A 133849-nucleotide genomic window follows, 5' to 3' on the forward strand; every position below is an offset into this window, starting at 1 on the left:
GAGCTTAGTTCAAACAGTACTTTCTGTTTCTGTGACTTCTTGCTGCTCAGAGGCGGACTGTGTGCGGCTCAGACAGCAGCAGGTTGTATCACAGTTACCTGTGGCCCTTCTGCATTGCTTGGAAGAATTCAGCAGTGCTTTTTTACAAAGTTGTCCCTTGATAAGCTTTCTTACCCCTAGGAGTCTGGTTTAGAGAACTCATTTTTTTTTCTGCACCAGACATGCTATGACACTTCAGATGCTAACATTTCAAATTGTCACCTTCTCCCTTGCTTCAGCTTTCATGTATCAGCTTTGGTGGTCCTGTTCTGTAGTCTGAGAGACTCCTGTGCAATAAGGGATGCATCTGATTTCTGGACAGCTGTATGAGATGGAGATAATGCTTGTAAGAAGCCTGTGTTACAGGCAGTGGATGCACTAATATGCAGTTGTTCAGACAAAGCAGCACTTCAATGTATTTTTTTTCCGTATTTGAACAACCCTGGGCTAGGCTTGAACCAGAGTTTCTCAGACAACATGTCAGCTTACCATGAGTGGTAACAGCCAGTGATCTTGGACGCCTCACTGTATGGATACCTGCTGTTTAAGTGCTCCCGATTCTGAGGGGATCTGTATTTTTTCAAGCCTTATTTCCTCCCTCAAGTCAGAAATGACAAACTGAAGCTCTTCTTGACCATGTGGTCTATGTAAGCCAACTCCTTATCTTTGCTGTGCTCTCCAAAGCACATGCTGTTGTTGAGACCTCTGTGGGCAGAGTAATGAAATTAAAATGTTCCAGTTGTACTTAGATCTTGGGGATTTTTATCAGGTTAGTGCAAATTCATTGCTCTGGATGTGGTAGTTTATGAGTGCTTTGGTTATAATGGATTGTAGCATGATGGAGTCCATAGGAAGTGTAAATAAATGAATAGAATTTATTTTGGTTTATTTCTGGCAGTGTATAAAGATGGAAAACGGAGTATTTAAATTACTTTAATCAGCACAGAAAAGTGAATAAGCTACCTTTGTACTACTCTCCTTTACAATTTGATTGCTCATTTTACTAAAATCTGATAATATTGTAACCACATCTGTTCATGAAGTTAACTATCTGAACACTGAAGCCTGTGTTTACAGCTCTTAGATGAAACAGGCATAAAAAAACCCGTATACTTGATATATTCAGACCTCAGCTTTGACTCTTGTGGGGCTAAACAAAGCAAATCCACAGATGTGGATTTTTCTGATAGTACTGTACCATGTTGACACTGTCCTGACTGTGGCTGTGCAAGGAACTCGATACCAGCCAGTTCAGAGGGCTGTTGGAGGAGCATCAGCCAGATGAGCCTTTGGGATGTCTCCAGCTCTGTGGTTAGTTACTGTGCTCTCATGGAGGGGAGGTCTGTATGCTTAGAGGAAGAAGGAAAAGCATCTTGTGTTACCTTGGCCTTATCAGTATGAACTGGGCCTCCCTAGTATTCCTCAGGGATCATGTGCTTGGTGTTTCCTGAAGCTGAGTGAGACAAAATGGTTCGGTATTTGAGATCCTGCCTTCTTCAAATGAATTAAGAAGTAGGACTCTGCTGCCTTTGGATATATAGTGATTTATTCCCATGAGGTGGTTAATTTAAACCCTGCTGAACATTGCTAGGTGGCAGAATGAAATGAGTGACAGGGACATTATAATACAGAATATCTTCAGGGAAAGGGCAGCCTAACCACACCCAAAGCCTACTGCACTGGTCCCACTGACACATCTGCCAGGGTTGTGTGCCCTCTTTTAAGGTGTGCAATAAAAGCCCCTCCTCAAAAGCATAGACTCTCTTTAAGCCAACTGGTCTTTGTGGGGAGGAGCCTATTTCTGGGGGTTTTGCTAAGGAAAATGCTAGTGTAAAGGGCTGTATTTGTTGAAGTACAGCAGTATGTATTGCTGGGTATAAAACTTTATCAAGTGTCTCTCATCCCCATGGAACATGATATAGTCTTATAATTAACTCACTCATAAAGTTTCCTTGCTATTCTAAAAATACTAGCTGAGACAGTGTTGGAGTTCTGGGGTTAAAGTCCTGAACACTTACCTGACAGCATCCATTACTTCTTCAAACATCTTTGCTCTCCTGCTCTAAAAATGTTTTTCAGTCAGTCAAAATCATGTCCCTTCTCCTCCTTCCCAGCTAAATGACATTATAGATCCATATAGCAAGAATTTGCTGTGCTCTTTAAAGAGATCTCCATCCTCAGGCATGTATCTGCCTAATGTGTACCTATCTGTAAGTTGAAGCAAATGCTTCAGTGCATAGCCCAGTGTACAAGAGCCAAAGCTTTTTATCTTTTTTTCCCCCAGGGTAACCACAGGAAGGGAAAAAAAAAAGTAGGAGTGAGAAGAAAAAAGACAAACAAATTTTGCAAATCCTTCCAATCTGGAGCACCAGGCATGAAGCAACAAGGAAAATGCTGATTGATCAGGGATGCTGTACATATGGTAAGAGGCCAAGGCCATGTTAAGTAACTCCTATGAAATGTTAACTCTCCCTCCCACCAAAACCAGGAACATCTAGCACTGCATAGACTGGTGCTAAAGGGTAAGAAACTAGGCTGGAGAGAAATGTTGTGTATTTCCTTTTCAAAGGGTAAATATATTTATACCAAAGGGAAGATTAATTAACTTTTATTCTCTTGAAGTTAGGGAAGAAGCTTTCTGTGCAAAACTTTCTGTTTCTTCTCATATAGAATACTGAAGTCGAAAGGGACCTGCAACGATCATCCAGTCCAACTGCCTGACCAATTCGGGGCTGACCAAAAGTTAAAGCATGGTATTGAGGGCATTGTCCAAATGCCTTTTAAATGCTGACAGGCTTGGGGCATCGACCACCTCTCTAGGAAGCCAGTTCCAGTGCTTGGCCACACTCTTGGTAAAGAAATGCTTCCTAACGTCCAGCCTGAACCTCCCCGATGCAGCTTTGAGCCATTCCCCCGTGTCCTGTCACTGGATATGACATCTGTTGTAGTAAAAGAAATGTTAGAGCGTATTATTAGTAGAATATTTCCTGCTCAGGACAAGCTTGGTTGAATAAAGATGGGAGATAATACTTTACCTAAATACTCAAGGTACTAGCCCATAAGCTAATCGTTGGGACTCATCATGTGTTCCACCATTTCAGTGGAGCTGCTTTTTTCCTCAAAATGAGCCTAGCTTTAGGCTTGACCCAGTAACATGCTGGGAACAATAAGCCTGTTTTATTTGGTTTTTTTTGTAGTCCAGGGAACAGGTAGCTGTCCTACCAGTGGCAGTTATGGTGAATCATATTTGAGAGTGCCTAAATGTGAGGACCTGTTGTTCTAGGAAATACATATGTCTATAACATGCTCTTCTGATCTGGTGCTTACCTCTTCTGATGGATACTTTCTCTCTCTGCTCAATTCCTTACCACCCTTCTGAGTCTCCCTAGTCATAGATCTGAGATCACAGACTGCAGGGTGGTGTGTGATGGGTCTGGCCAAGATCCTCTGTAGATGTCCACCAAGAAGGATAGACCAAATGGTCTGTCCCAGGTCAAAATGCCTTTGAAAACAATTTGGTCATAGAAGTTTTGATTTTAGTGAAGTTATATTTAACTGGGGAAAAAGGACTATCAAGTCAAAGAAAAATTACAAAACTGTCCAGTGAACACAGTATGTGCCTGTGCGAATGGACATACAGTTTTATATGCATAAATTAGCAGCTCAGGGACGGTTTATGTTGTAGCCTTCATTCTAGATAAAAGCCTATTTATTTATAGTCTAATCGAGGGCAAGTCGATTTTGTTTTCCTTTGCCACAACAAACACACTGAAGTATGATAACCTATCAAATATTCACCAGTGTTAGGACTGCCACAGAAGGAAGCAAGCGTAACATGGTTCTTGAGCAAATGTAGCTAATCTTGCCTTGTAAGGTCATGTTATTTTAAAACTGTGTAAAGAATATGTAGCACGGGGGAGATAGTGTTTGTGTAGCCCTTTTGATTTGTTTTTGTTTCTTAAAGCCAGCTTGGCCTTTTTAGTGATCCATGGGAACAAGCCAGTGGAATGTATGAGCCTCTGGAATCACAGGGGAAAAGGGATGACTCCTAATCGTGGCCCCCATTTGTAAAAATGTCTTTTTAGAAAATGTCAGGGAATGAGAAATCTTGCTGCCTCCAAACATCTTCCGGTAAATAGACTTCAGCTCTGGACTGAAGTCAGATACTGCAGACTCCTGTCGGGTAGCTCTAAGGCTCCTGGGGCCAGTCACTCTTCGTTGCATCAACATGAAAATAAGAGTTGTCTCTGAGGTGTGGTGCTCAGTCGTGGCACTGGGAGCAAACTGCACTTTGTATAGTCGTTATTACCCCTTGGACAATGCTCTTCTGATGGCACTCAGTTTTAGCTAACTAAGGGTTTTCTGCAAATTGGCCTTTTGGAATAATGTCAGCCTCTTTCAGATACTGCAAGGGTTTTCTCGGTTTCTTCCGAGTCAGCTGATCGAAGAGGAGCTGCTAATCCCAGTGGCAATGGAATTTGACCCATTTTCAAGATGTTGATTCTTTTTCTCTTGCTGAAGATAAGAGCCTTATCTTTGTCCAGTTTGGGTGAAGCATGGGCTCCGTGTCCCAGACAGCAGATGAGTATATCCTGGGCTGCTCAAGCCGTAAAGAAAAGTTCAATCTCCTTGAAATGGATTTTCTCTAACCTGGGAATAGATATGTAAAAGTCTTGTTGTCAAGCATTATATAAACTTTACTAGGTTGTCTTGGTTACTGCTTATCCACAAAATTTGGAAAAGAAGGAAGGTACCAAGGTAGACAATGCAGAATTAACAAGAAATTTGCCTTTTTTTTTAAAAGCTGTCTTTCACATGGCCTTGGTTTGAAATTTTCAATTATTTTGTTACAATATTTTTTCCTTCTACAAAATGAAAAGTCTTTATTAGCTTCTAAAACTGTCATATAAGGTATTAACTGAAACTGTCACAGGGCCTGTTGATTGATCATTAACACTTTTGTATCCTGAATCCCTTTGGTATTTGCTACTGCCTCTGGATACTTTGGTTGTTTTGAGGCACGTTTCCTTCATTTTATAAAACTGTGCATTGGGCATGAGAGTCTTTTTCCATGGCTAAGTATTTACTTTGCAGAACTAAATGACTATCAGCTGTCGGCCAGACTGAACTAGTATTTTTAAAGAAAAGTGAAACTGCATCTCAGTTTGATTCTGATGCTTTTTGACATTTCAATTAAAATACCAAAATGAAAGTCTTCATTTATTTTTTTTTAGCTGAAATTTGTTTTTAGCTTTGTGTTTTGAAAACAAAAAAACAGAAGGAAAGTTTTAATTTAAAAGAGGAAAAATATGTTTCTCTGAAAAAAAACAAGTTCTGCAGTAGTTCAAATAACTACTTGCAGTATTTCATAAAATCAGATTTTGAGCAACTCTGTTTAAAACATTTTTTAATATTTTTTTGGTTTGTTTGAACTCCCAAACAAAAAGTAACATTCAATCAGAATTAGGAAGATGTTTCAAGTTATAGTTACTGTTTTACATCCAAAGTATGAATGCATCCGTGTTTTCTTCAGACCAGGCTTTTGTCAGCCAAACACCCATGAGAAGAACAGGCTGAATTTTGCACTGTATCTCAAGCCCTCACCAGCCTGCGGTTTGAGCATCTTGTTCAAAGAACACCTGCACATTGTGTTTTCCATTAATTTACATTGGCTCAGGGCTCAAATCTGTGAGTTCTCCTTCACCCAGACATGCATGCTGTCTATGAGAGAGGACTGCAGGGTTGGGACTTAGGAATAAGATTTCTTTGTGCTGTTAGAAACAAATTTTGTACTGTTTTTCATATTGATTATTCCCTTCTGCAGGAAATAATTAAGGTTTGGTAGGATTCTTGCCATTTCTAGTGCAAGGTGCTAGTTAGCAGAGATGGCAGTCAGAATCTGTCTTTGCAGGAAAAAGAGTTGAGTAGAAAAGTATATGAAAACAAAGGGAAAAGGCATAAAGACAGGAATTAATTCTGCTTTACAGGCTGACTTCTACAATCTAATTACAGCTATCAATAAAATCTTTACAGCTTTGACTTTGGAAACAGATAAAACTGCCCTTGTATTGCCTGCATGTTTAGCTGAGTCTTTGGCTAATAGATACAGAGGATGAAAAAATAAATAAGTATGAAGATATAAAAAGGCCAAAAAAAATTAAACAACTGATCGTGTAACTGATCTGTTATGAACTTGCCATCATTATGATGGCCATGAGTTAAATTTTTCCAGCTGTTGTCCCTAACAATTTTTACTCAACCATGTTATTCAATAGCTATTTTTCTTCACCAGGAAGGCCTTTCTCAGTGACACTCAGAACTGAAAAGAGCAGATTTTCTCAATCTCTCTGCAAAGTAAAATGGTCAGCATAAGGAAGCAATGGAGTGGAGTTGTGGATGAGTGCAGAGTATACTGCCCTGATACATTTTAATCTGGTGGGTAAAACTATGCATTTAAAATCTTATAGTGGAATGCTTCCATGCTTAAAAAATCGTGCATGACTTTAGAGACTAGCTTGTGGTGAAGGCAGCAGGCCCATTTGTAAAGTAAGGCATCAGCTGCCCTGTCAGGCTGATGTGTTACTGGTTGACAAATCAGAGGGATCACAGAGATTTTGAGGGAATTACAAGAGAAGTGCCTGCCACTACCACACAGGCAAATTAAAAATAAAATAATGACGCTACAAATTGATTTGTTCATTCTTACTTTTTGTTGTGTTCCTGTAAGTGAGTAGTAATGGGGGAAACTGAACTTCTGTAGACAGGGAGGGTGACTTCTTCCCTCTGAAGCGTGCTCAAGGGAAAGCAGCTTTCAGGACCCATGGAGTGTGGTGGGCGGGAGAGTCACATCAAGGAGCTGGGAGAATGTTACTCATGCAGACAAACTGTGGAAGGAAGCAGAGAGCAAAAAGCTAGGTCTCAAAGGTAGAAAGGACTACGGATTGGAGAGGACTGGGCAGTTTCCGTCTCAGGAAAGGCACTGAGTTGGATGGAAAACAAGCTACAAGCAAGAGCACACCTATAAGGACACAGTGGGCAGCTAGGAGCAGTCCATTTTTATTTCTTGTTCTTCTTGCCTTCTCACTTGGAATTGTTTCCATCTAAAAAAATAAATTGTCCAAGTCTTTTACCAGTTTAAAAGAAATTTGGTATTCTTTGGGAGGCTCAGGGTAGAAAAAAGTTTAAGGTGAAATCTAGTTTACTTGGGCTATTGTCACATACATTCTGTGCTTTGCTGAAACTGGAATAGGAGAATGAAAGCACACAGTTTTACTCAAATCTATTCAGGTCTATGATAGAATAATAAGTAAAAGAAAAGTAAACAATCAATCAGCAGTGCTTGGCTTTTTGGATAACAACCAGTCTCTCCGTCTCTGAGGAATCAAGCAGGTGGGCTTTTGATAAGGTTTATTTGGCTTGTCAGTAAGTTAGGCAACCAAAGAAAGTGGTTATCAATGTTTATGCCACATGAAGGCACTCTGAAACAATAAGAGAGCATACAGGCTCAAATGTACCACTAGCTAATGTGCGGTCCCCAGATCACACATTGGAGAGCACTCAGAAGCACACTATAAACAGACTCTCTTCATTTGCCTAGACCATGTGCTGTTAGGAGAACAAGGGGTCCTGTTTCTTGTCTCTTAGTGAAATGTAAAGTGTTTGTTTCAGAGCGTGAGGACTATCTTCATTGCTGTGGGTGTGATTTCTCTAGCAGGTTTTGCTGTCTTCCAGCAGGCAGAGCTAGTGTCTGGCCTGTGATGCAACCCCTATAACTGCTCAGAGACCAACCTGAAGAAAAGCGCTGCAAGGGTGTCTAAGCAAGCACCCCTCTGAGGAGGGGCGGGAGGAGGTGGGGCTGCACCAGAGACTTTTAATGGCAGAATAAATGGGAAGGTGTAGGGCAGCACTGTACAGTCAGTCCAGCACACCCACTGTGTCTCTGTTCCCTTGTGATCTGCAAGAGGGTATTGTCTGCACCAAATCTTGAAGAAGTACATACAAGCGGATTTTTGGTTTATCTTGTTTTATCTTGTTTTCTTTACACTTACCCATCAGCAACTTTCAAGATGACAAGAATTTTGACAGCTTGCAAAGTGATGAAGACTTTGAAAGGCAGATTGGAGTTTTGCAATGTGTCTGCTGATCACTGGAGTTTCTCAAGGACTGCTACCAGGTTGTTGAGCATCAAGGTAACAGTAACTGAGCTACTGTGGTTTAATAGATGTGTTTGGCATGCTGAGAGATAGCTTGCTGCAGATAACAGGGCTTACCTAGACACATAAAATTGAACCAAAGGAGATTTGTCTGAACCCTAAGCAAAGAGGTTGCTTGGCTAAATTGTTTTATTGGCTAAGCAGACACAGTTTTGTATAGTCTGGAATGGAAATTATAGGGTAAATTGCACCAAAAGGTGGAAGTTCAGGGTTTCAGTTAATTATTATATGGTATTTTCTGTAGAAACACCCCACCCTTCTATAGGACTGATAGCTAACAGAGCAGATCTTTCAGTCCGTATGAACATGAATCAGCTAGATATGTAAAAACATGCATCACTTGAAGCATGTGAGTAATCCTATTGGATCCACAAAGGATCCATTTTCAATGTAGTGGAAACCATGATGGTTCTGAGATTAATCACAGAGATATTCAACTCTTTGTGAATGCATCGATGTATCAACTCTTGACTTAGTGGGGCTGCAACCGCTTAGTTCACTTCCCCAACTTTCTTCTGCTCTTTGTTACAAGAGCTGCGTTTGACCAGCTTTGCTAGTGTAACTCAGGCAGGTGTGGCAGAGTACAGTGGTGAAATGGGACTTTCTGTGTGAGTTCTGTAGCACTGGCAGTGTTTTGTCGTCATGTACTTTGCATTGAAAAGGCACTCTTGCACGTGTATCCTGTTGAATCAACAGTGTAAAAGAATTACCAGTTGGAGGAGTGGTTCCAGCGAGTGGTGGGGAAGAGCTCTTAGAGACTTGGGCTGCGGATGCCCAGTGGATGCTGCCTTAGCTGGCAGGGTGGAGTAGAGGGCTGATCAGTATCGTTTCTGTCCACCGAGGACTAGGGTTTCTCTTACCTGTCGCACAGCCGCTGATTTTTCAGGAGTTCTCTATGCTCCTGGCAACAGACCCATTACTTTTAAAACAAAAAATTGGCTGCAGAGAAAAACTGAATGAGGAAAGAAGCATCCCTATTTTCATCCCTTCCTTCAGCATGTGAGTTCTCAGTTTAGCTTTGTCTCACGTGCACTTAAAAACAGAGCCTGGTGAGTAACATTCTTGCTAATGGACCTGTTTTCCCATTGCGAAAAGAGCACAGCAGGCATGAACTGTTACCTTGTTCACTGTCTTAAAACACAGCACAGTAATCTCCCTCCCAGCAGATTGATCCTGACTCTGCAATCAGATCTGGCTTAGGAGGAAGTTATTCCTCCTTGTGATGACAACAGGAGTCCTACTTGTGAATTAGAAAGCCATCACGGTTACCAGTTTCCGCAGCTCTACCGTTTGAAGAGGAAGTAGGGCTCTGATATGAGGAGCAAGTTCCTTGGTTGTTCCTTAAGCCAGTGAAGCTATGTTGACCACACATTAAAACTATGTCAGAGCTTTCAGGTGTGGCAGTGCCATCTCTCACATCTTCCAGGGCAGGTGCCAGCTTCTGTTGTTGCATTTTCAAATCTCAGCACTGGGCTAGAAAGTGTCTCTTGGTGTGACAAAGCAAATTGTAACATAGTTTGAACAATCTCTTCTTTTTGGGCTTTGTGCTTCAGATCGAAATGGGATAGGAGAAAATGGAGACAATGCTACTGCTAGTATTGCTGGATGAGTGGAACCTGTGAATGCACTAAGAGGTGCTCTTGACAAATGTCACAGCGTCTAGGGGATAGGAGCCCAGGATTCATACTTGGCTGCTTGGTTTGTGGCTGGTGATGGCCTGTAGCAACAGGATGATGATGCTATGTATTGTAGAACAGGAGGCCATACAGGGACACTCAAGTTCACTAGAGTTTTAGAAACTGTCAAGCCAACTAAGCAGGACTGAAGAGTTCTGCTGGAATGCCGTCCTTGCTCGCCTCTGTTGCCGCTGATACCTCTCTAGGTTTTTGGAGCTGGTTCGGTTATTTCTGACATGCTCTGTAGAGTACAGCAACTGAAGGCTTGTGATGCACAGAGAAGTGAGTTCAAAGACACTTTTGTTTGTAGTTGTTAAGTCTACTGGAGTAAAAGGCATCTTCCACTGGTAAAGCTTTGTAGCCCATGGTTAGGATTGCTGGTTCAACTTTTGATGAGACACCATCTTTCTTTATGCATCCCAGGATAATTCTCATAGGCACCTGCAGTAGGATGGGTCTAATGCATTCTTATACTGATGGATTAGCATCTGAAGTTTGGATTTGGCATCTTAAATGACAGATGGATGGTGTTAGGTACATGTTTTGTCACTCATTCAAGGACTGCACAGTGACAGACCTACAGGATCATGTCTCATAATGCTGAGGCATCCAATTAAGAAGTTTCATGCTCGTGGAAAACTACTGCCCTGCTCTGATGGAGTTACAGTACCAGCTGTTCTAGCATCTACCTGGTTCTGTGCTGCTAAAGAGTGATTGCATAAAGCCAACGACACCAGTGCTGAAGGCAAGGAGAATGAATACCTGTTAAGAAAGCAATGCCAAGTGAAACCCTTGGGAGCTATTTTAACCTCAATCCCAGCAATTGCAAATACACCCGAGGTGAATCAGAATGAATTGGGCCCTCTTTTTGTTTCCAGGTGTACAACTGGATCTATTGCAAGGCTGCTAAGACCTACTGTGCATCTGAAGTGCTGAGTCCAGTGGAGCATTTGTACCTGCACTGGGACTAGCTGGCTCACCACGAAGTGTGGTGCTAGCCAGCCAGCCCCAGAACTCTCTTTCTGACATACATTATGTGACATCTTCTGCCTTGGCATTGACACTGGGGAAAGTTGTTTCCTTATTAGGGTTGATTATTTGAGTTCAATACCTACAGGAGTTTGTGCTGTCAGAGTGGGTGCTTGAACTTATGGAGAGTAAGAAGGCTGATACCTAGTGTAGTTTAGGAGCCTGTGGCTCTTGAGATCTCAGCTCAGATTTTTAACGCCACCTTTGCCGGGGCCCACGTGGTTCTGTTTGAATTCAGAATCTGGAATACGACAACTCGAACCTTTCCTGGCCTGGCCTTTTGCTTTAAGACAGTGGTAGGCTTATACACTTTTTTCCATGGGACATGCAGAAGTGGAAGAGACTCTCTAAGATACATATGCAAGCAGTAAAGCAGTAGGCCTGAGGGAAAATTTAAGGATAAGTGGTCCTAAAAAGCCAAGCTATTGCAGAGCTTTGCATCAGTGTTGAAGTTAACTGTAGCTGTGAGACAAGTGACCAAGTAGTGACTTATGGCTGGGTTTGGTGTTCCAGCCATCATTAGAGGTAACTGATATTTGTAAGAAGTTTGGAGAGAGAGTGAAACGCAAAGTAATTAAGGTGTGTGGGCTAATGGCAGTATAGGTAATGATCCCATTCTCCCATTATTGCAGGCTTAAATGAGCATTTTGTTGCCTTTTATTGCTTTTTCTCAGGGGGCTATTTTAGGGAGCATAACAAAATACAATGAAAACATGTTTCTAACCTATGTATAAGCTAAGTGAAGTATTAGGGAGCATGAGGGAGAGGTGGTAGTTTTAGTAGAGTGCCTAATAGTTCTTCTTCCAAGTCTGTTTTCTGTCCAGTTAAACTCAGCCTATGTGGGGAAACACCGTTGTAGGTGAGCAGTCTGAGATGTGGGGACTCACAGGTCCATATTTCCCTATTGCATCCCATTCTTCAGTTCTAAAGGAGAGATGGAGCATCCACAGGTGAAAGAAGGGCACAGAGAGCAGATTGGAGACCTCTGTGGGCTCTCTGTAGGGGTGCGTAGCGTCACTGGTTTTGGGGTAATCAAGCTTCTTTATAATTCAGGAATGGGCAGAGAGACCGCAGCTCGAAGCTCGTATCATTTAATGCTCCTCTGAGGCCAATGTAGTTAAATGGGGATGTAAAAAGTAGTACAAGCAATAAATAGGTGGCTTGTAACAGTATAGCTGGCTCAGTGAGGAGAGGATTGGGAGACCTATAAAAACCACCAGGAGCAAACTAAAAATATAGTTAGAAATGAGAGGGAGTGGAGGAAAATTCTTGAACACTGGCTTTAGAAACTATTTCAGATTACTGTAAAAGGGCTTTTCAAATACATTTTAAGGCAGGTGGAAAGTAACTGAGAAAATGACTGCATGGGAAGCAGAGAAATGGGTGAGAAGGTGAAAAATCAGTCACAAACTACTCCACTCCTCTCCCTCTGGAGGTAAAAGTGAAGGGGACATACAACTGGGCCTGTTCCCCTAAAGATGGGGGGAACTTAGTGACCTGCTACTGCAGGGGAGAAGAGGGGTGCTCATTTCCTGGGGTGGTAACTCATTTCTGCTAGCTCCCTCACCTGTCTTGGTTCCCCCTCCTTCTTTGACTTTTCTCCTGAACAAACATTTGTGGCATTGTTTCGAACAGCCTTAAGAAGAGTTCAAGTTGTAGGAGCTGTGACTTTTCCACCATGGTACCTGTGTGGTGTTTCTGGCTTTGCTTTCTCTTTGGCTTGGATGGTAAAGGGAACTAATCCAAACCTTCTCCCTATAGTTAGCCTAAGTGTGAAACTTCTTTGGTATATCCGAAGACACTGACCTGGCTTTTGATTTTTTTTTTTGATTCCTGCCCTTTCTTCTCCTCTGAATTTTGGCCAGAAGCAAATGTGCTAAAATAAAATTATATACATAAATAAAGGGTTGACAAAGGAAGTCTTGACTGTCAGCGATGTCCAGATAGATTTCCAAACTCTGATGGCATAGTACTCACAAGAAGAGATAATTTTCTATCAAAGGGAAAACTCTTCTGTACTGGTTATTTGGTCTTGAGAGAGTGAATGTAGCACAGTCCTAGCACCAGCTTTCTACTGTAGAATAATCTGGTGGCTTTTGGCTTCTTCTGTGCTTCTGATATGTTGGCTGTTACGTAGCCAGCCAGATTTGTGTGCTGAGAAATGTGGCAGAGGCTGTTGTGCTGTGTGGAATCATGGCCTGCCTTAGAAAGGAGATATTTTATCATCTTCTTACTGGAGGAAAATAAACTGACCTGCACTGAAATTGAGTCTCAGCTGTGTCTCTGCCGTACATCAGTGCCCATCCTGGCTTCAGTACTCGACATACTCATAGTCCTTCAGCAGCCCGGCGTTCAGGGTTCAACTTGGCCTTTCCAAGACAAACTGAAGGATTTCTTTGGATGGGAAAAACTTGACTCCCTTGGCTGTTTACTCTGTGAAGCAAGTAGAAAAGAGGAAAAATTACCTTTTCACTTTCCAATACAGGGGTTTATAGCAGACACACTTTAAAAAACAAATTATACTGCAGATCTTTTGAGATTTTGCAGATCATCGTCCATCCTGTAGACGGGAAGGGCTGCTAGAGGAGGGAACTAACTGGAACTAAATTAATCAGTTTTTTTTACTTTCTTATTGTCTGTCTTTTTTTTTTTTTTATCTGCTACAGTACTTTCTTTACTTCATGTGTGAAGTGCTTAGTGAAGTGGGACCTGAACTAGTTAACTCTTCAAGTTACCTTGACAAAATGCACAAAATCTAGCAATACCGCAGCAACAACATGACCCTTTCTGTTAGCCATCTCCACCCTCAAAGCTCTTCAAGAGCCCTCCAGCGTCTCTGGAGCACAGGGAGCTCTGTTAAAAGTAAAGGTACTGCTGTGTAGGAAGGAGAAATCAGATTGCAAATGGTGTGTCTCACATTGAGCGTGTGTGTGAAAGAAACATTTTAGTTGAGACTACCACAGAGATTTATCTGAGACCACATGGGGATGCTTCTGAGAAGGGTGGAGACAAAAGGACCTCATGGAAGCTCTGGGGTTTTTATTTCTTGCTTGTTGCTTTTTTTGAAAGTGACAGTCTCTCCCAGCTAATCCCTGATTGAGCCAGCTGGCCTTCTTTATAGCCTGTAAATCACTTTTCACATTAAAAACAAAACTGAAAAGACAAGGTAGGCTGGCAGCTTAGGGATATGGTAACACCTCCGCTGGAAACGTAAGCAAGAATAATTGCTTCTAGAATGCTCAACAAACAAACCAACTACTTAATTAAGAATAATAAATCAAGTAAGGGAGGGAAACACTTGAACGTCTATCCCTTGCTATAGCTGAACTTGCAGGCAGGTTATTGTTGTGCGGGGACATTCTTCTGCATTACTGGAACACTGTGTAGGGGCTTCAATAGGACAACAGGGGCTTCTGTTCAACAGAAATTATTTCTGTGGTGGTCTGGTGTGTAGAAGGGCAGGTGATCTGTAGTGGGAGGAAAGACATGCAGATTCCTGTCAAGTACTATAGTGAGGGTGAAGCTGTAAAGGTCACAGTGATTGCTCTGGATTTTGGCCCTCAGGAATTAGATGGATCTTAACTTTGCTGGTCATTCCACTGTTGTGGACTTTGCTTCCTGGAGGATTCTCCCAGGCTGTGTTTGCAGTTGGGACTGCAATTCAAGCGGTTACCCCAACTTGTTCCAGCAAGTGATAGGACTTGCTTGAACTGGAGTTGTTATTTGGGTGGACTCAAATACGTGATCTGCTGAGGCAAGGGATCCTTCTGTTGAAACTAAGGCTGAGAGAAATCAGTTCTTGCAGTCAGTCTCCCAGCAGTGTGGGCTGGGTTTTCAGCAGGCTTCAGAAAGGTCAGAGGTCCTGTCCAAAGCCCAGTCTGAGGCACCCAGGCAACCTCTGTGCTTTGTAATGCTTTGAGTGTGTGGTAGCTTTCTGTAATGAGAGGCTTAGTGAGATAAGGGAGCTGACCAAACTGTAATTTTTATTTGAGCTAAATCTAGGGGATTTAGCCACAAAAACTATATTTATAGCCGGGGAGGGGGGCAGATTTTGGTGTTGCTGACTGCCCCATCCAGTGGTGCGGGAAGGTTCAGAAAATGATGGCTAAACCTTTTGAGAATGACTGGATGTTTGACATTAATGGGGAAAAAATGCAAGGCTAAAAGCATCCCAGATGCACAGAATTCAATTACTTGGCAGTGCAGTTTGATTTTTAGTGTATTTTGCAGTACATTAGTAATTGATCTGTTCAGTATTTGTAACTGCAGAGGAGCTCTAGATGAATGAATGCCGTGATTGTTACAAAATGTTCAGTGCTGGGAATGAAATTTCTCCTTGCTGTGATTGTTCATCTGATTTACGGCTAATGGAAAGTAGCTCTCCTGGTCCTTTCTACAGCAAATTGATCTTGATTCTTCTTTTAAAAAAATCCCAGTAAGAGGACTTGTTCTGTAAAAACCCAATATGAAGTGAAATCATAGTGAGAGCTGCTGCCTGGTGGACAAGCTTGGCACATCTCCTGTGGTGCAAACCAGTGGGGTTTTTGCTCTGTGACTGCAGCTCTGTTCCCAGGATGCAGCTGCACTTGCATTCCAGAAGTGGAAGTTTCTCAGGGCCCAAAAGGTTCATTGTCCAAATTCTTTTAAGCCCAGAAATTCGATGGCAAATCTAGTTCCAGCTTTGCTTACTCTCTCTCTTTCCCTGCATGTCATCGGTGATCCTACTGCCTGAAGGAATCTCCCAACTCATTCTGTCATTTCTGTTGTGCATATACTCGTTATTTTTTCTGGTAGAAGCTGGAGTTCCCATCCAATTCCTGGACAGGCTAAGAAAGGTTTAGTTTCCAAATGAGGCGAAAGAGGGTGTGTTTAGTCTGGTATGTGCAAAGATCCAAAGACCCAGCTATGCCACTGAATCTCTTAATGACTTTTGTAAAAGTCACTCTCTGTGTCCCATTTTCCTCGGCTGTAAAAGAATGGTTAAGCCTGTAAGGGATCCCACAGTTAGTGTGGGACTGCTAAGCGCTGTCTGAAAGAGACGCGGTTTTATGGGAAGTTCTCCTCTAGGCTCCTTGTTCCATATCTACCTCTTGCAGGACAGTTTATGCCTGTCCCTGAGGTAACAGACCACGAGTGTCTGTCTGATCCACGAGTTCTTCTCTTCTTGTGTCCTACAGCAGAATGGACTGGTATCTTGAATTTTGCTGTCTGATGACAGTCTAACTAAGCATACATTTATTTTTAGCAACTTAGCTGTACAGTTGCAACAGAAGTTAAGCACTTATCAAAGGTCACAGCTGTATGAGAGCCAGCATACTCAGCAGCAAGCCTTGAGCAAACATTGAGGAGAGAGGCAATCCTTTCCCTACAGGGCTATGATATTGGTTAATTGCAAGATATAATGGGTGGAAGAAATGAACAAAGCAATGTGGAGGGGTGATCCCACAGTAATAGCAGCACATACTCTGCTTTTGGCGAGGTTTGCCAGCTGCCTTGGCCTCATTAGGAGCACAGTGTTTCCGAAGTGTTAGAAAGAAACAGAGTATCAGGAGACTAGCAGAAGAGACAGTATCTTGGCAGCTGGGAATGGGAGAGGGGCAGGAATACTTACAACCTGAGGCGTGAAAGGCAGGTGCCCTAGGTGCCTTAGGTGCCCTAGGTGCCCTTTTCCTCCTGTATTTGAGTCTCTTCATGTGCCTTTCTCTAGGTGCAGACAGCGAACTTGGTGCTGGAAGATGGGACGAAGATGAAGGGCTATTCTTTTGGCTATCCATCCTCCACAGCAGGGGAAGTCGTATTCAACACTGGTCTTTCTGGGTAAGGCAAAAACAAATGAGATATAAGCACCAAAACTTCTCTGGGAGCTTATTGAAGTGTGAAAGCTACTTTTTCCAAGTTTGTAGGGTCCTGATCCAAGCATGTAGTGTTCTGTATAAGAAAACACTGTAGTCCAGGGATACAGAGAGAGAAAGAGTCAATGAAGAAACTGCAGGCAGTCCTCTTGTGTCATAGCATTTGTAGTGATGAGCAACTTTAAAGACTGATGTAACTAACCATGGTAGTGAGGTATGTAGGGATCTGATCACTTCCCATTGAAATGCAGCCACTGCTGACTCAGAGCAGAGGAGCTATCTTTGTTCTTCCTCCAGTGCCCTGATCAAATATAAAGGTTTGAAGCATCTGCAGCCTCTGGGTAATGGAACTTGGGTTCCGAGTGCAAAATTTTTAAATCCTGAGGTTCCCAAGTTGGTTACCTATATGACCTATCCCTTATGACATTTGTTGGCTTATACGGCAGTTAAGGATGCATTTAAACTCTCTGCCCTTTCCAGCTAAAGGGTAGGGTCAGATTCATGCCTAACCTAGCATGAGTCTGTCCTCTTCAGTGGTAGAAGCCAGTGGCTGACTTAGGGCGGCAGCCAAATGCTGCTGGTGCTTTTGTTGAACTGCTTGAGCAGAAGAAATCTGCCCAGAGGAATGAGGCTTTTGGTTAGGAGAGGGACATGTCCCTGGGGAGGTGAGACAGCTCTGAGATTGTTGGTGCTTGAGCTTTTTTTGCAGTCATTCATAGCTGTCTTTGCCCAGCTGCCTTGTGTTCCCCAAACTCTGCTCTCCTTTGGAGAAACCAGTACTCACAGGATGAGTTTTTAAATGATCTCATTGATGAGAATGTTAAATTGCTGCGGAGGGGAATCTGTTTGCAAAGTTTTGCATTAGGAGACAATTATTTAAGTATTTTGACAGCACTAATTACTGGCTGTGTTAATATAGCTGCCAACAAGCAACTGTTTAATATAGATCAGAATGATGGAGGGCACCAGAGTTCTTTTCTCGGTGATAGATTATGGGCAATAAATCTTGTCACATCACAAAAGTCAAGGAGGACCTGATGGATTAATTTCCTCTCCACATGTTACTGTGGCAGCAGAAGCTGTGTTTGCTCATTTTCTAGTGATTTGGAGAGTATGCCTGTGAAAGAGAGATCTCTTCTGTGCTGGGGAGCATATGGGCACGGAGGGAACATTCAAAATGTAAGGTTGTATCTTCAGAGCACTCTCCAGGAACATGACCTTGATTGATTGATTCGGAAAAGAGGAAGATAAGAGTTTGCAGCATTGTTGCAGATTGTAAAAGTGGCAGATTTGCTACTGGATTGCTGTCCAGTGAAAGAAACACTGTAGCTCTGCCTAGTGCTCCTGAGCACAAAGGTCAAGACCTTATGTATTCAGGGGAACACAGCTACCTCTTTTCATTGACACAGTAAGAGACTAAGTGCCTGTGTGAAGAAGGTGCCCAGGGTTGGGGCCTTTTACAGACTGTCTGGGCACATAGGAATTTGTCAGTATAGGGAGCAAGAGGCTAGCACGGGGCTGATCTTGCCATGACTGCTGTTAAGCCTCAAACCACTGCTTTATGTGAAGTGGGTGTTTCTAGATGCCGAGTGTGGGGTCAGCAGGGGCTCTGTACTGTAATGATTAATATGCTGCTCTGTTCCTTGTCTCCTCATCTGGAGCCCCACCTTCTGATTCATGTCATAGAACCGGGAGGCAAGGCATTTTATGTGCATACAGCTTTCAAGCTTGAAGTAGCTAGAAGTGGCTGAACTGTTGTCAGATTACGCTGGAGTAGAGGGCAGAGAGCACTGTATTGGAGATGGAATGTTGAATTTTCATTAGAAAAGCATGTGGATGAACTTTTCAGAAATATTTGCTCAAAAAAAAAAAAATCCTAGCATTGCAGCCAACTGTTTGGTATAGGAACAAAAACGAAGAGAGGAGATTTCCAGTTAAGAAAGAAGAATTACAACCTGTAAAATGTTTCCATGTTTGAAACAGCTCAGTAAATACATTTGCCTCCAATAAGTCTGCGTGTGTTTCCTATTATATTCTAGTGAGAACTGATTGACGAGAATTTACTGAAATAGGGCAAGCCTTTGGGCAGGCACAGCAAGGACCGGACCGTGCAGCATCTTTGGAGCTCGTGCTCCCATCTGCTCCTCTGTGCTCCACAAGGCATCGTGCCTGCTTAAAGGGCGTTGCATCTCAGTGCAGAGCTGTGCCTTCCTACGCCAGCCAAGACCAATCGCTCTCTGTCCTTGTTTGCTGATTACAAATAACATGCAAAGGTTAATTACATTAGCTTTGTCATTAACAAAGAGTCTTTTGGAAGCATAACCAATTGACTTGGAAGAAGAGAGCAATGCCAAATGTGCACGTGCCATGTGCTTACTGCAGTTCTGTGATCGCACTGCACTTTGTGTGCTTGTTTACCTGCAGCAGGAAGTATAGATTTGAACAGCAGGAGAGGCTTACCTGAACATATTTCATGGCCATTGTTCATTCGACATGTCATTTCTCAGAGCTGGCTGGTGTGCTGCGTTGTCTGTATCTCCCTGCAACCATTCTGGGGTTTGTGAAGAGTTCCCCAATGTTTGACAATTAATCTTCTGGCAGTAAGTCTGATGTTCCATAAAAATGTCTCTTGTGACTTGCTGATATGTGATAGATGGCTGGAGTTGCCAATTATGTATTGTTTAAACAATAATGACAATAATAAATTATATTTTGTATAGGGCAAATTCATCCTGAAGTGTCTTTATGCATTTGGCTAAATATTTGTGTGGATAAATTCATCTGTTGCTAAATTACAGCTGCTTTGGAGTTGAAAGACAGGAATTGTTTAATGGATTGCTGCAACAGTATGCTACAGTATAAGGGAGAAAGTGAAGGACTGAAGCTGAAGAATAGGAGCATGGGCATGTAGACCATGTTTACTCTGTCTCCTTCTTTGGGGTTGAAAGTGAGACTGGATCTACTGGATCCAGAGCTGATACTTTGTAAAATCCTAGGTTTGATCTGCCACTGCAGAAGGATGTTCCACCATGCTTTTAGATCTGTCCTCGCTGAGAAAGGGTATTCAGGCAGGTGCTTGAACAAAGTTGCCGTTCCTGGGGTTTCTGCCTGGGCCAAAGATATAAGGACATGCTCTGGGGCCTTGTGACCGGAGTGGACTGCTGAATCCCAAAGCATTGCCTTCAACTTGCCTTCTTCAGAGATACACAAACCAACTTCCAAGCACTTAAGAGTCTTGTCAGGTGAAATGTGTGGTGTCCTGTGGGTGAGAACCTGGAGATTGCCTAGAAGAGAGGCCAGGCCTCTGCTGGGAGAAGCTGTAGAAGTGGTACAGTGACAGGCTTTGTTGACAGAGCAGGTAGAGAAGAACCCAGAGTAGTAGTGAGGAGTCACAAGGATGATTCACAGCTGCTTCCCTGATCCCCAGACAAAAAGATAGGCATAGATTTGTCTACTTGCTCCCCCAGAGAAAGAGCAGTTATAGCCCTGAGCATCTCCAGGCTGGGGAAGGGACCAGGTCTGGGCAAACAGCTCTGTTGTCTATCAGCTTTTCAGTTTGAGCTTTCTATTGCCACTGAGGGGCAAGTTCTTACACTGCATGGAGGGAAGGACACAGAAATGACAAAGCACTGCCCACATGGTGAGCCCAGGGAATGACCAAGCCTAAGCTATTATCTGTGGGTCAAGTGATAAGCTATGCACTTAATGCAGTTCTGTGATCACTCTGCACTCTGTGTGGTTGCTTACCTTATGTTAAATCACAAGGAGTCTGAGTTTGTTAATGGCTCCTGTGCTTTTCTTAAATGAAACGTGAGAAGCCAAAGCCTTTCCTTGTTCTCGCTGTCAAATGTTTAATCACAGACGGCAAAGTCAGGGCAGATTCACAGATGTGTTTGCTTTTATACTGACAATGCTTTCACGTGAATCACATTTCTGTATTTTTGTCATATGGGAATTCAGACCTGTCTTGTTTTCACTGGCTCTTTTGTTTTCCTTTCAACTCCAGACCAATGTACTTTTCTTCTGTTGCTTCTTCATCTAGATACACTGAAGCCTTGACAGATCCCAGCTACAAAGGACAGATTCTTACACTGGCTAACCCCATCGTTGGGAATGGTGGAGTGCCTGACACAGCTGCTTTGGATGAAATGGGCCTCAGGAGATTTCTGGAGTCTGATGGGATCAAGGTAACAGTGGGAGACGCAGAGCTGAGTGTGTGTGTGTGTGTGTGTGCGAGGGTTTATTGGTACCCTCATAGAAGTTAGAAGGAATCAATGATACTCAGCCTTTCTTTTTCCTCTTCTGCATATTGTCCTTTGGAGGAAAGGTGGCAAAAGATAATCTGTCTTGCTTTCTCTACCAGGCCATGTGCTGTCTGAAAGAAGTGTGTTTCCCATCACTGACAGACATGCTGCAGTTTTTGTGAACTGCTGTCCTGGATGGCTTTTTTCCCCACATTCCCTTCTGCCTCGTATTTATCTGTGTTTGCCCAGGACTGGTTGCCACAGAGAGATCAAATGCCAGTGAGAATGAGAAGTTTTTGTGTGCTCAGACTTTTCTCTATATGCCTGTACTACCACAAACAGGGGAGGTGACAGCTGGGTGGAGATGGCCGTACATACTAGTGCAGGAACCAGCATTTACACTGTGGTGACAAGGGATATTGGCTCGGAGCAGGGCTGTGTCCATGCAGTGGTGGCAGTACTGAAAAACGAAACAAACCCACGTAATTGTGGAACCAGTGAAATGCTTTATCTGTCCTGAGGTGAAATGGCTTCTTTATAAGATATCTAACTCCACTGGAAAATGGAGTTGACTTTTGAAATGAAATGTCACTTAAAAGTGAAAAGCTTTCTTAAACAAAAAATGAATTAAAATAAAACATTTTGTCTTGTTTTAAATTTCCATTTTCTTTCTAATGAGAAATGTTTTCTCAGTTCAGTGCAATTTGCAGCTTTGTTTACCTGGAAGCCACATTATTCTATGTATTTCTTAAGTAAAAGGGCCCAGGTACAATCATGACAGAGTGTGAAGTCTTTACCCCTTTTCAAGGTACCTGTTCTGTGCACTCCCCCTGTGAAGACTCAGATTTGCTAACTTTTTGTTATATAAGAGCAGCCATACCATGTTTGCCCAGCTTTGTATCCTGCCTGTGATACAGTTTGCAGTGGATGAACAGTGAAAACTCAGAAGGTACAGGGCAAGTACAGAGTGATCCTTCAGTGCAAAATGACATTTCTTCTCTCTGCAGGTTTCAGGTTTGCTAGTGCTGGATTACAGCAATGAGTACAGCCACTGGCAGGCTGCTAGGAGCCTGGGAGAGTGGTTGCAGGAAGAACAGGTGAGCAACCTAGGGGTAACTACATTATGAGAACAGACCCGCATGGATGGGAACAGGGGAAAGAACTGCTGGCTTTGAGCTGGTAGCCACTCCTCTCCGATGTCTTCAACAGTCTGTACTGGGCTCATTCTGTGTTCATTAGTTCTCTGATTCTTCATCCATTTCTCTGTTTCAGGGTGCAGTGGTATTTCCAAGAGTGGTCCAGAAGGAATGCTAATTAAATGGGAATGTTTGGTTCTCCATAAAAATGATATACGTTAGATTATATTCTATTCTCTCCTCAAATGTTTCTGAAGTCCTGCTGCTAGTGGTTGCCATGGTTGTAACCTCAAGAGATGTTAGCTACCAGAACCCCACTGACTTGTAGCCAAGGGAGTCATGGACCTGTCAATAGACTGCCACTGACTTGTGATGTCTGGGAGCGTTAGGTGCTCGTAAGTAAGGCAAAATGGGGCTCAGAAATGAGAGAGATATTTGCCACGTGCGCTTTATATTTTGTGCTTTTTAGTGCAGAAACTAAATTTGAAGAACTAAGATATTTGTGAGTGGGAATAGGGAGGAGAAGTGAAGAACTGGAAGTGAGGCAGCCTTGGTAATAGTGCTGCTAAGAGCCAGAGCTCCTTAAATAAGGACATGTTCTTCTCAGCAAAGTGATCTGGCTGCTGTCTTCCTCTGTCTTAGCTGCTTGTTGTCTAACGTATCCTTCTCTTGTGTTTTCTTCAGGTGCCTGCATTGTATGGGATTGATACCAGAAGGCTGTCCAAATTAATTCGTGACAAGGTATGATCTGCTTCCCTTGATCCAGTTGCATTAACCTTGCTATTGCTGGGCCCTTTTTCTAACAGTGCAGCAAACCCAGGGTAGCAATGCTACTGCTGGGCTGCTTTGACCTCAGATGCTGCTCAGGTCTCCATGCTCTTCCAAAGGCTCTGTGTCTTCTGTACGGCTGAGGCAATGCTGTGATCCCAGGGTGCCCTTTCTCCTTGGCTGTGCTTTGGCTTTCCTGTTCTACATCAGTGAACCAGCACAAGCTGATGTAAATGAAAGGCCTCAGGTAGCTGTGTCAGACACAACAGGTAGTAGTGTCAACTACATGTTGCCTCAGATAGTAACAGTCAGAGCAACAACTCTGTGAGATATTGTGGATATTAGTTCACAGACTGCACCACCTTTGGTCAGTGGAAATTCTCCTGCTCCTCAGAGACAAAGGAAAGCCTGTGATAACCTAAGCTGGATTCCTGACTCAGGCTGGTTTTCTTTGGCTGAAGCCTGTTACTATTTTTAATAGTAATTTCTTTTCTCTGGTTTCCAAGAGCTGACAATTGAAGGACGTGAGCAGGATTATGTACCGAATGGAGGCGAACGTTAAGGTACATTTCACACTGGCTAAAACAGTGATGAAAGCCAGTCTGAATGTAAATGTGCCTTGGAGGCTTTTAATTTGTAATGGATTATTTGAAGCTACTCTTTTCTTTAGGTAATCAATTTGCAGTCTGCAGTCCAAGCCCACACCCCCTTTCATTCCACAGAGCAGAATATGAATGACCTAGCTTGAATAGAGGAATATTTGTAGAAATGAATTCTCGTGGGAAGACAGGGCCTTGTCCTGCTCTTATAGACATCAGACAAGTGCATTTTAATACAATAGAAAATGGAATACATTTTCTACTTTCTTGAGACATACTGTTTAATGGATCAGTGTTCCTTTCATCCAAAGTAAATACGCTTTCAATGTTTATCCTGTAACTTAGCAGTCTATGGTAGTAATGCCTGTTGTACTGGGGCTCTGACTGGTGTTGGTTTATGGCTTTTAAAATAGTGCATGATGTAGCCTTTTTTCCCAGTCTTCTCAGGTTGAAAAAAACAGCTTACATGAGCCAGCAGTGTGCCCAGGTGGCCAAGAAGGCCAATGGCATCCTGGCCTCTATTAGGAATAGTGTAGCCAGCTGGTCTAGGGAAGTGATCGTCCCTCTGTACTCGGCACTGGTGAGGCCGCATCTTGAGTACTGTGTTCAGTTCTGGGCCCTGCACTTCAAGAAAGATGTTGAGGTGTTGGAGCGAGTCCAGAGGAGGGCGACCAAGCTGGTGAAGGGTCTGGAGGGTCTGACCTACGAGGAACGACTGAGGGAGCTGGGGTTGTTTAGCCTGGAGAAGAGGAGCCTCCGAGGTGACCTTATTGCAGCCTACACCTACCTGAAGGGAGGTTGGAGTGAAGTGGGAGTTGGCCTCTTCTCCCGGGCAACTAGCGATAGGACAAGAGGGCATAGCCTCAAGCTTCGCCAGGGGAGGTTCAGGTTGGACATCAGGAAGAATTTCTTTTCAGAAAGGGTTATTAGACATTGGAATGGGCTGCCCAGGGAGGTGGTGGAGTCACCATCTCTGGATGTGTTTAAGAAAAGACTGGACATGGCACTTAGTGCCATGGTCTAGTTGACAGGGTGGTGTAAGGGCAACGGTTGGACTCGATGATCCCTGAGGTCTCTTCCAACCTGGTTGATTCTGTGATTCTGTGATTCACTCCATGTCACTTTATAAATTGGGGGCGAGAACAGGGCTTCATTATGATAAATGCAGAAATGAACAGTGACTTGTTAAATTGGACTCTAAAGGTAAATGCAGGGCACCATTTGGCTGAATAATCCAGGAGCAAGCTAAGACACAGAGTTCCTGTTTGAGAGCAATGGCTTTAGGGCTTTGTCACTAGCATTTATGGGACTGATTGCATGGTGGCATTTAGCAGTTTCTGTGGTTCCCAAGAACCTGACTTGCTTAAGATGATGCTGACCTTTTCAGCTCTGCTCCATTCAAAGCAGCCTGGAGTAGCTTTTGGTGTAAGGTGCTACTCAAGATGAGATAGGAGGTCAGACACTGTTAAGAGCAAAACTCTGTCTTTAAAACTTACCCTTAGCAGTGTGCATGGCAGTGCAAGATACTGGCTCTTTCTTGCCCTCAGGAAATGGCAAGGATACTTCAGGTATGGCCAACCATGGAAGTACCGCTAAACCCAGTGGGCAATCCTGGTGTGCATGATGGCCTGATATTCACAGGGCGAGCTGAATTTAACATGTTTTATCATGATAAGTGTTATGTGTTAAAGGTTGCAAAAAAACCTTTACTTCCTCTGTTTTACTTTCCCCTTCCACCCTTTAAGTTCTTCATTGCACACCTTGTCCCCATGCTGAGAAGAAGTTAACCCTAGGTTAATCCCACTTATTCCAGGAGTGGGTTAAAGCCAAAACAGGGATTTTTCCACTGAGAACTTTAATGAGCAGAAGGTGGAGAACGATATGGTGCTGGCAGAGCAAGTGTCCTAGCTTCTGTGAGGTGGTAACAGCAATGAAGAGTAGAGCTTGCTGGAGGTGATTTTTTTTTTCCCTAACAGTTTATTCAGAAAACAGCTGCGCCGACCTGCCTCTTACATAGCTTTAATTTACCCCAGCTCTGCTGCCTTGTAGCTGTCCACAGGAAGTGGCTGAAAACCTCACAGTGGGTTTCCAAAACCAAAAAGCTTCGAACTGCTTTGTGGATTACACCCAGACCTACAAAACAGTTATTTGGGGATCTGAATTCTGATCCTCTTGGAATGCAATGCATTTTACTGTCACTAGACAGCTTGCCAAACTGCCTATTGACAAATTTTACTGCTGACAATACCTTTCCCCTGAATGAAGGATTTTAAACAGATTTTTGATACTGAGGTAGGCTCATAAACTTCTGAAGATGCTAGAAATGGTTATAAGCTGCCAAGAAACCATCTCTAAGCAGCTGTTCCAGTTGCTGTGCCTGTCAGCACCTTGTCCCGGTGTTCACAGCTTCTCCTTTGCTCATGCTTTGCTGTTTACTGCTGTATTTCCACAGGGCACGATACTTGGGAAGATTGAATTTGAAGGTCAACCCATGGAGTTTGCAGACCCAAATAAGCAAAACTTAATTGCAGAAGTTTCAACAAAGGTGAGAATTTCTTCTGTAGGACCAGGGCTGTACACTCCAGGTAGTAACTGCTCGCCATTTGCTCTGGGGATCATCCAGTCTTTCTAAACAAACAATTTTGGGACCTTTTCTAAACTATACACCTTCCCAGACCTTTGCAGGACTGTCATCTTGACATCATCCTCACAGAATCCCCATAGCTCCTTAGGTGCAGTGTTGAAGATGTAAAATGAGCTGTGTTGAGCTGGATGTAGTCTGAACAGTACTCTGATCAGAGGATTGTGTGTTACAAAGGCAGGATTGAGAAGTATTGGGGATACAGTTAGACCTAGTAGATGGTGGACATTTTCAAATGTAAGGCAAACTAATAAAAAGAATGGTTACTTTTCTTAAATAAATTTCAGGAAAGCTCACAATAACATGTGATAATCTGTGCTCAGGCATAATTTTGTTGAGGTGATTCCAGAAGATATTTCTAGATTTCAAGAAGTGTCCACATTAGGAATCCCCTGGATCTAATATTACTGGCATTAGCTGCTTTGTATCTAGATATGTACAGAACAGCAGTTAAGTTTACGCTCTGTGACCTGGGCATGCAAACTGTGTTTGGCCACAAGCTGAGAAGAACGTTAACAATTCATGAGGATGTAGCAAACCAGGCCCATACTAAAAATAGTAACTATTCTTGTTCCAGTGCAAGGGCTAATGTCTTAAATTGTGGACCCTCTGGGGATTTAATTGTGGGGTAAAGAGTGCCTTGGGTGCTTAATCCCATTGACTGAAGTGAGAACTGAGTGTGTGAGTCCCTTTTACAAATTCCATGGTGTTTGTAGCTCCTTCAAGATCAGTGAGGCTCTGGAAGAGCTCTGCAAATAGTTGCTTGTGTACTGTTCTGCACACAAGCTGGTGTGTTAGTGGTATGAGTGCAAAGCAGTCCTGAACAGACTGGTTAGTGAGCAAGTGGGAATTTGAAGCACAGTCCCCATCCAGGCTTGGATTTATGGTAGTAACTGGTTACCTGGGATGCCATTGGAATACATAGGCTGCCTTGAAAATCTCACCTTTGGGGATCTCACTGACTCATGCCAATGCCTCCACTGTATTTTGAGTCAGGGCCTTGTTGCTACACAGAAGGATGGCAATTGCTTATTGAGGTTGTGATTGATGGTTGCAAGATGCCGGTGGAGCCATTTTGAGCAGTAACTCAGAAATAGGTAAGGTTGCTGATGCTAAACTCTGCAATTACTAAGACAGAATTACTGTAAAGATGCTGCAAATAGCTTCTAAAAGGGAGATATAATAAGATTAACGGAGCTGTGGTGGTCTCATTATGTTTATAACTTCATTTTATAGGCTTAAAAAGCAACATCACAGATAAAGCTGAAAATGAAGTAAGCTGTTCAGTGTTGGTAATTACTGGACATGATAATCTATCTGTTGCCAAACAGCTATTTTCATCTAAATCAGGATACAGTAAGATCAGGAATCTGCTTATCAATTACACTTTAGGAGTGATTGATTTTTTTATTATTATTATTATTTTTTCCCCGCCTTCTTTCGATGCTAGTGGTATAGACTGTATTTGCTAGTGTTGCCTATACAGGGCAGGGCATGTAGAAAACTGCCAGTGTTTTGCAGTAACTTTTGTCAGAGGTGTATTTTGGTGCATGTGATGGCCAGAGTCCCAAAGCAGATGAGAGGTATTTAGCTGCTTGAAGCTAAAAGGTCACTTCTATCCACACATACAGCCCCACATACTTTTTTTGTTCTGAGAACTATTGCCAGCAGGAGTTTCTACTCTCCCTGACTGCTGGCTCGTAGCCTTCCCACATCATCCTTTCAGACTGGGACAGTTTTTTGTAAGGCTGTGCAGTGAACAGATGAGGGAAATCCTCTGGCTTTAGAAAGAATATATTTTAACAGTTCGCTGATCCAGTTCCAAGTCTGGTTTCTGTCTACACATACTCTCGGCCAGATGCAGGGGTCAGTGCTCTGCAGTACAGAGGAATAGTAAGTGTGAGAATGGGGGGAAGAGTTGTGAAGACAGCAACACCCAAAATCAGTCTTGCTGCTGAAGAAAACGTTGTAACAAATCATAGCCTAATTATTTGGACAGCGAAGAGTTTTGAGAGTGGGGTAATTAAAGTACCTCAAAGCAGTTTTGTCCCACAACTCCCTCTGGCCGTTAGAACAGCCAAGGAGAACCTTTGAGGGAGATCATTGCTTCATAATGTTTTGCAGGTTTTTAAGTACCGATGATGTGAGGAATTGAGGGATCTCCAAAGGCCCTTTTAAAAAGGAGGGTGAGTTTTTCTTAAGGGACTCTGGCACATGACGCTAAGTTAGTTTCTCTGAGAACTGGGCGCCTTAATCTTCTTGAGATTTTTGAAACCCACTTCCCAGAAGCCTGAAGTACAGTAGGTAGAAGACCCATACAATTCCTGTGCAGTGATAGAGTTCCACCATGGACAGTGGAAGTAGAATCCACTTGTGTATTGGTGACTGTGAAGATATTGTCATATATGATGTCAAGCACAGCTTCATATCAGAAGTCTTGAGTGATCTAACCAGACCCAGTTTCAATATGATTTCCATTCTACTCATTCTCAAGAAGGGATTGTGGGGTACTTAGCCACCTGATTATGTAGTGTGAACTACAAGATGTGTTCCAATACAAAAATCTCCTTTCAGCATTACACAGCAGGAGCTGCAACAGCAGTGGTAACACTACTGGTTCTGTGCTGAGTCATGTCCTCAAAGGAGGATTAGGGACTATTGGCAGTTCTTGTGTTACAGCTTGAAACCTTGTAGTGAAGGGAGGTGGCTCCTCGCACCCTGTCTCTTCCACCCTTGCTCCTAACATGACAGTAAGTCACTCCTGATGATGATCAGAGCTGTTCTCAGACAGGATATGCTCTTGCATCCTAAAAATCTCTTCATCTTAATCTCTGAGAAGATAAAAGTTAAAACAAGAACTAAGTTAGGATAACACAGAGGGAGGAGTTGTAATCTGCTAATAAGCTTCATCTTGGGTTCCCTGTAGAGAGGATATTTTTCTTCTGGCTGGTTGTAATCCTCCTAATGAAAAGATGCAGTTCATCACTGTTGTGGTTTAACCCCAGCTGGCAACTAAGCACCACACAGCCGCTTGCTCACTCCCCCCTGGTGGGATGGGGGAGAGAATTGGCAGAGTAAAAGTGAGAAAACTCATGGCTTGAGATAAAGACAGTTTAATAGGTAAAGCAAAAGCCTCGCGCAGGCAAAGCAAAACAAAGAATTCATTCACTGCTTGCCATGGGCAGGCAGGTGTTCGGCTATCTCCAGGAAAGCAGGGCTCCATCACACCTGACCGTTACTTGGGAAGACAAACGCCATCACTCTGAATGTCCCCTCGTTCCTTCTTCTTCCTCCAGCTTTATATGCTGAGCATGATGTCATATGGTGTGGAATGTCCCTTTGGTCAGTTGGGGTCAGCTGTCCCAGCTGTGTCCCCTCCCAACTTCTTGGGCACCTCAGCCTACTTGTGAGAAGCAGAAAAGGCCTTGACTCTGTGTAAGTGCTGCTCAGGCATTACAAAAACATCTCTGCGTTAGCAACACTGTTTTCATTACAAATCCAAAGCACAGCCCCATACCAGCTACTATGAAGAAAATTAACTCTATCCCAGCCAAAACCAGCACAGTCACACAGCACCAGGTTTATCGGGCATGGATTTTAGCATCTTTTCATAAAGAGGCCCAGCTGTGAAATATGAGTGCCAGGGAAGCTGATACTTACTTTAAATAAAAAAAAAAAGCTTTTTTTTTTCAGTAGTGTGTTACACAAGAGAAAAGCCGCTTTGAATAAAGTACACTTACCAATATTATCTTTCAGAAACTGACCATAACTGAATGTAAGCACAGAGTTTGTTTTTAGAAGGAAGAAGGCTGCCTTATGTGCTTATTGATGAATAACATCCCAGCCTGGTGCTAACTGCAGTCATGTAACAAGTAAAATAATACAGTAAGCTTCAGAAAGAAGCTGTCCATAGAGAACCTTACATCATTGCTACAGCTGTCTGTCAATATGTCTGCATGTTGCAGTATCAAGGCCCATGTAACATATGGTGGTTTGACCTCACTGTCTTCTGTGCTCATTGAGACCAATAGATAAGTGGGTGTACAAAGCGTAATGGTCCAGATTTGGGACTGGTGACAATTTACTTTGTGGAGTGGTTTAAGGAACAGCAGTTGGAAGAGGAGGCAAAGTGTTGTCTAATATGTAAAACTGTCAGGTCCATATGAACATAGGTCATGCTCAGTAGTGTGCTTGGTCTGGTCTGTACCACTGTGGCACTAGCGGTCAGCTGTAGGGTATCTCCAGCCGTGCTACGCTTTGGTCTTACTGTGACTGGAGGGTCAGGGTGATGTTTAATGTGATGGACCTGTAGCTGATGTGAAGTAGCCTTGCCCCACTGGCATCAGCAGGATGACTTCACTTCAGCTGAAAATCTCTCGCCGTGTAGCTGTCGTTTCTCTTGGGCTGCAATAATCTGTGAGAACTGGCTTGCTGCTTCACTGCTAATGAAGTGAAACAGGAAAAAAGCTTGTCATTAGCTATGGAAACAAGTGATTTCTTAGGGACTGCTGTTACTGCTGTAATCAACCATATATAAAAGAGCATTATAACTTCTATTTTCACAGAAAAATTAAGGAAGCGCTAATGTCTGCAGTACTTCTGGGGATTTCCACGTAAATTGATTAAGTACCAGTTGCTGCATGTTGGTGAAAAGTTATTCTACTCCTCTTCCCTGTGTTTTGGGGGTGGGGGGTGATCTGTCATTTACAGCATGGTCTGTCTTTTTATAGGAAGTCAAGGTTTATGGTAGAGGGAATCCAATTAAAGTTGTAGCTGTTGACTGTGGGTTGAAGCACAACGTTATCCGTCTGCTGGTAAAGGTAGGTCAGTGCTTTATGTCCTTCATCTCTTGTTTTGCTTTGATAAAAGTCTCTCCTGTATTCACTAGCCTTCCTTCCACCTGGACGCATCCATCTTAGTAGCAGTTTCCCTCCTAAAATGAGGTACACTTTTTGGGATGATTTTTATGGACTGAGAGGTGTTTCCTGAACACGGTACACTGTATTGAGGGGGTAAGGAAGAGGACCTGTGCAGCAACATTTCAGTCACGAGAAGAATTCCTAGAAGGTGAGCTTTAAAAAGACAAGACACAGTCTCTCTAAAGATCAACCAAGGAAGGTCAACCCTATATTGTCAAAAATAAATAAATGGAGGAAAAACTTTCACAGTGAGGGTGGTGAATGGCTGACATGGGCCCAGAGAAGTTGTAGAATGCCCATCCTTGAATATACTGAAAACTCAACTGACCAATGCCTTCAGCAACCTGCCCTAAAGTTGGAGTTACCCCTGCTTTGAGCAGGGATTGGACCAGATGACCTTTTGAGGTCCCCCAGCCTGAGTTATTCTTTAAGTCTATGATTCTATGAAAATCTTTTCCTGTTGTTAGCACGGTGGTGTAGCAGTCCTTGCTTCTCTAGGCACACAGGAGGATTGAATGTGGTGTCCTCTCATTCTCTAGATGTATAGGGTTTCACTGTTTCTGTTTTTTAGTTAATGTGGATGTTCTTTCCATTTTTCATGTGGAGAACTATTTCTGGCATGTCATAGAAAGAGGCTGTTAGGATGAATGCACCCTGTAAAAGTGAACATATTTTGCTTGTGTGCATACACACTTATTTTGCATTCCATTAGTAACTTTTGATCTCATTAGTGGATTTCAGACAAACTTGATAAACACTGAGGTGGCTCAAAGAGATTAAGTCTACCAGTTTTGTGAAAATAATCTGGGCAGATAGTGGAGAGAAGCCTCATTATTGTCACTGGCAAAGGAATGACTGAAATCTAAACTCAGCCTCTGGGACATGAGAGCATGGGAACAACCTCCTGACACAAATTCATTTGTTCCCCTCCTCCCCTCATTTCTTGTTCCTTGTTTTTTTTTTTCCCAGCGAGGTGCAGAAGTGCATTTGGTTCCATGGGACCATGATTTCACCAGCATGGAGTATGATGGGCTCATAATTTCCGGAGGTCCAGGGGATCCCGTGAAGGCCCAGAAGGTGATTCAGAATGTCAGAAAGGTACAATGTAATAGCCATAGTGCAATTATTCTTGTTTATTTGCCTTTTTTTCAAGTGCCTGAAATCTAAACAGTTGGTTGTACTAACATGTTACGGACCAAATGTCATTCAGTCGTTTCAGCTGCCTGGGGTGTTCCTCATCTTGGTCCACTGGGAGTTGTCTCCGGACCAGAATTTACAATAAGGCTATACAGACCTTGGTGAACAATACATGGTAAACATGATTACCATGATTACCTTATTGGTGCCTTAAAGTACCCTGTGCTCTTTCAGGACCTCTGTGACCTTGTGAAAGAACAGCCCGGATTTCACAGTGCTCCCATTTGAAATGATGTTGTGCCCTAAATGGCTGTAATGCAGAGTTGTCTTTGCTTATTTCCCTCGAGTAGGGCGAGACATTAAGCTGCGCTCTGAGGCTTCCCTCTGAACCAGAGGAGAGGAGGAAACTTTCCTTTATAGGCTGTTGCCACCCTTGCATTCAGCTTTTTCCCAAGTCTGTGTGGCTGCTGTGAGGGAACTAGCATGGTTTATGCTGGAATTGCTGAACAGAGACACTCCAGTATCTCTTGAAGATCTTTTCATTTTAGGTCCTGGAGAGCAATCGCCCAGAGCCCTTGTTTGGAATTAGCATGGGGAATCTAATCACTGGAATAGCAGCCGGAGCCACTTCCTACAAGATGCAGATGGCCAACAGGTGCGGCAGCTCTTCTGCTTCCCAGGGCCCAGACTGACCAGCTCAGCATTGCAAAAGGCCACAGAGCAGCAGTGCTTCACTTCTGAACTGCCTTAATGGCAGCTAGCGTGGCAGTAACATTACTTCTTCACTCCAGCCGTTCTGCTTGCCTTTAATTTAAACTGCCATGTCATGCATTTGGGTTTTTTTGAGGGTGTTTTGAAAGTATATGATGTAATTAATCTCCATCAAACTGAAGAAAAGCAAAGTTTCTCCTAGGATTTATCATTTTGAGATTGGCTGCCAGTATTAAACAGCTACTATTGAACTGCTATGTATGGCCCCACAGTTATCAACTCTTCCTAATTGTGGCATTTGGACACATATAGCACTTCCGTCCCCTGTTCTCTAATCCTTTCTCTTTCAGAGGACAGAACCAGCCTGTCCTGAATGCAGTGAATGGACAAGCTGTCATCACTGCTCAGAACCATGGTTATGCCATCGACAGCTCCACCCTCCCACCTGGCTGGAGACCTCTCTTTGTGAATGCCAATGATCAAACAAATGAGGTGAGCTCATGCTTTCCAGATACCTGCATGCGGCAGCCTCTAGTGAGCGAAGGCTCCATCTCACTTTATTTCACCTCCTGGAAGCCTGCTGTCAGATGACAATTAGTTATCAGAACTAACTTGATGATCTGACCATCTACTTTACTTGGGGCCCTGCCTTACAGCCCAAAAGGGGGTGAACTGTTACCACTGTTCTCCATACCAGCCCAAAGCACAGGATTGCAACAGTGACCTTATGATTTCCCTTGAACAGCCGCCTTACTGACTTCTGTGATTTCCCTGCCATTAGTGGTGCTCACTCCATTGCCGTTGTCTTAGGGCTTGTGCCACAGGTGCACTAGCCTGGGTCACTGTTTTGTTGTGTTGGCTCTGTGTTGCCCAGCACAGAACAGGAATATTATTGCAGTCTAATTAGGTCTGTTATTGTAAATAGAATTCCAAGGACTAAAGTCATTAGAGAGAGAGAGAGGCAGTTACCTCTAGAGAACAACTTACAGGATCTAAGGTAGAGGTCTCATGTCAAGTGACATCCATGTAGGGAAGAAAAATTAAAAAATGCCTGGCCTCTGGAGGTTCGCAGTTGAACAGGGAAAAGCATAGGAAGGAAAACAATATCCCATAGCTCAGTTTTGACAAGGTCAGACAGACATTGAGACAGAACTCAGGCTTTGTAATTGCCCATTTTAAATCTTGTCTGTTAGGCCCAGTGTGGTACAAGTCAGTGAGGTCTTGTTATTTATGAGAAAATCATTGAAAAGAAGGTATTTTCAAAAGCAATTTCCCCCACGGGAATATGCCTCTCTGTTGTTTTGTGTAAATGCCCCACATCAAGTCTGGCAGATTGAACAGTGCTGTTCTGGCATATCCTGGCTATACTTTGCAGGATCAAGGAGCAGTAATTTCCAGCTGATGGTTTTAGAGTAAGTTTGTTGTTTGCCAGTTGCTGTTTTCTTTATCCTTACAGATGTATCTAAACATAGACAAATGTTACCAAACAAGATATTGATACAAAAGATTTGCAGCTGTTTCGTTCAATTTTTGAAATCAGTTTGTTTTAGCTGTGTTGACAAACTGAACCCTTTCATCCTCAGGCCTTTCATGTTTGCTTTAGCTAAAGATTGGAGCTAAAGTGGAGCTAAAGTGATGGTGCTTTTGCATAAAGTAGGTGATAAGGCTGGACATGAGTCTTCTGGATCTAGAAGCATGACATTCTTTTATGTGAGCTAAAGGACCATTTCTGTGAGCTCCAAAGCAGCATCAGTCTCCTAAACCTTCATAGATGGAGAGGGACAAGGAGCAATGGTTTTTTTTAGCATGGGATGAACAAACAGGAACAGGGTTGGATGGGCTCTCATGTGCAGTCTGTTGCATTCTTCTGTTTGAAAGAGAAAGAAAACATTTCTTGTGACTGACCTGACCCATCACAGCTGGACAGGGCCAGCACAGGTTTCCAAACACTGACAAGCCACGGAGTGAATATTTTTAAAAGATGTTTGTATGTAACTAGAAGTAACACAAGCATTCAGGGAAAATGTGACAGATTGATGACATTCTTTACTCTGAGGGCAGTAGCTTGTACCATAATGGATCAGCTGTGGTCAGTAGCTCATCTCTCATCCCTGTTCTATCCCAGCATCCCATCCGGCAGCTCTGGATGGCACTGTTGCTCTATAGGAGCTGTTGGGACTCCTTTGTCCATTCCTAAGGGAAGCGGGTTGTATCAGAACTATTTTTTCCTGGGTTCCCTCTTGAGGGACTTCTCTACTTCCATCTGGAATCAGGGGCCATAAACAATGACAGCTACAGGGTAGTCTCCCAGTGGACCATGCTGCTTGGTGCTATCAGGCCATGAAAATGAGAAGTCTGTTTTTCCTGGCTCCAACTGCAACTACAAGCACTGTCTCCAAACTCAGTTTAGGTCCTTCATAGCTATTGTTTGTCCAGAGCAGTGGTCCCACTTCATCACAGGCCTGACAATGACCCAGGGCGGAGACCACGTGCAAGGCCCTGTGTCAGTATTTAAAGTGAGTTATGGAAGTAAAGAGCGTGACCCAAACCCATCTCTCCTGGAACAGAACCAACCAGATCAGGATGGTAAAACCATTAATTCCATAACAGCCTTGCCGAAGGTGATCTTTTCTTGCCATATATGTTTTTCTTCTCTGCCTAGTCCAGGATTACCTCTGGAAGGAGACTAGCCTATCTGCTCTGTTAAGTACTTAGAACTCAGCAGCATTTGTTGTTGTAGTGAAAGGGATGTCTCCATTTTGCTTCTTGTCCATGCATGACTCAGTGAGTTATACAGGCATTGGAGTGTTAGCAGAAGAGCAAGAGGCTCAGTGACTCCTCAGATAAGAAACTGAAGACTGGGAATGAAATGGGTGTCAGTTTGGCAGCCCCTAGAAACACCCCAGTCCTTTGGCCTTGCGTGCTTACAGGTGTAAGGTGTGACTTTCTGTTCTCTTGCCTGCTTGCAAGGAGGTGTCTAAGATGATTGTTTTTATTCCTGCAGGGAATTATGCATGAGACCAGACCGATTTTCACAGCACAGTTCTACCCAGATGCAAATCCTGGGCCAAGAGACACAGAGGTATTGTATGAGAGTTGATCTAGGCTTGCTTTCAGATGGCCTAGGGAGTGCAGATATGTATCAGCTACAGTGACAAGTCTTTATGTTGGTGATGGTCCTAAATCTTGGTTTTGGAAATGTCGGGATCCAGTCATGCATAGGGTTGTGTCTGCTTAGCTTGATCCGCAGCTAATTACAATCAGCAGCAAGGCATCTATTGGCTTCTGTGTGCTTTGGATCAATGATTCCATTCATACGATGTGTATGCTTTCAGTCCTGGTGGGATTATTTGTGTGTTGGAAGTTACTGAAGTGCTTAAGCCTTTACAGGATCAGGTTCAAATCTCTTGTATCTGGGGTGATTGCAAAAGGAAGAGGATTTTATCTTAACAGAAAAAAATACTAGCCAGATGCTTTGTAATAAAATCATTAACTTTCTAATACATTTTAGTTCCACTTTCAAATTTTATAATTACTGTAGAATTATGTAAATGGATTCACACTTCTTCACTCTGGTTCTCCTAAGTGAAATGAAATTTTAATCCTCCATCTGTGACTTCTCACAAATTCTATAACAACTGATTGCGTACTCACAAAGTATGACTAAGCAGCAACAGGGGATGCGGAAGGCAGAGGAGGCATGTCTGAACATAAATAAACTATTTAGCATTTCTTGAGAGAGGAAGATGGAAGAATACATAGAAGTGCTTATTTTAATCTTAATTTGATGATATTGATTAAACCTGCAAGTAAATCTCTTGATATCAAGAGGTTTCCTAGCAATCTGATTGACTAGTGAATCTCGGAGAACTGAAAACAACCCTCAGCTGTGTCTTTTCCAAGTCTGTGCACTCCCACTGCTGGGATCGGTTAGGTAACATAGTGCCTATCCTGCCAGGCTTGCAGGACCCAGCCATACTCCTTCCCTAGGTGGTTCCCAGCAGCCAGCTTCAGGGGCAATGTGGACAGAAGCCCTGCAAGTGACGGGTCATGTGGAGAGCCTGTCCCACTGTCTGCAGCTCCCCGCCTGCCAGCAGTGGTCACACTGCCTCCCCTGCCTGTCCTGGCTGGAGAACACTTTTCTGAGGGCTGATCTAGGATCTACTCTGGAAGGACAATGCTAATTTAGCACAACTGATGTTTAGCTATACCTGCTCAGATCCCAGCTCTGTAGCGGGCTCCATTCTAGATGGGTTCCCTTGAGCTAGTTAAGTGTATGGTCTTCTGTATTTTAGCTTTTAATGTGCGCTCTTTCATTACACTGCCAGCCATGTACAAGCAGAGCACACAGACATGATTGATATGTGTTTTCTTCCTGATATGACCTCACTTTCTTGAATGCAGATTTGTCAGATGTGTCAAAGTTGTTAAATAAATTTCAAATAATGATCCCCTCTTCTCTGGTGGTGTAAATCTGGCTTCTGAAGGCAGCAGAGCAGAGCTGATAGCTTGTGCTCACAAATGGCCTGTTTTTTCCTTCTTTGCTTGGTATTTATTTAATTCCACTTTGGGGATTAAATGCATGTGTTTATTTTTCCTAGTTCCTGTTTGATTCATTTATTTCACTGGTTAAGAGAGGGAAAGGCACTACCATTTCCTCGGTCCTGCCCAAGGCTGGAGTGACAGCTTCCAGAGTGAAGGTCAGTGTACACCTGTACACATTATTTGTGCCTGTCAGTGAGTCTAGGAGCTAGTTAGTTCCTAATGAACCCCCCCGTACAAAATGGCACAAAAAGCTGACCATGGAAGTCAAAGGAGGCTTCCCTTACAAAAGGCCTGTCAGCTGCCTGTCTCACAGTCATCAGGCGTCTCTTGTCTTGTTAACACACTTTTCTTTGAGAAAGTTTTAAGATCTGGTATTTCATGTATTTTTTCTTTGTAGTTCTCCCAAGAAAGGTAGTCTCATACCAGTATATGAGGTGCCCTGGGGTAATCTGACCATGAGATTTTGTGCTAGCAGCATAATGTTGATGCTCTGTTGCTTAGCAAATAAGTCTGAAATTCCTAGTGTGAACTGAATGTCGTATGGTTTTGCTATCTTAGAAGGCAGCTGGACTTTGTGGGCAGCCAAAGTGAGGCGTGGTTATCTATAAGCACAAGATACATTAACATGTTTATTGTATGCCCTATGCATAAATCATGTGTTTCTCTAACCAGAGATACATGGGAGAAGTGCAGTAGAAATGTTCTTAGAAGTAAAACTGTAGTGGTTTTGGAGGTGATTTTTCTTTTCTTTTTTAGAACTTATGTTTCATAATTTGGGGCTGTTCAGTGCTGCACAGTCTGTTATTTCAACATCCACTACCATGGGACTGATTTTTTTCACACTGTTTGACACTTCTAGGTCTCCAAAGTTCTCATTCTAGGATCTGGTGGTCTGTCGATCGGTCAGGCAGGGGAATTTGATTACTCTGGATCCCAGGCTGTGAAAGCCATGAAGGTGAGAGGATACTCTGCAAATACTAACCTAATGTAATTTACTTTGCTTTCTCACAGCTAACTATGATCATCCAACTATGGTACCACTGGGGCAGAGAAGCTGGTGAGAATAAATGACTGTAGGGAAATTTAGGCATTTCTTGTTTTTGAATTTGTTTGTTGAGTGATGCAAGTTAACCACTCAGGATTATCTTCCGAAGAGACATTCTCAAGGTTTCCATTGCAGTATTCAAGCAGCTTATTTGTGATGTGTGACTGGTCACTCCAGGCTTCTCATATTGAATGGAAATGAAGAGGAGGAATATGGTCAGCTACACCTGAGCCGAAATTACTGAAACTTTTGTGATATGCCAACACACTGCAAGGCAGACAAATAATAACAACAGCTGAATGGCTGGCTGCTGTCAAGACTGTTATGCAAAAGATTTTGAACCCCTTATCAAGGCAGTTTTTCTGAATGGTATTTATTTTAAATGGGATGAACTTTTTAAAGTTCATATATGCCAAGTTTTTTTTCCAGAATAGATTCATAATCTGGAAAGGAATGAATGAAAAGTCATTCCTTTGCATGAATTTTGTCCAATAAACTTATTACCTGTTTTCTGATGTTCCCTTTCTGAAGATTGGAGAGCTGTACTATTCCAAAGCAAACAAAAATGCATGTGTACTTTGGTACATGCCTGAGAAATGCATGCATTTAAAACGGTGCTTGTGCTGAAGCATCCTGCATAGTGCACTCGCATGATGGGTTTTGGGGTCTAATTCACTCTAGAAGCATAGCAGAATTCCTGTGATGGGGTTACTACTGGTAATGTAACAGTTACCTGGGCCCCCTAGTTCATGTCTAACCTTATGTGAAGAAGGAAGAGAGCAGATGTGGCAGCTGCCTTCAGATGAGCTGATGATTGTGAGCAGCTCTGAGGTGTTCTGACATCAGAGCCATTGTATTCCTGTGCTAGTCTTGGATTCAAGGAATGAAAAAAATCAATTACAGTAATTTTAAATATAATCTGGGGTTGCTCTGGGTTGGTCCCGGTGTTACAACACATCTTGTATTGTATATGCTTTGTCTGTGTGCTGTATTGCTATTGCTGGCTATTAGTTCAAACTGGCCATGTCATCAAGAAAACAAGAACAAGTTAGGAGTGGAGGATCCCAGAGTTGGTGAGTGCAGGTGATGACCTGATTTGGGAAGGAGGCATCTCTCTCCCTTTTTTTCTCTTTCATCCTTCAAACTCAGCTTCCGTTTGTGGAAGAAAGTGTTTTTTAATGACAAATCTCCCTACCTTGACCTCCCACAGTGCCCTTTCCCTTCCCGTGCCCAACAGCCAGCTGCTCTGATCTGCAGGCTTATCAGACATTCCAGCAGCAGTGCTTGCATTTCCTGACCTTGCCTCTGGCAGAGTGGTTTACAGTTACGTGCGAGAGACAAGGCAGTTGGTCAGTGGCTGCCAGGGGAAAGCTGTGGTGCATGGGTGGGAGTGAACAGGGACACTTAACAGGAGACAAGAGACTTCTTCATTTTTTTTGTTATAAGTAATCAATGTTGATTCTCACTGCTGGATGTTCTGATTCATTCTGCTATGAGCTGTTGTTCTTTCTAGTCTGTTGGATGCTGATTCATTATAGAAAGGTGCTGTTGTTAATATTCACTCCTATACAGTTAAATGGGTGCCTTTTTTAAAGAGTAAAATTCTGTGGGGCTGGGACTTCTGTAGTCACTGAATTTGTATTTGCAAGAATGTTCATCAAAGGCAGGAACATCCTCTGAAGAACAAGACCTGGAAGCATCTGTGAACAGCAGAGGCTGGCTTGTGGTCACCTGAAAAAACTTCTGGATTACTTGCTGTGGGGATTCTCCCAACTGGTCTGAATACAGGTGGTTATTACACAAAAAGAGGAATGGAGCCCTCCTGGAACATTATTAATTCACTGTTTTAATTAAGTTTTAACAAAGATCTCCAATCAGGATGGGTGGCCATTGCACAGAATGCTATGTGCTTATAAAAAATAAAAAAAAATAAAGTTGAAGGAAAATCCAACATCCTGAGCAATTGGGCCAGAGGATGTGATATCAGTAAAACGTGTCTCTCTTAGCACAGCGAGCATTAATTCTCTCATTAATGATCTTCCTCGTCACTGCTAACTGGTCATAAGACACCTTACCCCAGATAAGTAAGAAAGAAAGGGCTGAGATGTACAGATACTCCAGCTTGTTGAAAAGGGATATACCTCTCCCTCCCCCATTCATTACAACAGAATTATAGCTATGAATTTCTGAATACATTTATTAGAGAAGAATGTTTTGATCAGAGATCTACCCTTTTCCCTCAGCACCACCATGAAAACTACCCAGTTTGGGGTCATTTGTCTAAATTAGAAATATTTTCCATAAGGATTATCTCTCTTCTCTCCCTTCCCTGTTCCACACATTTCCAAAAAAAATTCCAACTTTTCATGGGGGGAAAAAAGGTCAGCAGAAATTTACAGCCAATCTTTAAGTCAGTATTTCAAGTTATCAAAGGAAGGAGAAGAAATGTTATCCAATACCTGAACTGAGCAGTCAGAGCTCTGAGTGAGAATCCCACTGCTCCACGTGAGCTATATATTTGTTCCCTCAAACCAATGGGTCAAGCAATCACAAATTTTAAACAATCACAGAAGAACCCTATGGCATTTTCATGGTTATTGTGATCTGGGGAAAAATAGCAATTTCTGTACTGGTCCCAGCAACACTTCAACAGCATTTGCTCGAGGAATGGCTGACTTAGTCTACCAGCCTTCTTGATTTTTTTTACTCTTTTTTTTTTAATATCATCACAGTTCTGTCTTTAATGAGTTGTTGTTTCTTAACCTCCACAACTTCCATATAGCGAATCTTTTTCTTAAAATGTATTCATCTATAATTAGCATTGTTTGCAAATGTTTTGTTTATTTGTGGAAGTTTATTGCCTTACAAGAAGTTGATGGAGATTAGAATGAGTTCCTGTAAAAATGAGGCCACAGCCTTTGTGCTTCCCAGTCCACCTTTTCAGCAAAGCAGTAATACATTGTTCTTTATCTGCTTGTGTTCGGTGTGTTTTTTTTAAGCTTGCCCACATTCTAGTCTCATCATTATTAGCAAAACTTGGTTGGCTTCCTTGTTACATACTAGTATTTCAAGAGTGAGGAGAGTTGATCTGCCCAGGTCTGACTCAGACTTTTCTCTTAATGAGCAAACTGTAGTGAATTTCTGTCTGTAGCCAAAAGAGTGGCAAAACTCTCATAGGTATAGCAGGAAACAGATAAACTTTATTATCACTCTATCTCAGTTTCTCATCTGTGACAGAGAAAAAACGGTGTGAAGTTTTGGCTAACCTTTGTCTTGTATATAGAGGCAGAGTTTGTCTTTTAGTATGTGCAATATCAAATAAAAAGATTATGGGACAAGATTTTTAAAGTGATAACACCAGGAAAATTAAAGTATCTCTATGGAAAGTCAAAGCAAAAAATGTATTCTTGTACTGTTACTAGTCGGTACAAAATCTGAGAACTACCTGGATACTCATGATCAAAGACCTACTGCTTGGCAAGAAAAGATTGGGTTTTGATTAAATTTGGTTTTGCTTTGTCACTTTTAGTCTGACTTCCAACAGAAGACAGAGATGATTACGCTGGAGTTTGTTCCTGCCTCCCCTATGTAACTCCAAAATGTGTTAAACAATTTCAACCAAATCCGGTGGGAATCTCCATTCCCTCAATATTTGCAGACAGGCAGAGGCACAAAAGTAAAGAACTGGCATTAGCTCAGCCTGGTACAAGATACCAGAAATCCCTTATGGGAGAGTACATAAGGAGCCAGGTTTTTTAAATTCTGCTGTTGGTAAATTGCTTGTTGAACCCTATCTCTCCTTGCTGCTGCTGCTGTTAGCTCTTTTTCCACATATGCCTAGTTTTAATGCAGATTTTCATTTTTTCAGGAAGAAAATGTGAAAATTGTCCTCATGAATCCCAATATTGCTTCAGTGCAGACCAATGAGACTGGCTTAAAGCAGGCTGATGCTGTCTACTTCCTCCCCATCACTCCACAGTTTGTCACAGAGGTCATCAGGGCAGAGTGTCCCGATGGATTAATTCTGGGCATGGGTGGCCAGACTGCTCTCAACTGTGGTGAGTACGATACAGGTGCCTTGGCACTCCTTGCAGGCAAATTCATGTTTTTTGCCATGTGTTCAGCAGACTTTATTTGTGCAGACATGCAAGACCCATGTGCCTGATACATTGCCCAGGTTACTAAGGGATCCAGGCAGCAATACTGACTGTGGGGGAGAGAGTGATTGCTAAGCTTTGAACATAACATCTAATTGTTGGGTTTGATACTTAAAAGTAATTCATATATCCTGCTTTTCAGCTTAAGTCTTAGTTATCATAGTTGGATTGGGGATATTCAGACCACCTTGATGCAGAGATCAAAAGGAAAAGTTAGTTTCATTTGGCTTCTTGCAACAGTATCCAACTGCACTGCTTTGTTTGTGTTGCAGCTGATGGCCAAGCAGTAACTTTAATAGTATTCCAGGTTTCATAGATTTGAGGACAGAAACTTTCATGTTATGGTTCTGAGTTCCAATATGACAAAGAATAGTAAAATTAGTTGTTGATGGGGCCAGACAATTTGTCAGCTACTCAGATGTCTTTTGAATACTTTCTTCTTCTGACTACCGTCAGTCCTCAAAACTGTGGCTTTGTTTGCTCTGCAGGAGTGGAACTCTTCAAGCAAGGAGTCCTGCAGGAGTATGGTGTGAAGGTCCTAGGTACATCCGTTGAATCCATCATGGCTACAGAGGATAGAAAGCTTTTTTCCGATAAACTGATTGAGCTAAATGAAAAGATTGCTCCTAGCTTTGCAGTGGAATCGGTAAATCAGATGATTTTGAAGATGTGATTACTATTACTGTTGCCCATTTGAGTTATTAAAAAAATAATTCTGGTTGTGTTGAGTGAAAGCTGAATACAACTGTGGATACTGTAGTTTGTATGCTTTCATCAGCACTCCACAGTGATTGATGCTGGTTCACCATGATTTAAAATGAGTGAAAATGCAATTAAGCACTTGGAAAGCCTAAGCTAATTTACTCATTGTCAAGAAAAGTAAATTAGGTTGGGATGACTTCTGTGCTGCAGCACAAAAATATATAATATGTCAGTGGCTACTTTTTTTAAAAAAAATCTTGCACAAACCATTTAGACTTAGGATTTCAGGTCCTCAAAATCAACAGTACTGAAATCCTTCTTGAGGACAGGAGTGCAAAAGCAAAAAATTGGTTCAGTGGGAAGGCCTGTTTGGGTTTGGACGAAACCAACTGTCTGTTGAAGAGGTTATTTCATGCTAAAGCCTGTGAAGACAGACCAGGTAAGGACATTGTCTATAAAAAGTCAGCAAGCAAGTCCACACATAAGTAAGGATGGAAGTCACCTCCTTGAGTCCGTGTTCCAGTTTTCTGCTGTTTGGCAGAACAAAGCACTGTTACAAAGCCAACTTTTATTCTTTTCATTTTATCTTCAGACAGCTTAGTGTCTTACTGATGGGATTTCCAGTTAACCATGTAACCAGAGTTGAAGATTTTATTCATCTTAGTTGTCATCATATCTCTGAAATGTGTTCCCCTCTCTTTTAAGATTGAAGATGCTCTGAAGGCAGCTGAAAAGATTAGCTACCCAGTCATGATACGTTCTGCTTATGCCCTTGGTGGTCTGGGGTCAGGTATATGTCCTGATAAGGAGAGTTTGCTGGACCTTGGTATGAAGGTACGTCTGCAATTGCAAGCTCTGGGAATAGAGCCGAACATCTGATTTTCTTAGATATTATTCTAATAGTCACAGACACTGGAATTGTACATACCCTACCTTTCATCTTACCTGTAAAATGTTATCCTGATTCCTTCTAATGCCATCTTTTCATAATTCTTACTGACTTGAGTAATAAAGATGGTTAAAAGACAGATCTGTTAAATTAATGAGAAACAAGTCATAGCTTGAGCAAGTGTTTCAGCAATTTTGGTCTGAAAATAAACATAGTGGACTGTATTCACCTACTTTCAGGAGTAAATGGCACATAAAAGATGTCAAGGAAGTTGAAACATTCAAAATGCTGAATGATAATGTAGTATCAGGGACAGAAGAGCTGGGGGGCTTGGGCCGCTGCTGTGTTTCTGTCTAAAGATGGTATTTTGCTAGTTCAAAAGCTCATGTAGAGATTTAATGGGATGGCACTTCATAATTTGACATCCACCAGCTGTCTCTGGCTATGAAGAGACAGCTATTTTTCTGTAGGAAATCTGGGATTGTTTTTTATAAATTTGCTGTGAAAAGTAAACAGATAATTGAGGAAAACAAAACAAAAGCTTTTTTCCTTGGCAAAAATGCAGAATTTTAGGAAATAAATCTCTCTCAGCTGGTCTCTAAAATTCTTGGTTTTGTCTTTTCCTGATTTGCTGAACCTCTTAATCCTTCATGTATCTCTAGAAAGAAATACTGCTGACACCAGTAAGAGCTGTACATGAAAATTACATTTTTGTTTTTCTCCACACTGCTGTCAGACAAACAGCTGCTCGGACAGTGTCAGTTGCAGGGAGGCTCAGAGGACTGAGAGATGCAGGAGGAGGCAGTGGGTGCAGTAACCCCATCTTACAGATTGATGGCTGAGGTTGGAAACACTTCGCTTGCCCAAGCTCACGCATGATCTGTGTTTAGAGAAAGCTGAAATTCACCCAGAAACCCTGGGAGTGCAGTTGTCTGAAAGGTTTATATCAAAATATTTTCAGTAGGAAAACCTGGTTTTGATCAGTATTTCTTGGTGTTTTTTAAAAAAGTGGTTTTGAACATCTCTGGTTTTCCCTGAAATCTGTAAAACAGCTGCTCTTTATAAACATCTTATTATCTGTAAAATTTTAGGAGTGGGACAGTTCATGTTTTTAGTAAATTTTTCATGTTTCTGAAACTTCCCTTTTTCTTACCAAAAGTCTGATTCTGTTTTACTTTCTAAGTAAATGTTTTCATTTTCTCAAAAAGTATACTAAAAGAGCTTCAGCATTTTGAATGAATAGAGTAAAATAGAATAGACTATTTCATTTGGAAGGGACCTACAACAATCATCCAGTCCAACTGCCTGACCAATTCAGGGCTCACCAAAAGTTAAAGCATGTTATTAAGGGCATTGTCTAAACGCCTCTTAAACACTGACAGGCTTGGGGCATCAACCACCTCTCTAGGAAGCCTGTTCCAGTGTTCGACCACCCTCTTGGTAAAGAAATGCTTCCTAATGTCCATCCTGAACCTTGCTTGGCACAGCTTTGAACCATTCCCACACATCCTAGCACTGGATACCAGGGAGAAGAGCTCAGTGCCTCCCTCTCCACTTCCTTTCCTTAGGAAGCTGTAGAGAGCAATGAGGTTGCCCCTTGGCCTCCTTTTCTCCAAATGAGACAAGCCCAAAGTGCTCAGCTGCTCCTCATAGGACGTTCCTTCCAGCCCTTTCACCAGCTTTGTTGTCCTCCTCTGGATGCATTCAAGGACCGTCACATCCTTCTTAAATTGTGGGGCCCAGAACTGTACACAGTACTCAAGGTGAGGCCGCACCAACACTGAATGCAGTGGGATAATCACCTCTTTTGACTGGCTGGTTATGCTGTGTTTGATGCACCCCAGGATGCAGTTTGACCTCGTGACTGCCAGGCCACACTGCTGGCTCCTATTGAGCCTGCTGTCAACCAGCACCACCAGATCCCTTCCTGCAGGGCTGCTCTCCAGCCACTGCTCTCCCAGTTTATACTTATGCCTGACATTACTCCATCCCAGGTGCAGGATCTGGCATTTTGACTTGTTAAATTTCATCCCATTAGTCATAGCCCAGTGCTTCAATCGATGTAGATCTCTCTGCAAGGCCTCCTGTCCCTCAAGAGAATCAACAGCACCTCCCAGTTTGGTATCAATATTTTAAAATTTACCGTGAAGAACAATTTGTGTCTTGTTGAATTAGCTCAACTTTGGACGCTCATTTCCACAGCCCAGCAGAAACTATGTTCGTTTCAGTTATGAAGATGATCTGTAGTAATTCTGTGAACTGGATTTTCAGACACTTGTCTCTGAATTGTATATAATTCAGATAACTGAACAGCTATGGATATTTCATAGCACAGCTAGATCAAGTAAACTGGCCTTGAGTTCATGTCTCCTGAGTCTGCTCATTTTGAGTGAGAAAGGGCAATAGACAGTAACACAGGAGCAAAGTAGATTGTTTGACAAGTGTGGTTAGGTGTTCCTGCTACATCACCACAAATGCAGTGCCTGCTTAGGCTGGGTGTGAAGTGCCACTCCTCAAAATATTTTTTTCTTTTTTCTTTTTTTTTTTTGTGTGCGAGCTTGAACTAACTACAGAGGTGACCAGACTGAAGACTGGCTTATGGGCAGCATTAAAACAAGAAGCTTTGCTAAAGGATGGATTGATAATGTGTCCATTACTTTCTAGGATTTTAAGCAAGAATTGATTAATGTTTTTTATCTGCTAATATTAAGGCCGTTTATTCACTTAGATTATGCTCATTTACCAACAAACTATATTTTTCATTTTTGTCTCTTGTGCTGAGGAGTGCTTTCAAGATTAGTTTAAGAATAAATCACAAATCTTGCTTCTTGTTAGTATGCCAATGATAAGCAGCATTTTTAGTGCTATTAATTACATAGCGTTTGCCAGCACCCACACTCCCCATCACTTAGTCATTTAACTTTCTTCAGAGTTCTCCTGTTGAAGTCCATGGGGCTGCCCACATACACAAACAAAAGCATGTTGTCTATTGCATGATTGAAGCCCTAGATTTTTTTATATTCCTATTTATTCTTTATATGCCATTGCAAGCTCACATGCCCTGCCTTTTTTTCGCATCAGATCACATAAATATTTTCTGTGACTTTCAAATTAAGCTAATGCAAAATTTTTTTCAACAAAGAGAAATATAAAGTGCTTGTCATCAGTGCTATGAACTTTGCTTATCTTAATCTTTCAATTTTCGTGTTGGTCTGGGATGTCTGGAGATAAGTCCCAGAAGTCTTAAATGTGGAACGTGTTCTAATAAGGCTTTCTTTTTTGCTGTTCATTTTCCCTAACATATTCCCAGGCATTTGCAATGACTAACCAAATTCTGGTGGAAAAGTCAGTTGCTGGCTGGAAGGAGATAGAGTATGAAGTTGTGAGAGATGCTGTTGATAACTGTATTGCTGTCTGCAATATGGAAAACATTGATGCTATGGGAGTCCACACAGGTAGGCTTGGGCACAGGGTGCCTCACTGGAAATGGCTTGTTAACTTTTCTATGCAGTGCCCTTCTGCCTGCTGTTATTAACATAGTTTTGTGATTGATAAAGTGGGCTCTAGAAATACTCTTCAGGTCTTGGATACAGCCAGCTAGGGTGTGAAACAGATACTGTCAGGCTAAACCTACCCCTATGATCCTGTTTTCCATAAGATTGGCTGGCCTCTCCGCCTCTGGGCTTCTAACTATCTGTGCTTTTCCTTCAACTGTGCATCCACAGGTTTGAATGTCTGAGGTAACTTCATTACTAGCAATGAATTAGCAAAGAAAGTGACCTGTGTGGCTAGAATTTACTGCTGCTGAGCTGCTTCTCATTTTCCTTTTCTGCTACCTTCTGACAAACAGGAGATTCTGTTGTAGTGGCTCCAAGCCAGACACTCACTAATGAGGAATTCCAGATGCTGAGGGATCGTGCTATCAAAGTTGTCCGACATTTGGGCATCGTGGGAGAGTGTAATATCCAGTTTGCTCTGCATCCAACTTCCCTGGAGTACTACATCATTGAAGTTAATGCCAGACTCTCGAGAAGTTCAGCTTTGGCCTCTAAGGCGACAGGGTAAGATTATTTAAAAAACCCAAAATACTACAGAACAAACAAATGAATAAACAAAAACTGAGGGGAGAAGAACAGAAGAGAATTATGATAAGGGACTTGGATCAGTGTATTATTTAAATATGTAAGTGACAGCTGCAAGTAAGAAGTGTTCCTGCATCTGCTCTCCATGCAGTTAAGACAAGGAGGCGCAGGCTTAATGTGCAGCAAGGAAGGCTGAAGTTGGCTGTTAGAGAGAACTCTGGAGCGATCAGGTCAGTAAGGTGCAGATTTCTGCATGGTAAGCTTCTAAGAACAGTTCTTGTCAGCACCTGCTGACAGGATTGAGCCTTGGAGAGTCGGTCCTGCTGGGAGATGGAAGAAGGGGTTAGTGAGCCTTCCAGGTCCATTCCAGCCTGCTGATGCTGTTACTACAAATGGAAAAACTCCCAGGAGGTGTGTGGGGGGGAGCCTAATAGCTGTCCTTACAAAGCATATCCACTGTATCCATATGCTGGCTGCAAATCATCTCTGGGACCCAGAGGACACAGTTATTAATGAGCTGTCTGTCAGATTGATGCAAATGATATTGCTAGCTGCCTTTGTTTTGTTGGCTAATCATAAACTAATCAAGATAAGGATGGTCAGAGCAGGCTGTTTAAAAATTGGCTTCTTAATTGCACATTGCAGATGCTGTTGAGAGGCACAAATTAATCTCTAATTTGCAGTTCTCAACAACTCTTGTGGTTGTTGAAGTGCCATAGCAGACTGGGGATAAGCCACAATGTTGGGCAGTGGGCGTTTGATTATTTTCTTTTGGGATGACAGACTTGCTGCAAAACATGTCTGTTTATGTGGCCTCACTGTGAGTATGACAGGTGCTTAAAATGGTGGCTTTGCAGATAATAAAGCAAGTCCCAGATCTAGGTAGGTATCTCTACTATGTGTTAAGGTAGGAAGCTGGACGTGCCCTGCTGTGCTTGAGCACAGTAACCTTCCGTTGTGTTGAGAAGGTAAAATCACCTCACATCTGTTTAATCTGATCCACTCCTGGGATTTGCAAAAGCAAAGTACTTCCCACTCTACTATTCTCTACTTCTTTTCTATGGCAGGTATCCATTAGCATTCATTGCTGCCAAAATTGCCTTGGGGATCCCCTTGCCGGAAATTAAGAATGTGATGACAGGAAAAACCTCTGCCTGCTTTGAGCCCAGCCTGGATTACGTTGTTACCAAGATACCCCGCTGGGATTTGGACCGTTTTCAGCATATATCCGACCGTATTGGAAGCTCCATGAAGAGTGTGGGAGAGGTGAGTGCAAGACTGTCCCCTTCCATTCCACCACTTGTGAAAGTCATGTCTCTTTCTTGGAAACCCTCAGAATATCTATCTTCAGGGACCTAATGGCTTTTGAAGGTACTTATTCAGCTCAAATGATTTTTGTCCAGTACTATAATTAATTGAAATGTGTTAGGACCATGTAATCTTGGATATCACAGTGTGGATTCCTAAATGGTTTGACTCCTAAGGGAGGAGACCAGTTTCGATCACCTGAGGTTGCCTTCATTCTTAACACTCACTACAGGACTCCCAGAGTTATTTTTTGTTTGGACTTCTGTAGTGGTGGTTAATTAGAGTATAAATTCAAGAGTTGAAGTCTATTAAGATTTTCAGTGATGCCGATGAGCCATGGCTCTCAGTTGTTGCCATAGTTATTTGTCCTCTCTGTTAAAACCATATGCCAAATCTCAGACTACTTCTGCTCTTGAAATCCAAACACAACCTGTAATCTTGCTTTTAGTGATTAAGTCTCTTATATCTGGAACATGACAGTGTGACACTTAAATCCTGATTTTAAGGTGTCTGGGACAATAACAGCATTTTCAGACAATGTTTTAAGAGGAGAGAAGTGAAGCAAAAGGGGTAAATTACCCACTTAATTAGTTAATTACATATCAGCTACCAAAGCAAAATAATTAATTGCATATTTTTTAGCTGTCTTTTTTTCCTAATGCTTTTCAAGTAGCTATTTTATTAAATTATTTTGTCACATGAGACCTTCCTAATATCAGTTCTACCTTGCCCAGACAGTAAGCCTTTGTCACAGCTGGAAGGATTAATTAGAACTTGATTTTTTCCAGTGGCAGTTTTAGCTTTTAATGGCAATGAGGTGGTTGTTTTTTTTTTCCAGTGGGTTGATGCTTACTGATATTGACCCTGTCTGCTTAGGGGTTTTTGGACTGTTCTGTGGGGCTGGGGTTCCTAAATAGAGTTACCTTGTGCACCATCAGTTGTAAAACACTTCCTGGCCATGCACATTTGCAGGAGGTAGTATTGAGTCCTTCCAGTGATCGTATATCACAAAGCAGAACTGCATGAACCTGCTGTCCTTCTCAAGGCAGGATGCTGGATAAAGGGAGAGGGGGGAGTCTGTGCTCCAACCATACAGGTCTATGACTGCTGGGTGGTGAACTGAAACAGCGATGGAGAAGCTTAAGAGATGCAGTTTGCAGCCGGTGGAGGTACTCAGCAAGAAGGTTAGTCTCCAGGTCCTGTGGGTAGGAGAGGGTGTCTTTGAAGCAAAGAGCATCTTGCTGCTGTGTCTCTATTAGTATGGCACAGTCGTCTCCCTAGGCCTGAACTTGAAGCCAGATCACAGCACCTACTGCATTTTTATTAACTGAATAGTCTCGCCTGGCCTGGTTTTTCCTGAGCTCTGATGTGCTGGGCAGTGGGCATGGAGCTGTGAGAAAAGAGAAAACAATGTTATTTTTTTCTTTTGACATTTTTCAACATTGTGTTTCAGAAGATTTTTATACTGTTAGGGTTTCACTGCACTGGGAAATAAAAATGTAGAAATCTGAGAAAGGGCTCTGTTACCTTGCAGATTTCCACAGAGAAAGGCTTGTTTTCTTATTAGATGTGGTGTGAAGATTGAAGGAGGGAAACCCCAGTGCTGCTACACCAATGAGGAGTAATCCTTTAAGAGAGCCCTCACAGGGGAGAGTCACTGTTAAATGTAATTTAAAGGAAGAGGAGCAGATTTCTTCTGAACCTTAAAATCCCCACTGTGAGTTTCTATCTCTAACAGATCGTTAAACAGAAATATCCTTTTATATTACTACATCCATGCTGCTGCATAATGCTTCCCTCTACTGAAGTACTACAAACCAGTTTACAGAGAAGAGCAGCAGCTTCCTGTATTTTTACAGACAGGGAGACAAAAGCAGAAAGGAGTCACTTGTCTGAAACTCCATGGTGATGTCATTGGCAGAGTCAGGCTTGGAAGTGAGACTCCCAAGGCTCAGTCAGCTGTGCCTGTCTTAAAGCCAGCAGGACTATCATAGGGAGGAGGTTCAAAGGCTGTAATCTTTCTGTATGTCTGTCTTGATGGTTTAAATTTGCACTCCTCTGTTATTCAGGTGATAGCTGGGCAACAGCTCCCCACAGCTGATGTAGAAGTGCTCTGTTACAGGTCATGGCTATTGGACGCACTTTTGAAGAGAGTTTCCAAAAGGCCCTGAGAATGTGCCACCCCTCTGTAGATGGCTTCACTTCGCATCTGCCCATGAATAAAGGCTGGCCAGCCATCGTAGATCTCCAGAAGGAACTCTCTGAACCATCCAGCACTCGGATATATGCAATAGCTAAGGTAACAAAAGATAGAAAGCCCTTGACCTATGTCCTTTGAATTATTACCAGACTGGGTCAACTGACGTTATGGAAGTTGAGTAGTCCTCACCTCCTTGATTCCTTCTGTCAAGCACACTGGGACCACCTTGTGTAGGATCCTTGCTCTTGAAATACAGATATTCTCTATTGCATGTAATTTCCTCTGCAGAACTTAATAGCTGGGTGGGTATATGACTTTAATTTTTCCTGCTGACATCTCTATTTTTCTGCATCTTCTGTATTCAGGTAATGTGTTTGCCTTTTTGGTACAATCTTAGCCCATGCACGTTGCATTGAGCAGCAGGTGCATTCCTGGCGCTTCAGTTTGTAGCTGAGTGTTACTGGAGACCTGGATCACTTTCCTTTGCTTGTTCCTATAATTGTTTGCTAAATATTGGCTAATGTTCAGCCCTTATTTATGCTAGCATAAGTGTCAGTCAAAGTTGGCCAGTTTTCCAGATTACCATTAATTTATAGGAAGGGAGGAAGGAAATGAAGATACTTTTGAAAGCTGAAACAAAGGATGACAAAGAATGGCAAGCTGCAGTCTGAGAGAGCACTGTCTTTTTGCAATTGTTGCATTGGTATGGGCTTGAAATAAGCAACATTAAAACTCCCTGTTAAATTTACCATACAGGAAATCCCCTGTTCTTTGAAATAGGCTCAACTTCCCTTAGCATTCTTTTAACTCCTCTCCTGTCACACCGGGCAAATCACATCATCTTTCAAGATGTCTAGGTAATGGGCAGTGTTATTGTAAGGGGACCTAGGATGTGAAATTATTTCTTACTTCAGCTCCACGGTGTTTGCCTGTGTACACCACATGGTAAATGTGGGGTTAGTTACTTTACAAGGCAGGTGCAATTTCACACTTTGGTTTTGCTGCAGCTAACTTGTACATCTGTCCATACCCTCTATGAAGAGGAGAGGACAGCTGTCTCTTATAGCTCACCCTTACCTGGGTGGTTTTTTTAAGATTGCAAACCTTCCTGGCAGGGAATGTCCAGTAACTATTTTTTGTGCCCCTGACTTTGCATGGTGGAGTGTTTAAGCCCTTTGTGCTTGTGTGTAGATACATCTCATTACATCCTCCACATGAATGTGGGGAGCTGAGGTTGTGCTGAGTTTGTAAAAAGGTTTTCACATAGAAAATATAGTTCCTCTTATAGATGGCCTGAACGAAAAGCACAAGATGTTCTATAAATGTGTGGCTTGTCCAGCTGTTGACTCTCGCTTTTCAAGCTGGGGAAATGCTTGTCTTCATAAGTGTAGAGCATCCTTTGGGAGCTGTATTTGGTCTTTATTACAGCCCTTTCTTGTGGCTGAGAGAAAAATTTTGCTTCTTGTTTCTCTGAGTGGCTCAGAGAGCTTTTATGAAAGGTTAATCTTAGCCCCATGTTAACACAGGATATCTGGGGAGATGAAGGTGAGTTTGGGTCCCAATGAACACTCTGGGTGTTCCCAGCTGGTGGCATTTTCCCTGGGAGCTGTCGAACAAAGCAAGATCAAAGTCTTAATCCCTCCCTATAAAGAGCTGCCTCTGTCTGACACAGGGCACTAATTCGTCCCCATTAATAAATGAGGCAAGCAATATCAGTAAGAAGTACTTGTGGCAGCTGGGGCTGCCTGTGTGGAAATCCCTTTCCAGCTTGCTGACATTTAAAAGCCAACAGTTAGTCCCTGTTAGCCATCAGCTTTGTTTGGAACAGGATGGAGCTTCCTTGTATGTCTTCTCCCCTCCAAGCCCCACTAGTCAGCTCTCCAGGGCTTTTTACTTTTTTTCTCTCCTTTGTCCATTGGATGATGAAAACGGTAACTGTTCAGGTGAAATGGAAAGGAGTTCAGCTGCCATTCATGGCTATTGCTATTGTAATGGGACTCCCTGTTGTAAAAGAAGGCACTAAGAGAGAGGGTGAAATAAATGAGACTTGTTCCTTGGCCAGAGTGGCCAAGTACTGCAAGGATGTAACTGCCTGATGAGCAGGGCTGCTCAGGTTGCATCAGATCTTTTCTGGCCCCTCTTAAGTTTATATACAAGTGGCCTCAGAATACACATGCTGTGGATTTGATCCACACTCTTTCACACCAGAGTGTTTCACAGGTCTCCAAGTTGTCCGTACTACAGATGTGTTAGTTTGCTCTTGTGCTCCTGTCCACAGGCACCTAAATACCTTAATTGGTGGGGAGCAGGGATGGGGCTGAAGGAATGAGGGTGTCAGCCCCAGAGAAACACAGGCAGCTGAGCAGCCCCTCATTGCTTAGCCTGCAGACCAGGCTTGTTTCCTGACTCGTGGTGTGAAGGCAGTCCTATAAATTCCTTGGCTTTCCAACGTGGGGCCAGTGTTCACTGGATGGGATGCTCTTGAAAGTGAACAGGGCTCTAAAATCACACTATCCCGCTGTGTCTCCCTCCCCTTTCTTCTGCAGCGTGTTTAGGCTGTACTCCTTCAGGTAGGTTTGATAGGGTAAAGCCATGGGAGTGCTGTCCAGAGCCCCTGATCAAATCCTACAGGGATTTTCTGCCTGGAAACCTGATTCGCCCCTGTAGTGTAGTGATTTGGAAGCAAGAACTGTCTGCGAGCTCCTTCTTCTCTCCCAGTCTCCAGATTTATGCCACAGGAGTGAAGGTGGTTTATTTTCTCTGCCTCTCCTCTGATTAAGCAGGGGAAGATGTTTGTTTTTTTCATTTTCCCTTGAAGATCCTGAGGACTCTTAAATAAAGTGTCCTAAGCAGATTAAGTGTATGTGTTCCTGCTGCCTGTGTGTGTATGTGTGGCTCAGGGACCATTGACTGAAGGTTGGAGATCCTCAAGACATGCAAGTCTGCACGTGTTTTGTGAGAATAGATGGGCAGAAGAAAGACCTGCTCACGTCCCACTAATGATGTGACCTCACCCTCCAAGCACTAAGGAATCAGGATGGGACAGACCCTTTACCAGTTGCCTTGTACCAGTATTGTACCCAGAAACGCGTGAGAAGCCCAGCCTTGTTATTGCCAGTGCTCGGGGACCGCTGTGGTGGCCCCAAGCTTCTCTTTGCAGGCATTTGGAAGCGCAGTGGCTGTTGTGGGCCAAGCGCTAGCTGAAGGTTTGATGTGTAAGTGGCTGGTTACTCTAAAGGAGCAAAATGTGCATTAAGGATTTTCACTGCTGCTTGTCAGCAAGCAGGATATTCAAGTGAGCAGCTTATTACCTCTCAGAAGAAGAGAATTGTGAGAGGGACACCCAGGCAAGCTGCCTGGAAATCCTTCAGAAAAGGTCAAAGGTGGTGTCAGTATTTTGCAGTGCCCAATGAGAGAGCTGTCACCAGTCCATGTGGGTGGTGCCTTCTTGGAGCACAGCACTGAAGTGACCTGTGCATTTCTCTCAGCTGGCACTAAGTCTCCATATCACAGTGCTGAACTGTGTCGTGTCCATACAACGTTGTGTCCGCAGCTTGATAACTCAAGGAATAATGCGGGGTGCAGTGGGCCAAACTCTTTCCTGGATTATTGCTGGAGTTTTCTTCAGCGACATTGCTCTGGCTTTGTTCCAGGGATGCTGCCCTGCAAGAAAACAATTAAACGTGGTAACAAATTAGTGAGCCTGATTACTTCAACTCAGCAAAGATACCATGCTGGTATTATCATTGTGGTTTATTATAGCTGTTTTATCAGGAGAGTTGTAACTGTACACCACTGGTGAGACCCAAGAAATATCAGTGATAGAAGATAAAACTGCAATGTATCAAGATACAACTGCCCCGGATACAATTGTATTGGGGGGCTCTCTCGCATATTCCTCTGAGATTTTTTTTTTTAATACTGCAGTGTCCTGTAAAACATTGTCATTTGAATAGTAACTCTGTGGGGTTCCTTTTTACGCCATGATTGCAAATAGATTGTTAAAAATAAAAAAAAATAGCTCCAGCAAGATAATGCAGGGGAATTTGAATAGCATTAACCTGAGATACAGAGAGAGAAGCCTGAGTTACGCTGTAGCTGCAGTGTCACCCAGGACTGGACTTTTCCTTGCTTCAGGGGTATTTCAAGGCCATATGTTTTGATTCAGCCTTGTATTTCAAGGGTAAATCAAAATTTATTCTCCAAAGCAATGAGTTCCTCCACAGCTGAGAAGCTGGACCTTGCTGTTTAGCGTTTGCAGCCAGGAGGTTTGCAACGGGTCTGAGATTTAGGCAACTTGAGTGGTAAGGGGTGCAGGTGGAGGAGTTGGCACTGCAGGCCCCATATGCCTTGCTGCAGGTAGCTAACGCACAAACTCAGTGGCCACCAAACCTTGTTGCCATCAGTTTAAATTTGGCTGCTGGCTCTGTGAAAAACAAATTCTCTCTCTCTTGCTCAAACAGAAGCCAGCTTTTGGTACCAAAGCACGTGCAGAAGTGGCTGGTGCCTCCCTACACTGCTTGAGGGGAACATTTTCTGTTGCTGTGGGAGACAGGATCCTGGGGTAGATGAACCTTTGATGTGTCCAGCTTAGTCTACAGTATTTTTTATGTCTTTATGCTATATAGTTGCTGCTACCTGTTTGCAGACTGAATCTGTATTTGCAAAGCATATATTAAAGGGGCTGTTTGGTGCTGTCCTATTTTTGGCAGGCCTTGGTTAACGAAGTCCCCGTGGATGTCATTCATAAACTCACAGCCATTGACAAATGGTTCCTGTATAAGATGCGCGGCATTGTGAACATGGAGAAAGTCCTGAAGGAAGTGAACAGGTAAGAAAAACCAACAGCCTTGTCCCAGGACACAATGGTCCTTCTGGGGATCCTTCTACTGGGAAACCTGTGGTAAGCTCTGAGCACAGATGCAGTCAATGCTGAGAAGTTTATTTCAGTGCTTGGAGTAAGCAGTGTTGTCTTAAAACCCCGTTCACTGCCTAACCTGGATAGAGGAAATTTCTGAGAACACTCTTTTTGGTAAAGAACAACTTTGAGTGCTTAGGCATCTTGGCTGTTCTCAGGGATTATGGAAGTTCCAGTTTATTTTGGAAAATCCTCACTGTGTCTCGGGCTAAGGCTGGGAATGTGGATGTCCCACAACGAGTAACTGCAGGCTGCACTAATGTACCTAGGACAGAGTTAGCCTTCAAACACAGGACTTGTCCTGACTTACTACACCTGAGGGTCAAATACACTGCGTTCTTTCTGGCCTGGCCAATTGATTTTTAAGTTTTTCTGCCTTGCTGTGATCATGCAGCGTGTGCTGCTTTTGTACTGCACTTTCAAACATCTGTAATTCCAGACATATTTAAATATAAATCTTCTTCTTTCTTCAAGAAAAATGACCATATAAAATGAAGCAGGAAAGATAGCAGTAAATTAAAGTGCTGGGCTGTATTTCAGTTCCAGCCTCTTGCTGACTTGAGCTTTCCCTTCATGATTTATGAGGTTGGGAGAACCTCCTTGCTGAGTTACTGGCTGCATGTTGGCCGGCTTTTCAGCTTGGGTTCCCCGTTGTGCTAAGCACCTTTTACCACACGATGGCACTGGGAGCGCACCATAGCCAGTATATTACTAAGGCGCCAGTTAGTTCATCTGCTGTGATTTCTGCTGCTTTGACCAGCTGCACGATTTTAATTGAGCAGCTCTTACTCTCCCTTGCCCGCCGGAACAAGCTGGATCTGGAGCTAAACAAAAATAAATATGGAGGGAGTTGTCAAAAAGAAGGAGTAGCTTGATTATTTACAGAAACCTATTGTTTGGCTGCACAAGTTTTTGCCCTCTAACATCCGTGTCATGTTGCGTTTGTCTCAAGTGCCTTAAATATATACGTGCAGCTCCTGAGGAAGAAAAACAATATATCCAGAACCAGTTTGATTTCCTCGCTGTTGGAGTGGCATGCTCTGGAATGATGCACTTGGGACCCCAGAGGTTGGCCCCATCCTCAGCTGATATAAATCCAGCATCACTACACAGAGGCTAATCATGACAAACTGTCCTATATCACTGAGGTTGCTTTCCCTTTCTCTGCAGTGGATGGCAGGCAATAATACTACTAGTAATGTGATCAGTAGCTGGTACCATCCTACCTAGTTTTTCATCCTTCTGGTGACTAGGTAGCAGACTGTATAGGCAGCTTGCTACCGAAAGCCCTTTTGCAGTATCCAACCTTGCATTTGCATCATACACAACCAGTGTTGTGTCCCTTGTAAGTGGATTCATGCAATTCAACTCAGATTGCAGGTAGTATAAATTAACTTAGTCTCATTCATGTACCAGTGCTGATTTTCACTCCACTATCCTTACTCAGACCTTTCCAAGGAAACTGTCTTACCTAACAACCTGCATTGGAGGGAGGGGATGGACTGTCGGCTGCGTTATGTTGAAGGCACGTTGGCACAAAGGCAAAGAGCCAGGGAAAAACACTTCTGACCTAAGAGACTAGTCCAGTGAGCAACATCAGGAAACACATCTCTGCAATAGCTGAGGGAAAGCTAATTGAGTGATGCAAATGAGACTTGGCACACACGTGCTCTTCCTGCAGCCAGCTGTTTCCAGTCCCCGGCTTGCCTGGCACGAGTTTTACCTGTGCTACAGGATTATTTCCAATTGAACAGAATGAGCTGTGACACCATTATTGCTTTAAATCTTTCTGTTGTTGAAATACAGTTACCAGAACCAGTAGTTGCCCTGTTCCCAGGCACTGTTGCTGGTTACAAGCTCACTCTCTGTTCAGTCGAATGTATCCCTTTTTGTCTCGGGATTGGATTGGGGGTACTTTGAAGCGAGGTTTTGGATGCAGTTAAGTAACATCTCTGCCAAGAGTCTTGATTTGGACCCTGCAGAGCTGCTGTAGAGACGGGCAACAAGGCGATGGTCTCTGCCAAGAGGAAATTTAGAGCTAGAACAAGTGGATACAACAGACAGATGGGGAAGGGGGATCAGAGGCAGGTGGAGGCCTTTGTGAGCAGTTCAGCAAGGAGCATTCACACACCGCATGCGGCCTTGCATCCTCACCACATGGAGCGATTCAGAGGTGAGCAGGCGGCCTCACCGATTTATACAGGGAATCTGTTTTCATGTATGAAAGGCTGTATAGGATAATGTTATGGGGGGAAAACCCTTTCTGACCTATAAATGTTTGTCTGTTCTCAGTGGTGCACAGGCAAGGCCAGCCATTTGCAGAGATAATAGAGACTGGGAAGGGCACGCTCTGCCCCATTTACATTTGTCCCAGCAAACTTCTTTCCAAAAGAAGATTGGACCTGGTGCTGGTGAGACTGTATGTTTGTCATGCTGCAGCAATGTTTCCATTTGACTTTGCCTCTGAGCCCTCTAAGATGGAGGAAGAGTTGTTTCAGGTTATGTGATTTGGCTGCAGGAAAGCAAATGGCCTGAGTTGAATTGGGAAAAGAAAGACATTTTGAGAGTACTTGCAAGAATATCCAGTAATATCACATACGCATCAAACACGTGCCTCTGCTGTTTCTCCTGTGACCTACATATTTTTCATTTTAAGTGGAAACTTACATTGTGGTTTTTTTTTGTTTTTTTGACTGATTACCTTCATACTTTCAGTAGTATAATCTTAACTATAACCTTCACCGCCACACACGCATGCACAGAAACAAAACCACATATATGTACACACACAGAAAGAGCAAATACCATTCCGTGCTGTCAGTCCATGAACAGGCGATCGTGTATGGAGCAGTGGCAGTGCAATAGGGTATGCTGTTATCAGGAAAATCTTTCCTTAGATTTGGCCTCATCTGTCCCATGAGAAAAAATGGAGGGAAAGGGCCCTGGAGTGACCCCACTGGCTGTTCGTCACATCCACAGTTTGTGAAGGAGATGGAAATTTGAATAGACCATGTCTAGCTGTCTGACACAATGAGGAGTGAGATGTGACTTTAAGGCCAGGGTTATGGACCCCATCCAGAGTGAGTCAGATTTGCAATAGGGTCCAGTAACACCATCATCCCCAAGAGCACAGCTGAAGCCCAGACTTGGAAGTAACATCTGGGGCATGTTCGAGTCAAGACACTGGTGGCCTGGGTGCAAGGGAAAGCTTCTTTTAGAATTTGCATCTGTTCTTTGACCATCTGCAGTGAGGATTTGTTTGCATGTGGCCATGGTTATTTTTCTGTTCCTGATCTTGTGATCCCTGAGTACTGTGTCTGTATGCAAGGAGAATGTATGACAAATACCCCTAAGTATAGGTAAAGAGGTAGACAGCTATGGTGAAATCATCACCTATGCCCAAATGACGTGGGGACAGAAGCCTTGTTGAAAATCAGTAGGACTTGTGCTCCTAAGTCATTTGGGCACCTCTGTAGCAATTGAACCTGCAATTGATTGTATTTGTCATTACTTGAGAGCTCACAGGGATGGGGGAAAAGGAGAGTTAATGGGGTCAAGTTTACTGCTGGGGAAAATCTGAGTAAGACCCAGGGAAGATTGGGCCATTTTGCAACAGGCAGAGTATATTGCCCAAAGAGGAACATTTCAGTATTGATAAAAGGCTGTAAAGTAGAATTCAAGTGAGAATGATAAACCCCTATTTTGCAGTTGAGGAGCAAAGCATAGAAATGGTAAACTTGCCTAAAGTCTCAAAGACGATCTGGCAGAGCAGTGAACTGCACTCTGCCTTCTTAAATCTCAGCTCTTCAAATTAACCTTAATGAAAACAGCAAATCTTCCTTTTGGTGGATACCAAACTAGCCAGCCTACTAGCAGTGGGAAACGATGGCACCAATGATCTCTTGGTAACTTTATACTTCAGAGCTTTGTTTTGGAGGAGAATGTGTCCTTGCTCTGTGGGCATTGAGTAAAAACACCTCCTGGCCTGTGGTTTGCTTGAAAAGGGGTAAGCGCCATCCTGAGTATTGCTCTTGTCATTCCTAAATAGCCACAGGTTAATAGGGGGGAAAGCAGAAAAAAGTGTGAGGGTGCAGACCCACTTCAGCCCAGAATTTGTAGCCAGGTACTCTGCTCAGTGGCCCATGGAAGAAGTTGTTTATTGCGAATTCCTTTTTGAAGCTCATGTCCTTGTGTCTGTGAAAGGTGTGCTTTGAAAGCTGCTTGCTGGAAGCATGACTTGATTTCAAAACGTGACTGTGGTGGAGTAGCCACAGAAATACAGGTACTGGAATTAAAACCCGGCTCCAACAGGTGGCCTGGAAAACAACGCAGGGAGGAAAGCTCGGACAGGCTGTCAATAACCTGTGCTCTTCCACAGTGCTTGTTGCACAGCTGCTCTTCTCAAAAGCAGTGTTTCTGCTGACTTGCGTGCTTTTGGGACAGGACAGAGAGCCTAAGTCAGATCTTGTGTGGGTACAAAGCAGAGTGGGTCCAGTGATGCTAAATGAGGCTGCACTTATTTATACTGTTTGAGGAGCTGTCACTGACATATTTGTAGTACTTGCTTTTAAATATCTGGGAAGATTGCTTTTGTCTTCTTTATGAACTGAGGGGCAAGGAAGACTCAGGAACAAATTAGGAATTCAGTACGTGAGAATATAATATAAGCAACTATTCAGCACTGTTATTTGTGCTTTGTGTGAATCTGACATAAGATACTTTCTATTTGTCTTACAGAGCCACTGGTAATAATTTCACAGCTGTATTTTCTCTCGAAACATCTGTACATTTGTAAAACCACAATATGTTTTTTTTTCCTTGATACAGAGGATATACAGGTGTCACCCTTTAAAAGCCACTGGGGAATCTCTGTAACCAGTATGTACAATACCAGAAGCAGGGGAGTCCATACCATGGCATCCCAGCAAAGACCTCAAAGCTCTCTTTTACCAGAGGTAGAAAATAGGCTTTGAGGAAGCATCTATGACCCATTTCTTGGCTGTGTTTTGATGTGAGCTGCTGCTTCAGCACATCACTTAATCCTAGGTGTGTGTCATTTAGGTCTTAGGTCACAGTGTGAGGTTCATGTTACTTAAATCAAGACGTCCACAATGAGATTTATTGGCCCAGGGACCTGAATGTTAAAGATGCAGAGCTCTGGAGTGATACTTGTTCAGTGAGCGAAATTTGTTGGTTTACAGCTCCTGTTCCCCAAACGTTCCTTTGACAGCTTTTTGTCAGTCATCTCATGAGTTTCTCAGGAGGGGAAAAATGGTAACAATCTGTCTCCTTGAGAAGAGAAGCAGGGAGAGAATTTATACACCGATCTCATTATTTTAATTGTAGCGTGTTCAAAATCTTGTAAAACATCAGGAGCAATCAAGGAAGCCACTAAGAGCCTTGAAGCAGAGTGGGGCAACGAGGAAAAGAGGAAGAATGTGCCTTTGTACATAATCCAGCCTGAAGTAAAGTAGGCTTTTGAAACCCCCAGGTCTGTGACTACTGACAGAGGAAGAGCTCTCTCAGGACTGCGCATTAGGCGTTTTGGTTCCAGTGCTTCTTGCTTTCGGTCCACTTTGCTTACCATAGCGAAACTGTAGTCTGGGCTTAAATCTACCCCCTCCAGATTTAGGAGAAGCTGAGTTCAAGACTGGTGGGCTGAGCTGGAGTGTGCTCGTCTTTGCAGCTCCTATGTGCGTGTCCAAGCCCCATGAACAGCTGCTGAGGTAAACCAGAGGTGACCTGCGGGGGTGAGCCTGTGAGCTTACAGGGCAGATGTTAACTGATGCAATAGCTGTGTCCCAAATGCTCCCAGCTCAGGCTTTGGCCCTCAGTTTCATAAAATGTTCCTGATCCTTTTGATCAAGACCCATTAACATGTGCCTAAGTAAAATGCGGCTGGGTGTAAAGTTGACAACGTACCTAAAATGAAGCAGAGCCTGGTTTGGGAGACAAGAAAGAGAGTGCTTCTTCCCATATCAAAGCTGGGGCTTTCTGCTGGCACGTTTATTTAGCACTACTCCTAAACTGGTGGATCAGATGAAAGCCAGTCAAGTGGAAGAGGGCCGTGCTGAAGTGAGCAGGCTCTCCTGATAATTGCAATGCTGCCAGCATTCTTCCAGTCAGTTAATAGATTTTTCCAGGATCTCTGTGCCAGGTGAAAATTTCCTCATTAAGGGGAATTTATTCCATTTCCTTTTATAGTTTAATATTGAAAAAGTGAGTGGATGGAGTTCCAAAGATGACAGGTCGAATTTTAAACAAAAAGCAACAACAAATCAACACTGGAAGCTGAAACGGAGGCACAAGCAAGGTTCGGGAAAGGCTTGTATTGTTTATAAACTGCAAAATGTGCAGGGGACTTTGGCTTTCCGAGGAAGTGAACAGCCACTAAATGATTATGGCAGTGTGCAAAAGTCTAATTGTCTGGTTTTGAAGCTCTAAAACTTCTGACTGTCATTTTGCAAAGGTGAATGTTAGGAAAAAGGAGAATTATAGGAGTCTGGAATCATGGCCAGTTAATCTTCCCTTGTTTCTGAATTGATTAGAAACCAGCAAGGGGCTTTAATCTTTGGAAGACTTTTTGCTCTGTGTTTGAAAAGTAAGTGATGCTCCAGGGGAAAGTGGGAGGCAGTGATGTAGGACTGGGTCATGTGTTTGGGAATAGCCAGAACTGAGAATTTTTTTCTTCTCTTTTTAGTGCTGGATTTCTGGTGAGCTCTTGGAAGGGTTATTTGCACTCAAGCGTTCAAAAAGATCAGCCTGATTCCGCTCTTGCTGGCTTTTGTGTCTCCAGCAAGTCTAAAGGGCTGTATTTGAGCAAAGGCAGTGGGAATGCCGGATCTTAAAAATCATCAGCCCTTAACCTCTGCGCATCTCAGTTTTGCTATCTGTAAGATAAGCATCACCCTACCATGCTGTTTGCGTGTTTCTTTATATTCTTTCCATGGAAGCTGAGATAAAAGTGCTAAAAAGCACCCTTATTAGTAAATGGAAATGATCCAGGTATGAAGATGTATGTCCAGTACATGCAGAGAGGCAGCCTGATTTCCATGCCAGTGCTGAGGGTTTGCAGCTCTCTGAACCAGTTCCCTTTAAACGTGGTGGAGCAATTCTGCTGGCTTACTCTGCCTGCCCCTTCTTCTGGTTGTGCTTCCAAATCCCTGGGAGCTGCCTTGGAGGATTTTGGCAATTTCTCATCTTGTGGCACATTCTGGTTTCAAGTGCTTGGAAAGTGGCACTGCTGGGTGTTTGACTCTTGCCCATTTTCTGTGACAATATTAAATGGCAAAACTGTTACATCCCCAGGGCTGGGTTGTCAGTTCTAACCTTTCCTGCCCCATGGTGAGCTGGGTGCATTTCCTCCATATTAGGCTGCCTCCAGGGCAGTGAGAAATGGGAAAACCCTTCCTGTCTAGGTGCTGATTGAATAGAGGTTCCCACCACATCTTTCTTATTAGCCACATTGAAAGCTACATCTTTTCTTTATCATGCATTGTGAGTAGCAGAGGAAAAAATGCACAGTTTCATTTCCCCTTAGGTACTTGGTTTTTCTCTTGCACACTGGTTGTCCTGTACAAAACTGGTTACCTTTTTGCTGTGTTTTGGTGTGTCCTAACCTAATTTAAGCTGCTGGCCTGAGGCAAATGAATCATGTCACCAAATAATCACTGCTTCTCTTCTACTCGCCCTGCTAGGGGGAGATGACGATGAATGATATTGTTATAATGAGATACAAAAAACTGAATTGAAACAAGGTGCAAATGAAGGCAATTTTCTTTCTGTGTCAGTAATCAAAAGACAGCCAGCTATGTGTGTTTCTGAGGCAGAAAGGAGAGAGAGAAAGGGAGTAAACTGCACTGAAACAGGCTCATTTTCTTGGGGTCGTCAGGTCTGCTCACTCGTACTTAGGGAAAGCTGAATCTAGGAGAGAAATCTAACGTGGCTGCGTTCTTCTTAATAGCCGGTGATGGCTAGCTTCTGTTTTGCCAGAGAACTGGCAGATTTTGCTTGCTGTGTTTCCTCCCGTCCATGCCTTCAGTTCTGGCATTCATGGTTTATGTAAGAAGTCCTGCCTCTGAGCTGACATCAGAAAGTAGAAAGGGCTGAGGAGAAGCAGAGGAGTTTTGTGGTGGAGGCGTTAGTGCATGGGAACCGCATGTACTGCGGTGCTGCAAAGTGGGTCTTATTTTGGGAAGTCTTTCTGCACCCAGAACTAAACCCAAATCCTGGGAAGCTCAACCTGCTGGATTAGGCAGGACTGTTTCCTTCTGACACTAGCAAAGAGCAGGATCTGCTGGAGTAAGAAGGGTGATGTGGTGGAGGGTTGTGGAGAACATCAAGGGTGAAGGTGGAACTCCTGCCTGGAGTCCCCGGAGGGCAGAGCAGGCTGGTTGTTAGTGCCAGGCTGGGACACAGTGCAGAGGATAACAGTTGCAGTGAGCGTTTTCTTTCTGCAAATCCTCGTTAGCTGTCTGCTCTGCTATTGCAGGCAGGGGGAGTACTCTGTTCTCATATTGCAGGGGAAGGAGAGGTGGCATTGGGGAATTCATAGACAAAACCCCATCTACCCAGGGATCTGAACCCAAAAGTTTCTGGTCCCCAGTTCTGCTCTCGGAACAGCTGGTTTGACACTTTTGTGACTCTCACCTGTTTTACGCTAGCCTGACTTCACTGAGGGCAGCAGAGCTTCTCTGTGCCTAAGCCAGAGTGGAAAATCCAATCCAATGACTCTCTGTCATGCTTCAGCTTCCTGACACATTCCAATAAAGCGGCCTTACCCCTCTCCTCCCACTCAAATAACATAATGCTATTTATTTAAAAATACCATCAAGCAAAGGACATAATTCAAAAGCTCTGATTTAGGAAAATTGCTTGTTTGTTAATCATTTCCTTTTTCCTGATTCAGAGCTTGCTTGCTCATAAAATATTGATTTATTGGGCAGGCAAGGATGCTCTTGGCAATGAAGATGAAAAGCAGAAGTGCTGATAAAAATACATAGGCTTTTTTATGTTTTTGCAAAAGCTAAGCTTAGAAAAGGTAGCTTAGAAACAGACAGGCAGAAACTGTAAGGGCTATAGGTGGAGCGAGAACAAAGCGGAAAAAAGATAGTGTGGGAGAGAAAAAAGTGGAGGGAATAAAGGGGGAATGGAGAAGATGAAAAAATCAAAAGCAAAATGGACAAGAAACTGTTGAGCTGCAGAGATGGCTGGGGAAAGCAATGCATTTGAAATAAACACCAAAAACTAGGACTCCTGAAAAGCAAAACCAGGAGAACATATGGAAGTATTGAGAGACCCTGATTGCAAGTATGAAATCAAAAAAGGTGCCCCTGCTTTACCCTGTCTATCGCTCTCCCCAGTTTCATCATTCAAGAAGCAGCACAAATGATATGGAAAAAAGTATATTTGAGACTGTCAGAAGGAAAAACCTCCCTTGCTTGTGAGCCTCTGAAGGTCATTTCTGCTATGTATCTCTGAAGTCAGATGCTTTTTCAAAAGACTGGGTATTTCTGAAGGTAGACAGAGCATCCTCAACAACAGAAAGAAGGGCTTGTTTGGGACAAATTGTAGTGTTTTGAGGCAAATTGTCCCCCCAGCTCAGCAGGGTCAGGGGACAATTATGTCTCTAAATGACTTGTCCCAGAGCTTCAGGAATTTCCTGCCTTTGTGTGGAGTGGGCAGCTGCAACGAGAGGCAGGAGATGTGCGTACATATGTAATTATTGATCCAGCCCAGTCTGGTGAGGCCTATGTTTTAAAATTTAGACTGGGAGGAGGAATGTAAGGGAGAGATCGAGTTAAAGTTTGGGCATGGGGATGTGGGGATACTGAATCCAAGAAAGGAATCACTGCAGGTCCTCTGTGAAGGCTGTAGTGGTAAATGACCATACAGTTCTTGTGGATATGGTGACCTTGTACTAACCTGGTGGAGAATGCTGCCTGGGAGATGATGCACCTAATCATGAGTCACTCATTCTCTCTCAAAAATGCAAGGAAAGAAAGAGTTTCACTTCCTAGCATCAGCAGTCTGCCTGTAGACTTTACCTTATAGGTCTTTGTGGGGGGTATCCAGTGCAAAAGGTCTTTTATGTGTGATGATTGCATAGCTTAGCTGGATCTTCTTCCTTTTCTTGCCTTTATGTGCATGATCCTACAGCAACTCTATGCAGTATGGAAGATGCAAGCACTCATGTATCTTCTGAGTATTCCTGTAAAGCCTCATGCAGAGGTGTTGTTCTTATTTAATCCCAGTGAAACAGTTCCAGAAGAGACACTGAGGAGAGCCAAACAGATCGGGTTCTCAGACAAACAGATTGGGAAATGCCTGAGGCTGACTGAAGTCCAGTGCCGTCAGCTGAGACTGAGGAAGAATATAGTGCCCTGGGTGAAACAGGTACGTGAGAAACATAACTGTTTGTGGTGGGGGCTTCCAAGAGTGCAAGGAGTGGGAGACCTCCATGTCCTTAGAAACAGCTGAGGTAAACAAAGTGGAACCCCTGGCTCTGTTAACATCCGTGGGAATTTTGACATTGACATTAGAGGAGAACAAATTTCACACACATAGCTGTTACTTCTGCACTGCAGGCATCAATGCAATGACATGGACGTCCCCAAAGAGAGACTCAGAATATTCTTGTTCATATTCTGTGTGGCTGAGGGGGAAATGCAGCTATCTGGCTTTGGGAAAAGGCTGCGAATGCTGGTCCACCATGGTGTGACCATGAAAAGTGTAATATGTCTTTTCTCTTGGTAGTAACTTTTTACAGGGTAATACTTTATTTGAAGTGTGCTATTGTTATGGGTTCATTTGCTATTCATTGTGATAGCTCATTGTGTAATGAGCTCATCTAGTATTCATGGCAGAGTCATGAGTGCTTTGCTAGGTGTTCTGCTGATGCATTTAAGGTATGTTAGTATTAAACTGCCACCAGCTGTTTTTTTTGTCCTTAAAGGGGAAAAAAAAAAACCAACCCAAACTACTGAACGTTTCTGAAAGAGCCCATCTGTATCCTTAGGCCCAATTCCAGGTGCCAAATCTCCTTCTGTTCCCCAGCTGCTGTTTTCCTTCTACATCCTCACCTGGCCCACAGAAAAGTGCCTGGTCTTGCACTGCGTTCTTTCAGCTGCATATGGCATTGCAGCATTGGATTGATTTGTGTGCCAAGGTACCCTTAATAAGGTCATTCTACTTATGCCTGCATTTGTGGCTTCAAAGCATATGTTTCTTCCTGAGCCATGAAGTACAAGTTGCAGTATTAGCAACAGTAATGAGCAGCAGACACTTACATAGTGCTAATGACGTAAGGTCACATTCTTCATTATTCACAAGGAGCTGGTCAGCCAGTGGGGATTCCTGGAAATACTTGAAGACTAGACAGATTTTTAAATGGTATAGCATGTAAAAATTTGTGTCAGGGCTGCTTTAATATTGTTCCCCCTCTTCAATATTCTGTGTAGAAATGTTTCAGCTGTTCATTCAGGGAAATATAGCAATCACTGGTGACCTAGATGGACTAGTTACCATGTATAATATACAATAAGTAGTTGACACAAATAGTCTGTGAACAGCCTAGTAGAAAAATTATTCTTCTGTGCTCTCTGGTGACTAATTACATAAGAAATTATTGAAAACTACATATAAAGGGTGGTTGAAAACCACTCTTGCTTTGTGTACCATTTAATTATCAAAGCATGAGTCATATTGTAACATAAACATGTAGTACTTGCACTGTTGGCTGCTATTCGGCATGATTTCAAAGTGATATTGGGTGCATGTTTGTATTCAGTGTGGGAGTAAGATGGGGTCAAGAGTATAGTGTGAAGATCCCAGACAGCGCAGCTAAAGAAGACAGGAGACCTGGAGGAATGGAGATCTGTGTAATGAATGCTGCCAAGCTAATAGAGAATGAGGGCTTTGGCAAGAAGGGGTGGGTGGGGAAAGTTCCTGGGCTGTGAAGGTGTTTTACCAAAGAGGTGTGGAGCTAAAACAGCAGCTTAGAAGGAGATGGTAGACTCTTTCCTGTGTGCCCAGGTGGCCCAGAAGGCCAATGGCATCCTGGCCTCTATTAGGAATAGTGTAGCCAGCCGGTCTAGGGAAGTGATCGTCCCTCTATACTCGGCACTGGTGAGGCCGCATCTTGAGTACTGTGTTCAGTTCTGGGCCCCACACTTCAAGAAAGATGTTGAGGTGTTGGAGCGAGTCCAGAGGAGGGCGACCAAGCTGGTGAAGGGTCTGGAGGGTCTGACCTACGAGGAACGGCTGAGGGAGCTGGGGTTGTTTAGCCTGGAGAAGAGGAGGCTCCAAGGTGACCTTATTGCAGTCTACAACTACCTGAAGGGAGGTTGGAGTGAAGTGGGAGTTGGCCTCTTCTCCCGGGCAACTAGCGATAGGACAAGAGGACACAGCCTCAAGCTTCGCCAGGGGAGGTTCAGGTTGGACATCAGGAAGAATTTCTTTTCAGAAAGGGTTATTAGACATTGGAATGGGCTGCCCAGGGAGGTGGTGGAGTCACCATCTCTGGATGTGTTTAAGAAAAGACTGGACATGGCACTTAGTGACAGGGTGGTGTAGGGGCAGCGGTTGGACTCGATGATCCCTGAGGTCTCTTCCAACCTGGTTGATTCTGTGATTTTGTGATTCTGTGACTGAACGGTAAGGTCTGGGGGAAAGGCCAGGCATATGCTACATTGCGAGCACATGACAGTTCAAATCACCTCCTTTTGAGGAAAGACATGATAGGAAAATAATAGGCCAGAAATAGGAGTAGAAAAGGAAAGAGGGAAAAGAAAAACCCCAAAACACCCGCAAGAAAGAAAGATCTTGCACCGGCCAAGTCACAATCCCTCCTCTTCTCCCCCGTACAGATCGACACACTGGCAGCAGAATACCCAGCAGTAACTAATTACCTCTACGTCACGTACAATGGGCAGGTAGGCACATTTCGAAACAAGTCTCGTTGCTGTCTAGTTTGATCTCTTTCCCCTGTGCTGCATTATTTCTGGAGATCTTGCAGGTTTCTCAGTCTCTGTAGCAATTGTTTTAGAGGGTGTTACATATAATCCCCTTATAGCAGGCCTGGAACTTTCTCTTGCTCAAATACTGATCCAGTGCATTTAGTGTTAATGCCCCTGTGTTGTTATGATCCTGTCCTATATCACCTGTACTTGCATCTTCTGTGCACAGGGCAGGTGCTGGGAATGCAGAACTCATGTTTCACTCATCGCATACTAGTATTCATTTTTATGTGAAACTTAACAGGTCCTTAGGCTGCTCAAACAGCCAAATCAGAGGTGCTGTGTCTCCTTTGGTTTGGGTGCAGCACCACTAATTCCAGTAGAGTTGCACTTGATTTACACTGCAGTAAACGAGATCAGACTTGAGCCCTGAAGGATCAAGCTGTTGGATTATGGGCTGAGCACCAGAAACTGTTTATTCTGAAAAGGATGGAGTTAGGTGCTGTGAGGGTACAGATCCTAATGACTTTTCTCCCTCCCTTCTCAGGAACACGATGTAAAATTTGATGACTGTGGAGTGATGGTGTTGGGCTGTGGACCGTATCACATAGGTAAATCTTTCTTAGAACTCCTCTGTTCTCCTTGCACCCTTGAGCCTTCTTTGGGTATTCCTGTGGTTCATTTGCTCCTCTTCTCATATGGTAACAAGACCCTCCAGAGCACAGTGCACAGGACATCAATTCCTAACACAAGGTTTGCCTTTTATACTTACTTGGAGATTTCATTTCATGCCCTGGAAGAAACAGGAGACTTTTATTACTTTTCACTTGTCTCGCTTAGTTATGATTTCCACAAAGTTTTAGGGAATTTTTTAAATCTTAGTTTTTGCACATGTTCAGGTCTTGAGAACCTGACACCTTGTATAGAAGTTTGTTGCTCCCACGCCTATCTTATATGTTTACTGCCAGCTCATGACTATGTTGTCATATACTATGCATTTTACTACTGTAAGTATACGTGACTATACCTTCAGCTGCTTTTGTATGAGCAATTCTCTGTATGCTGTTTTTTCAGCCCACTCAGATGATTATGCAGCATAAGAGTTTCCTCATGGCTATGAGTATTGGGTAGACAGGCTGCTGAATTCTGCATATGATGACTTTCACTTTTTTTTTTTCATGAATCCTTCCAAGTGCTTTGCAATTATTGACAAAAAAAATTGCTTGTTATTCAGAAATATTTTTGCTCTGCATCTCACAAGTAGTGGTGATGGTTTTTGAAAGCTGAAATTTAAAACTGCATTCATTTGTTTTGCTTGGATGGACAAGTCACGTGCTACACTCCTGTTGCTGTTTGTAGGATGTGTCTTTTTGAACTCAGTTTCCAGTATGATTATTGAGATGAGTGAAATCAGGAGGAATGCTCCATGATTATGCTTATTTTTTGTGAACGTATCTGCCAGTCAACATGCTGTGTAGCATGGTCACAAAAAATGAACATAAAAAGGATGGCAATGTTGTTTAATAATTTTATTGAATGTACGTGAATACATTTTGCGCTGTTCACCTAGAACTCCTGATTGCTTAGAATAGCCATACAGGTCTGATCTTGGTCTTACCTGTTCTGTAGCTTTGATTAGATCAAGACAGTCTTTGGAAGAGGTTGCAACTAAATAAAGGCTGCTAGAGGAAACCATTACTTGCACCTCTAAAAGATTTTTTTTCTAGGTGCAATTGCTGAGTTGATTTTTTTTTTTCTCTTCTTATCCTTTGAAGACAAGTAAGCAGCATGCTTTTCCTCTATGCTTTCAGAATTGTAATCATAATTCAGTGAGATCAATTTTGTGTTCGCTGTGGATTTACATTTACAAAACAGGAATAGGTCAGAAAGGGCTAAATGATTTGGATGGAAGTTAAACATGAGTTACTCTCTTTTTTTTTAAAAAAAAAGCCACCAAGATTCTGATTTCCTTTGTGAAAACTGAGTTTTAGATTAAAAAAAACAACCTTATGAATTTTGTTTGAAAATATTTTGAAATATATTACAGGAAAATCTTGAATATGTTGACACTTTTGCAAAGAAATAAAATTATTTAGGGGAAGTGTGAGGTCATTTCAAAAGTCATGCTATATTCTGTATTTAAAAAGAAAATTATCCAGACTGAAGTGTCTTTTTTTGAAGTTTTCTTGTTTTTGTTAACTAATACGCCAAATAGAAACATGGTGTGAATCGGTACAGCTGCACACTCTTGAACTTCAGAGCGTGCTTTGGTGCACCTTTCACGCACACGTAAAGGCCTCTGGCTCACTGAGAGCCTGAGCTGCAGTGTGTGACCTGTGCTCCGTGGGGGTATTGCTCACATGTTCAAGGTGATGCTTGCTCTTCACTTGCTGCCAGGAGGGTATTTCCTATTCCTGGAGGAGGGTTGGTTTGTGTGACAGTCAGCCCTGAAAGCAGTATATATAAGCTGTTCCACCAACTGCGTTGACCCGCAGAGTGCTCTGTAAATTCTAAGGTGTGCATGCAGATTTAACGTGATTGAAATCTGAAAGTCAGTTCAAAAACATGCCTGTAGTGATGTAGTAGTTATCTTCTGAGGAGCAGTGTCTGGTTATGTTACAACAGTCATTACTGGTATTATTAATTATTTGCTGTCTTCCCTTTTCCCACTGTTTGGACATTTGTTTGGACTATTACTGGATGTGGCTGGAATATACTTACAAGTGTTTAGCTGTTTTCCCAGGTTGTATCTAAAACAGTCAGATGGGGACTCCAGGTGACCATTGTGTCCCAAAGCTGAGGTTTCTTATGTGTATAAGAATACCTGAATAATGGAAGTGGAATACAAAAAGTGAATGAGCATCTGGTGACCCTTCTGGGAAACATCCAGTTTCAGATTTGATTTCCCTCTCTTTTCTGTGGGGTTTTAGCTGAGACCTAGGCATGTTTTGAGGTTCCTGTTTGACAGAAGTAGAGAAATAAATTGTGTGCCTATCAGTGAGTGACCTGTGACAGCCATCTGTTTGTGACTAGATGGTGGAGACAGCAATTAAGCACAGCCTGAATTTCCAGTGTGTCTTGTCACACAATTATATATAAAAATAATGATATCAGTGGTTAACGATCATGTAATGACTGTGAACACACCATGATGAGGCCAAGGTTTTCTTGTAGACTGGAAGCATAATCATTTAATGATGTTTTTTAATATGCATCATTCTCTGTTTATGGTACCCCTCTTAGATGTTTGAGCATAGAAATTTATGGGACAGTAGCTGTTTGCGCAAGTCTGGACTCCAGCGTTGCCTGAAGCCTGCAGTGTTGCCCAAGTCCCAAGTCCTGCAGCTTGTCCAAGACTAAGCACCAAGTCCTAGTGCTCACCCAAGCACCAGGTGGCTCTCTCTGTGCCTCTTTCCTTTAGAGATGGCCACAGTGCTTACTCAGGATTCAGGACAGTAGGATGTGCTTGCCCCACAGTGTTGCCATAGTCACTGTGGCCTTTAAACCAAGATAAAAGGATCACAGAGTGGCTTTAAAAGTGTTGTTCTACCAATTTGCCTTATCTAGAGTCAGTGCACAGGAAGGTCAAACCCACTGAGCTGTGATTTTTCTGTTGTTAGGTTAGCTGTACTCTGCTCTTCTGGAAGGTAAAACACACTTGTGTCTTCTGTTTTTTAAACCACATCTCTACAAATGCTTCATGTTTCCTCAAGTAAACGGATCTGTCTCGTAATAATGGGCTCTCAGTTTGGTCACCTTTAAGCTTCTGCCTCTTAAGTTCATCTCAAAGCATGTTGGTTGGGAGGCAGTAGTAGCTGGCTGGGCAGCAAGAGGAGACATGAGTGTTTACGCATGCAGGATGACAGACATGTTAGAGGCTTGTGACTCCTGAGCAGCTGAGCCAACTTACCTGTTGTGCTTGGAGGCTCACGTTTGTGGATGATTAATTTCCATGGGAGGAAAATTAGATTTCTTGCTCTGAGCTGACAGGAGGCAATCCTGTTTTTTTTTTTTCTTTTTCTTTTTCAAGCTTGAGTGCTGAGAACGTCTGTTTGTTTTCTTCTCTGCATCCTTCCTTTCTTTGCCCACTTTTCTGTCTCCTGGCAGGCAGCAGTGTAGAGTTTGATTGGTGTGCTGTCTCCAGTATCCGCACGCTGCGTCAGCTTGGCAACAAGACCGTCGTAGTGAATTGCAACCCGGAGACAGTGAGCACAGATTTTGATGAGTGTGACAGACTGTACTTTGAGGAGCTGTCATTGGAAAGGATACTGGACATCTACCAATATGAGGTAAAGAAAAGCAGAAGCAGCAACAAAAATCCATGAAGCAGACCAAACTTTTCAAAATTCCTGTCACTAGCTTGCTTTGGCAGAGCAGCTGGGGGCAAAGTGGGAGAGCTTGCTAGCAAAAGCTGTTTGGTTTGGATCCCGATGTTGCATTTTACACATCGTTGGTGTTCCTAGCAGACTGCTCAATAATGAATGCCAAATAAATATTAAATTATTTTGCAAGATGCCATATTGTGCAATATTTACAAGCAGATTTAATTTGCTGCACAGTCATTTATTGCACAAATTGTTCTGCCCTTGCGGTGCTCAGCTTTAGCACTTAAGCATATCCTTGACTTTAAGTACAAGTACTCCCCCTGAAGCAGTAGAACAAGTTATGTGCATAATGCTAACATGTGCTCAAGAACTTGCGGTCTTGGCTTTGCAATGCAGTGGCAATGTGGTGGATGCGGTAGAGCATGGGGGCAGACAGGTCAGGAAAGGGCATTGGAATTGTCATCAAACCAAAACATGTTCCAGCTCCTGATCCAGATGTTGCACTTGTCTGTCAGGAGTTTTCAAGTGCTCAGAAGTGCTGATACTAAGAGATGGAGAGGAGTCCCAGACAGATTTCGTAATGGAAGGATATATAATGTAAACAGCTGGTCCCAATATGGAAAATGTTGATATCTAACTGGTAACACACTCATCTTGGATTTGTGTCTGAGGCTTTCAAAGTTGCTTACAGGAACTTCATCTCCCTTGAAATTCAATTTGAGTTCACTCTGTAACTTGCTGAAGCAAATTTGCAGAACCCAGGTCATGTTAAACTTACAATTTTTTCTGGCTCTTTTTTTCCCAGTATGTGACAATTTGACCTCATCTCCTTTGTGAATGGGTGCAAGTTTCTAAAATGGTTTTATAACCTGGCGACATTTTGATCATTCCCAAATTTGGAACCAAGCAAAAGCACATCAGAACTCAAGTCCCGGTTTCTAGGGTCTGTTCTTAAACCATTTGCAAAATCATGTTTAGGACCATTTTTTGATTGCACCTTCATTCTTTACTATGTTTACATGTTGTTTTACTTCTTCTTTAAATTTTCATGAAAACAGAGACTGTTACTGGAAAGCATAGATTTAGGACAGGCAAAAGACTGTGGTGGCTCTCTGGAGTCTTAAAGGCTGATTTTTGAATGTTTTAGGATTATCTGTGAGGCTCAGCTCTATAAACATTGAACTCCTGTTTACTTAAGCAAACTGAACTTCCGAACTCTGGGCATGGAGGAAACTGGTGTGACAATTTGTCAGACAAATGACTCTGATGAAACACAGCATCTAATTACCGCAGGATCAAAGAGAAGGCAGAGATAGGTGATGAGGAATCAACTACTCATTTAAATACGTAGTGCTATTAATTAGCACGTTGGGTAAGAAAAATATGTGAAAAGAATAACGGATACATATTGAAACCTGCTTGTCACAGCAGGGCTTGGTGAGTTTGATGGGAGGTGTTGTAGATCTCAAGGTCTAATAGCAGCATCCTGTGTACACACTGCTGAAGGGGAAGGACACACTGTTGGCAGTTTCCCCCGCTCAGCCAGCCATGCTTGTCAGCTGGACTGTGCTTATGTTTTTGGGCATGTTTTTAGCCTGTCCTGCTTGTGAAGTAAACCAAAAAGTGATCGTGAGAGAAGAGAGGGCAGGGAGGAGGCAGCAGGAGCTCAGGTGGTGGGAATAAAAAGGGGGAGAAGAGAGATGCTGGGAGTTTGCAGAGGATTCTGCTACCCTGACTTGGGTACGAAAACAACAAATTTCATCTTCACTCTAGAGGTGTTAGAGCTATCGGGGTCTGGGCCTAAACATCCAAACTTAGGGTTGTGCTGTCTAATAAATCCCAAGATGAATAATAAATACTCAGCTGTTTTAGAACTCTTAAGTAGTGACAAAAGGGAATGGTATCATTATGCCTAATTTGCAAGTAGGGAAACCGAGTCTCTGAGGAGTAGAGAGACTGCCCAGAGTCATGCAAAAGGACGTAGGCAGACCTGGGGACAGACTCCAGACCTCCAGCAGAGTGTAGTCTAAAATGTATTATTTGCTATATGTCATTTTTTAAAAAATGAGTGAGCCAAATGCTAATATCCCGTTAACAGGATACTTCCTCAGGCAAATGTAGTTGGAAGTCAGTCCCTAAGGAAACCATCGAGTTAAAAATTCTGGATCTGATTCTGAGATCCCTCACCAATCCTGCAGATAACCACCTCTCCCAGCTTCACATACGAAGTTTGAATAGTGCCATGATTTCAGACTGATCTTTTAAACTTTCCTGCTCATTAGCTTCCTCTAGTGTTCCAATGTACAATGAACAGTGGCAAATACTCTGAAAAGTCCTGGATCATTGGCAAAAACTGTAGGTAAAACCATCAGCAAACAATGGACACAACCCCTTGCCCTCAGTAAAAGTGATACATCACTCCCTAAATGTTGTTAGGGTTAGCAGGAAACCTTGGGCAACTATTAAGCTCCAATAAATAGGTGCACTGACTTGAGCCAGTTTTTCTGATCAGACAAATTAGGCTACATTGAGAAGCGAGGTTACCAATGAGACTGAGGGGGCTGGAACCTGCCTACCAAGAGCTCTCACAGCTTTGCGTGGTCCTATCCCAGGGACGTACTCGGCTGTCCCTTCTCTTTCTCTCTCGTGTCCCCTTTTACCTCTCCCTCTCCAGTCAACGTTCACAGTTACTCTGACTCACCAGAGACTGAGCTCTGCACAACAGAGCTGTGCTTTGGAGGCAAGTTTAATTTACTGTGAATGTGCAAAGTTAGGTGGTAGTCTATGAGGACAATAATTAAAAAAAAAATTCCTTCCCTCGGATTTATTGGCTTTTTGTTTCCAGAGAAGATATTCCCTTTTTATTTTAATATCTCTCTGCTTGAGGGCCTTTTGTGATTCTTTTCCAGTTTCTAGGATCATTCTGAAACAATTCATAAAACTAAAGGGGGCTCTTAGGTACAATTTTAATGGTCTAATTTGTTTTCAAACTCAGGAAAAAGAAAACCCAACTCTATTACTAATGACATAAAAGCAAGGTAGTAATAAAAAGAGTGATTTTTGTTATAAAGGGGAAAATAATTCTCTCTAGGCTTCTTTCACTAGATTATGTATAGCGTATATTTTAAAGCTATCTAATGGCAAGGATGTTACGCATTTTCTTTATAATTAAAATACGGCTGATGACAAAGTGATGTGCAGTGGAGTCCATTTCTGTCTGCCCACATTTCTCAGTGGAGCAATCCTGTTCCCTAGCAGGGCAGTGGGCTGCTCTTTGGGTGACAGCATGCTGTGGGAAATGACAGCAGGATTTTAAAGGAAGAGGTAAGCAGCAGCAGGATCGCAATTTATGGTTCTTTTTGAGTAAAAATGAGTATATGATTCTTTGCTATCTGCTTCAACAAGCCATCTTCTCTGTCTCCTTGAGGCTGGAGTCCTTAACGCCATCCCAGCTTTGATGTAGGCAGTATTTGGATTTTAGAGGCTCAGTGACTAGAATTGTTTTAAAGGAAGAAATAAGCAGCAGCTGAAGAGAAGCTGTTAGCTGGGACATTCACATTTCAAATATGTTGAGGATAGATTAAGTTGTTGGTTGACCTTGGCAGCAGAACTAGGTTGACTTGTTATCAAACAGGAACCATTCCAAGCTGCAAGAAGGGGTTTGCTTATTCACTGTCTGGTTCTTGTCCATGTGGGATGATAAGGGGCCCGGGGACTAGAGATAAGTACTGTATTTTGGATGTGTCTGGAAGCAGGAAGGAACAGATTTTTCTTCTGAACTGGAGATGGTGAGCTCCGATGTCAGGATACAACCCCACGTGGGCACAAAACAGCCTCTCTGCTTGCTCCCCCCTCTACTAATAAGGCATTTTTCACTCCCTGTCCTAAGCTCTTTCAGATGGTTGCTGTTGGCTGGCAGCAGCATGTCATCCCATAACTGACTGCATGGTGAAAAGGAAAAAAAATTATCTCCAGCACTGTGTGTTACCATGTTAAGCAAATAATAGTCTCATAGACCTTGGGATAATAAGTGCTGCTTAAATGCCAGACTTTTTTAGTGGATTTTTAATATGGTAGGAAAATAACCACATTAAAGTTGAGCAGGGTTTGTATTAGCATTTATCATTTGGTTTTTCTCAGTCACTTCTAGTCCATCTTGCTCTCAGCTTACAGATCTGCCACTCTAATCCCTTTAAATTCCTCATTAAGGAGTACCTCTTCCAGGAAGGCCAGTGGGGCTAACCTTCTTCAGGAAAAACACACTTGTTAATTAAAAGAGCATTGATACTCTAAAAGATAGACCCAAACTGTGGATCATTTGATTTATGTTTCTCGTTTGTTAGAGGTGGGCAAAACTGTGTAAGACACATTTGGTTCAAAAGAGCCTTTCACTGCAGCTGTACTAAGGGCCTGATTCTCCTTTGGGCAAAGTTTTACCAGCTTTAATTTGAAAGTAAAGTGCCCATTATTTAATTACCCTCAATTATTACACAATCTAAACGTAATTCCGGTCCTTATAATTGTTGCAGGTACTCTAAGGCCTTTTTTTACTCTTGAAAATTTTCACACCAGAATAGATCGTGCTTGAAAGCATTAGGGGTTCTATGTAAAAAAAAAAAAAAAGCCCATATTTGCACCTGAAAAAGATGTGTGTTTGCAAGCCAGCTCACCTGTCTCTTGTTATTTGCTGTTTATTGTTTCTTCACTTAAAATGTTGTGGTTGCGCAGTGATAGACATGAAATGTGCCATTGTGGCTGGAGGATGCTGTGCCACCTGTCCTGCCTCATCTGCTTCTGGAATTGAAGTGGTTGCAAATAACCTGCGTAGAAATGAGCACATATGACAGTTGGGCTGAAATACTTAATACTATCGAATGCGCTACGAGAAATGAGGAGCTAGTCAGGAATAATGAGGATTAATTAAAATAAAGGGCTAAACGTATCCGGCATAATTCACCATCACAGACTGATCGATTGGTCTCTGTTGAACTGGACTGTGCTTTGCTTTGTACAGGCCAGCAAGGGGTCAGCAGTGAGCACTCCGTAAAGACTGGCTTCTGGGGCTAGGAAAGGTTGCTTACTTAGCAAATAACCGTGCTGGAAGGAAAAAAAAAATTCCAGTTGTTTCCCATTGCCTTTCTGCTGGAGGTTACTCCCTTGCAACTCTGTAGTGAAAAAGAGTTTGCGAAAATGTCTGCTACTCTGGAAGTCTCTGACTGTGAGCATGGGAGAGGCTGTTTTCTCGGGAGAGCTGGACAGAGAAAGAAAGGGGACCTAAACCATCCTGTTTGTTCAGGCTACTGGGTCCAAAGGTTGCAGCAGAGGATTGGGAGTGGACTCGGTTGAAGTGATGGTCCCCATCCATGTTCACAAATGTAGGAGAACACGGGAGGGAGACCTGACCCCACCGAAGAGTTTTGAGTTTCGTTGTGGGGGAAGTGCCCTTCCTCTGCAAAGCAAGGGAGCATGTTTCAGCTCAGTGCTTATCCTCACTTGAAAAGCAGAAGCACCTAAACATGACATGAAAATAAGGTAACAGTCTGTGCTTCCAGCCGAAGTTAAAACCTTGGGTTGGTGTCAAAAGACATGTGAACACTGCAGATTTCTTTGGTTTCCTGGGGAATTTGACCTCAAGTTACTACTGTCTATTTCATGATATCAAGGAGGATATTGCTGTTTTAGAGAGGCTACACACTATGAATCACACTTTGCAGCCTGGGTGCCTCTGGATCAGCACAATTATGATCTGCCTTTGCTCATAGCAACCTGAAACATGATGTAATCTAAATATTGGATTCCTCGTTACAACAGCTCTTAATGTTAAGCTAACTTGGATGTGACTGTGCTACTTTCTCTCTGCCAACAGGGATGCAGTGGTTGCATTATTTCTGTAGGTGGGCAGATTCCCAATAACTTGGCAGTGCCACTGCACCAGAGTGGAGTGAAGATCCTTGGCACAAATCCTTTGCAGATTGACCGGGCAGAAGATCGCTCCGTATTCTCAGCTGTTCTGGATGAGCTGCGTGTGGCCCAGGCTCCCTGGAAGGCAGTCAGCACACTGGTAAGTTGGGATGTGCATCTGGTAAACGATGAAGCGGCTGGGGGTTGTTATGAGCATCTGCTCAGGGGAGACCGACTTACTGATACATTTCAATATTCCAAAGACATTTTTTTACTGCTGATGCTGAAGATCTTTTTGATCCCTGTAGAGTGATGCTATAGCGTCACTGGGAGTGGGATGAAAACTGGAAGTGTCTTTAAATCACCTTTACACAACATGGAGTATATACCCAGCAAAAGCTAGCACCACTGTCTGTCTGCTCTAGCTTATCCTCTGGCCTTGAAAACTATTCTAGCAGGTGGAGGTTGCAAAGGAATACAGATGTGTTGCCACTGCTCTTTTTTTCCTCGTGAAGCTCTATGGACAGGGAAGGTCTGAAGATGACAACTCTGGAACGAAGTCGTATATTACGTTCAGCCCAGGCTGTAGTCCCCTACTTCTCTTCCCCCCTGCACCCCTTCACCAATCTTAATGGCTAGTAAAGTGCAAATGCAGTTAGAGTTGAAATTTTAGTAGGACTTTAAAATATTTTTGTGTTCACAGCATGTTTTTCTTCCCTTTCTTTAGAGAGATGCAGTTGAATTTGCAAGTTCTGTGGGTTACCCATGTTTGCTGAGGCCTTCCTATGTTCTGAGGTAAGGGTGAACCATCAGAGCTCATCAAGCTGGGGATATGAACTACAGCCTCTGAGACAAGTGAGAGTAATTTCAGGGGACATGTGGAAAACACTATGCTAGGTGCATGTGGCATAAAACCACCCATCTTAACAGGTGAGACAACTGCCCAAACCAATAAAGGAAGCCAATGGGTCCCTTATGTCCATCAGGCACAGACCAAAGGTAGAACATAATCATAAGAATGTCTGTTTAGCTGCATTACCTTTTTCATATCTCAAGGCCAAAAACATGAACCATCTGCAATATTCATTAAGGTTCCTGAGACTACTACCTGCACAATTAAGCCAGAAGATTGTTTGCCACCAGGAAAAACAGAAGGAAACATGCTGAGGCCATTTATTGGGATTGGCATCTGTTTTCAGAAAATGACGATGCGTCTTTTGAATTCAGCTTCTTATTTGCTAAGCTTCTCTGCTTACAGGCATATTTTATGTCCCTATGCTGTGGCAGCTGCTTCTTTTTAAATAGACTTTGTACAGAGCCACACGTTTACAACAGCTAGACTTTTTGAAGGAGTTACACCAGCACATACACACAGCAAATCACATGTTCTGAATGATCACTCTTCTCTGTGAGGCATTTCTTCATAGCTGAATGACTAGGCACGGGGAGGCAGTTTACTGGGCACAGTTTACAAGTAAAAATAAATTGGAGACAGGATCCTTTTCATATGAAAAAGAGACACATATCAAAATGAAGAGGCACAGTATTCATTTTCAGGGGAGAAAAAAGTCTTTTTATTTAAAAAGAAGTAAAGGACAATGATTTCTTGTATTTTCAACCCTCAAGGAAATACCCTTTAGAAAAGACTTCTAAATGAGACTTTTCTATCCAGTTTACAAAGCTTGAAGTGGGGTTGGAAAGCAAAGTTAAAAACCAGCACTCAGATCAGAAGGATAAGTTAGAAACTTCTCCTGATGTAGTTCTCCAGATTTTTAGGGAACACTTCTTTTAGCCCGTTGTTTCCATCTGTATTAAATTCAGTATAAGCCCTTTCCATTGTAAGTATTTGCTAAAGCGTGTTTGGACAGGCTGGGGGGACTTCTGGGAGAAAGATGAAATCGGAGGACATAAAACTTGAGGACATAGAAAGTGAAAAGCCCTAGCACAGCACACTGTCTGGCCTCTATTTGTGGAACAGCAGCAGGTCCACAGCTAGACTTCTTCATCCTTTGAACAGATACAGCTTTTAATATTTGCCAATTGCCTTGGAAAACTAAATGCATTTCCCCACTAGTTATGTACTGTGTGCTCCAGCTCACAGGCTCAGTGGTGCAACTGACATAGGTCCATGGCTTTCATTGAACTCTGTTGATTTACATCAGCTGAAGAGGTAGTCCAGTAAGTATAATCACCTAGGTACTTTTATCTATTTATCTTAGGCTAAAGTGACTGATTTTGTGGGATAGATCCTTCCTCCACTTTTCCCCACAGCATCTGTGGGCTTGACCATCGAACTAAAGGGGAAGCTGAACATCAATGGTGGAAGTTACCAATGTGTAACGTCTTTTTTAAAAGATTCTTGTCTTTAAAAGGGACCTGAATCGCTGACTCTCAACCCATGTTCTCCCAAATTCCCCTCTCTGGTATTACTGACAGATATATTTCAAAGTAGCTTTCAGATACAGTAGCTGTATTTGCTGTGCCCCTCCCTTAAGGTCTAAGATGTTAAGGGAGAGGCACAGTAAAATGGCCAGCAAAGAGGAACCCATTTTCATCTGCATTTACACTGTCACACCATCACCAGTGGCCTGTGCGTTCCTCGCTTCATCTGTCACTGATGAGCAATTGGGCTAACGTGAGCAAAGCATCTGTTTTGTCCTGAGCTCACATCTAACCCTCACATATGATGACAGTCTGGGTCCTTAGTGGGGCTATCTGGCTGACTAGCCATCTCCTCCAGCTTCGGGGAGCTTTAAATGCTTGGGTCAGAAGGGGATTTGGCAGCAGTGCTAAGGCTACATAACCGCAGTTCTTTATTTGATTCTTCATTATGGTTCTGGAGGTCACCTGTCTTCTCTGGGAAGTGTAATGGAGGTTTGTTAGGTACCAGCTCTGCGTTTCTTTCAGTCAAGAGTGGAGCAAGTGGCTTGAGTCAGGAGCTTGCTTGGCTAGTGTGTCATATAAAGGTAGTTGACAACGCTGTACTGTGGCATCTAACACTCTGATATCTCCCTTAAAGTCACGAGGGAAGCTGACCTATTTTCTTTTCTTTGCCATTCTCACAGTGGGTCTGCAATGAATGTAGTTTTCACTGAAGAGGAAATGAAGAAATTCTTAGCAGAAGCCACCAGAGTCTCTCAGGTACCAGTCTTTGCCTTGCCACTGCTTTTTCTTTTTGTATTTGCTGTATTTGTTTCACTTTTACTGTGTTTTCCATCTCTTCGTTTCTATGTTGCGTCTTCCTCACTCTTTCCCTTCCGTGTTTGGGGAGGAGTTTGACCCCTCAGTTTGTTCCCTAATGGGCAGACCATGGGAGCCTGTGTGAGCATCCTCACTGATACCACAGGGATGCCCAGATGGAGTGGGGACGGCAGTTAGCTGTTGTTCCCAGACATCCGTTTCTGACCAGTTAATTGTATAAACAGATGTAGGGTAGTGGGTTGGGACCCTTCCTACCCCATCCAAGCTTGCTCGTAGCAGGTTATACCAACTAGCATAGAACTGATAGCATCTTTCACTCAATTTCTGAACTGTTTTGCCTGGCTTCTTTGAAGAACTTAAAACTTCATCCTGGCATCCTCTCTCTCACCAATGACCTTATTTTTTTTTTTTACCATTTTAAATGAACGAACATTTGCAAGATTTTGCTATGACATTTAACTCTTCAAGTCATGTACTGAATTCCATTTTTCTCTGATACAAAAGCAAGACTGCTGCCTGCTTACTGTTAATCCAATGGGATTATTGATCTGCAGAGTATGTAATGCAGAAAATGAAAGCTCTGGTTTCCATTTTAAATGTTTTTCAAAGGCTAATTTGTGGATTTTTTTTAAAGTGTTTTTTTTCTAGCAAAGGGAAGGATTTGGTCTAGTGTGTTGAAATTTAGAAAAGAAAAATCTGAGCAATTTCCCAAAGACATGAATGCTTCAGAACATAGTAAACAACTCCAAGCCTGTATTTCTTCTGTACCTTCTATCAGTGTTATTGTACAAGGGATGTTTGGAGAGATGAGAATATGGGAGGAGGAGAAAGTTACATGACTGAGGTTGAATGAAGAACATACAGAATTTGAAGTCTGACCTTTCAACAGTTTCAGAGTTTGGCCTTGCCTTTTGGTCTGTTTTCTTCTGGGGGAGAGGAGGAGTTCCCCTTTTTTTGAACGATCACTGTTCTGAACAGTACTGTGGCACCATAAACACTGCTCTCACAGGAATGTTGGAGTTAAAAATAAGTAAGTCAAAAAGGAACTCTCTGAAAACACAACTAACTGTGGAAGCCAGACACATTACTGCTCACTCAGGGGATGTCTTAAGTGGTTAAAGTTTGAACAAGAACAAAACCATGTGGTTTTTAAGTGTATGAGGCAAATTATGCAAGTTTAGCATTTCAGCAAGAAAAAATGGAATGAAATGGAGATATTACTTGCGAAGTAATAATATCCTGAAGGATAGGTTAGTGTGGAGGCAAGCAGACCACTTATTATCATCTTTGAACAACTTTAAAGGGATTTTTGAAGGTGGGAGAGTACCACTGTTACTTCTATCAGAAGGAATTATATAACAAATTCTCAAAAGACTACAGGGTCAACCTGTAGTAGAAACCAGATCCTCAGCAATGCTCAGCCTCCCAAAACACCTAACTTCTCTCTCTACTTCATCTCTAAGTACCCTGCTTTGTGTGTGTGTACCCACACACTCACAGAAGCAGGCCAGGCAGCAGCCATAAGCCATGTTCAGGAGAGATCACTTTTGCTTCTGGATGGCTTTATGATGGCAATGGATGTCTAAAGGAGTCTGAAGCCCAGGAGAGTGACCCTTGGTAGCTTAAGTTGTGACAGCTTGATTGACTTGAATTAGGCAATGTTCTTCTTCATTGCTGAGAGGTCTCATCCCTGGTACAGGATGCCCTGCTGGGAGTTGAAGTTGTAGAGTCTTGGCAATATGTGATGTATTCCTAGGGGAAAGAGTGGATGTTCCCATGGGATCCTTATGATGTCCAGTTCTGCTACACAAACAAGGCACTGATGCTTACTCCAAACATGACCGTTGCACACCGTGAGTCTTTGGGTGCTCTGGCCCTGATCCTGCAGAGACTTACACTAGATTTACATGCTGAATTTTTGCTACTGTAGTCAGACTGCTAAGGGAAGAATTCTTTCCTCATCCGGTATTTTTATATTGACAAAAGCCATAATATAGTTGAAGCTAAGCTATTAGAAAGCAAACTAGAACAAAAGTACGGTGTTCTGCTTCTGAATTAGGGAGTGTGCTTGTCAGCTTTTTTTAGCCTCATCAAGGCTTTATGGCCTGTGAGTGGTTCCACAGAAGCTAGCAATATTAGTTGTGAGCATACAACTGAACATGAGCGTCTTTGTGGGACACACACTTCATTTTTTTCTGGTTACAAAGCCTTACCTAATTCTGTTCCACCCAACAGAGCATCTCCAGATAAAGTGCCTGACCAGTGTTCTGTTGTTTTAGCTGCTTTGCTGTTGTGGTGTTATATCATTATGGCATTTACGTTGTCAGTAATGTTCAAAAGTTCTTGTGTGAGTTGAGACAAATTGGAGTAAACAAGGTTGTATGCACATATAAAATCTTCTGGTGGAAAACTGCAGGAAGACAAAGTTACAGGACACAAGCCACTAAATTTATGAATTTATGTAGGCTGCGACATTGTCCTTGCCTGTGAATTTACCCTTGCACTGATAAATGTAAGGAATTGTGTCTTGTAACTTTTGGAGTTGCTTTATATTTTTTCAAGAGGAGCCTTATGAGCACGCATGGACTGTCATTTATTCCATTTTATTCTCTAATAAATAACAAGCAGTTAATAGTGGATGGGACGGGTAAAATGATGAGACATAAAGCTGGCCTGGAAGAACGTGGATTAGATTTTTAACCGTCTATTGGAGCAGGTGGCTGGAAGAAGAAAGCATTAGCGAAGAGTGGAAAGTGTGTGCTAGCATCCCAGAGATAAGCAGGAAGAAGAGGAAGGAAAATTGTGTATAGCAGGGAATGTATTGAGAGTCAAGAACAAGTTGTTCCTGGACAGCTAGAATTAGTGGCAACTTCCCTCTTGGGACACTTAGGAAACCAGTAGAGAAATGAGAAAGGAATGGATCTGTTGCCTAAAATATATGACCTTTTAAAAGAGCAAACAGCCACTATACACAAGTATCAAGTACGCCAAGAACCAATTACTCTGTGAAGCAGTGTGCCCAGTGAGGTGACTGGAAGACTTGGAGGAAGGAAGAATTGAAGATTTTGGAGGTAAAGAACATCTTTGGGAGACAGGATCAGAGGTCACTGGATTCATGCACGTGTCTCACTATTTCTTTCTACCATGGTCTCACTTAAAAGCTTTTTGTGGTTTCACCCCAAATTTCCCTGTTGTGGTGACATTATGGAGGACTCAAACTAATGCATCAGTGGCTTTGGGGAAATCACACCAAGTTTCCCCCCATTATTTCTTTGCAAAGTTCACTCATCTGTGGAAATAAGGATATTAATAGATTGGTCTTGTGGGATTCTGCTTCCAAAGCTTTTCCAGTGATGTATAGTGGAGCGCTTGGATGGTCTCCAAATACTCTAGAATAAAAACTTTCTTCTTTTGTCTTGTCTTGATGACAGGATCACCCTGTGGTACTCACTAAATTTATTGAAGATGCCCGTGAGGTGGAAATGGATGCTGTAGCCAAGGCAGGAAGAGTAAGAACTGCTTTTCTTTAATATTAAACTTTTTTTCACTATCAAAGATTTGCAAAAATGTGTGGTTTGAATGATTTACTATACAGCCATGGATTCGTGCTGAGAAGAGTAGAGAAACAAGAAAAGACGAATTCTTCTTAGGTTCAAAAACATCGTGCTTGAAAAGCTCAGCCTACCTTATTGTACACATCTAAATAGTTGGGTTTTTAAGCATTGCTTAACCATGTGAATGAATCCTTTAGAATATAATTTTTACTGGATTCGCAAATCGCTGGCTTCACAAATTACTTTCATCAGAATTGTGTCAGCATGTGTTACGATATTACCACAGTTGTTTTATTATTACAACTGCACCTTGCATTTCATTACTAATCAAAGACAATTCTCACAAAAAAAAAAAAATCACAAACTTCTCATTTAACAGAACTATTCTGTTTTCAGTCTTCATTTTTAACCAGCAGACAAGATCACTTTTTCAGTATTGAGGTAGTGCGCCTTGATGCAATTCATTCAATTTAAATCCTTAGGCCTGAATTTCCTCTGCTTGTTTTTCTCCATGATTAAAACACCACAGAAGAGTGAAAAAACATACATACAAATGAAGTTAGTCCATACTTGTTTCTACCAGGGAATGACAACTTTTTTTGTGTTTGTGGCAAGTAGAATTTAGCGAACTTCTTTAAAGCCTAATTATCTTTTCCCTTCTGAGTCAACGTGTGTTAGAGAGAAGAAGAAAGCCTAGGATCTCAGGCCATGGCAAGTTTTTTCATGTTTGCAGTTTGCTTAACCACAGTATAAGAGAGGCTAACATGATGTCCTTGTTCATATGCCTTGTGTCTGCTTCAAGCCTATTCTCCCCAAAATTTTGTGAGATGCTCTTTTTTTCCCCTGTCTGTATCCTCTTTTGAATACAGCTCTGTTCAGGAGACTGCATTGGGCTCTGCTTGGCAGGGGGCATGGAGATGGGATGGTTCATGAGAGAGGGTGAGGTGACTAACTGCTCTCTTGTTATTGTATGCAGGTTATCTCACATGCTATTTCAGAGCACGTGGAGGATGCAGGTGTTCACTCTGGAGATGCCACCCTCATGTTACCCACACAGTCTATTAGCCAGAGAGCCTTGGAGAAGGTAGGTGTTGCACTATCACGGAAAAGAGAAAATAAAATAAGAGTTTGAATCTGCTTTCCCCCTTCGCTTGGGAGAACTTAGAAGAATTCAGGAGAAATCAAATCACCAATGTTTTTTAAAGGCCAGTCTGATATGTGCAAATGTAGGATGTTATTGTGCCCCCTGTGACTGGATATACTTCACAGGATCATCTGAACTGTATCCCATTAATTTAAGTAGTAGATGTACACGCTTTCACACCCATTGGATTTGTTTCATTGGTTTAGGGCCAGCAACCGTGGCAGTAGGGGAGTGTCTAATCCATATAAATGCCACGGTTCACTTTCCCCTTCCTCTTCTCCCACAACCTTAAATGATTAGATCAGGTGTATGACTTTCTAGCTGCCTGCCTTTTCTGGAAAGAATATCAGGATGAATGAACCTCACCTGAACTTGACTTTTTCCCCTTTTGAGAATAAACCTAGTGATACAGAGTTAGTTGTCAAAATGCATTTTCTAAATGAAATGTGCCATCCCCCGTGATACATTCCTGGAAAGGATTTGCTTGCAAGCTAACAAGAGTTGTAATGCAATGATCTGTGCTCCAACTCTACAAGAATGTCTAAGGCCTTGTTCCTGAATATAGTAGTCTCCTGGAGCAAAGCTATTCAAACGCTTGTACTGAAATGGCACGTGATTTCTTGACAAACCTAGAAAATAAGACCATATTGTTTTCTCCCAATTTGTTCCAGAGTATTTCTGCTGACACACCTCCCACTGGTTTGTGATGGGACAGGCATGCTGGTGAAAGACTCTTGGGACACTTGTAAAACCAAGCAGATAATCTCAAATGGCAAAACATCATTATTTGTTATATCACCAAGAAAGGTATAAAGGCTCCAGTGTTCAGTGTAGGAACTGCTACAGACAGGGCAGGCTTTTATTCTCTCTTTCTCCCTCTTTCCCTTGCTTTCTCACACACACACACCACGAAGCTGCATTTTTACTGCTGTCCTCAAATGGAGCTTCAGGCTCTAGATTACCAGGCAAATTAAACATGTTTCCTTCTGAAAGATGATGCTATTGCCAAAATGAGGATGTAGAGAAAAAATATGCTAGGGCAGAGAGATTTGACATTTGAAGGAATCCACATCAGGTGATTTATTGACATTATGCTGTCTATTTTGTGAGTATGTATGTATGTATTTTAAATATATATATGCATTTTTATTTATTTATTTGTTTGCTTGTTTATTTTTGTAGGTTAAAGCTGCTACAAAAAGGATCGCAAATGCCTTTGCCATCTCTGGTCCATTCAACATTCAGTTTCTGGTGCGAGGCAATGATGTGCTGGTAAGAGCTCTTGTGACTGTCGGAGGAAGTCAGGCTTTGGTTTGGATACTTAGGCACATGGTTCCTGTGGTCCCTGTCATGGAAACTGGCAGTAGCAGCTATGGGTTTCTAACCTGCCTTGTCTGACGATGTGTGGCTCACCTATGCCACCCCTAGTGACGCAGCTCTCCCTCTCTGTGTGGGAGAGAGCATCTTGCCCTGCCTTCACACTGAGGGTGAAGTGAGTCTGGTTGCATTGTCTGTCAGCAATAGCTTTTTTTCTCCGTGGGCTGTTGTCCTTCCCACAATTATCGGTTTTGAATATGATGGACAGCACTGGGACCTGCGTCTCATCCGATGAACTGAATGTTATTGCTTTTAGATCTCCCGTTATCCTCTCTCATCTTTAGCTATTTCAATCATTAAAATAAGGCTTCCAAATCATTGGAAAGAATGCAAAACAATTTAAGTGTTTAAGTCTTTAATATAAGCCATTAAGATGGCTATCTAAATAGTGTGGTCCTAGTAGCTATCAGTAACAGAAGTACAGCAGATGTCTGACCCTTCATGGATAACAGTTGGCTTTCTGTTGCTAATGGAAGAAGGTCAGAGGAATATGAGCAGAGTATGACTGAGGAAACAGTGAATGGAAAGAAAACCTGACATAACCTGATATAGAAGAGATGCATTATTGGTGAGAGATCCTATTTGGGCCATTAGTTGAGAAAATGAACTTACCTTTCTTCACCTTTCTTCTGTTTCACACATAGTTATCCAGAAACTCCACAGAGGGACAGAATGGAGCTTTTCGTTCCTTGCTTTCCCTCAGCTGCGCTTGCCTTTTCTCTGGAAAACCCCTCTTTTCTATTCTGTCTTAACTTACATATTCTTGTCCCCCTTTGTTCCCCCTTTATTCTCACAGCAATTCTTTTGCTATTGTTCTGCATGGTGTGCTTCTCAGCAGGATGCAGAACTTTTATTCCTTGCTTGGGTCACTGAATAACTTCTACATGTAGATGAGGAAAGTCGTTAAGGATAGCCCAGTCATTCATGATTTGCCATTACCATGGAAAAAGAACAAGGTGGGCTTCTGAAGGTTGTACCTAATGCCTATGCATAAGTTTCCATGCCTCTTGCACATTAACTTAGGGTCCAGTACAACACGTTTTCCAAAGTGAACTCTGGATTACTCTCAGTTCTAATTTTCAGACAATAGAGATGAAACTCATCTTGCAGAACACCAGGATCCTTGTATCTCCATCTGGTCACTCCCCATCCCTCATCACTGCTTTTAATATTGAAAACAATTTCCGTGCCTCTTATTTGGCATTCTGAAGATTGCATCTCTGCCAAGAGGAGTAAGGACTGATTACCAGAAATGTGAATCAATGTATTTCTTCACTGCACAGTGCCCAACCCTGGTATTTCTCCTTTTTAATCCCATCAGGTGATAGAGTGCAACTTGCGGGCTTCACGCTCCTTCCCTTTTGTATCGAAGACTCTGGGTGTGGACTTCATTGATGTGGCCACAAAAGTGATGACTGGAAAAGAGGTTAATGAGTCGTCCCTCCCCACACTGGAACATCCCATTATTCCCTCCAGATATGTTGGGATTAAGGTATGATTTCCAAAAGAATACCAAAAAAACCCACAACCGAGCCAGCACCTAGTGCTCTAGGTGCTCTTGCGACTGTTAGGCAACTGTGACTCTTAGGCAACTGTGACTCTTAGGCTCTTGTGACTAGTGGGCAATCAGTCCTTTAATGCCCAGAGAGCACAATTTACTCATTGACCAAAGGCCAAATTGACCCTTTGCCGTTTCTGTTAAGGTAATGTATGTTGGGAATTTTAAAGAAAAATCAAAGGAAAATTATCCAGTGATTATTAACAAAATCAATCTCCCTTTATTTCTTACTTCTAACCTACTCTGAATCATGTTTATGAACTGCATAATAATTATACGCTTGTAGAATTGAACACTGAAGTTCAGGCTATTTCATAATACTATCTAATATATGTGTGGACATGTACAAATTTGTGTTTTGAGTGCTCCCCCTGATTTTATCTTCAGGATTTGGTACATGGGCTGTTGAATGCACGGAAACCCTTTATATGCACCACCAGTTAAAATGGGGGTGAAAGTCTTGGATCCTTTGATTTCAGTGGGGCCAAGATTTTACTTTTCATAATTACTAAGCTTATACAGCACCCAAGATACCGAAGTGTACTTGTAGATATCTTTGAATGCTTAGTGGAAGAACAAAAAGTAATTGGCGTTCCTAATCATAAAAATCTAGAACAGCAGTGCAGAAAATACAATGGCTAATGAGAATTATTTATACAGAAACTTTCAAGCTTTAATAGCTTCCATATCAAGTGAAAACTGAGGAAAAGGAAAACACCTAACATCTTCCTCCCAATAAAATGTTCAGACCTATTAAAATGCAAGCCAAATCTGTGGCCCAAGCCAGCTCAGGTTGTTGGCAAGCCAGTCGGTCTAGAAGTAGCTTTACATTTATTTTGATGCCACAGATGATAGGCATTATTTGAAATTCTAATCTGAGACTTTTTTATGTTCGTGAGTCTTATTTATTTTTATAAATTTCTATTATTTAGACCTGGGGCTTCTGTACTGTTGTTAGCTAAACTGTCAAGAGTTTTGTCTCTCCTGGGAATGTTGGTTACAGAGTGGAAAACCCAACTATATTCTTGAAAACTTCACTACAAAGCCTTTTGTACTGCTTGTGTTCTGTGTGGATTTGTCAAATATAAAAACCTGCTAATACCTTTGGAAGTGCTAAACTTTGAAAAGTATTCCAGTTAAACCTGGTTCTCATTATTCATTCATCGTATTTTCTATCCTCTTATGTTTTTATTGCTAGGAATATTTGCATGGAAATGGGATTTCTTTTTCTCCAATAGTTCTTAAATGCTCTGAAAAGAGAATATGAAACTGTTTTCTTCTTTCTGAACATAGTTGCTCCTTTGTGGATTTGGAGCCCCACCATTTTAGCTTTAGTGACTGAAATACTGTCTTGCCATATCTGCTTGCAGAGTGATGCAAGTATCACAGCCTGACCAAGATTAAATCCTGGGTAGAGCATGACTGACTAAGTTTTAGGTAGGATTTATTTGCAGTACCAGAGTCTGCTCTGCTGATGCATTTTCATGTTTGTGGCAGACAAAAGTTAGGGAGCTGGTGGAAGGCTTTTGTTGCTTGTTACCTTTCAAGACAATATGTGCATTAAAAATAATCCATCTTGACTGCCATATCTCAGCTTGAGACTGCAGAATTGGCCACTGTAAAAATGTTCTCTTTACTTATAGAAGAAGCAAAACTGATGTAAAAGTCATGAAAACACATGACATTTTTTGAGAAACCTTTCGCAATGACTTTCTGCTGTCACATTTCAGTTGGTCATTGTTAGGTGTCATGAAACAGCAGATGTCTTGTCTGCAGTGTTACTCTCAGAGACTTCCAAGAACAGAATTATGTCTTTGGATTTAAAAATAGTTTCTTTTTTAAGCAGCAAGGATGCTGTCTTTATGCAAATACTATTAGTAGATGTAGAGAAGCCCTGTAGAAAATTATTCCTTAGCAGAAAATGCGTTCCATGTTTGCCAGAGGTGGTCATTGGCTTTTTAACAGAGTTTTTCTCTCCCCTCCTCCTTTTTTTTTTTTTTTTTTTAAGGTCAAATTAGACAAGAGAACTCAGAGACTGCAGTGTCCTAAGTCCTCAGATAATGATGATGATCGGGAGTTTTAATATAGATCAAAAAAAATTAGGGGCATGCATTTGGGGCTGGGGAGAGGGAAAATCTGAAAATAATTGGCAAAGTTTCATGCATGAAAAGAGTGCATTCTTGTGGAATGGTCTAATTCCTGTGAATGAAGAGTTTCTGTTGGAGAACAGTTTCCTGAGAAAAAACAACTGGCTTCAAATAGTCTCTTCTTGTTTCATGAATTAGATGCTTCACAGCCTTTCTGTTTTAAAATGTGTCCCAAAAATGATAGTGATAGAAGGCTACCACAGATTAGAAATCTGCCATCAGAGTGTGAGCAGGATTGCAAGAGTTAGAAGGATGATTTATTGGTGAAATACGTGTTTATTTATTCCAGTCCAACTTCAAGATGCTGGGGGAAGTCATTTGCCAAGCACTCCTTTGCTTATCAGCCTTGACCAGTGCTTTTTTTTTTTTGCTTAATTAATGTCTATCTCTTTGTGTCACTTCCAAGTGTAGCTGGATTTTTTTTTCCTAAACGATCCATTAAATTTTCATTCTCTTTCTCCTTCCCTCTTCTTTCTTTCAACAGGCCCCAATGTTTTCCTGGTCCCGGCTGAGAGATGCTGACCCTGTTCTCCGATGTGAAATGGCTTCTACTGGGGAGGTATCTTTTAGATTTGCTATTTTGTTTTTTTAAACCAAGTCGCCTTTAAGCATCATGAATCTTTGAAAGTGGTCTTATTACTGCCTGAATCATGATGGCATGTGTAGCATCTTCAGAAAATTGAAAACATCTTTCTTATCTGTAAAAACACATTGTCCTGGAAAACCCAGTTTATTCAGCCACTGGATGTCCCTCTTTACCTGCATGTCAGCTCCCTGGGTTGGACCTGGTTGGTGTGACAGTCTGAAATGAGTTTATCAGAGAGCTGTCGGGTTCTGGGAGGTTCTTGGTGTGTCAGTCCGTTTTATGAATCACCTGCTTCTAGACAAATGCTTACAGCTTTCAAACCCCCCCATCGACACATGCCAGAATAGCAATATCGAGGTGCCAGGTCAGGAGCATTTGGTCTTGGAACGTGCTAGTTACTTAAAGGCAACAAATATGTGTGGTGATGTTTTTGTTGTTTCCTGGAAACCATCAAGGCATATCCCAGGATGCAAAAGGCAAGAAAGAGTGAACAAAATGTGATGGCTGCAGTACTGACTGTGGGTAGGGTGAGGGGGAGACTCTGCTAGTTTACCCACTCTTTCTACAGCAGGGCTGTGAGGTGCTTCTGAAACGTCTCTGGTGTGTGCGTGGCACACTGTAAAGGCACAAAGCTGTTCCTATTCCTGCGTAGGCTCAGCCCTGATGGAAGCCCTCACCTCTCAAGGGGTACATGTTTCCATCTACATCATTGGAATAGATATTAACTCATCTAGAACAAAGAGGTTTGTTTATGAGTTATTGCTGAGCTGTCAATAACTTCTGTAGATACAACCAAGCTATCTTTAAACTTGCTTGCTCTGTTACTTCTAGAAAAGAGTTGCAGTAGCAAGAGTCTTATTCTGGGCTGGAAAGCCCACTTGGGAAGTGATGAAGTACTGAGGCACTTAGATTAGGCTTAACTCTGCTTTACTATAGTTAGGCAGGTGGCAGAGCCTGGGCTGCTCCATTTGATATGAGCCTGGGTATGTCTACATGAGATGTTTTCATTAGGAAAGACTTACCATTTTAGTATGAAAATGCACTATACCCAGATACATGGTAAGAACAGCCTTAGGTCTCCTACCTCTCTCCAGAATTACTTTATTTTGCTCTTTACAATGTGTGGAAAATCAGTATTGCAGATTTCCTTTCAAAACAGTTAATAGGCAGAAAAAAAACAAGTGACTTCCTTGACTTCCTTCTTTTCAGAATAAAATTGACTACACAGACACTCCCCGTGCCCCACCCCCTCCCCCCCCAAAAAGGAATAAAAATGTAACTAAGGGCAAGAATTATTTTTCTGAGCTTTATATAGAGTTACAGATTACCTTGATCATAAGGGAGGGATTATTAACTTTTATGAATTGGAAAGATCCATATTCACAAATGCCATAAAATGTGACAGTTATGAAGGTCTTTCTTAAGAGTGAAGTAAGGATAATAACTTGCTTTGGGTAAAATGCTCAATTATTCCTCAAAAACATTTTTCATGCTCATGGCCTGATTTGTGCTTGAATTTGTCACATCTGTCTGGCAGAGATGTATTTTGCTGGAAGTCGTGGTTCCCACAACAGTAGCAGACACAGTGCCGGAGGTCCCTTTGAGTATTGTGGCTGTTTTGACCACGTGGTAATGATAAACCTCTCCCAGCAGCCTGGAAACCCCTGGTCCAAGCCTACAAGGCAGCGGACTGTCCACCACTCTCAAAAGTCCAGAACACACATAACCCCTCAGCCAGATACACCATAGAACAGACTGAACACTCAAGGATGAGCTTTTAGAGAAAAGCTGTGATACTAGTAGCCATGATTTTTTTTGTCCCTTCCCTTGTGGGATTTTTGTTTGGTTGGTTGTTCTTTTTTTTACTTCAGAAGATCTGGCAAATCATCATTTGTTCTTCTTACATGAAATACTGATTTCTGCTCACTGTGGTAACAGTGAGACCATGACTGTGAGGGCTCACTCTGTGATGGGAAGGACCATAAGAGGAAAATGGGAGAGCAATTCTCAGTCAGCCCCTTTATCCCATCTGTATATGTGTGTAGATTTGTTATTTCAAAGAGAAAAATCTGTGACAGTTTCTGCTTCTGACTGTTTTACAACAAGTGTGGAGTTGGCCAGAAGTGAGGGTTTTTTTTTTTTCTTTTCTAACTTTCACAAAAGCTCATGCATTCCTCTTTTTGTCATCAGAATTCTGAATTTTGGTGAGGAACACAGTTTAGTTCTTTCAGAAGATCATTGCCGTATGATAGCCTGTAAGCAACTGAGCTCCACAGGCAGTTCTGAATGATGAACTGCTAAAAGATTTTTATTAATTTCTTTATCAAGTTTTTGTTTATATAAAATAAATTATTATGAATTGGCATGATGGCTTTGTTGTTTTCTTAAGTATGTATTAACATTTTACTTGAATTTCATACATCTGTGGACTTGTAATGGAAAAGCATCTTTATATACCATGGTTTCTCTTTGCAAGAAATGCCAGAAGCACAAGTGCTGTCTTACCCCAGTTTGCAGCGTACACGCACAGAAACATGCCTGCACGCAGAACACTCACTGGTATTTCAGCGTTATATAATATTACACAATTTGCAGTGCACTCACAAACACTGGAGCAGAGGCTGTGTACAGCAGTCCCATAACTCAGCAGAATCAATTGTTGTTACTCCTTGGTGTGCTGTTTGAAACTAAAGTGTTGCTTATTCTTTCGTTATTGCTTCATTAAAATTACGAGATTTGTCTGCAATGATTTTCTGATTTATTTCCCCCCCACTCCACCTGCAGCCTCCGTGCAAAAGCAGTCTGATTCTGCGTGAAGAAGTCAAAAGAGCCTATTTAAAAATTTCATTCCTGTTTCTTTTTAAAGCAATGCTCTTGGTTTGGTTTTGTTTTTTACCCTCATGCCGCCTTCTTTGTGCCTTTTCCGAGGTTGCGTGCTTTGGGGAGGATGTGTACTCTGCCTTCCAGAAGGCTATGCTTGCCACAGGGTTTACGTTTCCTAAGGAAGGAATTTTGATTGGAATCCAGGTGAGTCCTAAAAATCAAAGCTGAGAGAGGGCTGACATGGAGGAACTCATTAACTGTTGCCTTGTTTTCATTCATGTGTCTTTATGGCTTAAATGTGCTTCTCTGCAGTCCATCTTGAAGTGCAGTAAGTGAGGAACAAACACCATGGAGAGATCTTTACTGGGTTCCCTGGGCCTGACCTAGTTTTTTCCCTCTGGCTTCTGATAGTATCTACTGGGAGCTGCAGAAATTTTCTGGGGGCAATCTCCCGGGACTGCTGCAAGCAGAGGCCTGGGATCAGGGAGCCCTGGGGATGCTACTTTCCAATCCTGACATATAAACTCCCTTTACCTGTACACTGCCTCCTGACCTGTTGAAATCAGTTCTCCTCCTTCTCTCAAAACAATGAGACAGATTCCATACCGCAAAGCTGGACCTGCTAAGCTTTCCCCATAGATGGCAGAGATTTCATTCCAGGCAGAGAAGTATTGTCACCCGAGGGTGTGGAAAACATCATGTTGTTAGGGTATTGTGGGGCTAGTTTTTGGTGTGACAGTGTCAGTCAATGAGACCTCCACCAGGTTTGGCACAGTCATGTTCCTCTCCTCATTGGAGTCATGATGGGAATACACCTGAGTGCAGTGGAGCGAGGAATTAAAGGACAGCAGTCTTCACACTGTAGCCTGCTTTTCTGTCTGCGTAGAGGCATGGCTGCTATTATTCCTTTCCCTGTTTGATGATGTTGCATGGCCAATATTGCTTCCTACCATGCAGCTCCTATGAGCTAGGAGTAAGTAGCTCAGAAAGGAAGAACCAACAGTATATTTGTGTAGTAATGTTTCTGGTTGCCCTATTTTGTCAGAGCTCTCTCCTCTGAGGGGCTGCATCTCCAATACGTATTCTGTAGGTCCAGTGATTCCATACCAGACTAGAACTTGGACTTCAGAGTTTAATCTCTTGCTGTCAGCATCCCTCATCATATGTGACAGTTTAATGCCCTACATGATTGCATAAAGCCAATAAAACAAAAAAACAGAATACATGAATTTTCCTATCAGACAACTGGGGTGTGAAAAACGTGTTGGGCTGTCTGTGCCAGCAGAGGATGTGAAGGAAGGGTGTGAAAAGTGGCCAGAAAGGAACATGACTTCTGCTAACACAGATCACCACTTGGTCCTTAAATATACACATCTATATACACATCTATGGATTGAAGCTGTTGCTCTGAGTTACCTCAGGTTAGCAGAAGTCTTTGCTTGCTACCTAGATAAAGTTTAAAAGTTCAGTATGAAACTCTGGGCAGTTGGTACCTGTATATCTAATCACTGCATATCTTAAATCAGCATTGAAAAAAGGTGAAAAGAAAAGCTAGGAGAAGAAAAAAGGAGAGAGCCCAATGTTTAAAATTTAAGCCTGCTATTTTCCTGGTAGCAGCTAAAAGGGAACAGGCAGCAAAGAGTAATTTTAGCTATAGAAAGCATTTATGTAGGTTCTGTGTCAGTATCTGTTAAACTGAGCCAAATGTTCTTTGTACAAAGGTCTTAAGAAAAAAAAAAAAAAGAAGGAATAAAAAAGATAAAGCAACCCCAAAAGCTCAACCCCCATAACCTTTTAAAAGTAACAAGATTCTGTCCTTTTTAATGAGTGGTTTACAGTTCATTTTCTTGCAAAAGAGACTTGAAAACAACAGATCAATCGCTTATAGGTCTCTCTTCATCTCAGCATATTTCTTATATAATTAAACTCCAAAACAAGAATTGTAAAGTTAATGCTGAGAACCATGTATTGCTCCCTCACCACTCCGGAGTTTGTAACCTACCTACTTTTCAATGGTCCGTTTTGAAACAGAGGGGAAATAAAGCCTTGTAAGAAGGCAAGGTTGAAATCCTGACCTAGACTTGGCATGTAGACTATGAGTGGTGTTCCCTGAGTATTACAGGCTGGAGGAAAGGGGAGTCCTTCACTGCAGAAACAAGAAGCACAAGGATCAAGGCACAAGGCAGGCTGTGAATACGAGCAGTGTTGTTCTCATTTTAATCAAAAGCATGAGGTCATGTACCTCAAACTGGCAAAGTTGTCAGTGTATCCTCAGAGGGGAAATACAGGCTCAGAAGGACAGATACCAGGCCACCCCTCTCCATGATCACAATGTTTAAATGTCACTGGTGTGAGGGGGTGATGGGGTGGAGGTGCCTCCCCAAGCCGAGACCCCTGGCTTTCAAACTGTGGGATGGTTTCTGTAAGCTGTTGTGGTGCACTTGGGGCTGGTTCTTGTCAGGAGCATGTACACCAGCCCACTTGGTTGTCTCTGAGGAAGGTGCTATGTTTCATCTGCAGTGGATGGTGAACTCAAAACATAACCATCTTTCAGAGGCTTCATTGCTTCATGATTAGTTGCTTGATCTGACTTTTACACTGGACTTTTAGGTCTTGCAAAGAGAGAAACAAGAAGCTAAAAGGTGGAGAATTCTGCCTCTCTCAAAAGTGTCTAGGCTCAACATATTTAGGTCGTTCGGTATACTGCACCTTTATGCCATTGCTATTAATGATGTTGAGGTGAGAGGAGGCTGCGTTCTTGAGGGTGAAAGTCAAATAGATGTAGTTAACAATAGTAGAGAGGGAGATTTTTGTTTCCTTGCAAATGTTTCACTCAGGGGTATTTTGCAAATCAAGAGTCAAATGGCTGTGCTGCGATCTGCAGTCCAAACAGATCCTGATACGCCCAGATAACGAACCCAGCCTTGCAGAGGGGCTTTTATGTTGGTGTACTTTCAGGCTGCAGTTTCAGCAGTAATCCTACTAGGGCCACACAGAAACATTACCGACAAAGTAATCATCCTCAAGGTCAAACAGGAGAGCACTCCTTGACACTTGTGGAACAGCCCAAGGCAGGGTGGGCAGTCAGCTGGGACCATGAGCCTGCTGGATTGTCCTTCAGTTGTGAGCACTCTGATATGGTGCAGGTCGAGGGTCCCCAGGATTTTGGAGGTCTGATGCTCTCCTGGGGTAAATGGAGTACAACTTTCTTGCTAGACAAATGAATGTCTGCCAGTTTATGCAAGCTGATAATCTGACCTCTTTTCACAATTCAGAGAAATCTGTGATGCTGAAACCCTGAGTCTGCCATTAAATAATTTCTATTTTATGCAAGAGGAGTTGAAAAGCTCATTTTATTTTCTTTCCTGATTGGGCTATTCAGTGATATCTCTGGGATGGAGTGCATCTGTCTTACATCTGTGCTGGTGACCACGAGATGCGGAAAGCATGGATGGAGTATTTTATTTTTAAATCCCAGCACTCCAAGTCTGTTGTTTCAAGGTAACCTTCTGCCTTAGTTCCTTACAGACCAGAATTTTTGCATGCTTCACGATGGATTTGGATACAGAATCAAGATTATCGCAGAAGATGAGGTGGCTTCATTTTGAGCTGAATCTTAGTGAGAACTGGTGTAGCTGTATCAAATTAGCTGAGGATGTAGCCCTTTACAAATAGCACGGCATGCTAGCAAACATGAGAGAGAGGTTATAAGAAATAGAACTTTTCCGATAAAAGAAAAAGAATACAATTTTCTTACAGTAAATATCTTCCACTAAATAAATCTGCTTGTACTTTTCACCTTTAGTAACTAATGGCTTCTTATACAGGTTCTTTCAGGCAGCTTGTAAATCTCAGGCTGCTCCGATGCAAGCTGACAGCTGTAATTTCTTTTCATGGAGAGGCTGTTTTATGTGTCACAAGTGTTCAGTACATGTTTGATAGAAGTTTATAATACTGTTGTGAAAGCCAACCCCCCTGACCAGAAGGCAGAACCGTTCTCTCTGGCTGGGAAGCTGCCAACCCTGTCACATTGTATATTTATATTTTGCAGTTAGTGTACAGAATGAGATGGCTTTCAGAATGAGGTTCTTTCCAGAGTGCTCGGAAAAAAAACCTGTTGACTCCTTTTCTTCATAGGAAATCGTTCACCCTTCAGAATATTGTTCTCTCACCCATAAAGGTTAAGCTATCCATAGCTCCAGCAGGGACAAGGGAGCTTGCAATAATTTTGCTTGCAAATGGCCAGATCAGGCTAAGGTTAAAAGCGAGGTTTGGCCTGCCTTGGCAGTCAGAAAGGCATGGGTTGCATCTGATCTTTGCATTGCTGTACCTTCAACATCCAGAAGAAAGTTATGCTGGGATCAAATTTTCAGTCAGCTATTGCTCTAAAATGGCTTGTTCAAGTGCAGATGACTACAGGAGGTCATCTTACCTTTACTTCTTCTAAATTATGTTGGATCTGGGTATGCATTATGAGAGAGTCTTTCAAAGGTGCCCGAAGTACCTGGGCATTCAGTCCCTCATGGGAATAGAGTGTCCCAGTCTCCTGAGTGGGTTTGTGTTTTCTGTTTCCATATGCCCATGGGAGTCAGAAATGAACTCACGCATACACAGGCTCTTCTTCATGTGAATTTGCAAACACAGCATCCAAAGGGAGCCCAAAGCCTGTCCATATATGTTATCTGCCAGAAGAGAAGGCCAAATGTTTGAGCAACAATTGAAAAGATGATGTTTAATTAAGAGCAGAGGAGACTCTAGTTGGTGTATTTGAGAAGGCAAATGCCCAGATATTTAATATGCAGTAGTAAATCTTCTGTAGTTGCAGTCGAACTTAATATGGGAACACTTACCCTGGTGTTGTAACAAAATATGTCTTAGCTGGGAGTGACTTGGGCTTCAGGATCCAGACATTTTTATTGGAAAGGCACTGTATGTGCACATTCAGACACGTCTACCCACACAGACAAACACACTCTCAGCACAGAAAGGTGTATTTGCCTCTTAGCACAGCCTGTAGGAGCTCTGTGTTGCTCAATGAAACCCTGTTTCTAAATCCTAACTTTGATGCTCTATCTAATAAATTTCCTTTTCAGAAGTCCTTCCGCCCCAGATTCCTCAGCATAGCAGAGATACTTCATGAGGAAGGTTTCAAGGTAGGTGGTTTCAGTTATTTAAAGCTAGAGAGTTTTCCAAATCTGAAATGTACTCGGCGTGCTACAGGAATGGAGAATGTTGGAGTTTATTTGGAGATAGAGAAAAGAGGACATTTTCCATGTATAACAGGGATTTTTAGCTGAGTGATCTGTAAAGTCAGCAGGTATCACCCAACTAAAAGTTTTCATGATAGTTTAATTGAACAAACAGGACTAAATCATAAGGGCAAAAACAACCCTGGCTCTGCTATCAGCCTGCAGCCAAGATGTCACATTATAAACTCCTCTAAGTTCTCTAAGAAACAAAAATGCCAAAAGGATGCCATGTATGACAGGAGGGGAGGAAGGGGAAGCCTTTTATATGGAGAAGGTCTTTACTGCTTCATCTTCAGTGATATTCACAAGCTGCAGATGTATGAAACTTGTAGTGTTTACATCCCTCTTGTAACTCTTCTGCATCATTTTGCATCTGTAGCCCTACTGAAAGGTAAGTAACAACATGGCCACAGAAAATAGGGAGAGCTTTTTAGTATTAAGTATTGAAGTACTATTTTCCTCAGTGGCATTAGTGTAACTACTGCATTTACAGTTCTGCCTTTCAAAACCTAGTGCTAGGCAAACAAAAAAAAAAAAATGGGGGAAAAAAAAGTGATTGAACTTAAGCCCTACTGAAAGTCAGAGGGATTTAGGTTTTCCCAAGCCACTCAACTGCTTCTGGATGTGTTACTACCATTGATTGACTATCATCCATCAGCAAATCACAGATAACAGAAGAGTTGGAAAAGTCATGCTGTTCTCTGTGTGTCTCTCTACATGGAGAGACACCCTTGTGATTAAAAATGCCCTTCAAAATTCTCTCTGACAAACAGGCTGCATGTTGGGTCAGAACCACATGAGTTAAATAAAAAGTTTCTGTATTATGAAGCACACAGTAAGTAACCTTTTTTTCCCTCCACAGCTTTATGCCACAGAAGGGACCTCGGAGTGGCTCAATGCTAACGGTATCCCAGCAAATCCTGTGGCATGGCCATTGCAGGAAAGCCAGAGTCTCAGCCTCCCTCCAGTCAGGAGGTAAGAGCAATACTCACCTTGTCAAATTTGTGTTAACATCTGGGACAGCAAATACAAGGGGCAAATTGGTGGTCCTGTTGAGATCAGTGATACTGATTTAATGGGACTTCAGGATTCAATCCAAAAGTTTTGTTTTATCTGATTCTGTCTGGAATTGCCACAGCAGGGAGGTTTCAGCTTGATTAATGAACATCTCATTGAACAGTCCTATTTAATATGTTTTGGATGCATTGCTCCATGTTACATTTTCACACAAAGGTACATGGGATTTGAATATTTAGCCTTTAATGATAGTCAGTCAGTCATGCCTTTAACAGAGTTGTGCTGATCTGTATGAAGGCTGAATATTGCTTTGCCTCGCTGAATAGAACAGAAATAAAGCCCAAATTCCTGAGTCCCAGCTTAGTCCCTTAACCCCTCAACCCTCCTTTCTTGGGATGTAAGACTAAACTCAAATGAAAATTGTCAGTGTTGTTTACCTGCATGCCTGTGCTATTCATCAGAGATTTTCATTAAGCAAGACACACTGTGATACTGTCTTGTGCATTGTCTCTTCAGGCTGGTAAGGGATGGGAAAATAGATCTGGTGATTAACCTGCCTAACAGCAACACCGAGTTCGTCCATGATAATTATGTGATCCGGAGGATGGCTATTGACAGCAGGATTGCTCTGCTCACTAATTTCCAGGTACTTTCCATGTTGTTCTTTCTCCTTTTAGTCATAAGAGCCTTCAGAGCTTTCAAGCACTTGTGACCTTAGATTCTAGTGTGTTTGGACCCTCATTATCTCCGACAAATAATAATGTGCCTCAAAATCATGGAAATACAATTGTTTGAGTGTATTGTCTTTTTGCTACTATACAAAATAACATGCTCAAAGTAATACCAAAAAAAGAAGAAAATCCTGAGTCCTGTGCTGCAGCTGAAGTTGTTGCTGTATCATTTTCACTTCAGAGCAAACTTCTTGCACAGGATTGCCTGTAACATGTTTAAATTATGCATGGGAACAGATTTTTAGTGGGATCTTTTTCCAGTACAGTCCTTAAACCTTAGAGCAGGATGTAGCTGGGCTTTCTTGAATGATCCTTGGGGCAATCCAGTTCCAAAGTGCCATCCAAGTGGAATTGCTGCCTGTTCTGATGTAGTGCCCAATTGCCAGTCATTATGTGTTTGTAGCTCCTGACAAACCCCTTTCACGCACTGATAGGAGAAGAGATATTTGGTAATGCAAAGTGGGACTCCTGCTGCCAGCAGTACCTTGACTTCCTTTGCAAGTGGCTTCAACTGTCACAAAAGGACCTCATCTGGCTCTCATTAAGCATACCAGCCAAATTCCCGTTGATTTCAGTGGGTGCTGACAGAGAACCCAGGGACTTGAACTAGTGTCCAGCTGTGCAAAATCTTCTGCTGTGATTGGAGTGAGTGGAGAGCAGGGAGAGTGCCAAGCTGTAAGTTCGTAGACAGGATAATGCCAAACATGATTAGCAAGAAGGGGAAATTGAAGACCCATCCTCTGCCTACTAGTGAAACACACACTGACAGCCAGAATGGGGGTCCCCATCCAAAATTTATTACCACACCTGCTTGATGCATTTCACTGAACCCTTTTGATTGCAGAGTTTTAATCTCTGAGTTTGAGAGAGGAAAACAACACTGTGTTCTCTTAAAGGCTTGGGCTGTAGGGGGAAACAACAGCCTTCACAGGACAGAGCTGTCTTGCCAAAGAAGCCCAGCACCTCTACATCTCTCCAGCTGGACAGGCAGGCTCCAGAGGGCTGGAGCCAACACCCATGCACAGCCACCTTGAAATTGGTATCAATTTGAATGGACTCAAGGACTGGACCTGCACAGGGTAGTTTCAGGGTGACAGTGTAGAAGTGTGGAGCCTGGTCTATTACTTGGCCTTCTGCAGAAGGCTTTGCAATGCTCAGTCCTTCTCTGCTTTATATTGACAGGTGACAAAACTTTTTGCTGAAGCTGTCAAATACTCTGGAAAATTGGACTCCAGGAGTCTCTTCCACTACAGACAGTTTGACAATGGAAACACTGCATAGAAGAACTGTCTCCAACCTGCAATCTTACTGCTTCTGGCACCAGAAAAGAGGGGGGATCTCAGATCATCCACCTAACCATCTTTCCATGTATTTTATAGCATCTGCACTGATTGTTTTTCCAACTCACACAGACTAATTCCTAGCCAGTACTTTTGATGGCTCATGGGAAAGCCATCCTTTTCCAAGCCTCTCCACCATCTTCTTCCCATTTCCACACAGGATCAAATGTTAGTTAGTTACTAGATGTGTAGACCCAGACACCACCATAGCAGAGGAGATGGGAGGAGATACAAGTGATCCTTCATGGGGGTTGTTCCTTCTTTTCGTAACCAAGCCTGCTCCTCCTTAAGAACACCTTCCTTGGGTCCATACTCTCAGCTATTCTCATGCTGGACTGCTAGAGCCTGGCCCCAAACGCCCACAGAAAGACATATAGCTTTCTCCTTCCATTGCTGATTATTGAGGATTTTACAACTTTATGTAACAATTAGACATCCTCCTGCTTGATCCACCCAGTGATACCATGGACATCTGCCATGGCGATGAGTGTGACAGGAGCTCTTTAAAGACAGATGAACATGAATTCCCCACAATTCCCTGCAACAGCTGACAGGTGTGATGCAGCTGCTCTTTGTTTGATTTTTAACGCTGGCCAACAATCATCTTCTTCAGCCTGTAGATTGGGTGGGAGAGGAAGGCTGTATGTGTGTGTCCTGTAGTTGCTTCCAAGTTCTGCTCAGTCCTTCAGGCTATTATTATTGTTGTTATTATTTTTTAAATTCTGGTTCATCATTCTGAATTCAGGCAGCTGTCCCTGTATCATAAAGGCTCTCTCTCAGCTTTGTGTCTGTCTTCAAAAGTGGAGAACTCCCCGAAGACTTCTGTGTGTTGCTGTCCAACATTTTGTGTCGTGATTGTGGGCATTAAAATTGAATCCTTTCAAAATGAGGTGAAAGTGTTGCAGTGCTTTCCCCCTCCCAATTAAGTGACCTCTTCACTTTTACTCCAGACTTCTCTGCTGCTTTTTCAGCTCTGGCAATGCCTGCAAATGCTGTCCATGGAGCAGACACCCACTGTGCCACATGTTGCACGTTATCGTTTGCTGTCCGCATGGCAGGAAGACTTCAGCAGCTTTATGGCCAATGTCACTGCATCCTGCAGTATATACAGTGCCTGCCCCTAAATGTTTACCAGCTAAGGAATGCGCATGTCTGTCTTTTTTCCCTATGTTGCAATATGTACACAGCATACTCTGGAGTCAGGAAGATTCCAAGTTGGACAACTTCTCTGATACTTCCTAGAGTAAGCTGAACTGGTGCATTTTCTTCCAGTCATGCTCTGTCTGCCTGAGATGCCAGACCCAGCAGGGCAATGCTAGCTTGTAGTTGTCTACCTCATATGTATCCCTCAATACCTGCAGGCCTTGCCAAGAAATATTGCTGCCAGCTAGTGCTTGATATATGGCACTGGAGCTGAGTACTGCCTAGCAGTGCTTGTACTGAAGCTGTTACTACAGAAAGTAGTGCACTTTGGTCTGTGTTGAGGAAATAAGCAAACCTAGGCTGCGTCTTGCATGTGCTTTTAGGTTCCCTTGGGTCCCAAGAAGCTTCGAGTGCAGAGAAAAAATAAGGGCAGATAGATAGTCTGGGGTTTTTAAAATTAATGCTAAAACATTTCAGGAAGGATATAAAATCTGATGAGAACTGTTATTGAAAGGTGAAAAGGAGTTGACAGAGGTTGGGATGCCTTTGGGTATGGAAATCTCTGAACAATTGGTGCTAAGTGCCAAGACCAAATTTTGAACTAGGTGTGGACTTTATTTCTGATCTGGTTGACATCCCAAGTGCTCTTGTCATGGGCATTTCTTTAGTACTAGCTTTTGTGATGAACACAACCCTGCCTGCTGTACGTAGGGAGCGCTTTGCACTTTTAGAGTAGAGATGTTATTAAAAAAACAAAGGAACAAAACAAATGAAAAAAAAAACCCAACCAAAACTCTGGAAGAGCCCAGAGCCGTCAACTGCTCACCCATTCAGTTGTGAAATGGATGACTAACAGTGGTTAATGAAGCAGCACTCTCTAAATGCATCCTGCATTTTTTTTTTCCAGTGGCAAAAATCCCATTAACAACTGATGTCATCTCACATCCTCCCACCCTGCTTTTACCTCTAGTAGTGAACAAAGCGACATCTTAAAATGTCTGTATTCTCTTGTTCTTCCTCTTCTATTTTGTCACTTCCCTCGTGAGCTGTAAATGAAATGAATACCCAGGATTGTGACAGCTACTCCTTCTTAAATTCTGCATGGCCTGGATTCTGCCCTTCTTTTTTTTTAAAAGCATTGATGAACACTAGTCTGTTAAGGAACCCTCATTCTTATGTTTGACAGCAAACGCATCATTTAAGGCAGAGCTGCTGTATGCCTCAGAGGTGAGGAGGTGGTGGGAAAAGAGCAGCAGGACAAAGCGAATGCTCTTTCTCTTCAGCTGCATGTACCCAAGAGAAAGAAGCCCTGATCCCCCAGGAGGGACATGTGAAACCTAAGTGAGGAGCCAGATGATAGAGCAGCAGGCTAAGAAACATCGCAGAGGTGGGAAAATGGAAAAACCTTTACTGCTTTTAATCCAACTTTCTTAAACAGTGCTCCTGCCAATCAGCTAACAGTGTGGGTGTGTGTGTATATGCGTATACATGTATCTATACATTCCTGTTGCTACTCATTGCAGCAGCTGCAGGTACTTAAACCACAGCTTCTTTGGTGTCCACAGACTCTCATATAATTAGAGTGGAATTTAGTAGAAAAACACACCAGGGCTGAATATGCGCTAAGTACTCTGTAATTACGCAGTAGTGTTAATGTTTTGCTTCTGGTGTAACACCAATCCCTTCCCCACTCCCCCAAAGCAGGTGATACTTATGTCCTTCCACACTTAATCAGACCCATCTATATGTACACCATCCCATCCCCTAAGCTGTCTTTTCCTCCATCTCCTTTTGCTGTCTCCTCCCTTTCCCCTGTTGAAGAAAAAAAAGTTCTTTTTGCTCTGACTGATGTAAGATGAAACTCCTGTCATGGTCAGAAGGTGCCAGGAAATCATCCCCCAGCTTACCCTGTGCAAACACTGAATGCTGGCCGAATTTGTTTCTCGATATGCTTTTCTTCTTTGTGTAAAGAAGGCGCGGACACTATAGGAAAAGATTTGTAAGTATCTACAGCTGTTGGGATCAATGCAGATCTAAAAAAAAAAAAGTTACAATTAGTATCCTTTGTACCAAGCTCATCTCTGCTTTCAACAAATTCTACCTTATAAATGTCTTTTTCTTATTGATCTTGGGGAGGGTGACAATGACTGATGAAAGAGGATGCTGTTCAGAGCAAGAAATTTGGTAATCTACGAGCAGTCAATTTTATTCTTTTTTAGTGTCTTAAAAGAGGGTTGATAAAGAGACACATGAAGGTATAAGAGACAGGACAAAGCACAACTTTTGATATAAACACAGGAAAAGTTGGCAAGAGCCATGATGAAATATGAAGGGACCTAATTTCTAGTAACAGATGTTTTTTTTTTTCTCAGTAGTCAGTCTGCTGAGCCACGCTCTGGAGCCATAGTCTTAAAGTCTTAATAAGCCAGGTCTTAAAACTCAGTGAGATGAAAGAATGTGCTTTATATAAGTGGAAAAAATAGTGAAAAGCTTTAAGAAACCTCTTTGTTCTGAGACCATTTGGAACAGTCAAAATCAGGTTTCTGAAAGTGCTAGGAAAAGTAGCCAAGTAGGAAAGACTGCATGGTCTGAAAGAGCTCTTGGCAGTGAGCAGAGGAATGTGTCTTGCTTGGCTTACAGGTTGCTGGGTTTTCCTGGACTGGATGTTGCCACCAGCCTGTAAGGCATCTTATTTTCCTTCCCCCACGCACCAAGTGTATTTTGGACTCTCAAGGTTTAAAAGCCTATTTGTGCTTTGGTTCTCTGTGTTTGCATCAGAGGCATCTGGGAGTCTGACTGGGAGCTTAGCACCTCTGTATGCTTTATTATAAAGAGATCCATAAAAGTAGGGAAGGGACTGAAAGTTAGCACTATACTAAAACCCACAACTCCAGCGTGTGTGCAATAACAGTGGCTTGATGCACACCTGCTGCCTGTATCCCCGTCAGCTGGACACAACTGCTAGCAGGAGGTTGGGCTCATGCAGGAACCAAGAGGAGGTGGTAAAAGAGACAGTGCTTCTGTCTCCTTCTGTTTATAGTGTTTATAACACCAGATCATAGTCAGAGCAGCCCTGGACCTTGGGAAGCTTTCAGCAGACGTTTAGTGCTGTTGTCATCCCTGCAAGGACAGGAGGTGCTGCCATGCCATATGAAGTATATCAGAGTTATTGCTATAGCCGTTTGCAAGACAATGAAATCTGCTATGATACAACAGACAGTTGCCAAATAGTACCCAAAACCTCTGTTTGACTTCCTTCTGCGTCTCGATGTCTAACACTGCATAATATAATTTATAGGGAATAACCTAGTCACACTGTAACGTTTGTTTCACCCTTACATTGAACAGAATTTAAATATGAACCTTTTAATGTGTCCTAATTAAATGGAGAGCATGATACTTTGTCATTAACTAGGCAGGCTAAACTCTTACTTGTCCTCATAATTAAAATATATTGAATTCTGCAGACTGATAATACCAGTTGAGATAAACTCTCTTAATTCAGGGAAGTTTGTAAAGTTGAAACTGAGAGACAAAAGCATTGGTTGTAAATTATGTTCAAGCCTTATGATAATGTACTTTGGGGAAAAAGATGAATAATTGCTAGGGAGTAATGCTAGTGCTTTGGGATTACAATAATCTTGGATGAATGCTCTGGTTGATCTGAGGCAGTATCCAAGAGTACCAAGTGCAGCTGTTTTGCAGGGAGCTGCAAGGAGGGCCAAGAGTTTGTAGTTCTGGCACAATTCATGCTCCCAGGGCAAGTTTCTTGTTATTAAATGTCAATTTTTTACTCTTATAGCATGAAGTTTCTTAAACTGTATGGATATGTTTTTTGTCAGCCTTTACAGAGTTATGTACACTAGTGCAAAGCCAGCATAATGTTGCTGTGCTTATTTTATGCTGCTTTTAGCCCCTAGTGTAAATGATTGCCCAAGATATTAATCATAGAGAATCAGGCACCTTTTCAGGAAAAACATTTGCTCTTCTAGCTCTAGACAATCTTGTTCTTTTTTCTGACTTCCTGAGCATTACTAAATGCTGCCACGCTCTTGTCCTTCAAGATCTCTTGTAGTAATGAGACCTCATTATAGCTTAAAACAGCCTTCTGCTATTCACTGTCTCTGAGAGGCGTTACAATCCATCCCCTTGTGACAGAAGCACTTGGAACAACTCTTAGAAAAGTGGGTTGTGTTCTGACTAAGCATCATGGGGCATGGGATGAAGTGTTTGTTGCCTTTTATGATTCATGAGAGACAGAATGGTGGAGGCGAAGCAGTCAAAATGTGACCTTTGCTGAGAGTCAAACCTAGAGCCTTTAGTCAAATTCTGAATGCATTGATGTGGCCAGCTGAAAGCAAAGTGTTCTTACTGCCAGCGGGTCTGAGTTCTTAGTATGTCCTACAATAAGCATTGAAATCTTTAGCAGTGCTCTTCCAACAGCTATAAAGGTACCAGTATTTATCTATTCTGCATCTTAGCCCGAGCTGTTGATCCTGAAATGAAGGTCTCAGCAATGCTGTATCATTTATATCTCATTCAGATACCCAAGCACATGGTGCCTCAGCAATAGTATCTTGTGGGGAGTCTCTGCTGTGAGGTTTTCATATGGACAGCAAAGCATGGCTGTTAGGTAAACAAAGAAATCCTGTTATGGTGGTGAGGAGCAGGTATATGCCCATGTTATGATGGACCTTTGTAACATATAGTATAGTAATGCGATTCACCATCTGAACACTGTGCAAACCACACAGAGAAAATACAGACTCCTAAGGGCACTTAGGCACAGGCCCCAAAGGGCACAGATAGAGAGTACAGGGGAAGAAGGACTGACGTTTAACTTACTGGGCAAATTCCAGATTTGTCAGCTTCCATTTGTTAGTAAATGCTTTTAAGTCATTTCTGGTAGATATGATAGCCTCAGAGGTTGTTATACTTTGAAAGGGCTGGAAGCTATTTCAAGTGCAAGCAAAGTCATGCTCCATAGCTAGCTGGGAGAGAGAAACAGATGAGTGGAGTATCAAAATGAGAAATACCAGAATTTAACTGGTGGTCCTTCTCCATCCTCATGCTCTCCTCATGCAGTTCAGGCTGGGTGAGATACGCTGCTAGACTGAAGGGGTAGTAGTTCATTTTCTATTTGAAATTGCAGCAGCATCTGATGCAGGAAGAGAGTGAATATGGGCCACAGCCACATCACCATAGATCAGGAGTCACCTGGTTGTGCTGTGGTCTGGGTTACCACCACTGTTACTCCCCCTGTTACTCCCCAAGTAGAGCTCTTGTACAGCACCTAAATGAGTGCATGACAAAACAGCCACTTGCAATTTCTGTTCTTACTAGCATGAATGTGCCTGAAATGAAGCTGCAGACATCCAGCTGTTCTGAGATGAAAGTACCTCTGAACAGATAATAAAGGTCTGAGACCTCAGCAGAGAGGAGAATGCCAATTATACAAAAGCATATCCAAGAGTTCCTCAAAGACTGCATTTCTCTCCTGTGGGATCTCAACTTAGCGCAATAGCACTGTTTCATATGCTAGTGTAAGCCTAGTCATCCTTAACTAAAAGCTGATTTATTTTTTTTTTTAATTAACTGCAGGAAAAACAGCCTCAACAAATTCTGTTCACTATCTGCCATCCAGAAAAGCTTATTAGCAATAATTGTTGGGTTTTTAGTTTTCAAAGAACCCATAATTAAATTTTATTGTCTCATAAGTGATTAGAATTAATTACTTCCACACTAGCTCTGGTGCTCATTGTCTGCTTTAAATTGGGAGTGGCTTTTCTGCAGAATTCCTTCATTCACCACATTCCCTTTCTGTTACATTCCTTGCCAGAGAAAATCCATCGCGAAGGCTATTCACTCTAAGGAATCACTAAAAAGTGACAGGTGTTGATTTAACGTGTCTTCTTCGACAGGTCAGGATTAACTAAACAGAATGGCTTCTCCCAGTGTTTGAACAGAAATGTAATGTTTGTCAGAGAAGGGGATGGAGAAAGTTACTTCCGCAGTGGTTAGATTTTCAAACTCATGTGTTAAGACTGAGTACTGTATATGAATTCTTTTTTAAATGGTTTTCTGGTGCTAATCTGAGAATTAATCCTGTGTAGAGGGAAGGATGTATTACAGATTTACTCATGTGTTACAATAGATAATGGTAGTTGTCTTTAGTTGCTGTTACGCTGATTTAAGACCCTTTTCTCACCAGTTTGCTGGGCTTGAGTCTGACCTTCCAATCATTAGAGCTGTGACTTTTATTAAGCTTGATTTGGACACTGGGTGGGACTTGCAAGTCCTATAGACTTCCTAAAGAGCCAGAGTATGCCTTGTTGGAGACCAGCCACATCTCATTCTCTGTCCATAGACATCCCTTGCCAGGTGGGGTTTACCTAAGCAAAACCCCCTGGCCATTGGACTTGCAATATCATACCCACTTTATCAATAGTCTTCTCCAAGGGCCTTTCTAGCCAGCAGGAAGGGATCAAGGTGTAACCCCTGGTCTTCACTGTTACACGACCTTCCTTTCACTGCTGAGGGTTTGACTTTGTTTTCTCTTCCCACATAGTAACCATTTGCATCAGAAGGTACTTGGAAAAGGAACTTGCTTTTATCCTACATTAGTTCTCTCAGGTACTATCTGGCCAGGCCAAGGTCTCAAGCCTCATGTCCAAATGTCTCTAAGCCATCATAACAGCTTCCAAAAGCTGCAGGCTAGGGCTGTGCTCAGCAGTAGTGCTCTTTGGGCTCAACTGAAGAGCAAGGCTCATCTCCTCATGTTTTTTTTTTGTGGGTCACTCTCTGAAACACAAATCCTGCAGCCTTTTCCTGCCATGGACAGTGGAGGTGTTTGGCCTTCTGTCTCTGATGCTAACCTGTAGCAATGGGCAGCTGTGTAAAATCCACTTACACAGAGAACCTAATCAAAATCCACTCACAATTCCACTCATGTGTGGCTCTCCACTGGTGACAGGATGACTTAAAGGATGCCTGAGTCCTTAGCGGGCACTATGTAAAGCATCTGGTGAATTGGGTTGCATAAGAACTGTATAAAATAGATACTACAGTGCTTAATACAGTGTGACTTCACTCTTAGCCTGTATTTTTAGAGGGTTAGAGTGCTTCAGAGGACGCATTTATAATGAGATGTTTTCTCAATGCAGGATGCTGCTCGTATGGAAAAATCCTATACCATTTTCATACACTTGTCATTATACAAATTATATAGAGTATTAGACCCTTTGTTACAAACCTCAAGGGTTTAGCAGACAAAGTCGTGCTCACTCCGAATTGTGATAACTTCTGGAATTGAAGGGATTTAATTTAATTATCTGTCCCATGGAAAGTTATCACTGTCTATTCAGCTCCAGGACATAGCAGAAGGTAGGAGTGATTTGCTCTGTAGAAGTGGGAGAATTAGAGTGTAAGTGGTGTAGTCACAGAGAATTTGTGTGGACAGTTTCCAGTCCAGCTGAATTACTTTATGTGTGTGAAAATATTAATAAAATGGGTTTCTTTAAAATGTGTTAACGGCAGCAAGGAATGCCCTCAGTTGCTCAGTTCAGCAGCTAATAGGCGCTTGGATAAGGAAGAGCCTCAGGAAGACCAGGAGGGTTATGCTCTATAGTGAACCTTGAAAGGTTGTATGGTAGAATATATATTTACAGCATTTTGTAATTAGCAGCACCACATATCACTTTGATCCCAGCTGGAGGGGATTACAACCTTGAGCTCCTCCTCGAGGATGCTGTGATGTATGTTACCCTCCTCTGAAGGGAAACACTCGGGGGAAGCTGGATGACCATCTCATCTGGTGTGTCTGATCAGAGCTGCTGCTCAGTGGTTTTCCCACATGCCCCCTAAGTACAGGGGTTGCTTTATAACATGAGGAAGTATTTTTTTTTTTTCCCCAGGTATGCAAATTGTGCCACTAATAGCGATTCACCTTCCCTACAAACCTTGCTCTGGGTAAATGACTGCTGGCATTATCTGAAGGAGTTGTCTGCTGTTCCCGGGGATGTACACCCGGTAATAAGTGTAACCTAGCAGCTTGGATGCTAATGAGGGGTAATGCCTTTGATGACTTTGCTACCTTAAGCAGTTCAATAGTCTAAATTTGTACTTGGGGTCGCAGGAATTTTTGTTACTCTGCATAAGGATCCCAGACTGAAGCTGCTGAGGTTTTTTGCTGGCTGGTTCCCAGATGCCCTGGACACATCTCTCTATCTGTGGTATCTCCTCCAGGCTGCAGTGCTGGCACATCACATCAGGACCTGACAGGGAAAAGTATTCGCAGAAAGAAATCTTATTCCTTTTGGAATGGGTTTATTTCAGTGTTTCTTTTTTTAAAGAAAAGAAGAAAAGAGGGAAAATATTTAAGTCATGTTTTCAGGATCATTTTTGTTCATGCTTGTGTTAAAAAACATAAAGAAAGAAGCTCCTTAAACCAGACTCTCTTCACAGTAAAAGGGGTAGCAAATAGTGCCACTTTGGTAAATATTACCATTAATTTTTCAATAAATTACCAATTTATACTTCTGAATGTGGTAATAAAAAGAGATAAAAGGACAGAAGAAGGAGGAAAACTTGGGAGGTTTATGTTTACTGCCAAGCATTTAGTTTTATGTTTATCTCATGGAAAGTAACTCCATATATCACGATAATTGACTTCAGCAAGTACCTTTGAAAAAAAAAAGACTTCGCTACAAAACAGCATCTTGTGCTAGAGAAGACTATGCATGGTTTTTCCACTAAGTAAAACATTCTCTTTTGAGTCAATGGTTTAAGCTTTTTACAATGCTCCTATTTTGTGGTTCATTTGCCCAGTTGGTGGCTGAGAACAAGCAAGGTCACAGCATAAATAAAAGGAAAATGTTTATAGTTTCCTTAAACCCCAAACAAATAAACACTTACCTACCATCACTCCAGACTAATTGATTCCTAAGACCTTTATGGAGTGAAGGCTTCCCCCCACCCCACTTACTTCCAGCTATTTGCTTGTTACCATTTTAACTGCAGTGATTCTTCCATGCTCCCGACCAGAGATTTTGATCCACTAGACTTCTGAGGGACCACCAGCTTTTTCCTTGGCATCCTGGGACAGGAAACAACAATTGTCAAGCAGCTGAGATTCTGAATTTTCCCATCATTTAACACAACAAAAGCAAGTTTCATTGCTGATGTCTTTTGGAAACAACATTTGTGGCAGCTCCTCTCTTAAGTCACTCAGAAGAGCAGAGGATGGGATTGTGGCAGGCAGTAAAAAACCCTGCTGCTTCTATAAGGACTTTAATTACTCACCTCGTTACAGGTGAGACCAAGGGAGGCTGGCAGCAATGCCAGCTCCAGCACAGCTGTGAAGGATTTATTTTTCTCAACGATGAGTGGAAAAAGCTGTAAAAATACTGTACAAGGTTGGCTAATAAACTGTATTTTATTAGCCATACTTATTACGAGTGTTTACAAGCTAGTGTGCTGATAGGCATTTTGATGAGATAGTATTCCTTAATTGCAATCATTCTGGGATTACAAAACAAAGGATAGAAAGCCAGAAAGCTGGAAAACATAGCATATGCATATGTCAGGTCAGGATTTATAGCCAGATAGTGGGTAGCTAGCTTGGCAGCACATACTCTAAATTGTTACAGTGCTGGCCTCGTCAAGTCATTTGTGGCTTGTTCAAAGCAGATTGATAGTGCTGGTTTGCGGATGTTTGTGATTGCGAGGAAAATGCATGTGCTTTATCCGTGGATCTCCTTGGAGCATCTCAGGCCCCTGAGGTCTGATAACAGACCAGTGAGCTAATAGCATCCCCTTCTACCCCTGGTTTCACTTGGTGGCTGTGGTGAGCATAGGGAAAGAACGAAAAGGCCTGGACAACCTCCCCATCCCGTCTCCTGCAACAAGCCCCTTGTGAAGTCAAGACTTGAACTTGGGTTTTTTGAGTCCCATTCTAAGACCACCAAGCTCTACCATGGTTTTCCTTGTGTAGAGTTACAGTACAATTTCCCTTTCCTAATGCCTGCTAGCAAACTGGCACCTTGCAGGTTGGAGCCATTTTCTAGAGTGCTTCCAGCCAGTAATAGCAGTGCACTTCCTAGAAATGCAGCTTGGTTAGGGGTTGCGATGTACTCACGTGTTGGCAGCGTTACATCTCAAGTTATGATACACCAGCAGTAACAGTCCTATAATCAAAGTAATGACAAGCTAGTGGGACTTTAAGTTGAATCTGAGCAGAGGCTCTGTGAAAACACCTTTGTGTTTATTGTCTTTGGCTCTCTGTTTATTGCTTTTTAGTCACGCAACCAAAAATGTGCTCTGCTTACAAGCAAAAAGGTTTTACTGATTTTTTTTTTCCATTTTTCTTCCTTCTTGCCCTCCCCCTTTGCTAGCAGTCCTGCAAATCCAACCTGAGTTGCCAGGGTCATGCTGGTTTCTTTACTTTTTATGCCTAATTTCCAGTAGTAAATGTTCTGCAGGCAAGCCACATCCTCAGTGGTAACTCTGCAAGCTGGCTGTGGGCTGCTGATTTGCTCCAGTGCATCTGCATGGTGCTTAGGTGCAAGCGGTGAGGAACGCATGCAAAGGAGCAGCTCCGTGCTGCTGTCTTAGCCATGGTGTTCCTACAGTTCTGACAGCTAAAAAGGGAAAAGGACTGCAGAAAGCAAGTAGCATTCAGAGCAGTAGTCACCTAGGACCAAATTATTCAGGAAATTAGGTATGTAAAGATGCAGATCAGAGGAAGTTTCATAGCTGCGTGCTTTTGTAAATCATACTTTGTACCAATGGCTGTTTTAGGAGTCTTAATCCCATTCAAACCTTGCCTTTTATCTCAGTCCCTCCCTGATAAAGAGGAAAAAGCAGGTATGCCCTGTTCTGTTAGAGTGCTGTAGGAATACCTCTGTGAATATCCATAATGGGGATGGAGTTTCTGACTTGAGGCCTGGTGAATCCTCTTGGGAGACTTTCCAGTAATTTCTTTGGGGTTATGGAGATCCCAGAGGATTATTTCCTCAGATTTGAAAGGATCAAACAGAGTTGTAGCTTCTCTTCTTCCCTTCCTGAGCTGACTTTCTTTTCATTGTTTGCATGTGTTAAAAGAAGCAAGAATACGTATATCCTAATATTTTAGGATGTAAGCACTGGCTACCAGCCATCATGGGAATGTAATGCGTTCATTAATGGCATAGCAAGTGTTCTGTATATTTTGCTATGAAACAAGTAGCACCAATGAGGTAGTCAGCCAGTTAAAAGTGTGCTCCATGCTACTAGACATCTCTTTGCTAGATGATGCTAGATGATCTCATGCTAGAGATCACAGAATCACAGAATCACAGAATGTTAGGGATTGGAAGGGACCTCGAAAGATCATCTAGTCCAATCCCCCTGCCGGAGCAGGATTACCTAGACCATATCACACAGGAACGCGTCCAGGCGGGTTTTGAATGTCTCCAGAGAAGGAGACTCCACAACCTCTCTGGGCAGCCTGTTCCAGTGTTCGGTCACCCTCACCGTAAAGAAGTTTTTCCTCATATTTATGCGGAACCTCCTGTGTTCCAGCTTGCACCCATTGCCCCTTGTCCTGTCAAGGGATGTCACTGAGAAGAGCCTGGCTCCATCCTCATGACACTTGCCCTTTACATATTTATAAACATTAATGAGGTCACCCCTCAGTCTCCTCTTCTCTAAGCTAAAGAGACCCAGCTCCCTCAGCCTCTCCTCATAAGGGACATGTTCCACTCCCTTAATCAACTTCGTGGCTCTGCGCTGGACTCTCTCTAGCAGTTCCCTGTCCTTCTTGAACTGAGGGGCCCAGAACTGGACACAATATTCCAGATGCGGCCTCACCAGGGCAGAGTAGAGGGGGAGGAGAAACTCTCTTGACCTGCTAACCACACCCCTTCTAATACACCCCAGGATGCCATTGGCCTTCTTGGCCACAAGGGCACACTGCTGGCTCATGGTCATCCTGCTGTCCACTAGGACCCCCAGGTCCCTTTCCCCTACGCTGCTCTCCAACAGGTCTGCCCCCAACTTGTACTGGTACATGGGGTTGTTCTTGCCCAGATGCAGGACTCTACACTTGCCCTTGTTATATTTCATTAAATTTCTCCCCACCCAACTCTCCAGCCTGTCTAGGTCCCTCTGAATGGCTGCGCAGCCTTCCCGTGTGTCAGCCACTCCTCCCAGTTTTGTATCATCAGCGAACTTGCTGACAGTGCACTCTATTCCCTCATCCAAGTCATTAATGAATATATTGAATAGTACTGGTCCCAGTACCGACCCTTGAGGGACTCCGCTAGACACAGACCTCCAACTGGACTCTGTCCCATTGACCACCACTCTCTGGCTTCTTTCCTTCAGCCAGTTCACAATCCACCTCACTACCCGATCATCTAGACCACACTTCCTCAGTTTAGCTGCGAGGATGCTGTGGGAGACAGTGTCAAACGCTTTACTGAAATCGAGATAGACCACATCCACAGCTTTACCATCATCTATCCACCGGGTTATGTCCTCATAAAAGGCTATCAAGTTGGTTGAGCATGACTTCCCCTTGGTGAAGCCATGCTGAGTGCCCCTAATGATCCCCCTATCCTTGATGTGCCTAGAGACAGCACCAAGAACAAGTTGTTCCATCACCTTTCCGGGGATGGAGGTGAGGCTGACCGGTCTATAGTTACCCGGGTCCTCCTTCTTGCCCTTTTTGAAGACTGGAGTGACATTCGCTTTCTTCCAGTCCTCAGGCACCTCTCCCGTTGCCCACGACTTAGCAAAGATGATGGAAAGTGGCCTAGCAATGACTTCCGCCAGCTCCCTCAGCACCCGCGGGTGCATCCCATCAGGGCCCATGGATTTATGGACGTCCAGATTGTTTAATTGGTCCCTGACCCAGCCCTCATCAACCAAGACAGATTCCTCCTCTATCCTGACTTCTTCTGAGGCCTCAGGGGTCCGGGGCTCCTCAGGACAGCCTCCAGCAGTATAGACAGAGGCAAAGAAGGCATTCAGTAACTCCGCCTTCTTTTTATCCTCTGTCTCCAGGGCCCCCACCTCATTCATCAGTGGGCCTACATTGCCTCTAGTGTTGGCTTTACCTGCAATGTATTTGAAGAAGCCCTTTCTGTTGTCCTTGACCTCTCTTGCAAGGTTTAATTCCAAGGAGGCCTTAGCTTTCCTAGTTGCCTCCCTACATCCTCTGACAACAGACTTATATTCCTCCCAAGTGGCCAGCCCCTCCTTCCATGATCTGTACACCCTCTTCTTCCACTTGAGTTTGCCCAGCAGTTCCCTGTTTAACCATGCAGGTCTCCTGGTACCCTTCCTTGACTTCCTACCTGTTGGGATGCTCTGATCTTGAGCTCGGAAGAAGCAGTCCTTGAATGCTAACCAACTATCTTGGGCCCCCTTACCTTCTAGTACCCTGTCCCATGGGATTTCCCCTAGCAATTGCTTGAAAAGGCCAAAGTTGGCCCTCCTGAAGTCCAGGGTTGTGATTCTGCTAGCTATTCTGTTCCTGCCACATGAGATCCTGAACTCTACCATCTCATGGTCACTACAACCAAGGCTGCCCTCAACCTTCACCTCTTCAACCAGACCCTCCTTGTTAGTGAGGATCAGATCCAGCAGCGCTCCTCTCCTAGTTGGCTCATCCACCATTTGCATCAGAAAGTTATCATCAATGCACTGGAGGAACCTCCTGGACTGGGGATGGCTGGCTGAGTAGGCATCCCAGCAAATATCAGGGTAGTTGAAATCCCCCATGACAACCAGGCCCTGTAATTGTGAGACTGCTCTCAGCTGCCTGTAGAAGGCCTCATCACCGTCCTCATCCTGATCCGGTGGCCTGTAATAGACACCCACAACAGTATCACCCCTGCCAGCCTGCCCCTTAATTCGCACCCACAAACTCTCAACTCGCTCCTGATCCGCCCCTGGACAGAACTCAATACATTCTAGCTGCTCACTCACATAAAGAGCAACTCCACCACCTCTCCTTAGCGGCCTGTCTTTCCTGAACAGGACATAGCCATCCATGACCACATTCCAGTCATGCGAGGCGTCCCACCAAGTCTCTGTAATTGCCACTAGATCATAGCCCCCCGACCGAACACGGATTTCTAACTCCTCCTGTTTATTCCCCATGCTGCGTGCATTGGTGTACAGGCATTTCAGGGAGCGAGCTGAGCACACCGATTTCACCCCAGGGGGATGGGAGGCCTCCTGGTCTACCTCAACACTAGAGCATTGCCCCAGTGGTGCAAGCCCAGCTACTACCCCATCCCCCTTCGAATCTAGTTTAAAGCTCTCCGAATGAGCCCTGCTAATTCCTGTCCCAGAACCCTTTTGCCCCTACGACATAAACCTTTCCCATGTATTACGGTCACGCCTGAGACTGAGATGCTCAGTCTCCCCCTGAGCTGGTGGGGAAGTTTGCATAGAATGTAATTATGCTAAGCAGACTTTTACCAGAACACTTCTGCAGCATTCAAATGGCTGATTGATTCTTGTGAGGGCTTTTTTTGTCTAGTTTTGGCAACATCTTAGAAATTGCATGTGACTACTCTTTTATTTTGAAAAGAAATTGCTGTTCTCATTAAACTTCAGAAAGTGGTCTTGAAAATGGTTTTGGTTTTACGAATGCAACAGCAAAGCCCTCAAATCTCTTAGTATGAGTGCTGCAAGAGTGTTTGTAAAAAGAGACTATTTTGAAAGCTGATAAATTAAAGACAATTTCAAACAGCTTTATAAAAATTATTTCTTTTGTGCCCACTGGCATCAGATCTTCAAACAATACAAATAGGCGGAACAGCTGGACCATCTCACTGTCACCTTACCAAAACCAATTTCCAGCCAACTGCAGAACTGGATGTTGCTCCCCATTAACTGTGAGAGGAAAGGAGACACTTTATTGAATGATCGATACCCCATCTTTTCCATAAAGGTCACCTATCTAAATATTGAGTCAGTACAACCTTATGTAATTGTAGGGCAGCTGGAAGACTTTTTTTTTTGAGAGAGCAATGCATAAAAAAATAAATCCAGCAAAACTGTCTGCATTTCTCACAAATCACATGAGTACTCATTCCCTAATGAACAATCTTTGTGTTCCTCTCTTCAGTTCAGGGAGTGCAGCATTCATTTGTGTAGCTGAACAGAGAAGGACAATAACAAGCAGGGAATTTAGGGTTAGGTCTGTCGGTCTGTAAGTGCTATAAAGCTTGAAGTTAGGAACAAGTTGGTCTTGCTTGTTTGATGAGCACGATGAGGATAGTGGCCATATGTGTTAACATCTGCACTGGAAGATCTAGGACTAATCATGCCAAATGAATGAGACTCACACAAATACAACTCTATCTCCCTCCATATGCTGTGTGTAAAATTGCAGGTGGCCATTATGATACAGGAAGGGGACATATGGCTAGTGATCTACAGAGTAGAGGTTTGTCAGACCTTAAATTTACGAATTCAATTTAAGAGCAGGAAAAGATTGAGACTAAACCCCCAGAAGTTATACACACTTGGTGCAAAAGTGGAAGTTCCATAGTCACTGAGCTGTTGTCAGGTAAAGAGCTGTGTCTGAAGAGTATGCTGTATTGCATCTCGTGGTTCTCAGCACCGTTGACAACAAGGGAGGAGAAGGGAAAGTCTGTGGAGGTAAAGGACTGAAACTTGTGCCTTTTAAATCCTACTCCAATGCTAATTATAATACTAATCCTGTTCTGCCAGGAATTCTGCCACTTTTCTGTCCTGTCATATAGAGGGGCTTGAGATCACAGGAGCTTTCTTATGCCTACCTTCATGGACTTGGGGATTAGAGCTCCACAGTGACATTCATCCTGCCTAATTTTTGCTGTCTAAAAATTACACATCTTATGGAGAGAAAGAAACTCTTTCACATCTTGCTTATCAGAAGTACCTGTCTTAGGAAGATACAAATCTCTCTTTGGAGGGCCTGTCTCTGTTCTGATGGTACAGAGTTATTCAGGGTAGGGGATGAAGCCTGTGAATATCTTCATGAGACTTCATGAGTGAGCAGTAAAGTGTGAGCTAAAACACAATGTAACATAATGCCATTAAGAAAAAATAAACCTAACATCCTATGTAAAATGGTGAGCTTTGGATTGGCCATTACCAATGAAGAGAGAGATTAGGGCTGCAATAGAAAGTCTCACGAAAATTTCAGCCCAATGCTTAGCAGAAACCCCGAAATACTGGTGGGATTGAGAGAGCAGTAGGGGACATCTCTCCATGCTGCTCTACAAATCCATGGCTGGCCCACACCTTGAATCCTGTAGGCAGTTCTGGTCTCTGCATCTCATAAAGAATATAGTGAAATGGAAAGAGGCTCATGAAAAGGCGAAAAGGCTGATCAAGAGTTTATTTTTCATAGGAGGAATAAGTTGGAAAGCTCTGATTCTCTGTGGTGGAATTTATAACAACCTGCACGGGAAAGAGAGAATGAGTGGGAATCAGACGGTCACCACACGTTTATATGTATTCAAGGGAATTTGGAACATGTTCATGAAAAAGAAATCCACTGCATTATAAATACACAGTAATCACATGCAGTGCTGGAAGGTGATGAGCTGAAAACAGTTGGAGGTGCAGCCAATTTATGTTCTTACGTTAATTACAAATTATGGCAAAAACTTGTAGGAAGCTGATTCTTTGGCTAGATAAGGTTGTGCTCTTGTATGAGGAACGTGTGTCTGTGGTGGTGTGGTAGTTTACAGTTCATGAAGGATCTAGTAGCAGAAACCCAAGTATGTGCCTGACTCCACTGAGCTACTTAAGATCCCTACAGAATTCTCCCCGTAAGGTCTCAAACCTGTCAAGCTAAATTAAGCTCCTCTGGTAGACCAATATTTTATGTCCCAGTCTATGCTTACAAATTCACAAAGGTAATGCAAAAAATTATTACATAATTTTCTAGAAAGTGTTGTCTTAAGGAAAAATGCTGCTCTTGAATCTCTGCTGGGATATGTAAAATGAAGGCAGGTATCGAAGACAAAACCTCCTGTGTATATCTTGTAGTCATTCACGCAATCTTTTTCAGCAAGATGTGAAAGAGGGATTTGACTGGGGCTGATCCAGCACTTTGCAGCTGCAAGTGTAGAAGAGATAGTGAGAGACTGAGTCTTGGGGCTGTTACAAGTTATTATAGAGATGTCATGACTGACATTGGCTTAATGGGATAAACTGTGATGTAATGACACAGATTCCTTCTTTCAGATGTGTATGACCTCCTCAATAGTGAAGGTATGAGGACAGGACTTTGCCTCTGTGAAAAGGTTACATCCTAAAGAGGAGGGGATTCGCTATTGTAAACACTGTGGATCTGCAGAAAGTATGAATCAGATACTGAACCTGGCCTATGGGCTGCAGCAACCTTCTCTCTGTCTGTTACTCCACATTTCAGACAAGGTTTGGGACTACTGAGAAATTTTCAAATGATCTGATTAGATTTGAAATCCCTCCCCCAGCGCTATCCCTGCTTAAAATTCCTAGCCATCAAACAGCTACTTCCTCACAGATTATTGGCTTTTCATGTTGCTCAAGTGCAGCCTTTTCATCAGATCGCATATGTTCTGATCACTTTCTGGCAATTTTTCTTATTGTAAATAGAGCTCATTCAGCCACAGTTTATATAACCACTCTCCAGATAATACCCTCCTAATGACCACTTTCCCCAGAGAAACACAATTATGTCTCTTTCCCCATTTCTGCCAGTTGCATTTGAGTTTGCCACAGAGCCAAACATGGCCCCACTATTGTACTAGTGCAGATGGGTGGGAGCCACAAAAGCCTGAATTGGAAAATTCCCAATCTCTGGGCAAGAGCTTTGGTTTCCTTCTTTCTGTTATAGGGGTTCCCACTGAATGAGTTGGATAGAAGAACTTCTCTGTACTTCCAGACTTTTTCACAAGCTTGGAGGGACATGTTTCCAAAGGGTTTGTGCAAAATTAGAAGGTTTGTTTTTAGTTAGATGGGATTGCAAACAGGAAATGTACCAAAAATCTTGCCTGATGGAGTGTCGTGTGCAAATAATTGCATGGGCCATGGGCTCACTTTTGCCATAGGTATGCATTGTTCACTTTTAAGATGATTGGGATCCATTTAAGCTGCTACAGATGCATGCAACCTGGGGATCCAGGGCAGATGAGCTCTGGAGGACAAGCGAGAGGTTATCACAAGGAATAGCCAATAGCTTTGCCACCAGCTGACAGACAGTAGCAAGTTGTGTAGGCAGACATACTGCCAGCAGGTTACATTGGTTTGTTGCGTTGCCAAAATTCTGCTAAATTCTGTGGTATTTGAAAGTGTTGGGTTCCCAAAACGTACCTCTGACACCAGGGCAGCTGGAGCGAGGAGTGGTACTGAGCGTGGTGCAGCTAGCGGCTACCTTCTACAAGTATTCACCCCCAATGCTAATGTGCGACCTGGGTAAAGCCTACCTCCCTTTCTCAAGGTCTCTGTGTGAGTAATTTGGGTGACTGTGTGCATCTGACCTCCTGTCCTGAGTCTGGCAGGGAAAAAGGGGCAAGAATGTCCTTGTTACTGCTTTCCTGCAGGCTTTCCTGAGCTCTGCGACATGGGGAGATCTCAGGGAAAGGGGAAAAAGACCATAGATGCCAAATGAGCTGCACATCTCCAAGCCAGGAGGTCAATATTACCTCTCTCCACTTGCCCATCCTGTGCCAGGTGGGGCCAGTGAAGAGTGGGTCTTTGACAAGATGTCCTCTTGTGCGTAGGTGACAAACTGAATAGTTTGGGAAACCAGAGACAGACTTTAAGAGGCTTTCACCGAGCTTTTCAGGTTTAGGCATCTGCCAGAAGGCTTAATGGAGGGGCTGTATTTTCATAGTGTTTCCAAAAAAAATCTTGCTTCTTTTAATACTTTTGAAGTGGAGAGTCTGAAATTGTTAGTTAGGCAGAATTACTAGGCTGTCGATTTGGCTGCATCAAAAGGGAGGTGAAATACTCCCAGGACTGCTGCTGCTGCAACCCAAGTGATCTTGGGTCACCCAGAAGACAGAGATAATTAGCCCAATATCAAAGCAGATGCAGCTATTTAATTCTGTAACTTTTAGATTCAGCTGGAAAAATTGAAGGAGGAGGATCAGAAAAGTCTGAGCTAGAATAGTGCCTTCCCACAGGCAGTGATGGGTATAATAATACAGGTTTAATGTTATTCTTGCACAGGTAAATGGCATTTGGCTGGTTTTAGGGTAGGCACGGTGGCCTTGTATCTGCTTACAAAAGGTGATATAGATGCATTCTAAGAATAGCTGTAGGAATATGCACATGTACACATGTAGATGCATGCAATTACGGACATTCAGAAAGTGAAGTATCTCTCAGAGGAATACTGATGTGTTTAGAATTTATTTTGGTTTTAGGGAAGCAAGACAAATTGTGAGTTTTTTTCCCTTCACAGGTAACTAAGTATCACAGCTTAGAAATATCCTAGTAAGGAAACTTGCTGGCAAAATGCAAAGGCATGCTCTCAGATCAAGCAGAACAGAAAGGAAGGTGGGGGGGTGCGAGGGGGGGAACCCAGAATGTCTTTCAAATGCCCTCATGTGAAACAGACAGACAGAAGATTAATTATCCTTCTGTCTTTTTCTGGTGGGAACAACATCATTTGTTGCCCTTCGTGGGGAAAACTCCAGAACCCTTGCAGACAATGCCTGTTGTCCATGCTAGGAGAGCACAGCTTGCTCATTTGAGCTGGACGCACATTGACAAGGTGGAGCTCCTTGACTCAGACTGGATGCGTGGCCCAAGGCTCCCTGTTTTGCCAGGGGACCATGTGTACAACATGGACTGACAGCCTGGCTGGAAGTAATACATGGGCAGAGACTGCCCATTAGGTGATGAGAAACAGAGAGGGAATCGGTTCTTGATGTCTTCAGTAGCCTTTCTTCATCATGAAAGCCCACCCTTCCATTGCTCTTCCTCATGTTTCTTTCCCAGCAGTTCATTATCTGTAATAATCTCAAGGACTGAGCCTAATGGGTAGGTTGTGGGCTAGGAATGTCTTGTGCTGTGTGCCGTGCATGGACCCCAAAGAAGACCATTACTGCCCACAACACATGGGCAATTTGGAAATTACACAACTAGATAAATGTTCCCCAAAACTGTGGAAATGAATCACCCATTGACTGCATTAGGCTACAGCAGGAAGTTTGCAAACAGTTAGCAGTGAATTTTAATGTGAAATGTTTATAAATTCTTTTATATTTTTAATATTCTGTGGAGATTTGGCTGATACTGAAATTCTTAAAATTACACAGAAACATGATATATGGCACACTCAGTGGTCCAGAATATATCGGCATGTCTTTCCAAATCACTGCCAACATACTGAGGATGTTTTCAAGGTAAGTCTGTATGGCAAAATCACTGCTGGCTCAGTGGTGTAAGTGTAATGCCAAGTCCTGTGACATGGGATCACAGCTTTCTTTGCTTCCAAACAGCCTGATTCTGCTTTGTTACATTGCCAGTGATGCCCCTGTGAAGGGAAGTCAAGCCTGTGGCTCCTTCTTGGGCCAGATGGCCTCTCAAACCTGGAGATCAGGCTCCAATCTCGCTGACATGAGGCTGGATCCACTGCAGTGTCACGTCACCCTTCATCTTACTTGAGTCACTCTGAGCTGATGTGAGTAGGTGACAGAGAGCTCTGGGTTTGGCTAGATGATCAACGAGGCCTTTGTGGCTCGCTGCAAAGCTTTAAATCCCTCTGTGGGTCTTGCAGTGAATAAAACCCTGGCAGGAATTAGCCCCAAATCACTGATAGCGGCAGGCTCAAAGGAATCAACAGCTCTCAGACTCTTGGAGAAAACAGTAGCAGGTTTTCAGTCCAGAAAAAGAAAGGCAAAGTGAACCACAGGGCTCGGAGTAACAGTCTGGCAGAGACAATATATCCCGAACAGCAAATTATTTAAACAGGCACGCTGATTTTGCTGCTCTCTTGTGTCAGCACCCTCTCTCTGTTGCTTTATTTCTTTCTTTCTTTGTAAGGAAGGGATTTGCAAGATAACGGCCAAGCTGTAGAAGCTCGCAAAGTCCAGGAGACTGATTTTTCTACTGTAAAGGTTGCTCACAGCAGTGGGTTCCACCAGTTGGATCAGACTTCAGCTGGGGAGCATTCGAACAGTGTGAGTAGGATCTGGCCTCATGTTAGCTGGCTGCAGCATTTCACTGTGCGGTTCACATTATGCTGGGTAGAAGCTCACTCCTGTTTAGCAGATTACTTAATGCATGCCTTGTGAAACCTTCACATGGCATTGTTCATAAGATCTGACCCAAGTTTAGTTTATAAAAAGCTGTAATGAGAAATTCTGAGTCCTAATATTGGTGGACAGACTCCCACTGGACAGGGCTGTCCCTACCCAGGTGATTTGAGCATAGCCACAGGTCAGCACAGTGAGCCTCCAAGGTCAGGCAGAAGATGCTGTGGAGCATTTCCTGATCATCTAAAGAGGTGTCAGAACCTTTTCTGTACACATACATCTCCATGGCAGAAGAGGTGTGTCTGGACCTCCTCCAGGCATCCCCAAGCCGGCTGTAAGTTACCAACTTCAAGTGTTGCTACCAGTTAACACTGCAGCCCTGGAACTGCCTCAATGAAGTTTAACCTTGATTTACCCTTTATTTTATAAAGTTTACCCCTTATTCAGAGAACAATACCCTGAGTAGAATACCTCCAATCAATCCTGTTTAAGATAGACACCTCTTCCCAACCCAGTTTTGGCTGTAAGAGAAATGGGTGATGATGAAGCCTTGTGTTTGTTCAACCTTGTTTGGAATTTACAGCTCTTTGTAAGTGATTTATTGCAATCGTAAATAATTGATGCCTCTGGAAATGGATTCCTGTCAACAATACATTCAGACCCAGGCCTTCGTTTCAGCCTCATGGTGGCAATATGCATTTAATGGGGAAATTGGTCCGGTTGCTTTAGGTTCTTATTTATATCTTGAAGTGTAGTGCTTATATACCTGGTAGTATATAAACAAAAACTGTGGGGAGGGTGCAGGCCTTTCACATGCATGAGCTGTGGTACACATCCTACCTGTGAATGGGCAATGCCCTGCTTTGTGGAGGAGTGATGCTAGGAATTAAAGTGTGGGCTTTCAGTTATGTTGTTGGTCTGAAAAGTGGAGTCTTCCCAGGAAAACAGCATCCCCAGAAGGTCTTGACTGACGGAGGTAGACATAAACAGATGAAAATGTTAAGGCAGATCTTTGCCTCTCACTCTTCACTTCCCCTCAGCTTCATGTGGAGACTCCTTTGCTTGTCTTTTCTCATCAGACTTATCCTACAGACCGTGTATCTTCTTATTTGTATTCCTTTCTGGTCATATAAGGAGACAGAAGAAACATCTTCTACCATGCAGACTAGTTTTAGGCTTTTCATTAGATTTTCCCTTTCTTTCTCACTGACATGCTGTGAAAGCTTCTGGATGAGAGTCCTTGTCTTGCAGGACTGGGGCTGTTGCCCTGTTGTTAGATTCAGTTCCCATCTCTTTCCACCGGTGCCAACGGCTCTTCTACTGCTGGGCATTAAGTGCTCTCTGCCTACATGAAACCAGGACACTTTGGGATTGTGGAGAAACTGGCCATTCCCCTGTAGCTGTGGTCACAGTTGCTCCCACCAGGGAAAATATCAGTGCGGAAGATATGGGGGTGTTGCACTCATTTAGTAATGGGCATTTGTCTGTGAACTCCCCACAACCACGTGAACTGACTGCAAAGGAGGAATTCAAGGAAGGAGAGGTCCCTTACCAGGAGGCACGGATCTGCTGGGTACATTGGCCATATCTGCATTCACAAGTCCATCCATGCTCTTCGGAGTTTTGGTATCCACAGCTTCAGCCACATTGACCTGTTGCCTCAGCTTTGACAGTAAGTGTAGTTCTGTGAAGTGAAGCACATTGCTTATGTATTTTTGAAGTAAGGATAAAAAGCTTGTATGGATTTGTGAATAGATGCAATAGAAAAATAATTCAACTTGTCCGTTAGAGTCAGTAATCCCAAATAGGCAGAAGTTAGGCGCTTCACCTAGTGCCTGATTACTATTTTCAATCATCTCATTAAGTGCCTGGTTTCACAGTGACTGCAACATATTATCTCCAAGGGGATTAGCACACCTAATACAGAGTAACTGAGTCCTTGCAATCATTCTGTCACAAGTATCAACAGAAGGGAGGAAAAACTCTTATTTTTTTAAACAAGATACTTCAAGGGGAGGAATTGTCTGCCAAAAATAGAAGCCAACACTTTCAGAAGTCACTTGTGATTTTAAGGTGTCACTGTTGTTTGATACACAACTTGGTACATCTTAAGGGCTGCAGGTTTTAGAGAAGTGATGTCTGTCTTACTGAGTCTTGTACAGGGGCCAATGAACAGTGCAGAGGGAATATACTTCAACTTCCTATCATAAAGGCCGAGCTGGGAAGGGATGAAGTCTTTTTTAGGTATGACTCCCTAACATGCCCATGGCTGAGCTGGCCTGATGCTGTAAGATAGCCCTATATCATGTCTGGAGTTGCCTGAAACAAGGTGGGACAGACTTGATGCTCCAGATGGCTTTTTTGCTTTCCTCTTAAATGCTCGAGGTATTTTTTTTGAGTTCTTTTTGCTTGTGGCTCAGAGCAAAGCCACCTTTGAGCCCACAGCAAGAATAGATCAGCTGAGATTTGTCTGCTGAGGACTCTTCTCCAGACCTTTACCTCTCCCTTTCCTTTGGGTAATTTCCTGGCTGATCATGATCCAGTTTTCATCATTTTCTGTCACGTGTTGTGCTGGTGGGTTTTGTCTCTATTGTGAGGCTGTCTTCGCTCCCACTAGGAAGACTGAGACATGGTGATGTGCTGCTAAAGTCTTGGGATGCATTTGTGTGACTGGCAGATGGAAACAGCCAGCGTTTTAGGGGCTAATAAAGATGACATGGCTGCAGGGCCTGCTGGAAACCCTTCAAAAGGCCCGAGGAGTCAAAGGAAATTCAACATGTTTCCCAAAACCTAGCTGCAAAAGAAGTGGGGTAAAACTGTTTGACCAATTCAAGCAGAAGGAGAGCAGGATATTTGGTGGTGTTGCCATGCACGCAGCCTGCTGCTGACAGCTCAGAGCCTTGCCTTTGTGTTTCACTGTTTGCTGTGGTGGGTTTTTTGCTTCCAGAGATAGGTACACAATCGTGAGCCCATGGATCCCCCGGGCGTTAGGTGCTCGCGCGCGTGCGCTTTGTTTCCATGTGCAGCAAGAAAACAACCGTGCCCGTCCCCACAGACGGCTCTGTGGAAGTAAGGAGTGAACATTAAGCAAACCCGTGATGGAGGCTTCCCTGAGCAGTGCTGGTGGCTCAGCGGCAGCAGCTCGGAGCCACCGTGCCAGTGATAGCTTGATGACAGTTTCACAGGCTGTCAGTGACCGTTGTGCCTGAGTGAGCCAGCTGAAGGGTAATGGGATTTAATTGCTCTTTGGAGCAGAGGAGAGACGGGGGGGTTTTTTGGGTTGGGTTTTTTTTTGGCACTGTGGGATACATTTAAAAAACACTTTATGAGGTGAGGCTGGAGGGGGAGAAGGAGTGGAAATGGATGTGTGCCGTTGTGGAGTGGGATGAAGCAGCTTTAGAAAGCAAAGACGATTCTCTGATGCATTTGTAAGTGATTCTGTGGATTGCAAGATAGGTGGTCAGCCAACACAAATGGCCTTGGAAAGAGTGGAACAAGGTGGGTTTGCCCTGCTGAGAGTCTGCCCCTCTTCTTTTTTGTGTTCTCCAACCTTCCTGCTCCCCCGGGGCTCCCAGGGCTCAGGCTCTGGTCACAGGCACCACGTCACGGCTGCTGGGTCCATGCTGCCGAAGGACTCCCAAACAGTTTGAGGTCTGGGGGACTCCATGGGACTGTTTCACTCCCATCCTCCAGACCGTCTGTGCAACCCACAGTTTAATTTGACTCCATCTCCTCTGGTTTGGCCCTGTCTCTGCAGGAAGGAAACGCCGGTGACATTGACAAGGTAGCACAGAAGTGCATCCCACCCAGTGGTACCAAGAAGCCACTGTCCACACTGTGCCTGGCACCAGCACTGGCTCTCAGTCTCCCGCTTAACTCCCTCCTTCCTGAGGAAATAAGAACAGACATCTTGGCTCCTTTCTCCCTCAGCAAGCATTCTGGCAATGGAGGGAGGTCAGTAGTGGTTTTCCCTTCCCTTCTCCTTGTCTGGCACGAGGAGCCCTGGCAAATCCAATTTATTTTTTCATTTTTCATTCTTGGTGGTGCATTTGAAGCACTAACTGGTGCCATGGGAAATGAGCTGCGGTAGAAGCCCGCGGGGACCTGGGGCTGCACAGGCACTGATGGATTGTGCAAGTCAGGAGAGTAAAGGAGCTGCTCTCTTCATATTTAAAGGTACCACAAAACACATTGCCCGGGATGAACACACCCACAGAGGTTTCTTGTTGGAGACATGTTTCTGTATATTATGAATATTCATGGCTCCTTGTTTGTCAAAACTCTTGCAATTTACCTTAGTTAAGAGAAGGGTAAAGGAAATTCACTATCTGTGTTTAAACATTTGTTCCAAAACCACCTTTTCCAAGACAGGATTGCATTTGGCTTTACCCGCTTGCTTCTAGGTCATGGTTGTGTTGTGTTTTGTTTTCTGCTTTGCTTATTAATTTCCACCAAATTAGCCTCTTCTTTTTCCATCTAGCCAGGAGATAATGAGCTTGTATGATAGCCTTTTATGCTGTCTGTTAAATGCAACTTTTGAAGCAAGCTAAGCTAATGACACGGGTAATTAAACCTCACAATTCAGGACATAAGATGATTGGCGGCAGACTCAGGATGGCTTTATTCCCTCCCCACCTCCACTCTCCCTGGCCTATACGGCTACGCACAGATGCCTAGGGCCAGCGTGTGGGGAGGAATGTTGCCTTTCTCTGAAGCAGTGAGGTTTATGAGAAAGACTAGGGTTAACAGGGGCTCATACATACCCGTGATCTGTCCCAGTGTGCCAGACTTCATGAGCGAAGGTTTGGGTGTCTCAGCAGACCTTGGTTCCCCAAAATCTCAATCTGAGTCCTGGCAAGGGGATGCTCCTACCTGGAGCGAGTCCCACACGCTATACTACCAAGAAGCATCTGGGATAGGCCCTTGAAATTAAAGGGTGACTCTTCCTGTGTGAATATTAAAAGTCATTATGGAATCTCTATTAGCTGAAACAGTCATCTTGGCCAAAATTAATGTTCCTTCCAGATAGCTCTTCACCTTGCTATGCAGTTGGGTATGCTCCTTCCTTTCCTCGTCCCACACTTGCTGGGCTGCACAGACATACAGGGACTGACATGCACCCGAAGCAGCCATGCATAGATCAGGGATCGGTTGGTGCTTTGCTACCAAGAGCAGAGAGATGACAGTGATGAGAACTTGTGGAAAAATCTCACCCTGGAGCTTCTATTTTCTGTCTGCTTTGGCTCTGGAATGAGAAAGAGGATCTTACATTTTTAAAATATTGCTTAGTAAATCGGTAAAGATTAATTCCTATCCCACAAAAGGTGGAACTTCAGCATAAGAAAACAGCAAGCAGATCGTTAGCTGTTAGAGATGTGATAAGTTACTTACTGAGGAAAGTGATAAATTTGTTTTCTTGAACATTTGCACACTTTCCTCTTACCTCCTGCCCTTCTTCCCCAGATAGTTGAGACTGTTTAAGGGCAATTCCTGTGACCCAAGTATGTCACTGACCCATGTTGACATGAGCTGATGAGCACTCTGCAGCATATAATAGAACAGCTTATTTTCACAGAGTTCAGTGTAACACCACCCTGATTCTGGGGTACCTGTATCAAGTGGGCACTATCTATAGCATCATTTAATTGTTGGAAGCAAAGAGAAAAGCAATGAAAAAAAAAACCCAAGGGAAAAGATAAACTGTAGATAAGTTTATTTTTTCTATTCTGAACAATAGATCAGAACCTGCAGTAACAACTACATCAGCATTTATTGCATCTCTGATCCAAAAGCTGTCTGATAAATTCTAGTTAATTTCCAGACTTGGTTTAGAATGAAGCAGCAATTTCTTCTGAACCTCTTTTATATGCTCATTTTTATTGTAAAGCTATAATGTATTTTTTTTATGATTTGCCTTTTAATGTCCTCCAGTGTTATGTCTTTGCTCATCCATTAACCACCAGCCTGGTCTGACACACTGCAGCCTAGCTCTGTTAATATCGAAAGGCAGTACCAGTCGCTTCTTCAGGAGTCAGGAGCTTAGTTTCAGAGCTGATGTAAACTGTCACACTTGCATGACAGAAAGTGTACAGCCCTGGTCAGCAGGTCCTCTGCAGGACTGAACGACAGGCTTTCCTTGGCAAAGCTGTTCAGGCCCTATCTTCAGAGATACTGACTGGAATTTACATACCCTGAGGTGTAATGTGCATTCCTTTGTAACTGAGTCCTGCCCTAGCTGAAGGCGCTAGACACTGTCCTTGTAAGAACTCAATAATATTTTCTAATAAAAAATAGCTGCAGTTTTATCTTGTCATTATTTCATTACAAGTACTTGCAGCAAGTATTTTTAGACCATATTCTGCTTTATTTTCAAGAGTTTGTTATTAATTTTGGGTATTAACTCTAATGTATTTTCTTAGATTATTTTGCTTTTCACAGTTAGATGCCCTACACCTTTGAATTATTATTGTGATTTCAGTCAACAATTCTTACCAAACCCTGTGTTTGTATTGAGTCTTGTGCATCAGTCCCCAGATTCAGGACCCAAGTGACTTTCAGTGTTGTAGCATAAGTGATAAAACCCCAAAGCCCCAGAGGATTCCGGTTTGGAAGCCCAGCTTCCCTTTTTCTGCTTTCATATGGGAAAGCCCACCAGGAGCCCCAGCCTGAGCAGAGACCAAGGGGGCACATCCTTGGCAGTAGGGGTGCCAGCTCCCCAGGAATGATGCTTGCTTCTGGGCAAGGATGG

At 42.9% G+C, this 133849-nt stretch overlaps 1 protein-coding gene across 1 annotated transcript; it reads left to right on the forward strand.

Annotated features, from left to right (window-relative positions):
* The first annotated feature begins 6446 nt into the window (after positions 1-6446).
* CPS1 (carbamoyl-phosphate synthase 1) lies at positions 6447-104913 on the forward strand. Its single transcript, XM_068407709.1, has 39 exons — positions 6447-6474; positions 8095-8228; positions 16665-16774; positions 20852-20996; positions 22061-22150; positions 22874-22930; positions 26009-26101; positions 30928-31017; positions 32086-32214; positions 32802-32908; positions 33315-33456; positions 35969-36046; positions 37566-37664; positions 38369-38464; positions 42423-42612; positions 43200-43357; positions 44119-44247; positions 47613-47757; positions 48153-48363; positions 49452-49650; positions 51815-51991; positions 56605-56723; positions 67064-67205; positions 69677-69742; positions 70314-70377; positions 73874-74055; positions 79958-80152; positions 80720-80787; positions 83058-83133; positions 86625-86702; positions 87724-87831; positions 89074-89163; positions 90590-90760; positions 93458-93532; positions 96488-96586; positions 101476-101535; positions 102494-102606; positions 103165-103294; positions 104562-104913. Exons 2-39 carry the CDS (start codon positions 8106-8108, stop codon positions 104658-104660), a joined length of 4503 nt encoding a protein of 1500 aa, XP_068263810.1. The 5' UTR covers positions 6447-6474; positions 8095-8105; the 3' UTR covers positions 104661-104913.
* Positions 104914-133849: the final 28936 nt, after the last annotated feature.

The sequence above is a fragment of the Nyctibius grandis genome, chromosome 9, assembly GCF_013368605.1.
Source record: "Nyctibius grandis isolate bNycGra1 chromosome 9, bNycGra1.pri, whole genome shotgun sequence".
NCBI classification, from domain to species: Eukaryota; Metazoa; Chordata; class Aves; order Nyctibiiformes; family Nyctibiidae; genus Nyctibius; species Nyctibius grandis.

Bases quoted from the DNA above. Each gene is read 5' to 3' on its own strand.
- CPS1 (XM_068407709.1), top strand. From the start codon at position 8,106: ATGACAAGAATTTTGACAGCTTGCAAAGTGATGAAGACTTTGAAAGGC. The intron at 36,047-37,565 runs GTATTGTATGAG...TATTTTTCCTAG, and splicing joins CTGGGCCAAGAGACACAGAG to TTCCTGTTTGATTCATTTAT. The intron at 70,378-73,873 runs GTAAATCTTTCT...GTCTCCTGGCAG, and splicing joins CTGTGGACCGTATCACATAG to GCAGCAGTGTAGAGTTTGAT.